This window comes from Anser cygnoides, chromosome 1 (genome assembly GCF_040182565.1).
Source record: "Anser cygnoides isolate HZ-2024a breed goose chromosome 1, Taihu_goose_T2T_genome, whole genome shotgun sequence".
Classification (NCBI taxonomy): Eukaryota; Metazoa; Chordata; class Aves; order Anseriformes; family Anatidae; genus Anser; species Anser cygnoides.
The window spans coordinates 151618676-151762854 of record NC_089873.1 but is presented as its reverse complement, the minus strand read 5'-3'; the positions used below and the strand labels follow the sequence as shown (position 1 = coordinate 151762854).

The 144179-nt window shown below is 38.8% G+C and overlaps 2 protein-coding genes across 3 annotated transcripts; both read right to left on the bottom strand.

The window, feature by feature from the left end:
- Window positions 1–34549: 34549 nt before the first annotated feature.
- Window positions 34550–77033, bottom strand: EFNB2 (ephrin B2). The gene is made up of 5 exons (XM_048080796.2): window positions 75938–77033; window positions 54866–55149; window positions 38676–38768; window positions 37803–37916; window positions 34550–36215 (listed from the first exon to the last, which is right to left on the bottom strand). The coding sequence occupies exons 1-5, from the start codon at window positions 76063–76065 to the stop codon at window positions 35833–35835; spliced, it is 1002 nt and encodes a 333-aa protein (XP_047936753.1). The 5' UTR covers window positions 76066–77033; the 3' UTR covers window positions 34550–35832.
- A 5702-nt stretch (window positions 77034–82735) lies between these two features.
- ARGLU1 (arginine and glutamate rich 1) lies at window positions 82736–93327 on the bottom strand. 2 transcript variants are annotated; one of them, XM_013195076.3, is made up of 4 exons: window positions 92715–93325; window positions 88411–88636; window positions 86002–86085; window positions 82736–84722 (listed from the first exon to the last, which is right to left on the bottom strand). In XM_013195076.3, the coding sequence occupies exons 1-4, from the start codon at window positions 93068–93070 to the stop codon at window positions 84558–84560; spliced, it is 831 nt and encodes a 276-aa protein (XP_013050530.2). In that variant the 5' UTR covers window positions 93071–93325; the 3' UTR covers window positions 82736–84557. The 2 variants fall into 2 exon arrangements, 1 of the variants encoding a protein (XP_013050530.2); XR_007169720.2 differs by having other exon boundaries at window positions 84630–84722; window positions 86002–86575; window positions 92715–93327.
- Between the last annotated feature and the right edge of the window lie 50852 nt (window positions 93328–144179).

Sequence of the window (144179 nt, the reverse complement as noted above, 5' to 3'; positions counted from 1 at the left end):
GAAAAAAAAACACACTATGAGATAACTTAAATATTTGAGAGACATAATTTAGTTGCAGTTGTTGTTGTTGTTTAATTGGCTCTTTCGTTATGTAAAATGCTGTACCTATGAGATAATTGACTTTTCCCTGTAATTAAACCTGCAATTAAAAAAATGTTATCAGCACTTAAATAACTGCTTGGGAAACAATTCAGTGAAAAGAAGAGCTGAAATCGAACGAATGGTCTTTTCTCAGAGTATGAATAACAACAAGGTTTCATAGTCTGTCAGTCACAGTACCGGCAAGCTTGTCTTTGAAAACGTTTCCATTTTTCAAGCTGTTAGAGGGATTGCTATAGATCCTGGGGGCATAAGCCTGAAAGAAAGATCATAATTCAGCAATAGGAGGTCTGCTTATCTCACTCAACAGTGAGCTGGCAGAGGAGGGGGACCCATGCTTTGTTTAGAGAGTGAATAAACAGCATACCTGCTTTGTGCCTGAACTGGCTTTATACCCTGATGGTACAGAGGTGGTGCATGGAGGAAAGAGTGAGACAGAGACAGTGAGGAAAAACCTGTGTGCCTGAGTGTGTAGGTGTGTTTTTAGTGGGATTATTCACATCTTCAAAATAGAAAAAGAAATCTGCCTTGTCCTTACAGTATCCCTTGATCTCTTTGTTAAACTGTATTTTTAGGTTTCTATTGAAATGTCATTCAGGAAATACCAGTTGACTTCCCTCAACAAAGAAAGAGAGAGGATGGTATTGTGACCTGTATCATGAAAGGAAAGCTGTGACTAAATTTTATATTATTTCTAATAAAACAGAGATAATTACCAAAGAAATTGTGAAAAATGTGGAGGGGGAAAAAAAAAAAAAAAAAAGCAGCAGCAGCAGAAGAAATTAGATCATATTTATAACAGACATTTCACAGGGCTAAATTCAGCTATGCTAATTTATCATGAATGGCTCTCCTACCTAGGATAACCTCATTGATTTCAGTGGGTGGGTCTATGGGTCTACTTGCAAAGCAAAGTATTCCACTTAAAAAAAAAAGGGGGGGGGGGGGGAAGGGACAGGAGAGATTAAACTGATTATAACAGCAATGTGCTAATTTGTCTAGTAAGAACTGGTCATTTTATCCATTTTATCCTTTTAGAAGAAATGTATTTAAAATCTAATTACAATGGTGCATTTTAATTTGAAGTTACAGGTGACACTTGCGACATAGAAAGATAAGTAATTACCTTAGCTGGCTGCTGCAAAGCCAAGAAAACCAAACAACCAAAAAAAAAAGTCTTGACTGAAAAAGAAATATAGTAGAAGAATTTAGGCTTATGCTAAAACTATTTTACTGTTTTATCAAAGAGCTTTGACTTCTGATTTTTTCTGTGCATTTCTAAACAGATTTCACTTTGGATATTACAAGAAAATAGACTCAGAAGACAAACATGCAAACACATGTTTATTTTAAGCACATCACCTTTAAGAATGACCCTTTAAAAGATAAAAATTAGTATTTATATTCTACCTACAGTCCAAAAGTTAATCTGACTTGAACACATTTTTAAAGGTCTTTAAGAATTTAAGAAAATAAATATTTCCATTTTCCTTCACTACTTTTTTTTTCTTTTTTTTTTTTTTACTGCAGGAAGGCTAAATGAATATAAAACAGTTTTAACTGTTCTAAATAATCAGTTTGACTGTCTCAGTTCTTCATGAAAGATAATGAGGTGTATTTGATCAGAAGGTTCATTAAAAATGATTACATGAAAAAAAGGAAAGTCATTCTAAATAGGATTGTTAATTGGGAAAAATGAACTAACATATGACTGAAGTTTGGATCCAAGATCAGAGTCAAAGAAAATGTGTAACAATTTGTTTTCCCATGTGCATTAGTTTGTGTGATGTTATGACACTAACAACTCCCTCAGTTATATCAACTTTCATTTCTCTGTGTGATGTTGAAATAATTTACATTTTTCAAAATTACATTTGAGTTTCTGAGTATGAACTGCTGTAGGATGTAATTGGCTGTTTAGGAATCAATGTTTCTAATAACCAAACAAGTGTTGAATCACTACATTTTCCAGTGTCAGTCATATTCTTCATAAGACTTCTGAATTAAGCCTGTCACTTCACTGATATCTTATCCCTTTTAAATTGTATTAGAGTGAAAATGGTAACCAGAGAAAGTGATTTTTTTTTCATGTTTCATTTGCATAGCTAGTATAATCAGAGTAAAAAATAGTATGCTTTCTTTAACTTACATGGGCAAATATTGCTTGAATAGCCCTATAAACCTCACAGAAGCTACACCTCTGATTAAGATTTACGGAATTGACTGTCATGGACAATCATTAGCTTTTCAGATGAAAGCAAGCCTTATCTTTTCAGACATAACAAAAAGCATTTCTGTAATAAGAACACTCTTAGCTTAACAGTTAAGATACCTAAAATAATCAGGTATAGTAGATGCAAGGGAGAAAGCAGAACATATAGAACTAATCAAAAGAAAGAGATTTCCACTGAAATCTGCAGCAAGATTTCAGCCTATTATGCAATGAGCATATGCTCAATAAAATTTTCTTCCTCAGCAAAAGAAAGCAGAAAGTGCTTTTGAGAACAGGTGGGCAATAGGACTGTGACTTCCTCTATGAAACCTATGGATCTGTCATGGTTTTGTCTGGGACAGAGTTAATTTTCTTCATAGAGGCTCATACAGTAATGTGTTTTGGATTTCTGATTAAAATAGTGGTGATAACACACCGATGTTTTTAGTTGTTGCAGAGGAGTGTTTATATAGATCCAAAGACATTTCAGCTTCTCGTACTGCCCTGCCAGTGAAGAGGCTGGGGGTGCATCAAGAGCTGTGAGGGGACACAGCCAGGACAGCTGGCCCAGACTGGGCAAAGGGATATCCCATAGCATATGGCATCATGTGGAACAATAAAAACTGGGGAAAAGATGAAGGAAAGGAGGGGGACAATTTTTGAAAACAGTCAAAGCTTTCATCTTGATCAAACAATGGTGTGAAAGTACAATTTTTTAAACAAAATATGTGCTAGATTACTTAAAAAAATATTACATTTAAATATATATATATATATCTCCACTGCAAAATATACCACTATGCCTCTTCTCTGTTAAATGGATATAGGTGTAGGTTTCACAGGACTATTCAAGGCTAATTTATAAAGTAAATTCATAAAGTAATGACCAGTTTTAGAAAGAAATGCTATTCACTTCTGTGTCTTTAAGAGATGGAAATGTATTCTCTATCAGGGACCCTAATCAAGAAACAACAAAGAAAAATGTTGTGAAGACAATGTTTGTTCTATCTTTTCCAAAAAGTTGTTCTATCTTATATAGTTGCAAATGATACTGTGTACTAAGCAGGAAATTAGGTCACTCTTACTATTTTTTAAATTAATTTCTATGGGAAATAAATTCAATTATACTTCATTTAAGCACCCGGAACTCAATTGTTCATTGCCTTGCCCTTGAGTATAAGTATTTTTTTGAATCCAGTTTGTATAATGTAGTGACAATGCAAGGTACAAGAGTGTAAATAGTACAGTCATTGTGTCTTAAAGCCTAAAATTTGAAACAGTCTCTCTATAAGCAAACTTCTCTCCTAAAAAATGCGTAGGGCATAAATATTGCTAAGCAGTCATTAGACTGATGAATAACTTACAGATAGAAATTGTACTGATGATACTTACTTGAGGAAAACAACCCCCCTCCCAAAAAAAAAAAAAAAAAGTTGATGAAATTTAACAGTTGATGTTAGTTACATCACCAAGTTGTAGATTATATTTTTACTACTGAAACAGTTAAAAACTTTGTTGGCATCCAGGGAATCATTAAACATCCTGGGACCTTTGTTCTGTGAAGAGCTGCTTCTTATTACACTTGTCTGAAAATATATTCTGCAGAGAAACTTCTAGACAGTGCACCATTGTAGGCTGCAGATCCTCTGAAAAGGCATGGTGCACTGAATATTAACACCATTTCACACATTCCCAAGATGTATGCAATTACCTCAGGGAGAGGAGCTGGGAATGTGAGGTCTCAAGGGCTTAGATAATGACATAAAATAAATTGCAACGATTACCCATGTATTTTTCCAAGAGACATATTATTTAAACCTGTCTAGGCTTTCGAGAATGAAAGACAGAGGAATGTCCACTTTATAAAATTGCTATTAATGTGTGACCTAGAGTTGAAGACAAGGTTAATTATGGGTTTTTAACAGAAGTATCATTCTGGTTTAATATCAGTACCCAGGCCTTAAATATTGAAGTAAGTCACATTTTCCAGGAACAATTGCCTTTGAATGAAGAATGGCGGGGCTCTGATCTTTGCTGACCCTTATGACTCCCACTGTGCAAGCTATAGCAACAGTGTTGCTACAGCAACTGAGGAACACGTTGTAAAATAGGATAAAACCATGAAATCTGATGTCATACTTTCATGAGATACAACATTGCAAATAACCTCCTAAAGCAGATTTATTAAATGTTTGATATGTTGTATACAAATTATACGGGATCGATCTGAATTGAACTGAGGTGGACAACATTACCAATATAACTAGTCAATCTTTCAAGCACACATAAATGTCCTGGTCAAATGTTTGGCTCTTAAGACTATCAAGACTATTTCCTCAATGTTTTCTTCCTCTGGAGCTTATATCTCCGATCTGGATGTAGCAAGGGATCAGGTACACTTGCATTAACCTATATAGTTATCTCTAAATTAAATGGAGAAGAAGATATAATTGTAGTAAGTGCTATGTGAATGAGAAGGAGTTATCCCAGATACTATATAGTTTCATTTTGCCATGTCTACAAGCTGAATATTCCTCAGGTCAATATAAATCCATCCAACAAGCATGTAATTTACATAAATGTTCACAAATACAGCAGGTTACTTGATAACACTACATTATACTTTCTGAAAAAAAAAAAAAAGATTACAGTATGCTTCAGAACAAAGACATAAATGGCATGTTATAGTTTTTAACCATAAGTATCAAAAACAGTAAAATACACTAACACACAGTTTGATCTAACAACAAGTTTTAAAAGGCAATGTCTTTATCAAGAGCATAACAAAACAATCTCAGAACAAAAGTCCTATTTATTAGAAAAAGTTCTTGCTGCTCAACACTAACATTTGCTATTAATATAACTTTTCAGTGAGATTAAGTATGTCACTGAATGGATGTATTGTGCTATACGTATTTTAATAGGCTTAATAAGCTACATAGTACAATATAAAAAAAAAATGGAAGGATCAGAAGGACTTACAGTAATCAATTTCATACAGTTTTTTTTTTTCTTTTTCCTTTTGTTTCACAATAGTCAAAGGGGGATACTTCAGAATAAGATGTAGATCTCTTATGTTGTATCCAGCCTTAGATTTCTGTACCACACAAGTATAGAAAAGCACAGATGGTGCTAGATCCCTACATCCCCAAGTACAAGCTTTGGTAGCTCCTGTAATTTGATTCATTAGTATGGTTAGTCAATTAATGTGTTTCTATGAAAGTTCTGCCTGTATATTAATAGCTTGTGATGCTATGCTCTACCTCATATATTATGCTGTAGACGTTTTGCCTTCATTGGAGACTCTAAAAGAATGTTGGTCCAAAAATTAACCTTACTAACATCCTCCTCTCCAAAAATAACTTTTTTGATACAGAAAGTTCAAGACGACACTCACACAAATCACAAAGTCAGGCAACAGTGACCTTGTTCTTACAAGGTCATGGAGGATCAAAGGATGGGTTGGTATATGCTCTAAATGCCAATATAAATGAACACTGCAAACTAAGAATGCTATTTTTCAATTTCTTGTTTGAATATTTTAAGGCTCTTACATGACAAAATGTTTATTTTCTCTACAATTACTCTTTCATTAAATATATGAAAATACATCATGCATATTTAGAAGAAACTTTGCTTTTAATCAACTAATGTACATAACTATGGTTACTGACAACAAAATAATGTATTTTCTTTTTCAATTAAAAGCTAAAACAAAAATCAACAGTATTTTATAAAAATAATTATTACTACTCAGCCAGCTCTAACATTCCCTTAGTTATCTGCCATAGAATTTTCATTGAAAACACAAGCTTATCCTTGTAAACTAATTGAAATGTCAGTATAAGAATTCGATGTTATGGCTGAAATTCTAATAATGACATCAGAGTTAAACTGCTTGTGAAATCTGGCTGCAAACTCAGGGACATAGAATTGAATATATATATCTGTGTAATAACTAAGTCTTTTATTGGAAGAACAAGGTAAGATATTCACAGCTTTAGTCTCCCTACTGAATTGTACCATTTTGTCCACTAGTTAGTAATACAAGAAAATCACCTGTGAGATTTGTTTACAGAAATAAATAAATAAATAATAATAATAATAGTCCATGTCCATTACCTGTAATTACAATAATTCTTTTAGCAGGGTTGGTTTCAGAGTTAAAATAAAAACTCCCTCAACAAACCCCTCACCTCAGCTCTACATTTCTGTAGGATCTGGAGCCCTCTTAGCTAGGTATTGTGACAAACTGAATTTATGATGTTAGAAAAGCAGAAACATTCTTTTAGGTTTCAGTTGGGTGTTTTGTATTTCTATAACAGAGTGTCATTTCTAAGCATCCCTTTCTGGTTTTGCAGTAGAAAGGACAGTGAATTAGCGCTGCATTTCATTTGTGAAGAACCTCATTGAGGAAACTGTTTATGTGCATAGCACTCAATAATGGCTGTTCTGAGCTGTGGGGCAGGTGCAATCCAAGTTGTGATCCCTAATCCCAGGTTGTCAGGTAGCTACAAACCTCAAACTACTGTCACTTTCTATGGTGCACTCCACAAAAGGGGTCCACTGACCACCCAAAATGGGAGACCTATTGGCATGAGTGTCAGGACCTTTTCTGCTCATGTGCAGAAAAGGTTTCATTCAAAAGAAACAACACCTAAAACTAAGGTATAGGTACAACCAAGGTGATTTAAATACCTGCCTAGATCCTTTCATGAATGGACTTCCAGTTCAAGAAAGCATTTAGCTTTCGTGTTTCCTGAACTCAGATGAGGTGAGACAGCCCTGAACAAACAACCTTCATTTCCCTTGTGGTGGTTTTACTCAGGTGGGCGGCTGAGCTCCACCACTCCCCCTCCTCAAAGGGAAAGGGGGAGAAAATATGATGCAAAGGGCTCAAGGTTTAAGATAAGCATGATTTAATTAAAGGGAACAGGAAGAGGGAAAAAGAACAAGCAAAGGCTGTGCGGAAGCACAGAGAGAGAAAAGCACTTACTCTCTACTTCCCATCAACAAGCGATGTTCAGCCAGGTCCTGGGAAGCAGGGCCTCGAAGCAGGGCCTCGAAGGGGCCTTCCCCTTTCCCACCCTTTATTGCTGAGTGTGACATCATATGGCATGGAATGTCCCTTTGGTTGGGTTAGGTCAGCTGCTCTGGTGATGTTGCCTCCCCATCTCTTGCCCACCCCCAGCCTGCTAGCTCTGGGAAGGTTGGAGGGAGCCCTGGTGCTGTGCCAGCACTGCTCAGCAGCAGACACAACACTGGTGTGATACCAATGCTGTTCTAGCTAGAAGTGCAGAGCACAGCACTGTATGGGCTGCTGCAGGGAAAGTTAACTCCATCCCAGCCAGACCCAGTACACCCTACACAGCGTACAAGATTGGGATTTTGGTCTTCCAAACTCAGCTGTCTGCCATTTATTTCAAATGCCTCTCATACTTCAGATTTTCCTGCCAATCTGATGGGAACTACTCATCTGTTTTGCTTTCTCATATCTCTGGATACACGTGTACACACACACATGCACTCATGCAGGAGGTCTAGTACAATCTCTCTTACAGGGGATTCACAAGCAGCAGGAACACCTAAATTAAGATGCACATCCCACCTCCACTCCTTCCAAATACAGGAGAGAGTCTGAAGATATACCACTTCATGCTAATGATTTGTATTTTCTGCAACCTGTGACTCAAAAGCTTTGTTCTCTTTCCCTGAAATAAAGTTAGTCACAAAATGTCCCATGAGGTTTAAACTACTTTTGGCGTATAGTTTATTTTATAGATGACTTTTTTTCTATACAAGTTTCAATATTTTCACAGGTCCCCTTCCTTATTATGTGTTACTCTGTGTGAAAAGCGAACAAAACTAACTAAAACTAAAACTATGTCTATTCCACTTATGTTTCCTGTGCCACTGGCATCAGTAGGAATTTTGACATTAAGCTCAGAGGATGTTGGATCCAGCCCTAAACAGGCTCATGTACTGCAGTAACATCGTTTCCTCTTGTTTCAATGGCATACCTTGTTCTTTCTATTAGTGACCATCCAACACATTAAAGATTGATCAAGTCAAGGCAGGTTACAGCTAAAAAGAACATAATCCTCACCAACAAAGTTTAAGGCTGAAGCTATGACCTATCTTAGCTAATAAACAAAATGGGCTTCACAGGTGCCAGAATTCCACTACAATCAACCACTAATCCTTGTTTTGCAAGAGTGAAATAACAACAAAAGCAATTTATCTGTAAAATGACAAGTTGACTCTTACTAGGTTCATGTTAAAAAAGGAGAATTCTGTAGGTATTTTTAAATATATTTTTAATCGTGAACTTTAAAATCTTCATTTCTTCACATATGTGTTGTAGAGAGGGAATATTTATATTACTTGATTATTTTTTTAGTCTACTTTCCAGTCTCAATTATTTTATCAGCTGAAAAGCTGGAAAATGTACTTATGACTAAATGACTTTTTTTTTTAGCTAGTCCCCATGATACCATTCTAATTATGATAGCATTGAAAGAAAGAGCTGCAAACTTTCACGTTGTTATCTAATAATTCTATTCATTCAAATAAAATGTCAAATATATAAACCAATTGCCAATAAATTGGCATGATAAACATACTTCATATTGCATAGTCCTCATGTGTGCAGATAAATTGTGATTTTTTTTTATGTGTTATACATTTTCATAGATTTACATATAGCTTAGTTTTGTACTTAAGAATGCTTAAGTTCTGGGAAGAAGAAATCTTAAAAAAAAAAATCTGATTCCTATTATATTGTAAGATCTTTAGAGCAGACATTCTTGTTTGAATCTGTGAGGGAAGATCCACAAAAACACCGTGCTGGCACCAAGAATAAATAATGATCATCTCTAGTTTCTTTGCATTTTTCCTATTTTGTAACCTGTTGTTATCAAATAGACTTACAGGATAAGAGCAAGTCTTTATCTTGCAGGTTCTGTAGGTAAGTTTGTTTTTTTGCAAGCAATTTTTGTTGCAATTAAATCTTGATGATCTGTCAGACATCTGCACTGAGTAATGTAATTGGCTCTAATTTAAAAAATAATTTTGCTGTACAAGTAGCCAAAGGAAACAAAGAAAGGGGACAAAGGGTTAAAATCTGAGCCAACTGCCTTTCCTCAGGAAAAGCCTGTAGTTGAGACAAGGGGAAATCATATATGAGAATCATTTTCCTACTCTATATATAAACAAAGAGAAACTTTACTGTGAAAATATTAGCCATGAGGTTGTTTCTGACAGATGTCTTTACATCTTGATTCCATCACAGTCCAATGTAATGTTTTTGAATTCTACCTCATTTCAATATATATTTACTCAGAGAGGGGAGAATGACAAGAAAGTGTTTTTCAGAGTTTTTATTATAATTTTAGGGGGTAGAATATGCAGATAGCCATTATCCAAATCATCATCCAACAGTGCTGGGAAAGTAGCAATCACAACATTTAATATGTGCACAAATGGTTCCCATTAAAATCTGATAGACTGTATGGTACCTTCCACTAAAAGGAAAAGGAGGGGAAAAGAATAATAAAAAGTTGTGGAGAGGGCTATAAACTGTTATGCCTTTGTTTGCTCCTGAGTACCCATGTATATTTATAGGAATTCTGCCTCTCCTCAAGAGGCTGCTATGTCCTGTGAGTGTGCAGCAGAAGAGATAGTCACTGATCCCATGCGAGCATGCTGGACTTTTTTCATCCATTCTGCATGGCTTCGTTCTAGGTTTAGCACCCTGAAGCAGGTATAACGAAGCATTTTGTTCACAGTATGTATGTTGCGTACAGTATGTTTTACACATTATATAAGACCTTCTTTACTTCTTAGCTTAGCGTATCCCTCACGTGCTAGTTTCAAGTGGATAAACCTTGATAGGGTTTATTCATTCCTGTTGGGAGTTTGAAAAATATGTGCTTCAGTAAGAACACGTCTGCATGACTTCTGCAACATTTTACCACATGCCTCACTTCAAAAAATCAAGAGTGCTTCACATCTGCCTGTCACTTGTGGCTCTCTGGGCCAGAGCTGTTGTTCTGTGTCTCTTGCAACAGAAGCACCTCACAGGCAATGCTCACTTGCTGTAGCTTGAGGGAATACTTAAACAGCAGCCAGTGCTGCTGACTTTTCTCATCATCTCCATCTTTACAACACCTTACAGTGGAGATTTGACAAAAAGTTACTGCAAATAGAAGGTTTCTGATATTTCCTGTTGAAGCCTTACCTTCACCAGGAAGAAACCTTTCCACCACACTGCAGAGGTACCAGGATGTAGCTTCGCCTCCTCAGGTTCTACAAAGCCGATGACTGTATTCCCCATCTTTTCATACCTGCTGTTCCTTTAATGGCAGAGTACAGATGAAAACCCTTAAATGTGTGCTTTCAAAATAGTCTAAGTAGATCTTCCCCACAGTTATTTTCTTCTTTCTTTTTCTTAATAAAGGTAAAAAATATGACCATGTGTGACATTTAAGAAATAAATAAATAAATAAATAATCCTGTTTTAAGGAAAAAGAAGGGGGAAAAAAAAGAGTATATTATTGTTTGTTCCAGAAAGATCTTGTGGAAAGGAACAACTTCACCTAGCAGTGTCAAAGTCAGGTTATTTATTTATAAATAAATAAATATGTCTGGTTCACAGTCACCTCCATATGCTGTTTATGAAAATCCTGTCTCCCTCACCAGAAACTTGTCGTTTAATAGCTTAACAGAGCTTAAAGAAACATCATTGTTTAATATGATACAGGCTGATGCAACAATCTCCATTTCCATTAAGTGTTCACTGATCATTATTTCAGATATTCAATAGGGGTCTAGATGAGAGAAAATAAAGAGTTGCTGAAGATCCAGATTTATATCTCTAGGGGCTCCTTGGACGCCCTGTTAAGCTTTCTGAGATGCAAAGAAAGGGAAAAGAATTTTTTTCAGCCCTCGCAAGTACAATAACCAGAAAGGGATCTCTTGACCAGAAGGTCAGAATGAAGTTACTACGGACGTTTGGTTACCCAAAGGGATTTGCAAGGCATCCAAGAAGATAGAAATGTTTTTGTCATCTTCACAATGAAGGAAGTCAGAAAAGCCACTGCTAATCAGGTGGTGATGTAATTCCAAGCATGCTCCTCAGAACACCTATACTACCACTATGTTCAACAGGAATATATGATTTTGATTGCCCTATCTTCATGCAGCCAATCTGAGTTAAGAAGGTTTGATTTTTAGAGGACATACCTTAGGCATTTTGACCACTAAGTCAAAAATCACAATTTTCTAACATATACAGCAATACCTTAAAGAAAGTGAACTTCTGCCATCAGTTATCTTTAGGCTGCTTCCTAATTATCTCTCTTCCTAGGATATGGCTGCTCAAAATTGAGTTCCCTGTAGCACTGAGCTACCTGGACTAACTTAACCTAGTGAGCTCAGACATCATTACTAATCCAGTGGCAACAGTCCGAGCTAATTTCTCCTCCGCAACAGAGCAAATTGCTTTAACTTCAGCAGAGATAGTCTTAGAATAAGAAATTACCAGTTTTCATACACATGTAGTACAACCTTTTCTTAAAGTTAGCTTTTAATGTGGGCACAGTAAATCATCATTAGCATTTGTACAATACATTGGGGATTTTTGAAGTGGTGACAGATTTTCAGCCATGTAATATAACTTTTTTTTTTTTTTTTTTTGCCATGAAGGGATGAAATGGTGAAGCAAAACTGAACATTTACAAATGTTATCATTCATGGTACTGAAAGATCAAGTAGCAGAACTAAAGAGACAAGCAGATGCACTTAGAAAAAAATCAATGCATATGAGATACTTCTTTGATGACACATGCCTGGTTTTAGACTCCAAAGAGGTGACAGCAGAGGGAGGCCAGCTGCAGGGATGGAAAAGATGAGTGAAACAGAGATAAGGCACAAGAGAAACAGGATAATAGGAAAGATAATGATTGCGTAAATGTGAAGAAAGATATTAAGAGAGGAAGGAAGCCTGACAAAAACAGTGAATGCAGTAACACTGTCTAGTATATCAAATACTGGATATCATACATGGTCAATCAGAAGTTCAAATATAACGCTGGTAATAAGAAAAGAAGTGATAAAACGATATAATTCAGGTGAGAATATTTTGCACTAGTGGCAAAATCAAAGCACAGAAGGGAATATTGTGAAAGGTATTTTGATCACCTTCACTTCTTCACAGAAAAAAAAAACACTGTGAAAAAAAAGATTTTAATTAAAATTCACCTTCATTCTTTTGTCTCAATCATCAATAGTGGCTGATTATTAATGAATTTTATTTTTTTCACTGTAATACTTTTGTTGTTGTTTTTGCAAAGCTGTGCTCAGTTAATAGCTGCTTTTGTTTTGGAGATATAAGGTTGCTAGGAAGCATTTCATAAAAGCTACCTTTGTTAGCAGATGCCTTCAGTGCCAAATCTACCCTTCAGGTATTGGCTTCCTGTAGGTGTATCGGTCTGCACAACCTCAGCCAAGGAGAAGTCTAACCAGGTAAACACTCCACTGTGTAACATACAATTCCCGTCAAGACACCAAGACATGGCACACCTGCATGATGAATTTGTGCCCCTAAAAGTGACAGGAGAGGTGCTCAGGAGGAGTACATATTAGCCATGCCATGCAGGAGGGCCTGTTCCACAAAGCTGTAGCTAGTGAATATGTCTTCTAGCAGGACTCCTTTTCACATGGAGCCTGATGAGAAGGCATCTTCCATCTGTATGTGCAACCAACACCACTAACCCTCAATACCTCCAGGATGACAGCACAACTGCTGTGATATCATTGAACCAGCTACAAATTGCAGTGTGATTGAAGAGATTACTCAAATCATGAGATGTGAAAGGTGCACCAAGATTTTTCCCCCCATTATCCCTCCCAGTGCACTTCCAAGAATAAAAAAACAGTATGATTGCTATGTATGTGACAGGCCTTGCAGTGGGGGGAAAGGAGGGTAGCCCACAAGTTCTACTTTCTGCTTAAAGTCTAACACAAGGCCTTATCTGTCACAGATCCTTATTTTATCATTATTCAAAGAGCTGTAATTAACTGGATCAGAAATCATGGCTCACAATATTGAATTAAATAGAAAATACCATTTTGTCCATGAATCAATCTTGCTGAATTTCAAATTGAAATATGAAACAGAAAATGTCAAAATGTGCCATGAGAATGCTTAATTTTTGAAAAGATAATTTGATTGTTGGTTAAAAGTTAAAAAAAAGGCTAGATTTATGGAGTTTTTTTCTTTTTCTTTCATCTCTGAAGTAAAAAGAAAGAAACCCAGTTTTTGAAAGAATTGAATTTTCTTGTTAATTTAAATAAGATCTATCATGGAGTTATTCGTCTACCATTCGTCTTCTTTTTCATATCTTTATTGTAATCACTTTGTTAGTAGCTGCTTCTCACCGCTATTTCAGTTGTACATCATATCAAACATGCAATGGACAAATTGATTTTTCTAAAATTTCTAAACTCTTTCATTGCACATGCTGAAACTAGAGGATAATTTGGTCCTACACACCATTTCGAAGCTCTGTAACAGCCATTGTTTGTCTGCCATATAAATGAAGCTGAAGCATCACATTGCCATGGGATTAACTCACCACAAGTTGCATTTCTAGTAAAGGAGACTGCAAGTTTAAATTGTTTGAAAGTACAGTCAAAGCTGCAATTTTTCCAGCTGAAGAAAACTTTATCTTAATAGCTGAAACTCACACCTGTTCAGAGGACCATGCCAGGCACTTAAAATGAATTTAAACCCTTATAATTTTGCTATAAATTTAAGCAATGACTTATCACATGAGCCTTGATCTGGCTCTAGACCAAGGAATGAATTTCACCTGTGGTGAGTGTTGAGTGAAGGGAAAAAATGTACAAGAAAGATTCCGCAGAACTAAGCAAACTGATAAGTTAAACAAGGGGATTGGCAAAGAGCCTGCTATGATTGGTGATATTGGCTAAACAATGTGAGAAAAGTAATCTGAGATATTTTAAAAGCCATTCTAAACCCTTACCTAGAAACAAAAGAGAGATATACTACACTTTCTTTGTGTTAGCCAAGAAGAAGGGGTGAGGACCTAGTTGTTCCATTCATGCCTTTGTTGAGGCTCTGAATTTTCAAACACTGAATTAAACTCAGAGGACAATCTGAACTTTATAGATACAGAAGAAACTGGTGATAAAGGAAAAGACTGTATCATAGGATAGCTATTAAATACTATTTTCCACCAATTAATATCATAACAGATACAGCTCTAACAGGATTAGAAAAGTATATCTTGACGTGGTATCTTGTGATGTAGAGTACAAAAGAAAGGGGCTATGGCTGAAGAAAGCCAAAAATGTCAGTTTGCATGACCCAACAAAAATGCAGTAAAAATCTAGTAGCAGATATGTAAAACTACCTTTAAAAGGCTTTGTTGATGTAGTATTGGAGCTGCAAGTCTGTTATTTCACACCTTGTCTGTGCTGCCAACTACTTGTAGGGATTTATCTGCTTGCACAACATGAGTACTTCTGTTTTTATGCCCCAGCCACACAAACTACATGTCCAAATGTAGGCTGAACATTCATCTTCAAGCTTTAACATGTGATTTTGATAACAAAAAAGGTCAAGTGAATTATCTTATTTATCTGGGCCTCTGAACTGTTACCAAGCTTTCCACAGGCTAACACTGTGCTTAGAAATACATACATCAAAGTAAAAGGTTAAGGGTTTCATATATAAAAATAATCAAGTAATCAACTAATTCATTTGCTAAATCTGACGATAAAGACACTTTCACCTTAAAAGTCAGGATAGAGGTAATGTGGTTTGTAAAATCCTTTAGGAAACTCTGGAATGTTGAGGGTTTTCTCTAAAACTTCATCTGTCAGTGGGAAATGCAGTTTAACTTCATAAGGCAATAAATATGCTTTTGAATGACCTCCCTTTTGTTTTACAGTGACATCAGATATTCTGACATTAAGACCAGAGCCAAGTAGAATAGAAAGCAGATGGGAACTCTTGGTAGAACTGCAGCAGATTACGGAACTTAGATTCACATTTGCAGGTACTCAAATATGGATTTCACTTCAGGAAACCCAGCAAACATTACTCCAGTATTGGAACTGTATTTCATTCTCTTATTATGTATGATTTCTGAAACTAGTTTCAAATTCGTGCTCTAGAAATGGCTTCATTCCAAGTCATTGTATGTTGGATATTACTGAATATAGTAAAGTCCATTTACTGTTGAATATGAAATGTCTTTTATTCATGTATCTGCTATTATAGTGACAAGCCTGTGGTTAACCAAATCCAAACTTATGATGTAAGTGTGTGATGTAAGAAAAACCTAAGCTAATTAATTATCTAAACTTATATACTATCTGCAGTAATAACAAAATGTCTTTATTCACACTTGTAGAGACTCCGTCTTATTGCTTAAACTTAAAACAATATTTTGAGGGCATAATTATAGTAGCGTTCATTAGGTAGAACTAGAGTTGTCCTTAATCCTTCTGTACCTGAGCAAAGCTTGTAAAAATGAGCTCTAACTAGAAAAAGTGTTGCAACCTGTCATAGACTAATTATACAGACCTTCTGTGTGAATGCATAAAAATGAAAAAAAATGTAATGAGCTACCTGTTTTTTACATATTTCTTAAATATTCTGCATGCTTTTTATAAATGGCTGTTCTGAAAAGGGACAGTTATGACAATTTGTCCTCCTTTCTTTCCCAGGTATTAATTTAATGAGTTTTAATTAAAAACAAGCATGTGAAGATTACATGAGTGTGGACTTGGAAGAACATACTAAGCCACACACAAGTGTACACACTATTTGTAGGTGAGGCTCAGTACACCTGCATCTGAATGATAAGGTCTAATTTGAGGGCTATAATTTCCATCTAATTTGAAGCTAAAGCAATAAAGAAATGAAACATAAACTGAGGTAGAATTAAGTGCATGCTTCCTGGACAGAGCTGTCTTTTTCTCTCCAGAAATCCATAATGCTCCACAGGGATAACAGTAGCTAACTCTTTTGGCCATGTGCAATGGATAAAAATGGCTGAATGAATATTTCTGGATGTCAGTGTTTAATTTGATTGCACCGTATGCCACAGGAGCTCACTGGATTTAATTATCACTTTGCCCCAGAAAAAAAAAATCAAGATTTTAATTTTTCCTAGCAAAACTTTTTAGAGTTCTCTTAAGAGGATCTCATTGTCATTATTACTATTTTTTGACAGGCCTACTGTGTGAAGCAGACTTATAATTTCATTACTCCAAGATACTAAGTCGCTCAGTGGACTGAGCTCATTCCTCTCTCAGTATGTTGAGTCAGGCAGCTTCTATGCAGGGTTTGCAAAATTCCTTTGTCTCGGGTAACATTTGTGACCTACCTCAGTGACTGACTGGCACCTTTGCTGTCTGGGTTAGGATACCTTCAGGCTCCCACTTTGAGGAGCTTTTGTAAACTGTTCTTTTAGAAGCCTGACAAGGCCTTCAAAGTTATGAAGTAATCCAGGAACCTCTTCTGCCTTTCTATGTTCTTGCACAAAATCCTGGCATCAGTGTGCCCAAATGAGCTCTATCACACAAAGAGATAAAGAGTACAGTCATAGTGTTTAAGCTGACCTGTGATTATCTGAATTGAATCTGACATGCTTGTACTCCATGCTAAAAGCTGCAGTGGCCACTGGCAGATTACTAAACCCTGGCAACTCAACAAACATTCTCATTTTAGTTGTATCAGAATGATGATCCTGTTCAAATCTTCCCATTTTCATCACCTGGGTTGGAAACATCGGCTGATAATGTTGTCAGTCAAATCAGCTGTCCTAGCAACAAAACTGATAGCCCTGGGCAATGATGATGGCTTCTTTCAATTAGCACTTTGTCTTGCAAAGTTGGCCCATGAGTAAAGTGGTGCAAACATTCAATGAGCTAAATCAGATGAGACTGAACAGCCAAATATGTAAGAAAAGGTAGTATTTATCCTGACCAACATGCAAAACCAAACTGAATTAATTTGTAGGAATTATTTATTTAATAAAACTGCAGTATAACAATTTGCCTAGTAATTCTGCCTCAGGGAATGGGGTATATGTACAAAGGTGTGGACTTGATTAATTTGGACCTGATTTTTTGAAATAAATGTTCAAATACAAACCTAAAGAGGAAAAAATTATATACTATCATCTAATTTTTGGCTAGGCATGAAAGATACAAATTTAAAGTAAGAGACATAGGTGCTTATTTTTCAATCCATTCTTTCATTTATATCTTTCTGAGGTCGCACAATATTCTACAGAGTGAGCACTCCTAAAAAATGAAGAGAAAGGGAAGTTAGAGGTTCATTGCCTGTCCATAATAGTTGCATATCATCTTAAGAAAAGTAAAGGATATGGCACAAAGTAATTTAACAAAAGCCAGCAGTCACAATCTTCCTGTAAGAGCAAGGTAACATAAAGCTACAGTCAGAAAGCACTGAAGGGCTTTTGAATCACATGATTAGCCTTGTGGTAATGTATATGTGTTTCCTTAAAACAAAGCAGCACTAATATAAACTACTAAGACATTATTGGTACCAGAACAAGAAAATATCTCTGGAAAATATAATGCAATAAAGATATAATAAAATAACAAACCCCAAACCAAACAAAAACATTGATCTGTTCTGTATCAGGTTCATATGGTACTACAAAATGAGTAAGCAATCAAATAGAGCCAATAGGCTAGCATTGCCTTCCACCTTCCCACACCCTAAATCACAGTGTCCAAAGGGTGCAGGATATTTCTGATTAGCCAAGACCAGTTTTTAATATCTCCATGCCACACCCTGTGAGCAGCCCTGCTGATTTCAAGCTGCCTGTACAAGGAATAAGGCCCTAAGAGGACAAGAGCACACGATATTGTTCCCTGCACACCAGTGTCCACCTCCGCATTTGTCCTGCTTGACCTTTATAGTGTTGCCCTCATTTACTGAATCCACCGCATCCTGTATGACAACCTGTCCTTCTTTAGGAATACCGCCTAGTGCAAAGAATACCTCTGCACTCCTACCTCGTCAAACTCCTAATCTCCTGATTAAACTATTCCTTCCTAGAGCATTGCACTGTGATAAGTGATGAAATAGTTTACAGTTTTTCTGGATTCTGTTTCCTCTCCTGAGGCCAGTGTTGGAGGAAAAATCAAGCTGATTATCAGGATATTTCTTATTGCCTATAAATAAAACTTTTTCAGGGCTAAGATTAATCAAAAGATATATTTTATATATGACTTCACTATTAAAGAGGTGTTTTGTTTTGTTTTGTTTCCAAATGGCCAGAAAAGGAGCACTTAGAACATGAATGCCTTCCTCACCTACTCAGGAGCATCTGGGGATGGTATTTCTAAGACACATTTACACTTATAATGGTACATTGATTTTCATTATTTTTTATTAGTCATGATACCTCTGGCGTTTTCCTTCTGAACTCTCTTTTCTAAGTTTCCTCAAAGTTAGCCAAGTATGCAAGTTCACTTTTATTTCTTAATTCCAAAGAGGAATACGGAAAGTGCCTGCTCTGCTTTTTTATTAATGCATAGTTTGCAGTGGAGATAATCCACATGATCCAAGGAACAAAAACACCCACTTCATGCAGGTGTGTGGGCATGGCTGAGTTTCACTCTGCTGCCAGAAATCTTACACAGGCTTTGAGCTTTATACTCACTGGATAAATATGCAATCCCTCAAATAATTTTGCATCCAATACATCATGAGTAATTTATAAAAAGAAGTAAGTTAGCAGGGAACTGGCACTTGCCACTATGTACAGTCTTTGAAAAGCCTTGGTACAATAATGATTTATCTTGCTTAACAAGGGGGAAATGATGCCTAGTACTCAGTTGTTAGCACTTCTTATAAGCCTCTTAAGCAATCTTTTTTTGCCCAGTGATAAAAGAATTCTTTACAGGTTTTTACACAAAATCTCTAAGCAGCTATCCAAAATCTGCAGGATTTTTCTTCCAGGGTTCTTCCACCTTCTGCTTGCTATTCTATTTGTCTCCGTTCTTATGTATTAATATGAGATGCCATTCTAAAACGAATAGAAATTTAATAGGAAGCATACAAATTTGCTGACGTGATGTTATATCAGACACAATGACTGCTAGTGCAGACTTTAAAGAAAACCCACAACATTCTGTAATATCTCAAGCATAGGCTGGAAGTTTCATTATTGCATCTCAGAATCAAAATAATTTCTTGACATAACAAGAGAATTAAAATTAAATATATATGTATATATATGTATATATATGTATGTAACTTGAGCTATAACTGCTTGTCTCCTGACCTGACCTAGTTCCTGGAGGGTACTGTCTCTCCATCAACTCCTGGGCACCTGCTGCATTATTTGCTCAGGTGCAGCAGCATGTGAGCACAAGGAGCCAGCACAGGCCACAGGGTACTGTGGCTTTCTTTCACCTGGACCTGTGCCCTACCCAGTGAGCCCTCTTATAACTTGAATTATTAAAGTGCTTGAATATTAACCTTGGGTAAAGGTTATTCAAATGGAGCTTTGTTGTTTCTGGACCTATATTGGCTTTAGTTATTCATACCACATGGTACCTAATCTGAGAAGTATAGTCAGATCTGTGTTGCTTCTGTGGAGTCATACATTCTGGTTGTACTGCACCTACTGAGGTCTCAAACCAAGGTTTCCTTTCACCGCACTAGATCCACCCTGTGCGTGAGTGGTACATGGGAGGAAAGAGAGAATGGTGATTGCATTTGGTATAGTTAATGGAAACCTCATCTCTTCGTTTACAGAGCAGTGTGGTAGTCTTTTGACACTTCTCTCTCCCATCTTCAAATGAAAGTGTTGGAAAGAGAACTTTTACCCATTCACTTTAATGCATTTTAATTTCGTGCTTTCCTTAAACTTACTCCGCAAGTCCTCCCATTGATGTTATTAAAATGTCAGCATGAAGTGATTAGGCTACTTTGAAGATCATTCCTGAAAAATAATAAAAGAAAAAAAGAGGAATAATTGTGTCTATATGAATTTTATTAGCTCACACAGACATAATGCTTCTCCAAATAAATGTCCAGTAGAATGGGTATCATAATAAATTATGTAAGTAGATAATTCTGTTAATTTATTGTTATTATTGCCTTTTCCTATACCATTACATACTAAGACAGACAAATATTTTCTCCCCTTAAACAAACATCAAATAATCTTCACATTCACAGGTTTCTAAAATAAAGTTTCTCACAATACAATAAGCGTTGCAAACACTGCATGACACAATGTTTTGGTTGACAAGTGAAATGAGTATCCGGGTGTCACAAGGAATGCCTGCAAGACAGAAGGCCTTGGTAGGGTGTGGAGCAATGTGTGGGAACACAGAAGATTACTTCGGAAAGATTTTTTATATATGTGTGTAGTGGTACATAAGTGCACGATGCTTTTGAAAACTCTCCTCCATCTCCTATTGCTTGCATTTCTTCATTGCTATATCACATTTCTCATCGGACTGCAATACTTCTGAGACAGGGCTTGTGTCTAGCTGAGCCATCCCTAAGGCACCTAAGATGCTATGGGAGTGTCGTAAGTACAAATTTTTAATCTTTGCTTCTCCCTAGTCATATTCTCATCTCTGATTATTAACTGCCACTCTTTAGAAATACTGGTTTTGAAGATTTTCCACTTCCCTGTTTCTCTGTGGTGTTATATGCTTCAATTCAAGTAACTAAATTAAGTCAATGGCACCCAGCTTCTCTCTCTAGGCTTTCACCTGCTGCTTCAAGGCAAAAAAAAAAAAAAAAAAAAAAAAAAAAAAAAAAAAAAAAAGAGCAGTTCTCCCCAGTCTGCAGCTGTAGGCTAATTATCTCTCTGGTCTGTCAGCAGAAAATTTAAAGAAATACACACTTTCTTCTGCTCTTTTTTTTCTTTTTTTCTTTCTGGTTTTCCACAGGCCAAGTGGTCTCCATTTAATTTTCAATTTAACCCCACTAACTTCAGAGCCTGCACATAATAGCTGAATTTAGCTGGGCAGATTATGATACACCCCATTCTCCCTGGGCACTACATGGGGAATTCAGGCACCACATTTGGGTCTCTGGATTCCACTATAGAAGTCAAACACCTAAAATGTAGGTTTGAGCATTGCCATACCTACAACTCTCTCCACATATGGGTCATGAAGACCTACATCAGGTGTGCCTAAGGCTGCTTTTCCCTCCCACACCCTTTCAGCTGTGGTTTCCCGCCCTGCCTTAGTAAATACATGGATGAAAGGTACTAAGTACACAGACTCTCTCCTTCAGACTACAAATGTTTAAACTGGTGCCTGAGTTTTTTTGGGGAAAAAATCTGTTTTGTTTATTGAGGTATAGAGCTTTTCTGAAAGCAGGAGTGTGATAAGAACTCTAGATATATCAGCAAGTTAAAATTTTAGTATTTCTCTTCACATCAGCAGGAAGGAATTAAAAAGCAATTAGTTCGATATGTGATAGCTTCCTTTAATGACCTACTTATATATGAAATAAGGTGACCCAAAATTTACACCTATAGCGTTTGAACACTACTACAAACAGCATATGGAGCAATGTTGAATTCTCTGTTGACCTAACAGCAATTTTATTCATGTTGCCATGGGGAATACATTGCTCATTAATTAGTTTACTCATAGTTAATATTTTTTGCATTAGCTTGTAAACAGACTTTTCTAGGCTAAATCAATCATTTGTCAAGTATCTGATGGGTTGGTCATGTTCTTTTAGGAGAAAAATGGTTAACACTGCATTAAGCAACTAAAAATTGTCATCTCTGCTAATGGAAGAGAGAGAGGAACCTGTCCAAATCTCCTGGAATTAATTTTAAAATAACAAGACAAATCAGAGAGGTTTTCATACATTTCTTTTCCACTTTGTAGGGGAGAACTAAAAGTGGTTCTAGATACCTAAAGAACTGAAGCCCATAGAAAAGACATATGGCATTGGATACATCATGTGGTTGTCTGAATGCAAAATACTGAACACATCTGAAAATGTCATCTGTGACTCTTGACTGTTGGTGGGAACATCTCTCACCCAGAGTTAATCTATTTGAAGTGCAAGGCCTCAGCTGTTTCCTCAGCACTTCCTGCTGACATCTTTGTCTTTGATGCCAGCACTGTCTCTGCCACTTTTAGCTTAAAGTACATGTCTTTAACATGAAGCTAGACTTTATTCCCTAAACCTTAAACAGCATTTTTCTCTGCTCTGTTTTTCCAACTGTATGTAGATGTGATTTGGTTTAATAAATTCCAGGTTGTGACTGTTAGAAAATAAAATCCCCAAAATGCTACACTGGGAGGGCATTTTATTTCACTTATTGTACACTTTGCAAAACTGTCACTGCTGCCGGACCATTCATTACAAATGAGCTAGTTCTGGCTCTCAGTAGTAGAAAATGCACAAGTAAGTTGAAGTCATACGATATGATGAGAGAACTCTTCCATTCTGCCTTTCTTCTCATTGAGAAAATGAAGGCTATTGATTTCCTATTATTCATTTTCCACTGTTTTAAGTTTAAGCCCTTCATATTTATATGTACATTAGGGGATCTAAAGCCACAGTGCTGAAGGGGTTAAGCAGGTTTTAAGCAAAGAAAATGTGTCCAGACTTGCAGAAGCTTTCAAAATGCCATCTAAAAATCAGTGCATAGTAGTCAGCAAAGGCTCAGCCACAGAGCATAGAAAGCAATACTTTGAAAAGAGCTCTTTATTGTTCAAGTACTTTAAAAGTGTATTTTTAAACATCTGGAGCTGTGAAAACTGCACAGATGAGATTGTTCGTTACAGGAGGAGGCAGCGGATGGCAAGCAGCTGTGGGATCAACAACATAACACCTGGTTTCTGACCTAAAGTGACTAAGAAACTGGAGATCTCATCACTGGCAGCCACAGTCCTGCAACATGATCTATCCTCTGATATATTTGTCTAATGCTTTTTTTAGGCCTCCTGTAGGCTCTAGCTGCAGAAAACAATCCCTCTGAGTTCTTTCTTTCCTTGTAGAAATTGGCAAAGAGATAAGAAACAAAGTATGAAAGATAGCAAATGGATCTTGGGGGAATGTGATGGAGGGGGAGCCTCTCTTCGCTTATAATGAGCAGACTGTTGCTCCAGTGCAGAAATTCAAGTTTTGTCTTTCAAATCACCAGGTGTCTCCTAGACCTCATAGATTCCCTATTTTTTCCTCAGTTTCTACTTATAGCATTCACACTTCCTGCTACAGGAGACTAACTGCAGCAAAATGTTTTCAGTCTGCCAGAAGGATTGCTTATAAGGTCTGTATGTTTGTTTCAGTCCTACGCAAGTCTGTACATTTTTTGGTGTAGACGTGTACTAAGTCAGTGGGAATTATGCCTGCATATGCCAGAGCTGAATATGGCCCTAGATTTACTGTGTCATCAAGTATTCGTAACACAATAGCATTTGTCAAAATGCCAGCGTGAAGTGCAAGTGGGTTTCAAACAGCTGTAGTACTGCCATATGCTGCCCTTTGGTTAAGCCATGACTTAAAGTTCAGCTTCCCATTTAGAGCAAAAATTGACAGATTCATCTTTTCCAGATCTTCAGAAGCAGTCAGGCTCTCAGCTGTGCCTCTACTCATCTAAATCCTTCAGATGGACACTACTGACACCTACCACTGCCATTGAACCCAGTGGGTGCCTTGACTGATGAAAAAACTCCTCATGGACACTACTGACACCTACCACTGCCATTGAACCCAGTGGGTGCCTTGACTGATGAAAAAACTCCTCATGGAATTCACTGTCCACCATGAATGAAGTGTTTGGGGTCTCAGCTCAAGCTAGAAGCTCAGAGGAGACCTTGCAAATAGGCACCCTGCCAGTAGACCTGATCTCCCACTTACGACACATACTGAATCAGGATAAGGTAAGGGTCAGAGCCCTCAGACACGATTTGGACTGCTTAGGTGTGTTTGCACCCTCTGCTGTGATGTGAGCTTTGCGTTCCATATTAAAGGAGATTTCCCTAAATGTCAGGTTTGGGGTCGATCTCTCTTACTGAATAGCAACAGGATAATGCCACTGTATGTAAGTGGTGAGGCTTGATGAGCAGGAACCTGACTCCCTAGACCACTGGTTCATAAACTGTAGTATGTTGGAAACTGTGCCCTACCTAACTGTTCAGCTATCAAAAATGAGGAAACTCTAACACAAAAGAGTGACAAACTCAAAATACTTGGTAGGGCACTGACATGAAATCCTATACTCATATCTCTGCTCTGAATCATGCTGGCCATATTTAGTAAACCTAGGACTCCTACACCCTTGGTGAATAATCTAAACTGGAAGGCAAATGCATGTTTTTAGAAGTGGAGATGGAGACATTCTGGCTGCTAGCAGGGACCCTTAATACCTGGGAAAGGACTCAACCTTTGCTTAAAGCATGGTCTGTCTACAAAAGATGGATTGAGTAGTACAGCAAACTGTTACTATGTGGATGATTCACTTGGTTTATGAGGAAGAAAATGGATTAAAGGGGATCTTTGAAAAAGAAGTTTTGTGCATCGGGTTGGACTATGCAACAAAAGAGTATTGAGAAAAATATTTCCCACCAATGTATTGTTAAAGAAATGTTGTGATTTCATAGGTAGAAACCATTTAATCTTTTTGACTGCAGCCAAAAATATAATCCTCCCTGGATAAGATGCTTAAGAGGTGCTGAGCAGTTTCAAATCCTACAACTATTAAGGCAAGCTGAAAGTGCTTATCACCACTCAAGATACAGATGTTTTACAGGAGCTGTCTGCCACAATGCTGTGGACATAATAATTGGCCATGATGGTATCCAAACTGTTTCATATGCAGTTCCTTCTCACCCTTGTTAAGATTAGTCTATTGAAAAAAGCCATGCAATCTCTACTAGCAAATCATATATATTCCTGGCCTCTTTGCTTTGTAAGAAGTAAGAAAGAGTTCAAAGTACAGAAAAAAAAATTGTTTAGGGCATGGGAAATTCCATAAATGGGAATAGATTGAGGAGCAAGGGTACCATAAGAATGAGAATGAGATGAATGAAAATTTACCAAAAAAAAAAAAAAAAGTAGAAATATACTAAGAAGTTATAGAATTTAGGAGTTGGTTTCTCTGTCTCAAAAGACACGAATAGAGGGAATTTAAGTACATTAAAGCTGGAAAGCTAAAAACTGATCAAAGAAATCACTCTTTCATATGATGTGTCACTGAACTATAAAACTCACCTCCACAGAAAACCACTGTAGCCTAGAATTGAGCAAGATTAAAAAAAGAACTTGCTACACTCAACAATTACGTTTATCTTAAAATAGCTGGTAACATGCAGGATTTTTACAAGAGTCGTATTCGTAAAAGACTTGAAGATATTACTAGATCAGTCTTATATTTTACAATGATCTAATTGCCACCCAATTCATGGCAGTTCATGGATTAATAAACATGGGCCAAACTCTTCATGGCACTGAAATCAGACAACCTCATCAGTGAGAAATTCTGCTTCAGCTTTAAGAAATCACTTTTAGGTCAAACAGGAGCCAGTGGAAATGTCAAGTGGATTCTGCACATAGTGAACAGGGAGCATAAGCCTTACCAGACCTCCCTCCGTAACCCAGAAGAAGCCTGTCCTGAGAAGCTGGTGCCTGCCTCCAGGTCTGCAGAAGGCCCTGCCATGACACTTGCAGCTGCTTCTTCCTGCCTCCGTGGTTTTCACCATGCAGGCTGGTTCCAACGTTTCAGTTAAGCCAGATCCTCCTCCTCATTGATCATTTCTGGCAAAATGCTGCTGGTGTAGTGGTACAGAGGGACAAGTCAGATAAATTATGGCATGCTGAAAGCCCTGTATCAGCCCCCACCTGCACTCCTCAGATGATCGGCTGCTTCTGAGAAATCCTTTGATTTCCAAGTGGTTGCTCTGTCATAACTGTCTGCAGAAAGCTGAGCTGTGGAGCACCACTGCTAGGCCCTGTGTTTATCACGTGCTTAGTGCAACCACGACGGACTTGAGAAACTCCAGTCTTGTGCAACACAGAGCAGCTCTTTGCTTTGCGAAAGAATGATCAAAGCACTCAGCGCTGAGGCCTCGCCACCTCCTATCCGCCTCCCTACAAAAGCCTAGGCAACCCAGTGCAATTCCTCAGAGCTGGTGACTGTAAGAGTGAAAATAAAATCAGTCCTTACAGCTTCTGCCAGCAGGGACAAGGCCTTCCTGAACCAAGGTGTATTGGTGCTTCAGTCTGTCAGTGTTGTGGCACAAGTGAAACACGACAGTAAGATATTTCTCAAATCCTTGATATAAAATTGACACAAAAATATGTTCTCTGGAGGCTCATCTACATATTTGTAGGCACTGCTTTATTAATGAATGGTGCCTTCAGTAAAGAGACTCTGTGGAAACTTTGCAATCATCAGCCAGATACAGAAAAAAACAGAAGTGTTGTATAACTTGACAAATATAGTTCTGATCCTATCTTTAAAATATTTAGGCTGGGGAAAAATATATAAAGGAAAAATGACTGCTGTTTTAAAACACAACATTGGAAAGGGTGGAGGTGGGGAGCCGTCGAAAGGGATTTATATTTCTCCTGCAGGAAAAATGCTTTGGTATAAATCCTTTGTACTGTGTGTAATCACATAGGTTACACCTACCAGTGGCCAAAGCATCCAGACTTCGGTTTCATCACCACTCATCATAAGAGACTGAAAAGAGAAAGCTACATAAATAAGCCCCATGCTGGCTGGTACACAAACAGTACAACCAACAGCACTTTCTGCTTCTCAGTGTTGAGCTGATTTAAGGAAACAAAGCAAAACCAAATATTGGTTATTGCCAAAAGTCATTCTGTCTTTCAAATATGTTCACTCAGTTTTGAGCATCACACCAATCACTGTTTCTTAATTCTTCTTAAATGATGGCTTCCAAAGTGAACTGATTACTCTTTTCTGAAAAGAGATCTTAAAAGATCTAACATTGTATCTAAAATCACAAGAAATGAGAAGAAATTACCTCAGATATTTTTAGCTTATTATATTGATGAATAGGGATGCAAGAACAACTGGATAGAAATGAGTTATATTTAAATTGTAGTTAGGAATTTCACTGTATGCTATTTTCTTTAAGATGCAATTGAGTAAATACAAAAGGAAGATATAAAGCCACATACAAATTCAAACCAAAGCTCATTAGAAAAAAAAGAAGGGGCTTAGCAGAAAACATACTCTTGGAACAAGAACTGTTCCTGTGTTCCATCAAAATGTTTTCTTCATGAAAAAGTTGTCACCACCTCAAATCCAGACCCAGTCACATAAAAGAAGGAAAGTCTAGGGTAACATTTATAAAAGAATCTTTCATGGTGAGCAACAAAAGCTTTGTCCAGAAGTGAAACCTTATCTTGGAAGATAAAGGCCTTTGGGACTGACAGGGCTGGCGTACTGCACAGGTGATCAGGGCATGGCATCAGGGTATATAACAAAGGGGTTGAAGGAATGCAGCCACCATTTTCTCAACATTGGAAAGTCAGTAGAAAGCCTCCAGAATTAGCAGTATGAATCTTTACAGCTTGTACCCTGTTTTGAGGTCTAGAAAGCTCACATTTGCTTTGTTGGTTATATACAAAAAGAATGCATAGCATGAAGGAGAGAATATGAAGCAAAGGCAACACATGCAATTATTTTAACTTGTGCATCATCATTTGGGTTTCCCCAAATCTTGAGATTTTTTCCAGCGTGACATATGAAGAGTCCTTTTGCATCATAATCTGGCTTCTGAGCCTTCTGGCTTCACATCCTCTGGTATGCTTCACAGTGATGAAGGATAAAATGCTATTTATTCTGAATAATTACTGAATTGCTCATGTGATCATGTGCTTCCAACAGCTGAGTTTAAAGAAAGCCAACATTCGGTATTTTGATCTAATTATGATATTTGGAAATGCTAGGATAGCGGCCTGTGGGGATGAATGGAAAACATAGGAACAGCAGACAGCTGACCTGCCATTTATGCATTTGGAATAGAATTGAATATAAAGGAATGAGTTTAAATATTGCAAGGAAGGACAAAGACACATTAAAATGTGAAATATTTTTTATTATACATTTGCTAGTAATGCAATCTAGTTTTAAAGAACAGATACAGCAAATTGCTGAAGATGTTCAATACTGTACAAATTACAATTGTTATGGCATTTAATAGCAGAGTCTTATAAAAGCATGTCATTGTTGGTATGTTTTTGAGTGCAGTCTTTATAATATTCAGGACGACACTCTTATAAAGCACTTTCTCATAGCATAAGAGGTATAATAAAATCTGTATGAATATTGCTTATGCATGTGCAATTCTCAACTGTGATAAGTAGGATCATATACCAAACGAAGCTACACTAATTTATATCCATTGAAGGTCTGATCTAGAAACAATCACCACCACCTCCCCCCCCAATGGATTCCTTGTGTTATTAAATTAATTCCACTTCTTCAGCACCCTAAGCATATGAGGTTCTATTCATGTACTTACGAAAACACAGATTTTTTCCATAGGTTTCAAGAGCTATTCACAAAGTTCTTCGCTGTTTAGACTTTTAATAGTCCTACAGTTACTCACTTTTTTGCGAACCTTTGATCCCTTTTTCACAGGATCCCAGCTTGCAGAAAGCACTGAGTTTTGGTCTCCATTCTCCACCCCATGTAGCCTCTTTTTCCTCTCAATGTCTAGCAAAACAACCTGGGCTGGTCTCCTCACATTTTCCTAACAAGAGCCAACAGTATCGAATCACTGTTTTTATTTCCCTTTTCTCTGTCAACATCTTTCTTCTACTTGCTGTTACCTGTTTTCCATTGAAGCCTTTACCTGTGTGTCTCTCTAACTCCCTCCACAGCTGGGCTTGTCATCTCAATCTGATTTTTGCCCAGGACATCATTACAGATTTCCCCAAGTGTCCTCCATGGGCAGTCACTGCCCTGTCACTGGCCTTCCCTCTCCTCTTCTCCTCCCTCTGCTCCACATGAAGCTTTTCTCCAGGAAGAACCACCTGTAGCTTCTACTCTGCATCCTCACCTGGAGAGGTGTGGGCAGACTAGGGCTTGCCAGTCCCACTTTGCCAGCACCTCACCTCTTATTGCCAGATCCAAGCACAAGCAAGGATCTCATCTGCACACTACACTTCCAATTTTAACTCCAGTTCTACCGTCAGCCCCATGATTTTATCTTTAGGGTGATTCCTATGGATTGCATTATGCCTTAATTAAGCATCAAAGTATTTCTGTGAGTCATATGAAAGAGAGATATTGTTTTATTTAAGAGATTATAGCTCAGTCAGCTGAATCCAGCACCATATGGATTATGAATGGCACAACTATGAATACACTGTGGTATATTCTCCAACCTTCTTCTTTTTCCAAAACAAATATTACTTGATTTCTGATCCGATGCTTCATGTGATGACATGCCAACTGTATAATGAGTACATTTGGTGTTTTTTAAGCCCTGCACATTTTCCCACTACAATTTCTATTATGGCTACAAAGATGGAGAACGCCTCTTCCAAAGACTGAGTTTTGTTTTCTTTTATTTTGCTAACTACTACACAATTTTAAACTTTTCTGCAAAAAGGAAACTTACAGTGCCCACAGAACAAAATGAGCATGCTGCTGAGTGAGTAAGCATTTGATCAATGCATCACAGAAAAGCTAAAGAAAGGTACAACATTTTAAACATAGGTAGTAGCATTGTTATGCTTACTCTGTGAGGCACTATTTTATGTAATAGATTCTTATTCCATTCTAGATGGATAACAACTGTGAATTATAATTTTATTTTCCACTTAGCAGAGCCTATTGACTTGGACGAGTTCTTACCAGGGAACCAGTTTCATAATAAAGGCAGTAAATTCTGATTTTGTGCTTGTTTGATAATTAATAGTGCAGTGTCAGCAACAGTGCAAAATGCAAGTATGATTTTTTTTCCTCTGCAAGTTATAAAAGATGGGTTATAAGTTAACAGCTTTACGCTGAGTGTCTAAGGCACATATTATTTACTAAAATGAGTTTAACAGACTCAGTGAAGGTTCAGTTATGTGTGTGAATGTGTGTGCAAGGCCCTCCCATTAATCCAGCATCCTTTTCCCCAAGTGCACCTATACAGTTACACCACCAACCATTCTTCCCCCCACATCCCCTCATGGAGACACCATTTATAGCAACACTGCTTTGCCTTATTGCTTAAACAGTGACAAAAATTGGTATGTGGGAGCTGTCTGTAAACATGCCATCTATAAATGTAATAGTTATATAATAATGTTTATCATGGATGGGCAAAAGAGGCACAGAAATGAAAATGCCACGTAAGCTTGACTCTGTCAAATTACTTTTATCTCTATTCTCTGGTGTTTACCATGGCCTAAAATAAAGCAATAAATTAAAGCCTTAACAAAGCTAAAGAGCCGCAATTCTAACAGGCAGCTGTATCAGAAAAGCTTTTAGAGCAGACCACAGCGTTAATGAGCACCTCACAGACATTAACAGCGTGGCGGCCCTCACCACAACCCACCAAGATGAGCAAGCGAAATCCCACATGTGCAAGGCACGGAGTAGAGAGTGAAGTCTCAATCCAGCCAAGTGTGTATGTGCCTCTGAGTGCGCAGAAGTACTTCATTTGAAGCAACTCACAGCAGTAAATGCAGGATTAGGGCCAAGTGAGTTACCCACGCAGTCAGTGGATGCTCACACACTACACCTTGGGCACCCGCGTGTTCTGCTGGACCACTGAACTGTCCCAAGGACATCTGAAGCAGAGGCGAGAGGGAAACCTGAGTGAACTGCCCTCTAAGGTCAACCCCCACAGCTGACTCTAAGCTGAGCTGGTTAAATGAGCTCCACCAGCAAGAAGCCACGCTAGCCCAATAGTTCGATAGTCTAAGGTTTCTTTAAGTAAGTCCACCTTCACAATACCTGTACCACAGCAACACATACAGTATCTCAAAGTTTACCTTCGCCTGTCACTCATTTTTGCGTTGACTAGTCATAAAAACAAAACAAAAAACCCTCTTGACAAATGGGAATTGCATGACCAATACTATAATAAACTAGCTGCCTTTCTTCAGTGAGAACTGTGACAAATTGGCATCAGTTGTTACAGTGATGAATGCATCTTTCCCCTTTGTAGACCTTTTCCATCTGCTAGTCCGTGGATGACCCTGACATTTATGCACTGCTAACAGGCTGATAGATACTTTGCTTTCAAGGTGACTGGACTTTCTCAAAAATGAAAGTATTTGTTAAATGCGAGAATCAGTTAACCAAGTGAAAATCAAAGCAACACAAGCACAGACCTTGTGTTACTGCTTGTGTCACCTGCACACATTGGCACTGATCTTCTTTAACACGGCTTTCAGAACAGGTGATTTCAGAGTGCCTTATTCGAAGCAGTAAAGCTGGGACAGGACATTGCATGGCCTCACTGAAAGAGGCATGCTGAGGTGCTTTGACATGGTGGTCCTTCTAATCCTTCACCATTCTTCAATTTCTTTCATCTCCTGTCCCTTCTTGCTCAGCCCCGCTGCCCCAGGCTTGCTCCTCCTCCTCAGAAGCAGCAGCAACAGCAACAGTGCCCAAAAGGCTTCAGGTATAATTTTTTCTCTGGCTCTAACTCAGTACAAAAATCACCCCATAATTTCTGGGAATTATCCATGTGGTTAAAATCTCACCTCCTAGATGATCCAGGCAACTTGCAGCTGCTACAACTCACTGACTTCCAAGGGCGTAAGATCTCCCCCCCACACCACTTTTTTTCCCCATATCTGCTGATGTGCCCTATCTGTATGATTTCCTCTCTGGGAAATTAGGTTACAGAAGTCAGTGTGTTACAAGGAGCTTGCTTTGTTCATGAACCAGAAGCAATCTGGGCGGAGAGACAGGGGGAGACGGTAACAGGGAGACAGAAAGGGAAGGAGGGAGGGGCAGATAGAGGCAGACTTGGTGGCTTTCTTATTTATTATTTCTCTTAAAAAAGAAAAAAATGACGAAAAAAAGAAAAAAAAAAGAAAATACTTAGAAGGCAAGGTTTCCATAGGAAAAAAATATTTTATTTTTTTAAGAACAAATTCAGTTTGAAACAGACGTGGAATGTGATTTTCATAATTTTCATTTTCTGGGAGCTAATTGCAATGTGGAACTAAAGCAGATTTCAAACTTATTACCGGCTAGTTTAAAAACAGAACAAAACAAACAAACAAACAAAACAAAACAAAAAAAAGAAGAAATTATTTATAACTCAAGCATAATACTGTGTTACAAACTGGACAAAGAAATTCTTAAATAAATATTCATGGTACACAATTTCAGCACAAATATGCGGCAATTTGGCAACCTTTATACCATTTTTTCCTCAATACAGTGCAAAGGGGAATGACACTGCCTTTAAACAAGCTGTAGCTAAATACATTGCAAAATTCAAATTTTATACAAAACATCTTGCTCGGACTTTATAAAAAACCAACATTGCTCTATATACACAATCTGGTTAAGAAAAGCCATTTTTGTCTTGTTTTCATTTTTTTTTCTTTTTTTTTTCTTTTTTTACTTAAAAAGGTGAGTAAGGCTACTGTAACACCCCAAATCCATATACAGTAAATCTGAACCTATTTACAGCATCTTCACTTAGACATGATGGTGCAAATTCCAAGTCAGGTGACTAGGGATGATCATACAAGCAAGGCATTTACAGTAACTTTTCAAAGCTGAACCAACGTCAAATAAAGGAACAGTTGGTAGATTGTCATAATTCTGCACCAGACACAAAACAAGACGCACAGTACATTTTTTTTCTTTTTTTTTTTCCGATTGGTTGCAGGTTGCTCTTGAGCAATTCATCTGATTTTTTTTCACAGTTTAGTACATAACTAGAATGTAGCCAACTGATGAAGCATAGGTTTGATTTGATAAAAATCAGGATCAGCAAACCCATCTTTTCCCTTCCTCCCCCTCCCCCAAAATAAAATCTTAATGACTTACAAGAGAACCTTGTATGGATGGATTCACAGAAAGGAAGGGTTGTTGAAAAGAATTACATATGTACTGTAGTTAGTCACCATGGTAACCTTCCACAGAACCATGGGTTGGGATTTTTTGTTTTGTTCCTCTCATTTGGACCAACATCCCAACGTCATTTTCAGGTTCAGGAAACAGAGAGAGTGATAATTTCTGTGACAGATTTTTTTTTCCTTTTCTTGCAGGTACTCACTGGAGGTCTGAGAACCCCAAAATGCTGTTGCTACATTTTCCTTCCAAATCAGAAAGGAAAGTGTTACCATAGTAACATGACTATGTTAGAAATGTCTATTTGCATAGCACTTATAAAAGTAGAGTTTTCTTATTTCCTCTCCAGGGTGGGAGCTTCAGGGGAATAGCCATGCTAAAGAGAAAACTTTAACCTGAACCCCCTCTCTACAAATCTCCATGAAATCTACAGAACACTTCAGCTCATAAGGCAAGGGAAAACACAACACAGAAAATAAATGCCGGCACACCTTGTCATTGTTAAATATGTGATGCAGTAACATCGATTTCCTGATTCTTTGGGCTTATTTCCTCATTTTCTCTGATTAGATACCTTTAAAGGGCTTTGGATTCTGTTTGTATATGCTCTCATTACCATTATTTTTGGATGGTTGTTGCTTTTCCCAGAAGCAGTTTCTGCATTTCTTAATGTATACATATATATGCATACATAAATACATATATATGTATATACACACATACACATATATATGTAGAATGATGACAAGTTAAGACTATTTAATTGCCGCAAGTGAATTTCACATCTTCTGGTGTAGATTCTGTGCAATCTCAAAATATATATTAGTAAAAAACAAAACAAAACAAAAAACAACAAAACAAAAAAGTAAGAAAGAAAGAAAAAGAAAAGCTCTCATTTTATATCCCTTGTGTTCTATACACCTATTATAAATAAGACATATCTTCCTTCTCCATCTCAGTGTCATAATTTATTTTATTCTTATGGACTGCAGGAGGTTTGCCGTATGTGCTTTAACTTTGCAACAGAGCACCAATGAACTGCTGTGCCCATTACAGTACTTACACGTACTGTGCAGGTACAGCACTAAGATAAACCAAAGTGTCAAAAGGCTCAGTCAGAAAAAAATTCTGTTTTACTTTTAGAGATGAGAAAGGCTTTCTTTTTTTTTTTTTTTTTTCTTTTCCCAACTTTACCAGTGATAGAATTACAGCTCATTTGACCTGTTATAATCATCTTGGTCAGATTTGGCTCTCTGCTGTTTTCTTAAATGCTTTCCCTGTGTTCAGTATAATGTGACAGTATAGCAGCTGAGTCTGCTTAAAAGTCTTCCAAAGCAGACTACGTTTTTGCTACAGCTTCAAAGCTGTACATTTTATTGCCAGTACCGCAACAGCCCTGCCCTAATATATCCTCAGCGGCCTGCTATTGTCTTGTCCGCTCCAAGCTTGTTCACTTCCTGACAATACCCCTTTGTTCTACTGTATTGAAGGTACTATTTTTTCTGCACACTGGTATTTGATAACCGTGAATTCCTTCAAATGCAGCCCTAAGCCACTGCGCTTGTTATTGTGTCTCCTATTTGCCTCTTAAAACTTAGCATACCAAAGTGCTGTGCTACCTAAATGTTTTTTTCTTCCCAGCTTCTATTTTTGAGGCAGCAGTATTCAATTTCAACTGCAGCCAGCCCTTCCCTCCACCACCCAGTCCTGCTCTTGACTTGTTGACAGCCTAACTTTTTGGCTGGAAGGCTCCTTACTATCAAACACAATTTCTATAAATGCATTACCCATTCGAGTGAGGCTGCTGTAGCAGATGGATGGAGCACAGATCTCCAAACATTGATGTTCCATTAGTGATTCAGTAGGTGGAGTGAAAGGAAATCTTATGTGAAGGATGGCAGAGCCCCGGATAACAGAAATAAATGGAACAGTGACGGACTAAAGCAAGAGAACTTTTAACAAGTCTTACTTAGACACCAAGGTCTGCGTGACAAATCCAGTATGCACTGAGAGAGACACACAAAAGTCAGAAGATTGCATTTCAAGCTTGATATCCTAGAGCACCTTCCCAGGATGCCTAGAGCTATTAACATCCACGGATCACTCCATCTTCCCTTGGCTTTTGTACATGCCTGAACGCCTGCAGCACATGGCTTTGAGGATGATGAATGTAACAAGAGTACAGCAATCAGAATGGGCATCTTCTACATAAAAGTCTTCCAGCTTTTAGTGAATACTGATTCACCGAGAGAGGAATTCTACAGACTAGGTAAGCTGTCCAGCTCGAGTCGGCTCTCGAAGAAAGAGCTGTTGCCTTCTCTCCCCTGTGCTTGAGTCAATCCTAGCGCACAAGGCGTCATCACAAACCCCAACAGAAAGCATTTGACCAGTGAGTGTCCTCTACGCCTCAACTGTACCACAGAATTGGTTGTGTGTTTCTCAGACCTTGTAGTAAATGTTTGCTGGACTCTGAGGAGGCATCTCTTGAACTATGTACACCGGATGTCCATAGTCGCCGCTGACCTTTTCATAGTGGGGGCAAAAGACACTGTCTGCAGTCCTTAGAGGAATGATAATGTCACTGGGCTCGGAACCATTGTTGTTGCCACTGCGTTTTGGGGTGGCTAATGTACTAAGTGAGAGAGTTGTAGTGTGTTGCGGGGAATGCTTCCTGTGTCTTCTCCGGTACTTCAATAATAGAACCACCAAAGTGATGATGATGACGATGAAAATGATGCACCCTGATGCAATCCCTGCAAATAAGGCCACCTCTGAACCCAGTATACTGGAATGCCCAGCCTTACTGCCATCTGTGCTAGATCCTGGAAAGAATGGAAATACAACAGACAAAAGTTATTGCCGTCCTGTGACCCGTTTACACTGCTTAAAAATGTGTAGAGTAAGCAAGACTGGAAGAATTAACTGACAGCTAAACTTTGACAAACCAATTACCCTGTTAGATAGCTAAATGCAAACAGCCGAAGTCAGCAATCAATATTAAACAAGACTTTGTGTCTGTTGGTCTCACTTTTGTGCTGCTCCCAAATCACCCTGTTTCATACATCATCATCCATCAGCAGCAAGGACTGGCACTGACAAGGCAGCCTTTGATGCACAGTGCATCTTTTAACAGATGCTGACCAGCTCAGGGCAGCAGAGGGGGGTGGGATAGTACTGCAAGGGGAAAATAAGACAGGGAAACAACAATTCTCAGAACAACTGGTACTATTTAATGTCACATAGTTCTTCTTCTATTTTATCCATCAGATATTGATTTAAGTGAAACTGTCCTTAGTGTCTCTTTATGTGGACTCCTCATGCTTACGACTGAAACAAAAGAGCTTGAGGCAGCGTGGGAGATGGGCAAAATGATTATGGAGTATATCTGTTTACATTATAACTGTCACTTATTTAAAAGAAAACAACAACACATATCAGGTAGTCATAAAAAGCTCACGTGCTGAATAACCTGTTGAATATTGTCACATTATTTGTCACAAAAGTTAAATTAATGCTCACTTGACACTTTTCTCATTTCAGAATTTGGGCTGACTTCCCTCTCTTGATGCTCCCTTACATGCAGAACAATGCTCCAGATGCTACGTCCACATAACTGTGAACTACTGGAACCTTAGCAGGAAATGGCTGAAGCCTGCCCTGTGACTGTCATATCAAAGATATCAAATTACACAAGTAGCACAGAAAACATGCAGTCATTTTTGGGAACCCCAAAACCAACAGTCAGCAAGCTTTGCTTTGTTACATTCCCAGTTTATTGAGTTTTCCTCCAGAGAACTTGTGTTTTAAAACTTAGCTTTTTTCTTCCTCACAGTGTTTGAAATGCATCCTCATATTTTTTGTTTGGAACCATCAGATCTGTTTATCTTGTTTAGATAAATATTTTTAAAAAAATAAATTTAAATTTAGTAAAAGACCAGCCAATCATGCATAGACTTCGCATGGTCAGTTAAAAGATCAGGACATTAATTATAGATGCCTTGAAATAAACTTTATAAATGGCTGTCGAGAACTACTTGATAATGTATTATACGGGAAGAGAAAGACAGAAAGACTCGTTCATCTGCCAGAGTACTAAATGTAAGGAGCATTTACCATCGTAAAGCTGCTTACAGAATGTTCTATCCAAAAACTTTCCTGTAAATGAGTGATATTCTTACAAGATGTAATTAACTTCTACTGCAGTATAGAAGAGGGGAAAGAGCAACCGTTGCCAAAACTCAAAGCTCCAAAGTCCTATCCACCGGAGCATCAGAACTGGCTTTTGCATCATCTCAGTATGAAAACATTTGATTTTCTGACATTTTAATGCTAAAATAAAAATGTGTCTGGGGACAAAGGATGGTCTGCCAGAGCCCTTCACTTCTCATGTGAAACCCCATAATACCTACCTGAGTGGTCCTTCACAAAGGGACTGGTGGTGGAGCTCTTCCCGTTGGTACCAGCTTCCTGCTCAGGGCGCTTGGTCGGGTCTGTGCTCCGAGGTAACCCTGCAGAATTGGGATCTGTGGGAGAGAAAAATGACTCACTGTAGCTTAGGCGTCTGATGATATTAAGCCTTATAAGCCAGCTATAGGTATCTTGTGAAACACGGATAACTTTGAACAGAAGAATCTTTATGCAAAGGACTAGGAGATACAAGAATGTAATTTTCCTTTTAAAGCAAAATGGTTATATTAGTTATTTCAGAGGTTTAAATTGTGAGGCCATCTGCAGAAACTATAGGGACTCCTGTAATTGGCAAGAAAAGCTTTGCAGATGACATTTCAGTTTAACTGAGGAAGTTGATTGACTACTAAACCAACTTCTACTTAGAAGAATAATTCTTTCTTTCTGCACAATAGGTTATCTATATATGAAAAGAGACAATGAACAAAAACCTCTCTGTAACCACAATTCATAACAAGCAAACTATAGAAATATTAGCTTCCCCCCTTTCATGTATTTAAAATAATTTTGAACAATGCAGTTGTGGCTTTTGTTTTTAAAATGAAAATAAAAATGACTGAAACACGTAACTCCCAGGTGACCTTTCCTTCTAGGGAGCTCTCCAATGAAGAGATCTTATTACACCAACCCTCCTCCTGGAGAAATCTGTCAGTAGCTGAGGAGCAGAAAATAGGCTTTGCTTTCAGACTGTTAGGGAGGAACAACCACACTAGACTCGGCTGGCTCTCTGCTCTATGCTAGTAAAAGAAGCCTGAAAACTAAAAGGACACTGAGACTGATCAAAGTGATTTCATGAAACAGCAGATGGTCTTTACCTTGTCCAACTTTCATGAGGATCTTCATGGTTTTTGTCTGGCACACCCCTCCCTCCTGGTTATCCAGGCCCTCCAAAGACCCATTTGATGTTGCTGATTAAAAAAAAAAATAAAAATAAATAAAAATAAAAATAAAATCAGGAAATCAACAGACAAAGTGAGGTGACATGAGTGTCTGAAAGCAGAAATCTTTCAATCTACCGGGACCTGTCCTTGTTGCTCAGGATGACCTATGGAAAGTTGTGAAATGTTGAAAGCCAAAGGAATGAATACATCGCTAAGCTGTACAATACATACAAATGGAGGAATGTGTTATCAAGGTTTCAAATTTACCCAGCAGCTTTTTTTCTACACACAATTGACTGACTGACTGACTCGGACGAAAACACGGCACCTTGCTAAAAGGTGATGGAGTCAGCTGAAAGGGAAGCCTCAAAGGAGCAAAGCACTGGAAATTTACCCTTTTTTTTTTTTCAACAATATCTTTATAATCACCACATTACACCTGCTTCCTCTATTACAAATCTCCTGCTGGAAGAAGCAAAGGCATACAAAAGACCCAGGTGAAAGCTGAGATTCTGCACTGATTGGAAAACCATTTAATATTTGAGAGTACAATCTCACTTTTCTCAGCATTGAGGAGCCTCTGCGGGGGCGGGCTGGTGGGGGGGACACACTCTCTTCTCACAGAAACCTTCCAGCTCATGCAAACAAACGGGTGCTTTCCCGTGTTTATATTGTTCTTGCTTATCTCTCCACGCTTGCTGGGACCGCACACCCCCGCACAATCCCGCCACCGCAAGTCAACGCGTGTGTGTGTGTGTGTGTGTGTGTGTGTGTGTGTGAAGCACAGTTCCAGGGGAAGAGTCCAAAAGCCTTGAGTCACCTCCACTAGGGCTGCACACCCTGACAGCTGCTGGTAAAAACCCTTCGGCTGCTCCTGGGCATGGGGCACCTCTGCCACCCTGTGCATCGCACCAGGCCCCAGCCGTGGTGGTGGCACAGCAGGCCCTGGAGGCATGGCGCCCCAAAGACCAGGCCTGGCTCACACAACTGGGACGCTGCAAATGAACCAGGTGGGGGAACGCTGCCTCGGCAGCCCCCACCAATGCACATGGTCTTGCACCCTGGGTGCTTCTTGGATCTATGTATCCAAGGCCCCAAAAGCACAGACAAGCAGATGCATGCTCAAGCACTGATACCGGGCCGCTGACTAGAGAAAACAAACAGAAAATGAGAGAGTGCAGAGCTTGCCGCTTGGCGCGGTTCTGGCGAACTGCTTAAGCAGCACTTTTCTACGTGTGCCTCCCTCTTTTCAGGCTAGGGATCTCATTCAACAAGGGCTTCACACTGCTCAGAGATCTTTGTTTTTAATTCTCACTCCTTCTCTTTCTGCTTCCTTGGGGATTTTCTTTCAAATGCGAGCAATGTATATTTCCTTATTCCTTCACAATGTCTTCCTAGCCCCACGGCAGTATTTTTCTTGCTCTAATCTTCTCTCTAGCTGTAAAGATATAAACCCCATACCGCTGAACCCTGCTTCCTAGCCTTTGATCTACTTCTTGTTTTTGTTCCACTCCTGCCTCTTTTGTGACTAACTCAAATTACAGCCATCGTACGAACTTCCCAAACTGCGCTTTCTTTTCCTAAAATTCCCATTTCCCTGTACACAGGCCCTCCCAGTTCCTCCTCTTGTTCTCTCCCCGCTGTAAAAACATGGCAATGGAAGTACGTGAAACTACTGCTTTTTTCGGACTTGCAAAAAGACTTTTTAAAATATAAAAGAGCGCAATGAGTAATTTAAGATAAAAGCAGATCTGAAATGTGCCACTGCATTGCCAGGCTCAGAAAATAATGGAGACATATAGTTTTGTTTTCTTTTGTTTTTTTCCAGAGGGGAAAAAAAATCAATACTAAGAACCAGTTCTGGACATAAATCAAATGTGTCTTTGCTGAAAGTGTTTTTTATGACCTATTTGCCAATGTACTAGAGCACAAGGACAAGGGAAAAAAGCAGTAAATAGAAATACCAAAGCTGAGCATCAACTGAAAGTGCAACTAATAAACATTGACTTTCTCTTGCTTTTTTGTTATTCTTCCTTTGCTTTTTAATCTAGGCTATGGGGGTTCACAGCTCTTTAAGCACCTTCTACTTAATTTTAATTGAATAGTGTTGCTTCTTCTGAACATCAATGCCTTTTTATTCTTTAAAGGCCTATCCATTTAACCTACAGAGCAGGAGACCTCAATAAGATGCAGAGGATGCAGTCTGACCTCAGTACAGAATAAGAAAATAAGACGGCAAAAAGAACGTAAAATTACTTCAAATACAGTCTCCAAATGAGAGGGACCAAACGCACAATGAGTCTGGTTGTGTGCCTATGCGAGTTCAATCTGCCTCGCTTGCTTGCTAAAAGAATGCTTTCATAGCTTTGATGTCAGATGAATGAATTTGCAGAAGTATTCACTTTTTCCACAGTTCTTCAAGGGTTTTCTGAAAGCCTACGTTATAGCTCAGAGTAGAGAGTACTACATCCTGAGGAACGGAGAATTTTCAAAGAGGAGCATTTCAGTGACAAAGCAAAGTTTCAATCTCAGCTTCTCTCTGTAATTAAACCGACACTTACCCAAGGCCATTGGAGGAAATTATTTCTCAAAATTCATTAAGACTACCGAAATATAACTTCACATATCCCCAGCGTACCAGGGAGAAAGTAGGTAGTTTAAACACATACTTTCAAGCTTTGAAAATCAGCACAGAGAGAAGTAATCTGGGACATCAGAGAAAATAGTTTCATACTGCTAATACCCCTTGACAGTTTAGTGTGCAGAAGTCAAACAAGGGAGCAAGTACAAAATATTCCTCAAACGCTCACTGCTGTCTTTTTATATTGATCTCCAAGTGAAAATTATACCCAGTATCATCCAAACTCCTCCATTACACTGACACTTCTGCAGAAAAGTAACCCTGGACCTGGACCTGTGCTTATATTGATGTGATTTAAAAAAAAAAAAAAAAAAAGTGTCTGTAATACAGCTTTGGGTATAAACACAGAAACATAACACAAATTCCTTGTGCTATGTGAAAAGGGAAACACTACTCTCTGATTGTTTATATGGTCAAATTTTAGAACATCCATTCAGTTTATTTTTATATACACATATATTTATATATATAAGAGCATTTTTTTACATTTAGGTCTAAATATGGATATACTTGAGAGGAATTTACTCACACATAAACTATCATATATGACCCTGCACTAAGAAGACTAGACACTACTTAAATATTAACATTTATTAATATTAATAAATGTAACTAATGATAACTATAAAGTTTCTCAGAAGTATTAAATGTTCTCAGGATCTCACATTTCACTTTATGTTAATACAGCAACACACAGGAAACTAAAAGTACGTATAATGCTGCTAAACAGCTAAGGAAATGTTTTTAAATTTTTTGATGGATAGATACCTCTGATTTTCTGAGATCTGTCCTGTTCCACTGGTGTCAATTACAAAACTGAAACTTACAGTCAAAAGCAGATTAGATTATTCAGCTTACAGTTTATCCACACCTACAAATAAATGCATATAATTAACCTAAAATCTCTATTAATTTTAAGACTTTCGGACAAAATCGTAATAATTTATAGCCAAAGTTTGTCAGCAGTAAGTCAAAACTGCTGTTTGAGCTCTATATAAGCATCATGTGTCTGCATTCCTTGAATACAACAGCAGCTGTCATTTTATAAGGAGTACAAGTTTGGGTTTTCAACTTTCACTAAAAATGTATGAAATTATGGTTAAAAGTCTGCTGATACATCCGTACTTTGGAGAAGACAGTATATATTTTCAGTTTCATGAAACACTTTCTTAACATACCGTTTCATTTACACAAGCAAAAATTAAATTATTCAGACCAAAGAACTTCATGCTAGCTCTGCCTTCCCTTCTTTAAGATACATATATATAATTAGTTGGTTCATTTTTCTTTCCTAGAAAAAAAAAGGAACTAAATCAATGTATGATGTTTTACATTTATTTGCTTTTAAAACTTCACAAGCTCTGTTTATTGTATGAAATGCATTAGTCATAAATGCAGAGGCAGGGAACCAGTGAACGAAACAGAATCAGCTGACAAGAATAGTTTCTGGCTATGATTCTTTTACAGTCCCCATGGAGAGGAAGTAATATTACATTTTAATATGTCTTCATTTGATTGTTATTACCCTGCCTCCCAGGAGGCTAAGCCACTGCATGGATCTTGGCTGTTTTCAACCTATCAGGTTGGTAACACTGCTCTAATCAGAAAGAGAATTAAGCTCCTGGATTTGTGCCTGTATATAGCTTTTCATTCACAAAGAGATTAGAAATGAAGGCACAGTCACAAAAATTCAGCTTCCCTCACTCTTAAAAATACATATTACAAAATTAAAAAACACCATCACAATTACTTAAAAGGAAACACAAGTAGACTAAAATCTCAACCTCTTAATTCTGTTGCAATTATTACCCATACATTTATGTTTAGGGATTGTGAGAAACATTACCTACTTGCCAAATTAAATGTCACATCCCTCGAATTAACACAACTTTATAACACACGCATTTCTGGACCTGAATATGAAATAGACTACATGCCTGAAGAGGAAAATTATGAACATCATTCTTGGTTTTTCTCTGAAAACTAAACAGACCTTAAGACACAGACTACAGGAATGAGTGAGTGATCTCAACTAATGGGTGAGGGCAAAATGGGCTTTGTGTGTGTGGACAATCAAAGACACATTAAGAATTAATTGCTGCTGGTGTGGATCTGTTAAGAAGGAAGGAGAGAACTACAGGTTTCTTTGGGGCAGATCAGTATTGTCCAATAGTAATGATGTTCAACATCTTTTTTTCCTAAATACTCCTTGAAGTCAGTATCAGAAAACAGGCTGCTCAAAAGCAGAGCTAAATGAAATCAAACAACCCTATCCATCTCTACTTTTCCACAGCTGTGCTGTTTCTATGCTTAGAAACAGAATGGAAAAGCCTACACAATGCAGCAGCAAAAATCCACAAAAGCTTTAGATCCAACAGTAGTAAGTTATTCTTAATACAAAGCTGCACTTCATCTAATATGCAGTCAAGGATTAGTAAGCACATGTAAAGCTTTTGATTTTTTTTTGAATTTTATTAAGTAACAGTACACTATTTTGGCCAGGCATCGTGTGTTTATGCTCTGACTGCTTTCATCTGCTTTTGGTCTTTTTAATGACTTTCTTAGTAAAGCACCAAATAAATAATTCTTCTTTCCCATAAATTATCTAAATTTATGTGACAGGTTTAAGAACACCAGAAATCACACACTGAGAAACCACAAATCACAGATCACAACATGGTGGTTGTTTCTAGACCAGCCAGTGATGAAGAACAAGGCAGCTGAGGTAATAGAGTGTTTAATTAAATGAAATTAAATTCCCCCTCCCCAACCTCTCCCCTCAACTTAGTAGCAATGCCAGATCTGCATGGAGATCTGAAACAACCAAAAAAAATTGCTCAGGCCACTCACCAAAGAGCAGGAAGCTTGGCAAACACTTGGTGTTGGGTGAGCTGCAGAAAGTTTTGAGAGAAGACAAAGATCCAAATTTCAACTACTAATAACTAACCGTTTATACTTGTTTGTAGTTACAAAAATTCAGATTGACACCAAAACTTTCATTATTTTATTTTAGCATGAAACTGTCTTCCAAAATGTAACTGTCAGCAGTCCCAAACCTGGACTGCAAGTGCTAATACTTAAATGCATTAAGGAATAGCTGCGCAGAGTAGTCAACATGTCGTTTCTGTTCCTGTCTGAAGGCTGGAGACTTCCTCCCCAATTTGTGCTTGAACAATATAATCACATCCTACCTTTTCTACTGATCTTATAGAAACAAAGAAAAACAATCATTAAACATGTATAAACAAAACATGCTTTACCAATCATTTTGTATTTTTCTAACATGTTTTGTTTGTTTGTCCTATTTGCAAAGTCAAGGTGGCAGCAGAATTTCTTGAGGAGCCCCTTGAACTGAAAACCATTCAGAAACTCCCGTTGACTCAATCTTATTTCACAATTTATTCAAATTAACATAGAACTTCTCTTAAACTAAAGTTTATAGTGTTTTGAAATACTCTTATAGCCAGCTTTTTTTTTCCATGTATCCATACAAGGGGAAAACTCCTATGTGAATGAAGGAAAGGACAAAAAGAATACTCCGTTCTTTTTCAGTTCTCATCCTTGTCAGTTCTTAAATTATATCCTATGCTATATGTCCCAGGATTTATATCTAAACGGGATCCACAAATTATATTCTGCACAGCAAGTAAGCAGCAATGCCCTCCCCAGTCAAGCTAAAACCAGAACAAATTGAAGTAAAATAAAAAGCAGGCCTCCTCTTGCCTGGAAGAAGGCAAAGGCTCTGCAGTGGAATTTTGTGATTCACTTTTTAACCACTACTCTGAAATGTGTACTCTTGTCCAAATGTGAATGGTGTGACTTGTGGTACTTAAAAAGAGACTCATGGTAATAGGGGTCTTTATAAAATTCCCTATAAAATTCTCTACTTGTATTCATATTTCAAAAGAGGGACAGTTTTTTCTACTGTTTAATTTCTGGGGGAGTGCGATGTGGAGGACACAACCAAGACAGAGCCAATCAGTTCTGTACTGTAGAATGCCTTGATATATACTTTGCAAATATCAACTTTTTAATTCCAGGGACACCTCTGGAAATCCATAGATTCTCCTTCCTGTGTCTCACATCACCTGGCCGAAGAAGGATCACCGAAGTATTAAACACAAAATAGGGAGAGAGTACTTGTAGAGTTTTCTCCCTTTTGTATATTCAGAATGATTCTATTAATTCCAAGGAGACGTGACATCATACAACAAGAGTAAAGGTGGTAAAATATATGCCCTTTATTTTATTTTTTAAACAAAAGACTTTCAATTAAGGGAAAGAGACACAGTGAGCAACATGGAGCTGGGATGTACCAAACAGGCTGTGAGCTCCAACTGGTTTCTTCTGCCTATCATTTTAAAAACAGCACCACTTTATCTCTTGGTTAAGGAATACCACAGCTTAAGTGTACTAAACAGTACACTATTTGCTGCATTATTATCCAATACATAAGGTCATAATATCCACCCACCATGGCAAAATCCTACTTGCATCACTGTTACTGTTAGAAGGATTTAGAGATGATAAAAAAAAGCATCTCAATGTTGTACCACTATGAATGACAATTTATGTCTTTCATTACAGTTAAGCTTTTCTAAAAGTATTTCAGTTCTGTATTTCACGTACTCTGAGAAATGTTTTCAGATAATGATCTACTGCACACATGGTTGCTTCTAGTTTACATAAACAAATTATATATTTGTGAGTGCTGAAGTAACTGTGGCAGATGTAAGCCCACTAATTATGATGTATTCAGTGTATATCAGAATGTATGCATGTAAAACAGATTACTAGCTAGTTAATTTCACCAGCCATAAGCAATAAGATATTTTACATAGTTTAGCCTTTCTCCTGGCACACTACAGGCAAAAGCCTCTCATGGATGAGAAGAAATATCTCCCTCCTACAACAGTGAGCTTTGCTTAACAGTCCAGCTGAACAGAACTAATACAATTAGTTAGCATTCAAGTTACACTGATTGTTGCTAATGACAAGTGGCCTTGCTGGAAACAAAAGCAGAAGCTTTAACATTAAATGAATGAGGACCTGTATCACAAGAACTCAACATCACTTTTCAAAGATATTCATCTGCCTTGAAAATCTCTCTGGTTTCTGTCTGTAGCACTTGGAAAAGAAAGGGTTATAGTGAAAGTTCATATTAAATAAATAACAAACCTCTTGCTCATTCTACTGTTACTAATTGCATGCAATGATATTAATGACCCAGTAATTGCTATACGAGTAGCACTGAAGTGGAAAACATCATTCTGAGGCAGAGTTCATCTCTAGGTGGTAGGACTTCACTACTGACTGAGTTAATGCCGAGTGACAGTTCAGAATATAACACTATAGATGAGAAAATGTGCCAGTCTGTTGGTTATAACAGTTTAGATGGACATGACATTATTTGCTTTGACCACAGAGAGTCCAGGAGTAACCCCAATAAAGTGCCACAGTCAGAGTTTGCCCTATAGATGAACCTCATTCCTTTCAGGGGAGATGCTCTGTACTATAACAATCTAGAGCAATTTTCCACATGTTTGCCTCAATAAAAGAATACCTTCATCTCCTGCTTTTACATCAAGCACAACGAAAGTGTGCTTTATTGCAAAACACAAAAAGCTATTTACATCATTTAACTATCCTTCAGCAACACAGAGTTTGGCACCTTAGTTCTAAGATCAATTATGATGCTATTGGATGACTATGCACTTGGCAAAGATGATCAGAAGTTAAGCACCGTTTTGATTGCTGCATGCTTATGTTCGTGTTTAGAACTTTAAAATACCCACAGAGTAAAAACTTAATGAGGAAACATTGCTAAAAGAAAGCAATCTGAATTTCCAAGGTGCTACAGGACCTTTAGTCCTACTACTTGACGTAAGAAATTAAGGGATTCGACTTCTTTGGAAGTTATCACATAAGCATATCTTGGTTCATCTGAAGAAACTCAAATGGGATGGGTATGTTAATCCTCCAGCATTTAGAATTTTGAAAAGTCGTAACTAGACAGGAGAATGGATACTTTTACTTCTAATAATAGTGTTCATACAGATTTTAATATTTGAGAAGTATTGTAATAGGATAACATTATAAAGCAGGGATGTTTGTTTGACAACACAAATTATTTAATAATACCTTGATTCTGCTACAAAACCTGCTATGGCAGACTCTGGAAGGCAGGTGGAATCACAGAGTTGCAGCACAGGCTGAGGCAACTGCCTGGAAAGCATCTTTGCAGAAAAGGCTGTGGGGGTCCTGGTGGACCCCAAGTTGACCACAAGCCAGCAATGGGCCCTTGCAGCAAAGAAGGCCAACAGGCCCCTTGGGCTTCATTAGGCAGAGTGCTGTCAGCAGGTTGAGGGAGGTGATCCCTCTCCACTACTCAGCACTGGCGAGACACATCTGGAGTGCTGTGTACAGGTCTGGGCTCCCCACTGTGAAAGAGATAAGACATATCAGAGCAAACCCAGCCAGTGCCCATGAAGACGACGAAGTCTCCATCCTTGGAGATACTCAAAACCCAGCTAGACATGGTCCTGGACGGTTAACACGCTGTAGCTGATCCTGTTTGAGCGTGGGACTAGGCCAGCTCCAGAGGTGCCATCCAAATAGCTGAGTAACCATTCTGTGACTCTGAACAGCTACACTATTGTGGTCTAATGCATTTATGTGCTAATGTGTGATACTCTAAGAACAACTCCTTCTCAGCTTCCCTGGCAGGGTTTGGATTCAGAGCTGTTTCTCTCACAGAAGCTCTCTGAGCATATGAGGAAAAGTATGCTGTTGCAGTTTAGTTATTTTTGCTGTCTTCATCTACGGAACAGAAAATCAACAAATCATGCTAACAAAGACCTGAACATACTTTTTAAAACCAGCCTTATCAGCTTAGTAGGAACTCTTCTCTGAGAACTACTAAGACTACCTTAAGCCTAATCCTGCTTTTACTCACAAATATATTTCTGTGATTTCCTTGGAACTGCAAAAAAGCAACTGGAATATTGCCATTAGGGCTTAGTCTTACAGTTAAATTTATCAGGAATAAATTGTGAAATATTCTTCCTCCAAAGTTTCCAGGATTGACTAAAATCAGGAAATAAAGTATAAACTGACATTTAACCCTGTTTTCCAGACATTTCAATCCTGTGCTTTAGCTAACTAATGCAGTTCTTAGACAAAAGTACATTTCCCACCAATTCAACTATGTAAAGACTTTAATGAGAAAAACAATTTCAAATATTCAAAAACAGTTTCATTAAAGCCTTTATAAATGCTTACACAGTTCTTGGTCTTTTATTTCAGGAATTAAAATACTATAGTATATAACATATATAAGCAACTGCATAAAGTAAAGACCAGTCATCACACTTTGACAGATATATGCTCATCATCAAACTTATGTACAAAATGAAAGTTAGATGTGTTTCAATATGCTGGTGTCTTTCTAAGTTTCAGTTCAGACTATTTTCCTTATATAGTATAATGCATCTCCCCAGTATACGCCTCCTCTATTTAAAGTTATTCATAACCCATGTGTAAAGCATAAAAAGTATTTGCTCAACCCAGCCCTCTTCTGCACGTAGTCCTATTAAAAATGTGTATGTGTATGTGTAAATGCAGGAATATATACAACCTGCAGAAGATCAGGACTTAAGCTGTTTTTTGCAAAGTACTTGATATGTGTAATACATGTATATATAAGAATACTTCTAAGTGAGAATACTGTATTCTCCCTTGTGAATGTACTGTATTTTCAGTATGTATAGATTAAGAACTAATAAAAATAATAAAATGAGAGAAGTGACTAAAAACATTAAACAGTTTCCTATGAAATTTTAAATCCTGTTTAATTCCTGAGCATTTCCTGAATAATTCTTTCTTCTAAGTGAATAATTACACTTCATTTTCATCTGATTCCATATCTATTTGGAATACATGGCGAGTGTGAGGGAGGGTAAATGTGTTTTTTTCACAAGATGCCATCAATTAACAACCTGAGCATTCCTATCTTTCACTTCCTTCCCTTAGGAATTGAGAAATAATAACAGATTTCCTGCTGAACTATCTCTGTCTACTTTAAAGGAGATAAACGGTTGGTATTGCCTAGGTAATGGCACTGAATATGAACAAAGTCCATCAATCTAAAGTAGCCTTATTCTCTTACAAGACCTGTGTGGTCTGGGACAAAACCCCAAAGGACGATGACTCCATTAATCCTGTAGGTCTTGGACTGTTAGAAATCTGAAGCTGCACAGACACTGATTTTTTTTTCTCCAATAATATTATTTGTATGAGCAGTATTTATATTTAATTCAACAAGAGCTAAGTGGTATTGCTGATATATCCCTTAAAAGACTCTCAGCAATGTCAAAGATTGACCTCTGGGTATCATTTTACACTAAGAAGAAATCGTTTATCTAATTTTCTGAAGGAGGAGGAGGAGAAAGGAAAGAAAAAAATAGGATCTTTGTGCAAGAGGAATCAGGGTAGCTATTATCACATAGGCTTTCATTAACACCACCAAAAAATAAATAATACTAGATTGCTGAGCTGTGCAGTCTTTATTAAAAAGCATCAATAATATCTATGTTGCAAAGAAATGTCACTGAATTTTTGATACAGTTTTCTCCTGGTTTTGGCTAGTTGGGAATTAACCTCAAGACAAAGAAAAATCTAGTTTTCTTTTGGGTGCTCTTGCTAGGCGTTTGCAGGGGACCGCAGACTGAATCCTGTGTCAAAGATGTGTCAGAATGTCCAGCCAGGCAGATTAGCTAGTGTTTGGTCAGAATACTAAAATAGCATTTTAATGTAAATCTATTTGGCCATGCAAAGAAATTTATTCTTCCCAATCGGGCCGTATTTCAGGGCACAATCTATATTGTCCTTTAATGTGTTCTTCCTCAGACAGTTATTGCCCTTTAATTGTAGCAGGATGACAAAGTGAAAACATAAAAGCCTTGGGATTTTTTTTAAACCCAGCTAATGCTAAAGTTTCAGAACAACTGTTTCCATTTTAAAAGCCACCAGACTATTACAAGCATTTATCCAAAATGCAGCACTGCTAGCCAGTATAACCCTTTAAATCAGACAGGGATTAAATACATACATTTTTTAATTTAAGCCAGAAGCCAATTATGTATGTGGGTCACTTGAAAAAAGTTGACAAAAAACATTTAAGGAAAGCTGCATATTGCATTTTGCCAATGTCAAAGCCAATGAGCATCATTAGCTGAGCAAGCTTGGCTAATGAGGTCACAGGCAGAGAAAGCACTTTAGAGGAACCTTTTCCAGGACCACTCTGCAGCCCCTCCCCAAGTCCAAAGTATTTTTCACTTACAAAAAAAAAAAAAAAAAAACCAAACACCCACAAAGCAAAACAAAAACGATAAAAATATTATCTACACATTTCAAGCAGGTAAAATTTCATCATAGGTGACGTATTGTTTTACACTGATGATGTCGCTGTATAAGCCTCTTTTTTTTTTTTTATGCAAAAGAAGAGATGAGGCGAGCAGAGTATGGGTTTGCTTGGCCAAACTATCTCGGGGTGTGATGGTGGTTTGAAAACTAGCAGCACTGCTCCCTTCCCTCTGGCAAGGTAGCTTCCTACAGGCTTCCCTTAGGCGCTCCTTCACTGCAAACTCAATGTACTCCAGCACTCTCTATGCCCTGTGACTAAAGGCCAAGTTTGTTGGGAAGGGTTCAGGACAACTCCCATTCACCAGAAGTAAACATTTTTAGCATAGTATATATGCCTGTACTATACTACCACGTCTCCCTCCCATACAAGAAATGCTGCATCTGAGAGGGATACTGAAGCAATTACATGATAACCCAAGCACTTGCAGATCTCTCTCTTACAGTCAAGGAGATTCCCATTCATTCTAAGCCATCCACAACACCAGAAAATTATACTTCATTCCCAAAGCACCCAAAGACATAAAAGGACTTTTTGATGCAAACATTAGAGTTGCAAATTTACACACCCTTCTTCTGCTTAACTTTGCCCTTCACACAGGTATTTATGTTGTTGGGCATGATGTATCTTCATGCATTTGATTAAGGATTTCCTTAGAGACTTATGATATGTTAGCTAAATGGTTGCATATTTTAGGATAATCTAACCTTAATATGTCTGTGATCTCAAGTACATTTGACCTTCCCGAGTTCTGCTGAAAAGAAATCAGGTAGCTATAAGGAAATGAATCTATTAGTTTCCAAGGAACCAAAAATTGATGACGGCAAAGAACAGAAAAGCAAGGACATTCTGTTACATCATTTATTCACTTTCATGATACCATTGAGTATCATCTTTCCAAGTACTGCCCTTCACAGAATTGAATCCTGATACTTGTACATTGAGGAATATCTTGCACTGCTGTTGTTCCAAAAATTGGATTAGATTTAGATTATTGTTGGATTAAAGTACCATTAAATATGAAAGGGGGTATCAGAAATTCATCAACATTTCTACTTTAAAAAAAAAAAAGTGAATTAAGGAATGGGAAAAGTTTCATTTTTATGTGCATAGAGCCAGGGAAGAAGTGAGTAGAAAAGATCTCCTGCTGTATCTACCATGAATACATCTAAATGATATAAAAATTATGGCTTGAAGAATTCATGTACAATCACATTTCCTAAAGGTACACAGGTTTCAGGAAGCTTCTTCATCCTGTGTTATAACTCCTCTGCTTTGTTACTCTAAGGCTCCTAAAATGACTAACCCCCTAATCTGAATAAAGATTTTACTGTTTAATAAAGCTCCACAAACCACATATTATTACCTTAGAAAAACATATGTTTTCAAATAATGGCAAGATGATAAGGGTACATGATGATGCAGAAAACATGCTAAGGTCTGACAGCAACCTGTCTGAATAAGCAGCATGAGCTTCGTCTGTAGATCCAGCCACAGACAGCACTGCGAAAACGCTGGGCTCAGTGAACTCTTGTCTTGGGTTGTTTGATGCCCCTTACTCAAGGGAATATATCTCAAATTTAAAATACCTCAAATTTAAAAGCTGGCATATAAAGTGCACTGGTACATTCACTTCAAAGCACACATCCCCCCACCCCCCGACTCAACAACCACCACCACCACCACCAAAAAAACCACACATATTTCCCAAGCACACAGAAAGGAAAGAAAGAAAAGAGGAGCAATGTTTGCGCGTCTGAGACAGTGGGAAACAGACCCAGTATACTCCTCATTCGGGCCTGAGCACACCTGTTAAATTACAGGCCTAGGAACATGGATTTAAGCAAATGATTTATGGTCCAATTTGCGTACATGATTAAGATGTATTGTATTACTTTCAAAAATGACAGTAAACATCCTGACTACCAGAACTTGTGTCTGACAAGGCTGCATGACATCTTACGCTTTTGAACACAAACTGTTAAAATGCTATCTAGCTCCAGTGTCTCTGTAAAATGGTGTCCTAGCTGAGCCTTGGCCTAGTTTCCTGCCCCTCTTGGTGTTTCTGAGGCCAGCATCACTGACTGCATTGTCTTCTCCATGAATGAATGGGTTTTTTTGTCCAGCCTATTAAAATGTATAGGTACCCTGCTGCAGCTGGGTTAATACGCTAGCGATACAGTGATAAATCAGCCATTTGCTTATGCAAGAACGAGCAGAGAAAGTAATATCCGTGCACTCCAGTATTACTGCCAGGCCAGTGTCATTTTTGAGGCATTAGGCTGAAGGCTGAGCAAGTTCTATCAACCAAACTACCCTGTAATCTTCCAGGAAATGCGACATCTATTATGTCTTATTGCTGTAATGAAATAATTATACAAAACTAATGAAAATGAGCCAGACTTAAAAATTCTCCAGGTAAATCCATGACGCGGATATGACAGAACTGACAATGTATCAGTAAGCTCCATTTGTGCCCATATTTTTCAAGTAATAGTAGTAACAATGCCATTTGCTCCATTATAGCTGCTCTGCTGTGGATTTTTTTTTTTTTTTTTTTTAAGCAGCACTAAATAATGAATGTATGTCATCATTAAAGCCAACTATTTGAGCATGGTTGTTTTTATGTTCCACATCCTCCTTGTTGTTACAGACAACTATCTCTCAGCATCTGATCTTGCAGCTTTCACCCCAGTAAATCTCACTGTATTTCAGTGGGAACTCTGACAAAGTTAAATGTTGTGTAAGTGGGATCAAGTTTTTATATACTCACTGACTGAACTGAGAAAGTACTTGTAGTAAGTGATGTTTTTGTCAAACCTTAAAAACAATAAATGGCGTTTTATATCTCCTCAGACTTATTTAGTAAGATATGTCATTTCTATATATATTTATTACTGCTAATTCTTACTTAATTTCTGTGATATACAATCTGCTTTATGCATAATGATACAGTGTGTACTGTTATGGTTATAACTGGGAAGTGATCATTAATTCATATTAAATGTAATTTCTGTTCCCATTTTAAAAGTACTTGCTTAGAGAACATGTAAAATTAGCAATATTTTAAACTAAGAAATTAATAAATATTTACTGTGGCAGACATTACATAAAGTAGTTATCAGCCTCTCTGTACAATGTAATTTCAAGGAGATGGGAGAAATAAGACACATCAGTATGTAAGTTCATTGTAACTGCAGATAAACCAATGCATAGACTTTGTCTAGCTCCTACTAACTGGTGATCATTGCTCAAGACTTCAGAAATCCCCATGGGGCTAAATGAGATCTGCAGGCCACAGTATTAAAATGACAAAACCTAAACTAATGCAAATAGTTGTTGCACTGCCGAAATCTCAGCTTATGCTAACCCCTGATGTACATCATTAACTTTACAAGTCATAAGTAATTTGAATCACGAAACTCAGGTTACCTCCAGATTAGCTTTCAGGTATAAATTCCTGATCAGCCTGAAACTCAGAGTTTAAAAATTGTTGGACACAGGCCTGTGTCACACACATTCATCCAACAAGTCAAGACCATGAAAAAGGACGAAACTCAAGATCATGCTGCATCTGGATTTTGCCCAAGAATGTGTTTCCTGAAAGAACCCCTGGATCACTTGGAACAACAGCCAACCACCTCTCACAGGTTACCTCAGCTGGACCACTCTACCCCTACTCCTGGCATTAAGGGCACCCACGGGCAAGGCCAACAGCATGGTGCATTAGCAGAGCTGCAAGCAGGAAACACGCCATGCTTTAGCTGTGCACAACCTTTCAATATGAATATAGAACATAAAATCGTGCACAAAAGGAGAAGCTCTGTGAAGGCACAGAAGTACAATGTAATTTGGTGTACATGAATCGAGAAAAAAAGATACAAAGGCCCTACAGAAATCAGCAATAATGTCAAAAATGTGCTGTCGAGAAAATATTGTTGGAGGAAAAAAAAATACAAACCCATTCAGAGTCTTCTTGGTTTGCTTATCATGTATGACACAAAATACAAAGAAACAAACAACTATATTTAAAAGAATGAACAACTGTTATTTTGAACTTACATATGACGTAATAATCTTTGTTCTTCTGAAATTCCAGGCCCCAGAGATTAGGGCTGAACTCTTGAAACTTGATGGTAAACTTAACATCTTGATCTGGCTTGGCACAGTTGAGTAGAGGTGTATTGTCCTTTCTAATAGCACAGCTATCTGCTTGGTCTTTATCAACCATGTAGACCTTATAATATTCATACTGGCCAACAGTTTTAGAGTCCACCTTTGGGCATATAATATCCAGTTTGTCTCCTATCTGTGGATATAGTACCAATCCTTGTCCAGGAAGGAATCTAAAAAGAAAGAAAGAAAAGAAAAAAAAAAAGAAAAGGGTAAATGTGAAACACTTGATAAAATCTCATTCAGAAAAGTAGCAATTGCAATGGACAGAAAGGAAAAAACACACAGTTTCCAAAACCAAAATGACAGAGTGAACAAACCAGATCTTAATAGTTTAGGCCTGACTCAATTTAATATCAACAAGATGTTTATTTAGATCTTGGAAATTACAGATGGATTGAGTTTTATAGTTTTTATCCCAGTTTTGGGAACTCTGGAACGTTTTATGTCTCTGGCAGGAACTGTGGTTTCTTCCACATTTGGCCATTCACAGGAGCCAGTGCAATGTATGAGGGGCTACAATCCTGTTTTTACATGTTGGTAACATTTCTACTATTCTTGCACATATTTTGCTAATTTTGGACATGGGAGAATGACAAGAATGATTGTTCATTTGGAGCAGCCATGTGGGAAAGGAAACAACTTAGACTTTCAGACTTAACAACATATTGCGATGTTGATTAATGTTACTAGTATAACACAAAGGAACATCAGTCACTCGTCGGGATGATGCTTACAGACCTAGGATGGACTGGAGATCTACTCAAACCAAGGACTGCACATGCTTCTTATAAAACACTTCCAAGACACGATGATTACCACACCACAGTGATTTCTTTGTAAACTCCAATATTACATCGTTATTTTATCTTTTTTTTTTTTCCCCTGGTGCTACAAATGAAACACAGGTGTGCTTTTGTCTTTGTATAGATGGAGACTTCTTAGACTGACAGTGAGCTTTAGTGTTTGGGGTCAGACTTGATCTTATTGTATCATTCCCGTTGGTATTAATTACCAGTCAAACATCAGCACTTCTTCATGAAAGGAAAATATAAATAATTACTTAGAGCATTGATTTATCCACAAAATTAGGAGCCTTATTCTTACAAGGACAAAAGCTACAGCAGGTTTGTTTGTTTGTTTCCATTCTCCTTAAAATATATTTGTTTCATTTAAGGCTAAGAGTGCAGTTTTAGAACTACAGCCAGCGATACAATGTCATCTAATGCACAGACCTAAAAGCCTGACTTTCTTTCCTCTTTCTCCTGCCTGCCAGCCTTTTCGAAAGAGCTTCTTTAATGGAGAATCAGCCTGAAAAACTGACTGAAACAATTGCTGCCTAATGAACACCCTTCTGCAAGCGCTAGTGCTAAACAGCACATGTAGTAAATCTAGCTTATTCACAGGCAGCCTTCCTGGAAGCTTATTAGAATATTAAGGCCCAGGAACAAAGCTGTAGGCGTAGATTACCCCCAGCCTTCTCCTTTGCTAAAGGAGCCCACCAGCCAGGAGCAGAACTGGATGAGAACTTAAAGAATGGGGGAAAAAAAGGAGGATGTGATGCCCCAAATTTTGAATCCATCATTTGCAACTGCTCCCGCACAATGCAAGTTTATGATCTGTGCTAATTGAGTGGGATTATTTTCACTCACAAAGCCTGTGTAAGAATTGTATTTGTTGTGAAGCAGCACGTAGCAGGACAAAGACATGTAATTACAGATTTAGGGAAAAAGAACAATGAAATGTTGTGGCAAGAAAAGCGACTGTTGATGCATAAATCACTGCGCTCCTTTGTGTCACGCAGTGTAATTTCTAGACTATAGAAACTAGGCTTGGCCACGGCTGTGCAAATAGAGGTGCACTGGAGACGGGGCGAAGCTGCGCCTCCTCCTCCAGTTTTCAGACATGCCATAGGAATGCAGTGACTACCGCGTCCATAAAGCCAGAACGGTAATCCAAGTGCAAAGGTGGAAATACATCCTCCTTGGAGCTGCCAGCCTCGTGAGAAGCTACCTAGGGAGTGGCCAGCCCTGCAAGGGCGCATAGGAAATGAGGAAAGACATACCGCAGCCGGCATATGTTTCCAAGAGAACAGCACAGATCCTGACTCAGCCCCTCCTCTGGGAACAATTCTGACCAGGCAAACGCAAAGGCAAAGTGACAGCGTCTCTGGGCTAACCCAGGTCACTTGCAACTAACTGTATCGTCTTGTCTGGCCAGAGCCCCAGCTTGCATTGCTCCTGTGCAGCAGTGCTGTACCAGGAGATGAACGGTACGGTACTCGTGTCCCTCAACCTGCATGCCAGGACAAAGGCTGTGATCCTGCTGCTGCAACTCTTCTTCACATCATGGGAATGTGTAAGATGACACAGGACGTTCCTCAGGAAAGGATCCTTGTTTTCAAATTTAGATCATTTAGATCAACTTAGATGTGCATGCTTAATAAATACAAAATTTATAATGTTAGAAACATGCACCTGTTATTATCAATCATACAACCCAAAAGCCGCCCTGAAAAACTGAAAACACTGAATCTAACTTTGGATTTCATGCATATACGTGTGTAATTAAGTAGGAGGGGTATATGTTCTCCATGCAAATTCTGAGTACAAACAAGAAAGGTTCAGGGACAGCCGGCAACTGATTCTTGAAAACAGAGACCAGACAGAAAGCGTATTTGTGTGCCTTGGTTAAGCAGCTAGGAATTGCCCCATAAAAAGCAAAGGACAGAACCACCCCCAACAGACAGCTAAAGCACATTTTACAAGAGCTTTAACCCAGGCACTCATTAGGCTTTATGGCAGGGGAATACTCTTGCTCTGTGTCTGCAGTCTGTACAGTTTGAGCATTAAACTCGGTAAATCTGCTTCCACTTCAGTTTCTGAACTTTTAGGATCTAATGCTGATGGGATTAGTAAAGAAAAAAGGATGAAAGGATTAATCTGAGAACTGGATTGTATTGATTTCTTTTTTCCGTGACCTTTGCAAGAAAGATATTTTCGCAGTTTACTTTCCTTATTTTCTTACAACTATAAAGCATAAATATGGATGGAGAGAATACAAAAGTTTCAGTTCCACTCATGCATTTCAGTTCAACCACAATAACTTAGTGACCCATAACTAGGCAGGATCTTTATCCTCCCGTTTGTGTAATATTTCTGCTACTGCATTTTCATAAAGACTTTAAATAAATCACTTGCTGGGTAATAAGTACTTTCTGAAACTATTTAATGTCAAGGAAGGGAATTAAGACTATTGTTTTATGACCTTATTTTTGCAAACTTTAGATCTAAAAAAAAACCAAAAACCACTTGGTAGAGGCTAACAAAAATTTCAGCATGACTGAATGTATCTTGAATCTTTATTCCTGCAAGTGCTTATGTAGTTTTAAGCATTTTGGGATAGCAACAAAACTTATGAAATGTTTGTAAGATTGCATCTATAAAGTTAATAACCTGGTTTTAAGTCTGAAGGGAATGTACCTTTAATTAATTGAAAACCTTTTTTTTTTTTCCCCCAAACAGAGATACAATAAGGATAGATCAAGAGATTTCAGAGTCCTGTGCATGACACTGAGGGAGGCTGTGTTACATCAATAGTTGTTTAGGATACTAACCTGGCTCTTTGAGCAGTCGGGGCAGTGACAGCACTGGAGCCATTGCTTCATAGAAAAAAGCTGACTTCCTAATTTTATGCTTTTCTGATATAAATGTTCTTTACTGGGAAACTTACATAACAATATAGGTCCCTGTACCCAAACAGAAATGTAGGAGAAAAGCTTAGCCAGTTTCCTGACACATTTCTTCTAGAACTCCAATAAAATGCGACAAGGGCATTTGAAGAATTTTACCCATAATTAATAATCATAGTGTTTTCTGTGAGAAAGCACGGAAAGGTACATTAAGTATAGTAAAAGCTGTACAATGAAATGAAACCACTTTACGATACAGAGGGCATTTCTGCTGGCAGCCCCAAATTGGTGTGTTGTGGGTGACATTTGACATCTGTGCAAAGCCCATGGATGTGAATCCCTCCCACACGTCTAACTAGCCATGCAGCTTAGAGCAAGTAACACCAACATGCAGAGTTCCCGAAGTTTTTTTTTTTTTTTTAAACCAGTTTTAAATTAGATCAAAAATTCACTTCACAGGAATAGAAAAAAAAAGTCTCTTCCCCACTCCCATCAATGTTACAGCAATTTTCAGTACTACACTTATTTTGAGGTCCCACAGTTCCTGGTTTTAATGAACACTAACTTGTCAAAGTCCTAGAGAATTTAAATTTGATTTTGCAATTAATACCTATCTATCTATCTAGATACAATTTCAAAGTACTTTCTTAAGAATATAACTTTTGTTTTACAGAAACTTAGCACATTCACACATACTAAATTATAAAGGAGTTCTCCTAAATGATAACCAGTCAAACTTATCTAATTGCATAATAGTAAATTCACAAAAAAAATCAAAACTTTATCTACCAGCAGATTTTTTCATTAAGAGTATTCTACTATTCCTAATATTCTACTATTCTACACAGCCATTTCTGAAACTGTAAAAATATCAACAGAAAAAATCTTAGGGAAATAAATTCTTAAAAAGATTTTATTAATCAACACTGATGTAAAAAACGTGTTGTCACACTTACAAACTTGTAAAACTCACTCACTCTATATATGCACTCAATCACTAACCTTTAACTATACCCTAGTAATTATAAAATAAACGCAATTTTAGAGAGCATGTTACTACTTGTTGAGAATCTTATATATTTAACTGGGGAAACAGTGCCAAATTTCTGTGCTTTAATACCTTACCCGAACTAATTGGTGTAGGCAGTTAGTTTTAAATTAATGTAACAAAAATAACCCTAAAAATGCGAACAATCAAGATGTTTCTTAAAATACAGCCTGAAACCTTCTGTTTGGGAATCCTACCCACTTAACTTTATGAAGTTTAACTACCAGCCTGACTATAAAGTTATTCATTGAAAAGTTTTATTAAGGAAATGTCATGAATACTAATAACACAGTACGTTAGCCCGTTACTTGCACAAGTGCAAACAGAATACAGAACAGCATGCCACACACAACTCCTTCTTGTTTAAAAAGAATGGTTATTAAATAGCATATAGATGATAGCCATCATCTGGCTTTTTAGGAAAAGAAACAATATTTTGAGTATTCTTTTGCCTTGCTTAAATATTTCTACCGAGGACAAAAGGCCTAATATCTTGATGCAAAGCTCATAAAAGTTATACAGGCAAAGGTCCTACCGATTTCACTGAAGTAGCAGGGGCCTAATCATAGCCTGCTGAATGAAATGAAAATCAGTTTACCGACTCCCAAAGACTTTGAACTGGAAAAAAAATCCAAAAACATAGACCAAAACTCTCTATAAAAAGAGTCCTTTATCCTTACAGAGCTTTTACATTAGTTTCTGTCATATTCAATATCATACGCAAAGATATGCCATGTGGATATGAGGTATACACACGGCTCTGAACCCCAAATGCTTTTTTCCAAAAGCAGTGATTGTATAGGACTGATCTCACGCCAGTTTAAATGGATTAAGTGAACAGGAATTCAATGAAAACAGGATCAGTAACTGCTATGGAATAGACAGAAAAACAAGCTTCATCAAAAAAGATTAATGTGGAGTCTCTGTCTCAAAATGAGTATGGAATTTGGTTAAAAAGAAAGGCAGTACTCTTACATGAGCTTTCTGCAAGAAAAATTACCATAGTTTTGACACAGCAAGATGACAGAACTGGCATTATGCACAGACTACCAAATGAAACTTTGAAAACAAAAGAGGCTCAGCATTTAGTATTATTAACATTCTTTTAAGCGAGTTTTGGAAGCTACTTTTCTTTGCCAGCGTGGTATTATTAAATTATTTTAATATTATAACAAGGTTTTACAGAGTATGTTAAACAGGTATCTTTTTGAATTTCAATAAAATTTAAGAAGTTTAATCTGCTAACCTTTATTTATATGTAACATTTTTCCAGGCAGTTAATGAAATTATTCATGTAAGCAATGGGTACTTGCATTTATAGGAATTGCAGAATGGAAACTAAATGGAATTCAAAGAAATACATAAGCAAATACATTCTCATTCACATCCTTCAGGATCTTTAATGGTAAGCACCACATTATACAAACACAGATTATTAAATGCCATAGCAGAGGTTTCTAAAGCTACAGCTCTTGTGTTTCTCACTTCCATTGGAAGGGAAGAACAACCTCGTTGGAGGGCTTGGGCTCTCCTGTAATAAAACCTGCAGAAAGCCCATAAATGCATTGAAACAGTCCCCTGAAACTGTAACCCATCTCCACCCTGGGTTTTGTGGTACCTCTTTGTCCTCCCTCTCTTTCTTACCTTCCCTGAAACTCATAATCTTTTGGACCACTGGAGGGAAAAAGCTCGCAATGCACTCAAAATGGAAATGGTCAAGGGTTTATTTTGTTTTTATCACCACCCTGGTCACAAATAAGGCAAAAACTATGTCCCATTTTGTATGTCTCAAGTAGTCATGCAAATGGACCCCATTCTTGGTGCCTTTTCCTGAGCCTATCCTTACCGAAATCAGTTGCAAAATTTCTGAAGGCACAGAGCATGCGATGTATAGAGGGACACCCGCAGATACCAGGACTCTTCAAACACATCAAGAAGTGCCTTGTTCAGCCTCCTAGAAAGATGTGTCATGAGTTTCCTTCACCAAACAACTCTTGTGACTATTGCTGTCGCAGGGATAGGTACACTCACTTCTTTCCATTCAGTTTAGGATGATCACAAGTCTCAAGCAGCCCTGCACTTGAGAGAGCCCCAAACCTGTAGTTGTGGCATGATGTTTGGTGAGAACCGTACCCCTTTAACCCTTTGTGTATATGGAAGGAGGTCACCTGGAACCAGATACATCTTGTTGGAGACACTCTCTTCAAAATAAAATCTGGTCCCTTAAAAACTGTGACTTACACGATTCCAGACATTGTTCCACAGAAAATGTGGATAAGTCAAAGGAGATGCAGCAGACCCCCAAGAGGCCATCCCAATCCTGGGCTTGGGCAGAGGCAGCTGACTCCACAGTTCCTGTCCTTGGGGTGACCAGGGGCCAGGGACCCTGCTCCCAGCTTACCCCGCTGAGCAGCAGCAGTGCTGGCCTTCGGGCTGCCGGAGCACAGCTGCCACAGGGGTTTTGCTGTATGACAGAGTGGCTGCTTCAACTGGGTGCCATTCCTCCTTCCCAGAGATGTGTTCACTTTGCTGGAAAGCTGCCCTTCCCTCTCCGCTTGGCTCTCGTTCACAAAGTAAAGCAGAAAAAAACACAGCCTATCACACAATTATATAACTAAAATCTTCAGACCAAGTTGCGCTTTACCCCTCAGCCCTCAACATGAATCCAGGGTGTGAAATGAATGTGCAGTTCTCCTCCCATAAAAGGAAAGCACATTTTCTTCTGCCTTAAGAATTCCTCTGAGAGCAAACACCTATCTAGGTTTTTTTTTCTTCTTTTTTTCTGTAGGATGGGAAACAAGATCTGAGTGTTTTGCACAAGGCAGTGTAGCCTGGCTTAGAATATTTACTGCACAGATAAGGCTCAAAATGCTGAAAATACGTATGATTCAATTTTTTTACCAAGGATGGCAAAGGAACGATTTCAAAAACAATTTTAGATTTGATATTTAGTTTTTATACATGACCTCCACATAAAGCACTATTATCAGCAATTAACTTTTTGTTTTATTGTGCAGAAAGCAATTACTGCTTTGCAAGAAGCACACAGAGCACTAGACAACTCTGATCCACTTACTAAATCAATGCTGGTTACCACAAAAGAACCACTAATGTGCTTAGGATGGTCCGCTAACTAAGAAAAAAAGATGGATATGACCAACATTCTATTTTAAGTGCATTGTATTATAATTTCATCAGCATTTACAGAAATATGAACCGTCAAAACAGGGCCGGACTTATTTAGTTTCAACAATGAGGGAATTACTCCTCCAATCATCGCTTGCTATCTCTCACAAGCCTGCGAACACACACAAGCACGCTCTCTTTTTTACTGCATTTCAACAGAAACATGCTTTCTACCTAGAGTTTAAAAACTGCAAGTGGCTGCAGTGGAAAGCAGAAGCCAATCTGTATAAATGGCTTATTCTGAGGAATTTCTGAAAGAGAAAACACTCAGTAGGTACATTGTAATTAGTTGCTCTTTCTAGTTACCTCTTGACAAATGATGCATGCGGGTCTGGATGAGAGCCCAACTCTTGACCCATGCCACCACTACACACTTCAGAACTTCAAGCACAACCCCCTAACCTCAGCACTCTTTTAATTTTCTTTTTCCAGAAAGGCAGCATTGGTAATGCACAAAATGAGAACTAGACATGATTAGCAACGTTGGAATTCTTTCGGAAATGCTTCATATAGCTGTGCCCTAAATATATCTGAGGACAGCTTTCCGCCTTCAATTCCTTCCAAATATGTAGCATGTTTCAGGACTGGGTTAAAGGAGAGAACATGGAAACTCACCCTCAGCATTGTTCCCACAATGCTTAAAGATACACATTTACGACATTTGCAAACCTTTCAAACATAAGACATTCATGTGATAACTATTTTAAATACAGGAGATAGAGAAATGCAAGTTTTACCACCAAAAAAAATACCCTTAAAAATAAACATTTTTTTTGGATAGCACTTTACTGCCCCCTTTTGCACTTTAACATTAGAACAGGTTTCAATATGAGTATACTTCTGTGAAACACTGTTAAGAAATGGGCTAAAACGACAGAGCATCGAGTTTACACACTAAGAAACTACCAGGCACTGCTCCGGGGACGTATTCCACTTACCTAAGCTGTAAACAAATGAAACATATAGCTTTCATTGCCCTTAATCTTCCATGGAAGAGATCAGCAATAGATGGTTTAAATGACCATTTTCCATTTTAATCTGCATGTATATGGGCAATGGAGAAAGAAAGGGGTACTGCTCATTAACGCTAGTTGTCTATCACAATTTTCTAAAGCAAAGATCATCTGCAACTTGCATTTGGTTTTATTCAACAGGAAGAAAAGAATGACAAAGGGCTTTCTAGTCTGAGGCCATTCATGTGTTAGCAATCTCCTAACTGAAAGGATGGGTGTAGCCTTCAGAAGAAAACTTCACAAACTGGCAGGCAAGGATATTTTCATGAAAGGTGAAGACAAGAAGCCTAGACATTCAAATACCCTGCAAGCCTACAGGCATAAACCCGTTCTGCAACTCCGCACTGCAATTACAGTCAGTGCAGAATTCATGTGTGTCTGTGTGTGTCCATATACATCTACAAAAGGTAATAAATCTACAGTCTAGTGGCCAGTTATTTACAAAATACTAATTCATTATGACAGAGCCAGAGGGGGACTCGTCCTGCCCCTGCCCTCAGCTTCCATTTGACAAAGTCCATGTGCTGCTGTGTACACTTATACTTAAACTTAATCCATTTTCCTCTGTCATCCTACAATTACAATACAAGTCACAATAATATTAAATTTCACAGCCTACAGCATTGCACAATTGAACCATTACTGTAATGAAAACTGACTCCCTTTGATATTAACACTGGTGTTTTCTCTCATTTGCTAGCCATGAAATACAGGAAGAGACCAATGTTGTTTTAATTAAAGAATTGTTGTTCAAAATATGCTACTGGGAATATTAAAGTAGTTCTTTGCTCTCGCAGCAAAGATAATCAGGTATTTATATGGTTTGGGGTTTTGAAAAAATAAAAAAGTCTGTGCCATGGATTCAGTGAAACACAAAACCACCGCTCTACTTGCGCTCGCAGAGGCAGGGTGTGCCAAAACCAAGAAACATGGCGCTTTGTTGAAAAGATGCAGAGCAGTAGTTAGCATGGAACAGAAAGTCAAACCAAACCATGTGTGCTTCTTACACAAGTCACTAAAGTCTTTGCTGTTAGAAAGCTAACAGAGACCAGCTGGCACTTGCAAAAGAACTACTTTTCAAAAAGGGCACTGTAAATCACAAGCTATGGATGGAAGAAAGAAACAATGAAAACAGATTGTTCTATTGCTGTGCCGTTCCGTGCTCTTCTCCATTTCTATTACAGAAACAAATCTCATGTCAGCCACAACGCAAGGATACAAACCAAAGTTTTCAGTCTTCCTTAACTACAATTTGTTCACACCTGTACGGTCTTGTTCCAAGACATGCTCCAAGCAAAGTCTATAAAAGAGGGCGGGGTCTGTCTTCTTACTCGATGAGACATTAATAATCAGTGATGATATCTCAAATTCAAAGAAAAAAAATTCAGCTGCTTTGCAGTTGTTAGAAAAGATATTACTGCATACCATTTGCCTGCATAAGGAAACACTTGGAAGCTGAACAAGTTGTTAACTCACAACTTTCAGGAAAAGTTATGCCAAATCAACTATGATGGTGTCATCATAAGACAAACCAAACATTTTGGCAAACCTTTGTTATGCAAAGATTTTCAGAATCCAGCTGCAACTCACTTTCACTCCTACCTATACTGCATCCTTTTTCTCTTTATATAAAAAGGACAATTTTCAGATGGGAAAGGAAAAAAAAAAGAGCGAAAACCCAAATGAGACACCTACAATTGGTCTGCACTTGCATCTCACATTAAACCCAAGATTCAGCCACTGGTAAGTGTGGAGATCCTACGTTAATTACCAACTTTTCCAAAGTCTGACTGACTTGCAGAAGCAGAATCAAGCATGACCGCCTCTGCCATCTCCAAGACAGCAGTAATATCTGAACGACCAAAAACAGCTCTTTCCCCACTGCAGTGCTGAGCCTCTCGAATTAAGATAAGCTGCCAGCGGACTAGCTTAAAAATGCCCAGAGGTGTACTCATCACTAGATTGGACATCCCTACCCAGGTGGAAAAGTCCATCAGAAGGTTTCACCAAGTGGCTGGGGACCGCAGGAGCCTCAGCCACTCCATTTTGATCTGCTTGCTGCCCTGTGCCTGAGAGATTTTGTCTCAGGCTCTACCACAGGGAGGCTCAGCATGGTCAGTTAGTCACAAACCAGATTATCCTTCAGGGGTTAACCTGAGCTGCTCTGGGGATCAACTGAGCTGCTCACATCAACCAGTTGTCTGTGGAAATGCATCGGCATCACACTGAACTGCAAATAAAAGCACAGAAAATTGGGTACCGGCAGAGCTACCAGTGCAGACAGACATCTGGGAACAAAGGTGATGGACCTGCTCAAACTGTCCCAGCCAGCATGAGGGATCACCACCAGCACAGCTGCGCTGATAGCTGGCAAGCTACGTGGAAATTAAGACTCATTCCTAGTGCAGACAGGACTGTAGCTTCTGACATCATTTTCTGATAGAAAGAAATGTAATGAAGCTTCAGAGAGACGTGTATTTGTCCAACCCCCAAAAACCTTTTCACTCTGGCCTTGGTTCAAGACAGCTCATGCTTAAATTCGTCCCGCTTCAGCAAAAATATTCAGCATTCAGCACATGCTCAACATGAGCTCTTCTGAATGAGGACAGTTTCCTGAGTCAGGCTCTAGGAGCAGAGTTCAATCTTGCTCGCCTTGCTGTCACACACTGATCCAAAGAATTGAAAAGATTACAATAAGCAATACATTTATGAAAAATTTGCTTTTTTTCTCTTCAAAAACTGTCTGAAAACTGTTCCAATAAAAATTAGAAGGAACAACAATTACCACCAAAAATCATGTATTTTAGAATATTTATCGCACAGACCAGTAATCTTGCCTGCCAGCATGATCTTCCTTGTTCAGCTAATCCATATAGCTTGAAAATACCTTGGAAAAAAAAAAAGAACCGAAAAAACTAAAGGTCAAGTGTTGTGCAGTGATTAAGCTAGACTGCTTCTGAACTAAACTGAAATTAATTAAACATGAAGAAAACAACTGAAGTGTGGACAGTGAATGCTATGGGACTGCAAAACCTCAAAAGGAATCAAGATATGCCTAACTCCAAACGTGCACTTTCATCCTGTCAGGTATAGAAACCAACTGCTGCTCAGGAGGTAAGTAAGCAGATGGCAAGCACCAGAAAAAAAAATGAAAATGCAAAACGATGCACCACTTGAAGAGTTAGAACTGTAGTTATGTGTGCTTTCACCAGTGCTCGCTGCATAGGTTCCTTAAACAAACTGCTTCAAACTTGCAGAACATCAAAAGCCAGATGGGCCTTCCTGAATGAATCCACAGGCAAGGAGCCAGGATTCCCGTTTGCTGCAGAAATAGGCCTGGACTTGATTTGAGTCTTCTCAGCTCTGACAGGCTGGAGTCTGGCAGACCTCCCAATCCAAAATAAAATAGCATTCAATTGCAACTAGGCTTTAACTAATAATAATAATAAATTTTAAATCCCTCTTATTAGCTTAAACATGCATTTCCCTTTAGAGTGCATTGCTCACCTTTCCCACCATTGTTCTTTGGTTTGGGTACCTAAGTAAATACACTATTCAAATAAACACTAACAAAACAGTCAGAAACAATTGACAGCATCACAGAGTTTTCAGGCTAACGTATCATTCCAGCATCTAACCTATCCTCCTGTGCATTCTTTAAAGTGTATACAGTTCCAAATGCTACTAAATAAAGTTTTGCAAATTCTATTTTAGCCATTAATCACAAGACATTTAAAAAGAATGCTGTAGGTTGAAAAACCATCTTATAGTTATGTATATGCTATGCATCAGGAATGATTCACCTAGCAACATAATCCTCTACCAGCCTTTATCTTTTTTGGCCTGGGACCTGCTTTTAAAACCAGAAGAAAGCATAGGCTATTACATCAAAGTTTAAATCAGCTGCATTATAATTATCGTGCTGATACCGCAATAAACACTGGGTGTTGGCTGGCCAGGATTGCCAAAAAAGATAGAGGTCCTGCCCTTATTCACTGTCTTTGACAGTGTATATAATCACATCAAAGGAAAGTTCTCTGCATCACAGTTAGCAGAAAAAAAGGATCTGGATGTTCCCTTTCCTTGAGTAAATGATAGATTTTGTTCATTATAATAAAATTAAAAATTTTACCTATAATGAGAAAAACAATTATAATGTAGAGCCCTCGAAGGCTAATGTAATACTCGCTAGAGTCACTGGAAGTATTTTCATGGAGTTGAACAGGACCTAGACGGAAGCCTTAAACATGTTTACCTACTTGCAGCTGAAAACACAAAATACTTCAGGACATTTTCAAATATAGAATTTAAAATTATATATTGTAAACCTGTACTTAAGACTTCTCGAAGACTTCTGAAAATCTGGCTAACCCTAAACATTAATTTATAAGCACAAAAAATAACAAAACTAACAACTAATTCAGAACGACACTGAAGACACTACAAGTCTAAGCATCAGTTTAAGGAATGCCTGTTTGTTTGTCATTTCAGTTTTGAAGATGGAGCTGTCCTTGAGGGCAGAGGAGCAACGGCAAAACTGTTTTTCGTTCTGCCATTTTGTTTTCATACTTGGCGTTCAGAAACAGACTCAGTGAAAATGTGCTTGTTTTCTTAAATCGTGCCCCCCTCCCTCCCCCTTTAGGGAAACTCAGTGCAGACTGCACAAGCTCCGTGTTTTAAGTCCATCTTTGAATCAACCTCTGCGAGTAAAAACTATTTCAGGGAAGTGGCACCTGCAGATGATTTTGTGTGGGAGCACACAGCCCTGGCACCCGCGGCACAGGGAGCCCCCTCCATACAGCACCACCTATTCCTTTCTGTGCCTTGCCAAACGCACCGAGTCTTATCTCGCACATTTCTGAAATGTGACATGACAGGCAGGTTCGAAAGCTAAATGTTGGATAATGGCTGGCAAACAAAGGACATCGGTTTTTGCATTATTTCTTTAATTACTTTAACCCTTGTTCTAACAGAAAGCATAAGGCCAGAGTAATTCAGCTTCTCCCTTTGTCATTTGCCTGCCATAAATATGCACCAGTCTGCATTTGAAAAGCTGAAGGAGGCCGCAAGCTTGCTGGACATTTATCATGCTCTGTTCCCTGTTAACAAGCAAATACTTTAGTTGAATGGCCCATTAGCAATCATTGTCAAATGCAGAATGCAAGGTGCTTGGATGTGACCGGCCTGTAAATTAGATGAGGGTGCCCCTGTGCTTTGGAGAATTTCAGCAAATGAATTGGATCTTTTGATATAGATTTCTGAAGGTTAAGCTGCAAGAGAGGAAACATATCTGAGTACTTCAGACTTTTGCCAATCTGTTCGGCTCCCTATATGCACTTGTTTATTTTTCGTTTGTTAAATCGCATCAGCAGCTTGACAGCTTGGGTTCTGGAGTTGCCTTTTCAGTCAGATTGTGAAGCTTTCCACTCTACCATGGGGTAGGATAAGAATGATAAATTTAAGCATATAATTAACATCTTTATAACAAAATAGAAAATGGGGGAAAAAAAGAACCTTAAAAAGTGTCCAAGCCACTGCCAAACAAACAGCATGAATCCTATTTTGCCGAGCTCATCCGAGGCTCGTTCCCACTAAAGAAAGACACAACTGTTATTGTAGACTTCGGTGTTTTTTTTCCCTTATGTCTAGACTCTGCCTAACAAATGCAGAATGCTTTCTTTTTCCCCTCAGCAGACAAATGAGCAGGCAATAAAGTAAATATTTCTCATTTGAATGGTACCCCGATTTGCAACGTAATGCTGACTTTAAGCTCTGGGTGTTTATGGTTGTCATTTGGGTAGAAAAGCAAGCTATAACTACTTGGAAAGCTCTTTAAGAGAAAAGGCAGGGGAAAAAAAACAGGCAGCTGCACTGGGAGAGGTATTTTACTACCTTTACAGCTGCAGATCGCTTAAAATAAATGACAAAGCAATGGCTACAATCTCTGCTGGCTGAACGCAAGAGGCTGACAGCAAACTCATCCCAATGATGGGGGGGGGGGGGGGCAGATGCTTATCTCGTTCATTTCTAGATCTCAGCCAGCCTTTCAGGAATAAATACCACCCAGAGACTAAGCCAATCAATTTGATTATCTGCAGTTTTACTGGCAAATAGGAATTAATGCTGTTTTGGGTTGTTGGCGTTTTGTTGCTGTTTTTTTTTTCTTCTTTTATATTTTTGCAGGGTGGGAAACATAAGAAACGCTGAAACACCTGGCTGGGGCACGGACAATGCAGTATGTTTGTCAGTGCTGTTCCCATGGAGTGAGGGATCGAGACCTTGGCCCGTAACAGAGCCAAAATCTGTTCTCCTGGTCTCTGTTCTCCTTCCAGCTAACCCCAGCCCCACCTGTTCCCCCTGCCCCCAGTGAAGGACGGCCAGGCATGCGAGCAGCCCACCCGACAGCACGGCTGCTGCAGGGCCAGGCCTGGACGAGGAGAGCCATCCCTGCCTCACCACTGCCACAGCCTCAAGCTTCAGCCGGCCCCCGCTCCAGACGGAGCAGCAAATGAAATCTATCTTTACCATATTATACGCCACCAATGAGCAAGAACTGAGCAGCTTTTCTTCGCTGCTTTAACCAGCCCGAGCCACAAGTAGGCCTTTCATACAGCCTAATCCCGGCCCCGAGTTTTGTGCGGCTCTCACATAATGCCTCGCAGCCCGGAGCAAGGCCCTTAGTCTCCAGCACCCCTTTCAGAGACGTGTCATTTCTAACATCAAGCTAATCTATATGTTGCCATGGCATCACCCTTTATCTGCCTTTACATCTTATGAACTGCATGGATTTACCACATTATTTTTATCTGAAAGACAGAAAATGGTGGTTTTATTGCCATACAATCAGATTACTGCTGCTAGTTTCTCTATGCCTTTTTACCATACTTCAATCAAAAGGGATCAGTTTCTTTATACTCTGCCCTTGATTTACATTACATCTGTAAAGACCTAGTCTGGGTTGTAATCCCCTTATTAACTATGACCAGGGTTGATTTGCCTAAAAATAAAAGCAAATTGTGTCAGACCTTTTCACTTTGTTTTTGATTCGGAACTACAAAATGGATTACTAAAGAAATCTTCAGAGTTCACACGGCTGGTATAGTACTGAATTTAAAATGAGAATTAAACAAGTTAAACATGGGAGCTGTGTCAACGGTTTACATTTTCCATCATGGGAGAAAGGCTGAACTGCATTTGTCTTTGTGTTCTCCAGCTTTAAAGAGACAATGAAGCCACAGGAGTTTTTCCAAGCTCTTCTAACACTGTCTATTTGCCATCCTCCCTTCCTCTGCTTTTCAGGCAACTCCCTCCCAAACTCTTCTCCCTTGCCGCTCCCTTCCCCCTCCACCCTAGAAAAAGCCTCACTCGAGAGAAGAGTGCTCTGGTTAAAAGTTTATAGTTCTATGGCACTGCATATTTTAATCAAAATATTTCAAGCAGTGTAACATTCCTATTTAAGTTTCCACAACGCCTCACAAAGAATGAGCTCATAAGCAAATCCATGTAGATGTATGATAAATGACCTGAAAAACAGGTTTCTTTATGTCAGCAGTCAAGGAAGGCAGACATTAGGCACACATGAATAACATTTTAATCACTACTTTTTTCTCAGAAGACTTTCTTCTCATTTGCAACAAGCAATTTCTAGTACCGCAGGTTGCACGACACATGAAGACCAGATCGTCTAAAAGGCCCTGGTTCTGGCTGCTGTGCAAGTCTCCAAGGCTTGTCCTGGCCAGCATGCCACTGTAGTCACCTCAGGCCCTCTGCTGCCTTTCCATTACAGAAACCTTGACCGAATTTGCGACAATCCTAATTGTCACACCTCAAGGGATGCAATCTCCTTGCAACAAAACAGGAAAGAGGAAGAAAAAAGAGAGGGAGGGAGGCATTCTTGTGTGTGGAAAAAGGGGGGACATGGCAATTTTAGCTTGACTTTTAGTCACTGCCTTTCTGAATGCAATTACTCCATTAGACAAAGTGAAACAACATGGCACAGCTTACAGATAACATGCTTTATGATAATTACAATAAATAATGTATCAATTATACTCCCCCTGTGAAAGACTAGGGGAAAATAACCAACTGAAAAATCTGGACATTACTTTGTTCTGAATTGAGTTTGCTAATTCACTTGTGTTAAGACCTGGCTACAAACACCAGAGATAACAAATGGACTGGAAGACACCACTCACTTCTTGTATAAGCATGCCAAGTGTCAACAGCTATGTTTTGGGTACAATTTAGAAGCATGTGTTTAAATCATTTTAACCTTCCACTCCTGTTTCTTCAGCTTGAAGCTGCAATTGTTGAGGTTAGAAAGTGTGCTCCCATGACACCGGACTCCCAAATAAATTCTTGTCTAGCAAGAGGCTACCAAACATGTTGTGAGGTATCGTTTTAGCAAGCTCTTTGTGCTTCGGCAGACTCACTTGTCCTGTGAAACAAGGACTGTCCATTACCTACAGTTTATCATCCTGACAAAACGTGAGGAATGTGGATGTGAAAGCACTAACAATTCCACCCCTGGTGCTTTCCCCTTTTTTCTCTCTATATTAAAACCGACAAGATTAACCCAAATGCAAACTGCAGAGCATAGTTCAAGGGGCTATTCAATCGGTAGTGAATGTGCATTTGTTTACCTACAAAAATAAGAATTTCAGAAATAATGAGAAGCAGACTAGTCTATATGCTACTGAATAGCCCATTTAACAGGGTCATCAATTGTAGTTTATTTTATCAGTTTCTGACATGTGAGCATTCATTCAGAGATGGGCTGTGAAATATCCCATATATAATTGGTTATAAGAGATAGAGAGAAACAGCTATGTAATCTAACTTAATCAGTGTCAAATGCAGCAGTTTTGAGGATAAGCTTCCACATGTTACCAAGGAGAACTGCCTCACTCACCAGCCTATAGCATGCAAGGCATAGACACTCAGACAGAAACAATGGGTTTTGAATGAGATTTTGCGAAGGTTTGACTGAAATGCACTCCACAACGCTATGCTCTGTCATACATTTCAGAGGCAGTGTTGAGTGCTTGGGAGGTGAAATTGAGGTAATCCGTGCTATCTATATATATTGTTTATCTTGGCAGAAACCGCACAGGCAGAAAGTCCCTGATTAAAAAGTGTCAACAGGAGTTAAGTCTACAGAATAATTTCTCACTGCATTTTCAAGATCATGAGAACTAACTTTCTTCAAATGAGAAGTCTAACATCTACAAAACCATCTGCAATGATGACATTTAACCTCTCAAGCTATAAAGTCAGAGGTATAATTATCTTATGTCACTTAAAATGCACCTCTTGTGACTCGGTGGAGGCAATGAAAGTAGAGCTCAAGGAAGGGAGAAAGGAGCTGAGCATGAGCAGGGCAGGGAAGTCTGTGTTCAAACAGCTACTGTGTGCTCTCAATCCCAGCCACCTGCTAAAAATTACAACCTCTAAACTTCAGTGCAAAACCAATTCAGTTTATATGTTCACCTTAACCTAAAATTTATTATTTCTTACTTTATATTAACCTGACTAATAACTTCTCCCAGCATTTAATTGCCTACCTGTTCAGCAGATTTATGTGTTGAGGCTTTCAATAGAGTTAAATGAATAGCTTCCCTGAATAAATTAACCAGTACCAAAAGATAGTTATTATTTCAAACCTAGAAAGGAGCTTTATTATACTATGCTGAGATCCTTTCAGCAGCTTACTTCTCAAGCGTGTTGAATCCCAAGCAAGGACAACCTTGTCTAAGGAGAAATTATTCAGTATCCTTTGGGCAAACAATTGTGACAAGAATTAGTAAGAAATCCTGCTCTGAGAAGTGGAGCTGTCTCACCAACAGCAATATCGGTAATGCATTTGTAAGCTTCCTCAAAGTATGGGCCTCCAAGTGGCCTATAAATCACTATCCCCAGCAATTGAAAAGACTAATTTTAATAGTGTACTTCTTCACTGTGGTGATTAAGCCTCAATGAATCACTCAAGAAAACTCAATTACATCAACAGCAGAACCTATTTTTAAGTGTGCATTTAAGTTGAAAAAGCAATTAGATATTATCATTAGATCTACCATTAACAACATTCAAACCTTTTTTGTAATCAAATAGTTTAGGATTACCCAAATGGAAACACAACTTGTATTTGATAACGGCAGCATATCCCCAGGCACTATAAGATGGGTTAAATTCTGCTGCTTGGATACTTTAATTTCACTGATGGCTAATAAAAGCTACAAGGTAAGTTTAAAAAAAAAGGGAAAGCAGGTTGGAACTGGAGGAGCAGCAGAGGAGAGGCCAGAGCAGCAAGCTGTTCTGCATTGGAAGAGTGACCTCTGTAGGAAAACACCGAGCACAGGGCTGGTGATGCAAACCTCCAGGGCTGAGCCGAGCCTGTTTTCCACAAGCACAGTAGGCCCACTAATGCAATGCAGCCCCAGCTCACAGCCTGTGACTTCTGAAAACTCAAACAGCACCGTAAAGCCCGCCTTATAATCGCCTACTTCTCTTTATTCTCAGGTGTCATGACATACCACCTTTCTTAAACCAAAGAAAGGGCTTAAAACTGCATGAATCATAGAAGTGCAGAGCCAGAGACTGGAGCTAAACTTTGTTATCCTAACTGGCTTCCCACCTGGTGTATGTGTAAATAAAATGAACATTTGCCACAATGCTAAGAATAAAAACACAGAAATGTCTACTCCACAGCCTTCCTATCAGTTTCTACTTTTTTTAATGAAAGATTAGAAAACTTCTCTGCAAAGAAGTCACACGGGGATACAGCAAGTAGTTCATTATTTAAAACTGCTGGCACAAAACCTGCAAGTTTTTCCTCAGCAGGAACAATGGTAGGGAATGATGACAGTAAGGCAAGACTTGATAAACTTGAGTTGCCACTCTTAATTCAAACTTTGAAATCTTCCCCAATTTTTTGGAAATCCTGCCACCCGCACAGAACTAAGCCCCAGTCCAGGAAATACTCCATTCTTCTCATTTCATCGCAACCTAACATTTCCTCTAAAAAGTCCCCTGGGAAAACAAGACAGATACTTACTGGGTTTAATTGGAAATTTAAAATTCAATTAATACAATGCACACAGTTTGCTTTTTAATATATATTAAAGATGTAATATAAGTTCGAATAAATTATTTTAATCCATTTCTGGTTTAAAACTTCCTGAACTTATTACAGACTATTCCTTCCTAGCCAGGGAAAAAAAATTGCTAAGGTGTTTTTAATCACAAAAGTTCAAAGGGTTTCACAGCCGGACGAAGCCAACTTTTATTTTGCATATGTCAGAAAAAAAAAAAAGAAGGGGATAGAAAAGTTTTCTCGGGTAGACTGTTCTTTGGAAAGACGTCCCACTTCCTAAAGTACTCTTCTTTCCCAAAGCCTAAGTTTCTTCTGTTTAAGTTTTTAAAGGATATGCTATTTTAAGACCGTGCTTTGATAGCGAAGCCCTGGGAGCCCATGCAGTTTTTTGCCTGGGTTTGCTAATGAAGAATGACACTAAATGGTTGCGTGATGGGTAGCGCTCACTTCATTACTCACTGGCATGTGCCTTGATACCATCAACTCCACCACCAAATTTAGCCCTGCTCTACGCAGATGCAACCCCGCCGGAGTCAAACGGGATGAGTTTGCATCTGCGGGCGGAGAAGTTGAGGAGCACCCACACACCCACCCAACCCCTTCCCAGCAGCGCCGCCCGGTGCCGCCGGCCCCGCGGCCTCCACCGCTCCCACCGCGGGATGGCGGCGGCTCCCCCGCGGGGCCGTGCACCCCTCCCGCAGCTTTCAGCCCAGTGCTACCGCCCCTCCCCGGCCCGGCCCGACTCCCCCTGGCTCCCTCCATCCCGGTGGGGGCAAGCAGCGGGCTGCCGCCGCCACACGGCCCGGAGAGGGCCGGATCCTGCCGGGACAGCCACCCCCCCCCCCCGCGCCCCGTCCCGTCTCTTGGGGGCCGCGGCAGCGTCCCCCCGCGCGGAGGGAGGAGGAGGACGACGGCGGCAGCGGCGACTTACTTGGGGTTGGAGGAATTCCAATAGATGGGGTCTAAAACGATGGACCTGGCCAGCGCAGTTCTGCATAAAACCATCGCGACTCCCCAGCAGTACTTCCAGGCGGAGCCGTCGCGCCTCCGCGCTGCCATGGTCGCGGGCGGCACCGAGCCCGTGCCCGGCGCCTCGCCAACTCCGCCGCACCTGGGCGGGCGCCCGGTATCCCCAAGGCCGGGACGGGTGGGAAAAATAAAATAACAATCAAATAATAATAATAAAAAAAATCACACAAGGCGGCGGCGGGTCGACGATGCACTTGGCGAGAGCCGCGACAGATCTACTGAGTCATGTATGCCACCCGCACGTAGGGCATTGATTCTCCTGCGAGGTAAGATCCCAGCTGCCTCCGAAGTAACGACGGCGGTAAGGAAAAAAAGCAAACGCCTCAGTCCTTCCTCTCACTCGGGGTCTGCCGGCTGCCTTGGAGGATGCCACTCAAACTGCCAACTCCCATTTGGATCCAGTGCGCCATACACATTCACAGTGTCTAAGGCTCGCGTGAAAAGGAGTAGAAAAAAAAACAGCAAACGGTGCTGGGAGAAATAAAAGGGCTAGGGAAGGGGGCACAGCCCCGGCAGGAGGCTCCTGCTGCGTGTCTCTCAGCGCTGCCCGCAGTTTGCAATCCGCACAGGCACCAGCCCGGGCTGCTTCGGGGAGCTCGGGCGCAACCGCGAGTCAATAAATCCACTCCGAGAGTCACCTCCCCCGGTCCCGGGGAGGCGCATCCGCAGGGCTCCGGCTCCCCCGGGGGGCACCGCCGCTGTCCTTGCCGCCGGCGCGGGGCGAGAAATAATATTAATTAAAAATAAAACAGAGGGCGGGGGGGGGTCGCGGCGTCAAAACCTCTCTCCCTTACAAGATCCGCAGTGCGTGCCGCGGCGGCAGGAGGAAAGAGCCGGGCGCGGGGCTCAGCGCGGAACAGACGCGGCGCCAGCCTCCGCCGTTCCCCCGCCGCCTTCCTTCACCCGAGCCCCCGCAGCCGTCGTCACCGCTCTACCGCCGCCACCGCGGCGAGTCCCCGGCGCAGGAGCGCGGCCGGCGGCAGCGCGCCGCCGTAGCCATATAAGCGCGGCCCCGCCGCCCCGCCGCCGCCGCTCATAGGGCCGCCGCCGGGCCGCCGCGCTGGTTGGGCGCCGCGCGTGTCACTTACCGCCGCCGCCGCGGCGGGCGGGGCCGAGCCGGGCCGGGCCGGGCCGTGCTGTGCCGTGCCGAGCCGGCAGGTAACACCCCCCGGCTGTAACACCCACCCCGGCTGTGCCACCCCCCGCCGGGCCCCGTAACACCCCCCCCCCGGTCCGGGGGAGGCCGGCGGGGAGAGGGAGAAGCCCGCTCGCTTCGAGTCGCTTTTTAGCTGCGTGGGGCGAGAATGAGGAAAACGAGAGAGATTGGGGAAAAAAATGGAAAAAAAAAAAAAAGTCTTGGCTAAAATTGAGCACGCTTCCGTCTAAAGGGCCGGGCACTCGGTGGGGAGGGGGGCTGCGGGCCTCATCCTGCCGTGCCCCTCCGGTGCCCCGCCGGCCCTGCCCACGCCGTCTGCGGCTCCGCAAAGTTTGGCCGTGCTGGGCGATCGGCCCCGGGCCGCCCCTGAGCCCGCAGGACTTGGCCTCGGCTCAGCCCCCCCGGCTCGGCACCGGCTTCCCTCGCCGTCCCCCGGCCGCCGCTCAGCGCCGCTTTCCTCCCCGCCACACTTACAGGGGACGATGGGGGGGAATTTTAGGATCCGGCTTCTTTTCACACCCCCGCACACCTCGCCGGCACCTGGCCCTTTTACTTCTTGTCGGTATCAATATTATTTTATTATTATTTTATTCGTTCTTAGGCCCGGACAAGGCTGGAAGTGCTTCCCCGGAGGTCCCAAGGCGGGGGTTGCGGAGAGAGCCGGGGAGGGGGCGCCGCGCCCCCGCCGCCGCCGCGCTCGGTGCCCGGCGCCCTGCGGCTCCCGCGGCACTTCCACGGGGCCACAGCTCCCACTAGCGGCCGGTGGCAGCCCTCGGAGGGGGACGGGGTGTCCCCTCGGCCGGCCCCCGGCCGCGGAGCCCTCGCGTCCCGTCCTCCGCCGGCGCCCATGCGGTTCCCTTCATCCCCCCCCCCCCCAAAAAAAAAAATTGGCCAGTAATTGGGGATAAGGAGCCAACAGCGCTTGCCCCGGGCTGTGGCACTGGGGAATGGTCCGCGCCCAGAGCCGTACCCCGGGTAAATCCTGGGTGTGTAATGTCACGGCCGCTCCCGTAAAAACGGAGGGGCTTAGCGAATTTCTTCCAGCAGGGATTTCTTTGCCAAAACAGTATCTGCAGAAAGGATTAAAAGTTAAATCCCAGGAAATTACGGCGCTCTTTCGGTCATTTCCCAGCCTTTTATTTCAAGCAGGCAAAGAACGTGCAGCAAAAGACTCTAATAAAGAGCCAATTCGGTCTAATTTCATTCCCGGAGTACCACTGGCATTTATTTAAAAACCGGGTTAGCGGCGGTGCTCGTCCGGCATTGAGGCGAACGCGAAGCAGACCGTAGGAGGGAAACGGCTGCCCAAATCCTTTCTTTCCCCGATCAATTTGGAAGAAAACGATCGCTCTCCCCTTTCTTTTCCCCAAAGCACCGCTGGCAGGGACCGCTCCCCTCGCCCGCAACAGAAGGAAAAAGGGTTTTGAGGCGCGCTCGATGGCCCATAGCTTTTGCACTAATTGCGTCTGGTGGCTCCCTAATGCAATCTACCACTCAAGGAAACAAGGCAAGCAGTTTCCTTTTCGCGCAAAACATCGAATACGTTTTAAGCAAACTGCTTAATTCAATTTAATTTGCGGCGGGGAAGGAATTGCAGATCCGGCGACGCAATTTGGTGGAATAGGATCTGATTCCCAGGCGGGAGACTTAGCACTCATGTGGGAGACAGGGCTTGCGTATCTATGCACATCGAGGGGCATCAAAGGATACCTTCGCCAGCGAGGGAGAGAGAGAAGTACTTAATTATTCAACTTTTAAACAAACGGGTGGTGTGCGGCCAGGCGGGAGCCAAGGCAAACGGGGAGCCCGATAAATGCTTCTAGCAACAGAGAGGTGCAAATCAGCTTTACTTTTTTTTTTTTTTTTTTTTTTTTTGTAACGCTGCTGCTTCTGTTTGTTTTGAAGTGAAAGATTACGGGCGGTGTTTTGTAAAAGCTGTGAGTAAACTGTGACCTCTAACTCGCCGTATCCTTGCTTTAAGTAAACCAGAGGAAATGAAGAGCCCTGGTATTGTCTGAAAATATCCTCCCGTGGCTAAATATATCCCCTGACTCCTATTGTCCAGCGGCTAATCATTTTACGTAAATACAGCTGTTGTAATCTACTCTTCAGCATCCCCACGATGCTCGCTATAAAAACCCGAGTGAATAAAATCACCGCGCAGTAGGGACGCGGAGCAAAAGTTATTCCTGAGCTGACCCCAGCAGCAGCTAAGAAGCCCAGAGAACGAGTCGCTGCTCTCCTCGGGTCCCCCCTTTTGACATAGGGGGTCGGGGGAGCCGTGCCCAGCCGCCGAGCATCTCGCAGGAGCGGGGCGCGGACAAGGAGGGATGGAGAGGCTGCGGGCTGGGGCGGGAGGGAGGGGCGAGATGAAATAATCCGTGGGGAAAAAAAAAAAAAAAAAAAAAGGCAAAACACGAAGTTAGCAGTAGAGCTGCGGCCGCAGAAGCGGTCTTCTGCAGGGGCTGTTTGACGGGGAAGGCGCACGGCGAGGGATTTCGGGATTCGCGGGGAAGGTTTGCTGCTAGACCGAGCGGCGAGGGCCGGGCTGCAGGGGGGAGCAAATCCTGCTGGCGCCGTGGGGAGCGACCCCGAGGTCCCCCTGCGCCCGGCCTGCCCTTGCCGGCAGGAGTGGTCCGCGGACAGGGATGGATGGATGGATGGACGGACGGAGCTGCTGGGTGAGCGTTACCTTCAAGGGGGAAAAAAAATAAATCAGGACTCTGCCACTTGCACTCCGCAAACCTTTATTTCCTCTACTTCCGCCAGCCTTACGGCAAAAAAAGTCGGGTTTATCCCGGAATAATTCGTTTTGGCTTCTTTCCGGCAGCGATGCGGGCACTACTAACAATAACTATTTGCCCTGATCCTAAGAAACCCGCGACAAAAAGACAGTCAATCGGAACGGGAGCGGGACTGGGGCCGCGATCCTCGATTCTTTTTTAAACATCAGTCTAAGCGTCGGGAATGAGAATACGTGGGACAGGGTCTTATAAATGTAAATTTTTAAGAGGGAAACCCCACCTTCATTCGTTGTTACGTGAAAATTCACCAATGTCAAAGTGGTAAAGATATAACTGAAGAGCATTGCCAAATCTAATGACAAATAAAAGCAGGTTATTGACACTTTAAAAAAGTGATTTAAACAGAGTTTTTACTGTCTGTACAAAAGGCCAAGCATGCTAGATACTTGAAGAAGCTCCTAAAATAACATTAACTCTACCGCAAATACAGAAGATACATTGTAATGGTGTTAATGTATATCTAGATGTTTTTTGTCTTCTCCGTGTCTGTTTTATAACCACAATTTTGGTTAACCATAGCTCTTTAGAAAAGGACCTTGGCTGCTCCTAAATATAGCCATAGAATTCAAGCACCCTTGAAATAAAAATCAGAGAAGTTGGTACATCCTAAAAGTGCATTTCAGTCCTTGATGTATTTTTATACTGATTCTCACTAGCATTCAGTGAGAACAAAAATTCTTATTTATTTGCGGTATAGGGTAGGAAACAAGACCAGGGACCACACTTCTGCTATCTTACCAGTCTTTGTATAAAGGTTTATGTTTCTTTGTACATTGCTGACCACTGAGCCAGCATAGCCCTTGGTTCTACGTGTCACAGTCTGTGAAAGGTGATAGCAAAAATAAGCTTGTTTTGTATGGAAATATCAATGAAGACTGAGCCCTCCTCAGCTGGCATTGGAAGAGGTGGATAACCCCGACATGCATGCATTTGGTGGTACTAGCATGAAAATGAAACAGAGATGCATGAAAAAGTCATGGTTCTGCTCCACTTGGACAGGACTTAGTCCAAAACTGTTTGAGCCTGGGCACTTCTACCATTTCCCTTATTGGAAAGGGCCTTCGGCACACAGACTACTTTACAATTCTCCTTCTGAAATAAATCACCTCTGCAGTGCAAACTGAAATGTATTCATCAACTTGAATTTCACCTGAACTTGCACTTGACACCCTACAAGAGCACAGCTAATCATTTTCCTCCCACTTGCCAAAGTACACATCCCAAATACCCTGAAAACGTTTAACACAACATTTCATGCAGTTAAAAGCAAATCACAAACAATTCTAAGAGACCTCTCCATGGTTGGGGTACACTTTTAGAACAGCAGAGAAACACTCAAATATCTTAAGAGGGTGCGTTAATAGCACGGGGAAGGTGGGTTTCTGATCCTCAGGCCAGCAAGGGCAACAGAAAGGTCAAGGTTCACGAGCTAGCACAAAGATTAAGAGAAAAGGAGAGATGATGAAGACATACACTTTTAAAAAAAACAAGATAATAGATGAAGTATTGATACTTTAGTAAGTTAATACTGGAATCTTTTTTCTACATGTAGGTGTGCCACTGCTTGGCAGCTTAAGACATCTCACCAACCAAAATGCTTTGAGCAGCGTCAAGGACACCAGCTCTCCAATACATTTCACAGCAGTCAGCCTTCCACATGTACTTGGAAAAATAACGATAACGGACATAGGAAGTTTAATCTCCAGTGTAACTTTCCATTATGAAATACAGATATGCTAGGATAATGCTGTCTTGTCTTCTACTTTTCCTGCATCTGCCGGATGGCAGCATTGTCTGGTATTAAAATAATTCTCCAGGACATTTATGAACAGGGTTAAGAAAAACTAAGCTCTCCTCTGTTATCAGGTACAGAAACTGACTACTGCTCAAGGCAGGTGGCAACAAAAAAATGCTTACCCATCTCACTGTGGAGAGGGGGAACAAAAAAATGGTACAACAAACCTGCTAGAGTAACCAACAATTGTAAATTTAAAGTTCAAACTGTAAGAAGATAAAACAAATTAAATAAAAACCAAACAACTGACACATTCTAACAGCAGTTTCAGCAAGTTTTCTGGGTAAACTAGTATCTTCATGGAAACTGACACACATGCAAGCTTACACTGTTTAATCATTACCTAAATACATGTCCACATTCTAACATACTTTGCATTAGATGAGTATCAGAGGAAAATGAGAACATCTGAAGTTCTTACCATTAAATGTCAGTTTACCCCCCTTCCAAAGTGAGAGTTATTTCCCTAGAAATCAACAATATCCCAGAGGTCCCAGAGTAATTTAAAAAAAAAGAAAACCCCAGAACAATGCAAATACAAGATACACCCATTCCAGGTCTGTAAAATGCTAACAACTAAAGAGTGTTTTAAGACATTAAAGACAGTGGTTTTTACTGACTATATTTCTGCCCACCTCCCTCCACACCAAAAAAAATGTAGCTGTTTTTACTTTTTTGAGAGACGGGAGAAGGAATCACACATAAGAAGCTGTGGAATTGTGGAAGGGGCTAATTCTGACTGTGGACTTTGTCCACGGAGTAGTCCTAAATGTGTGAACGGAAATAAAATTGTGACTTAAGCTTGGAGAGGTTAAGTATAAAGAACAACTACTATTTGACAGCAAGTTGGTGACGTAGAACATAAAAGCCTAATACCCCAGAGCTGCTTGTATGAGAATGTAACTTCTCACTTTTAGAAGAGGAGAGGAAACAAAAATGCGTAGGTCTGTTTGAGTATTGACTTTTAATAGCTTGTTTCTCTTAAGGGAACAGGGGTTGTTTTCTGTTTTAGAAATACAGGTATCAGTTGAGCTTTAAATACAACCTGCTCCTGCCAACAGGTCATGTACACAATTTATTTGGCTTCAGTTTTTGTTTTTATGCATTAAGCAACCTTCAACCTTCTCTTGTAATACAATATATAGAGACAAATTTAAATACAGTAATAGTGTAGGTATTTTACTCTTTGCATTTTTTTCTTGACATACTGGACAAAGAGATACACATCAATCTGCCCCAAAGCCCAGGTTTCATACAAAGCATATTGAATGTATTGCTGTCAGTGACACACTCAACTTGCTCTCACATTTAATTTGCCAAATCTACAGAAACAGATCCGTAGGGAATATCAGGAATTATTTCCATCTTTGTCCAGCAACATTCCAATGCTCAGGCAACTACTGATACTTGTCATCCTATGTTTACTACAGATGTTGCATACCAACAGGAAAAAAGTTTTAAAACTGGAGAAGACACAGTAATCCAGGTTTTGGTAGAAGAATTGTAAACAAAAAGGGGATTCTATATATAGTTTTCAATCTGTATTTTTCAAAATAAAACCTGTACATACAAGTGGGTAACATTCAACAAGATCTTGTATATGCGTAACAGTTGCTTTCTGGCTAAAACAATACATTTAAACAGAGTCTTACTTTCTGTTTTCCTTTGGGGGAGAAAAATTTAATTTTTTAAATCCTTTAGGATCCATCAGATTTATTATATGGTAATGATCTTCACTTATAACAATATACTATATTATGAGGCAAACTGAAGGGGATTAGATACTGAAGTATTGGTGTGGGTGCAGTAAGCCATACAGCTGTTTAAACACGATACTACAGTTGAAATAAGTCTCTGTCAGAAGAAAAAAAACAACATTCATGAAAACAGCAGCAGCCATTAAAAACATTCACAACTGCAGGGATTTTTTTACTGTGTGTAATTTTGCATTTTAAGTAGGAGAAGCCACAATAGTTTAAAGCAAAATTAAAAAAATACCACTATAGTCTTGAATTTAATAATGTGAATTGTCACTTACAGCTGTTTATAGAAGTGTACTAAAAAAATTTACTTAAACATATGAATTTAAGACTTTCACTTTATTCAGCAAATTGGTTTATTTACACAACGGGGAACGCTGGTTGAACGCTGTCAATGTAATAAAAACAAATCTAACAGAGACAATACTGAACTCTCTCTATGTATTCATAGCAGAAATGACAAACTATTTCCTTACCTGTATCAGGAACATCAAGCGCAACAATGGGACAGTATCATAGGACACTGATTTAACAGTAAGCCACAGAGGTCCAGTAATACCATGGCAATTTACTCATGTATTTACTGACTTAAAAAAAAAAAAAAAAAAAGGGGGAGTCAGCAATACCCAGTATAAAGTTTTGTCAATTATCAGAGTCAAACTCTGATGAGTAGGTCAAGTAAAACCTTATCAGATCATCCACCATTCATAGTGACCTGATCTTTCAGACCACTAATACATAAACAAAACGTATGAGAACAGATTTCCCTCTAAAAGGCAACAATGATCTGATAAGGGTTTAACTTAATGGAAGTTTAAAAAAAATTAAGAATTGCAGAGCACAGCCCCTATTAGAACAAGCTAACTTTCCAGACTTTCAAAAAAAGACAAAAAAAATTGAGAGAAAAAAAAACCACTTCAACATGAAGCTACCATACAAAGTTTTTGTTGTTATTGTTTTTTGTTTCCTTTTTTTTTTTTTTCCTTGTAAGAGTTCAGAGTTGCAATTTAATCCTGGCTCTTTAGCGAGAAGGACAGTTTTGGCCTAGACTTTCCTTTGCCCAAGATAATTTTTTGCTCTTCCTTTTGCTGACGTTGCCTCTCTTGTTCTAGTTTCATCCTCTCCTCATGAATCTTTCTTTGTTCTTCAACAATTTTCAATTGTTCTTCAGCCTACATATGAAAACGGTAGAATTTAGGCCAACATGTTTTGCAGTCATAACAGCAATTTACAAGTCTGTATCCAATATCCAATCCTGCATACTGCAAGCATACTTGAGCTAGATGCCATAGCTGGTTCAATGGAACTATTTATAAAATGGTGACAAAGTGAGTTTAGAAGAAACGCTGAAACTTTTTACATTCATAGCTAACATTATCAAAACCTTGAATGCTTACTTCAATGTTTTTCAGCATTGCTATGCAAACAATGCATTACATTTTAAATACGAAAATCAGTGTATAAATAGAGAAATCTTCCTGACACCTGTCATGTCAGATGAAGTCATAATATAATGAAATAACAGACCTTCAAACAAAGGTCTCCCACCTCCGAGATCTATCTATAAGACCCTCCTAATTCAAAGCGATTTCTATTTGATTTGTAACAAGGTCAGTCTTTACACTGACTTAAGATTCTTACAGCTACTCCAATGGTCTTCTAAAGGTAGGTGGTCTTCTGAATCTTATTTTGTTAATTACACCATTTAACAGATTTCCTTATTATCCTGTTCCCCCCGTATAAGGTTGGGAAAAGGATAAAGCACAAACACCAGTGGAGAGCGTGATCTGAAGGAGACGTAGCTTAAGCAGTTTTAAGAAACATCATACTTACTTGAGAAGGTTATAAACACTTCAGCAATTGAAACTGATAAAATTCAAACAGGATTTAAAAAAAAGCTTAGTTTGGTTTATCGTGAATTGATTAGAATCAGCTAAGTGATACTGAACATTTGCATGAAGAAGCAACCTGCTTAAATAATTTTGGAGATCAACATAAGATGGACTTTCATAACTTAGAAGTTTTAAGCACATGTTGAAATTCTCTTTCAGCACTTCGCATTATCAACCTTATCCTAGTCTCAAATCCAGTTTATACTTGTCCTGCTCAACAAGGTAGAATAAGTTATTTCTGTTCTAGAAGCTGAGTATGTTTGCAAATTCATTTCAACCTTCCCCATAAGATACAGTTAAAAACATATTTTTTTTTAAATAATGAAGGCAGCAATCTTCCTCCAAATTAATAAATGACTAGTAGTATTTCTTCAGACTAATGTTATTACTAAGGGTCTGGTCTCTTATTCTCAAGGAAAACAGAGCACTGCTACCGACATAACCGGCAACAGAGAAGTTAAACTCTAGAAAGCTTTGATTTGCTTATTTTAATTGTGTTGCAAATCAGGCAGAGAGACCTGTATTCCTCTATAAAACTGTTAACTGCGTCTTTACATACCAGTTTAGCCTGTGCTTCTGCAATTTTTCGATTATTCTCTTCTAGTATTCGCTCTAGTTCCTCACGCTTTGCACGCTCTTCTTCCTAAACGGGAGGACAGGGCAAGATGTTAGTAAAGTATAACATTCAACTCCGTATGTCACTAATCTTTCTCAGAATTCTTTCGTGAACTGACTTAAAGTGGCAGCTTTACAGCCACCTATCTTGTCTCACAACAGTACATTGTGCAGCCACTAAAACTGGTCTCATCTCTCATACTAAATTTAAATCATCCCCGCCCAGTCCAAACAGCAACCAACTAAACCCTCCCTAAGCACAGAATCCTGACAGTTTATTACTACAATTTTAATATCACACAAATCAACAAGGACAACTACAAAAACTCGATAGTATTTACCAAATTAAAAAGTAATATATAAAATATAAATAAAGTGAATAGTTTGTCTCACCAATTAAGTATACCTACGTATTCTTTACCTATACTCCTTTAATCAGCATTAAAAGTTGAATATTTACTGTCTTGTCCAGTGTCCTGCAGAGTGTGCTCCTCGGCTGCCATACGCGCCAGCTTCCTCTTTAAAATGATTTGTACTGTTAGCTTGGCAATACCTGCATCAGCAGCTCAACCATTTATAAAGAAACAACATACAAGGAAGGCTGAGCTGAGGAATGCAGATGTTTATGATAGGAAGGAACAAAAATATGTAAATCATTCCTAAGGCAAACAATTAATAAGAAAAATACATTTACTGTTAGTGAAAAATACAAATGGTAATCCATACTTCATGGAGCTATGGGCTTCCTTCATGGGGAGAATGGACTTAACATTCAATATTTTGACAATTTTAAGACAGATGAAACTGTCATTTGCAGTCTGAACTTGGAATTCTGGAATCCAGGAAAGGCAAGATCAGGAAATAACGCCTTGTAATTGTTGTTTTCTTGGTGAATTTTATGGAACTCTTTTATGCAACCCATAAATATGAAGACTGCGTGAAAGATTTTGAGGTGTTTCAGTTCACATAATATATATCCAAATTATTTGAATATTTGGAAGATTTAAAGTTAGCCAGAGGTTTGTGTCTGTGTAAGAAAAAAAAGTTAATATGAACAAAGCAAGCATACGAAGAGAAAACTTCTTACTATGACTAGTAACCAGCTACTAGCTAGCACACTTCACTCCAGGCATGGAAGTTTATTCTGCATTGCAAAGAACTGATGGGGCATCTCCACATCATATTGACTATAGCAAAAATACTTAAAAAAAAAAAAATATTCATCAATCTGATCAAACAAAAACCTGTATATATAAAGCATTTGCTGAATATACACATCTAAATGTCTAAATTCAACTTCAATTCCTTTACAGTCAAGGTTTGAACTTACAAAAAAATGTTATTTAATATCCCTAATATTTGTTGTAACTTTTTTTTTTAATTTTAAAGACTGTGACAGACAGGTCACATTTAAGATGAAGGGTAAATCTTCATTGCTACTATCTCTCCTTTTGTAAGCCAATCAATATATTCATTTAAAATAAACTGTACATGAAGTGCAGAGTAAAAAAGGTGCTTGACACACGACTGTATACTGTAAATTTTCTTCACACAATTTAAAGTTTGTCTTGACATTTCTGGATCCTGGAATGACTGGTGCAGGCAGGCAGGCAAAGCCTTTAGTAGCAAATTACTGTCTCACAGAAAGACATTTTCAGCTTCTGCTCCAGCTGCTGATTAAAAAAAAACACAACCCAAGTCACATGTTCAGCTTGCCTTCAGACATGGGCAACCTGCTCTTTTATAACTTCTAGGGAAAAAAGGAATTGTTAGTAGATATTAAAAATGGAAATAATGATTTGGACATAGATCCTTCGTGAAGACGTGGATGGGCTTATGCTCGAAGTTCCAGAATTAGTCCAATGTATGCTCAAGGAAAATGTTTGTTTTGAATGGAGAGTAAGAAACCTATTCGTTAAAGACAGGTACTGCAGCTCAGTGCTGGACCCTGCTCTTTGCCTGACTGAAGGCAAAAGCCTCTTACAGTCTAGGTAAACAAAATGAAACAAATGAAGGATACATAATTACAGATTTTTAATACCCTTCCCCAAAAAAGAAAGGACCGTTGATAAATCCTGCAGCCATGGCAAAAGTTTCAAACAATTCTGAAATATGTAGGTCAGTTCCATTAAAAATCAAGTATCCTTGTTCAGGTTTTAGGAGAATAACTGTTTAAGTATCAGTGAGCTCCTCTGAATAGGCTAAAAATTAAGTTTCGCAGCAATGCAAGTTTATACGAGAAGGGAATTAGATTTGCAGTATTCCATCTCTTTCTGAACCGAACAGGAGGCACAAACCGACACTGAAAGTTTTGCCATGGACTGTCTCTACTTTCCAAACGACCGAGCGTTACCTCTCTGGCTTTTTGTGCTGCAAGTTCAGCTTGTCGCTGTCGCTCGAGTTCTTCGAGCAACTGTTTTTCCATGATGCGCTTAGCCTCTTCCACCCTGCGGAGAACCTCTCGCTCAATCTCATCCTTCCGTTTCTCCAACTCTTCTTCTACACGTTTAGCCACAAGCTCTTCCACTCTTCGAGCAGTTTCTTCCTCTATAAGTTTCTCTTCAATTTCTTGTTGACGGCTAGAAAATGCAAACATGAAGATTACCTTTTTAATCAATAAAAATGGTTGCCCTCTTTGCAGAGCACCAGCCACACTACTGAATCAACTTCTAATAGTTTTATGCTTTACTCATGTAGATTGGATATTTCAATGTTTTTCCCTACACTGAAGAATGTATTGTAGTGAACATTCAGGCAACCTGTGTTTCAACCACAGGGACCATTAAGACCATACCATATTTAATATTGCTCCTTATCTCTAGACCGTTAAGCTAAAGAATACAGCTTATCATACTACTTCTTGATATGAAAACCCATAGTTTTTAGGGAAAGAACACCACTCCACCAAGTTTGGCCATCCTTCACACTTTAGGAATTTACATGGTTTCAAAGGTAGTCGTAATATATTGCAAAATCTTGTCTTAAAACAAAGATCTCAGTGTCACCAAACTAATCAGAAGTGATACATTTTATAATTTGAATATTTAGTAAGAATTCTAGGTGTTGTTTCTGCAATCTACTTATCCAATACCTCATCAAATTTCAAATATTTCAGCTCTCCTCTAACTTGTCTACTGCAGCAACCTGTTTCCACCATAATTATCCAAAACACAATATACCAACACCAAGCACTAAATAAATCCTTGCAACCTTTACAGTTTTTCATGTTCTGAATTTTGGAAGCATTTTTAAATGTCAGCTTTTCTTTATATATGTTTAGCAACAGCATTATTACTTAGTTTGATCACTGTTTAAGTTTTCATTAAAAAGGATACAGAATGATTAGATCAATTCCCAGGTTTACTACCAAATGAAGAAAGAAAATCTTCCAGGTAGTAATCACCAGTACAGTACGGCAATTAGATATCCGAATATTAACTATGCTCTTTTTACACAAAGTGAATACTGTATAGCTATGTTTCAGATGGCACTATTCATTTAGGATTATTACGGGCTTTGGGGGAGAATGCTGCTCTTTTTTAACCTTGAAACTGAACCATCATTTTAAATATTCCATAAAATACAAAACAATCTTATAAACCTATCTTGTAGCCTGTCAGCACCAGAAAGACATCAATCATTGTTAGTATCCTAATATACTGTCATTTTCATAATTCTTGCATATTTCTATTTTATTTATACTGAGACACACAAAAAGAACTTTACATATTATCATTATGAAGTACAGGTTGCAAATCTACATAGTCAGCTGAAATACCAAGGTGAAAAGCTCAGAAATGGTTTACATATCTTCTTTTCAACCAAACGCATAGTCCCTCTCCCTCACTGAAAGGTTTTGGAAACCCCAACATTCAACCCCAGAAGACAAAATTTATTCTTCCATTTCTCAGCAGATAGCGAACTTTTCCAATGACACACTGGGCCAGTGCTCTCTTTTTCTAAAGTGACGAAGTATCTTGAATTAATTTTTTTGAGGGGAAAGAAGGTCCCTATCAGTATCCAGAAAAATACATCAGGCCCATGTCTTTGCCAAGTCATTAACTTGTGGGCCTTTTTTCGACGGAAGTTGGAGAAGGGGTCAAAAGTTTTTTTTATTTATACACACACACACACATATATATCTGTTAATACCCTTTATATCCAAATAATTCTTTATTTTTTCAGAAAAAAATTTTTCCCTCTTAGGATTATTTATTCAGTCATGAGTACTTTTACAGTTCTGAAATGATACACAAGTCTTTTCTACAGAAATCTGTTTTTCATAAAGCTGTTTATTCAATTATTTTAGCTTTCCTTTAATATTAAGGAAAATGAGAATAAAAGTTAGCTAATTGAATAATGATAGTACAAAGTTATACAAAAAACCTAACACTCACGCCTAAAGTAACTTTTCAAATATCCTCAGCAATCAATGATGCACTCAAATTAAGCACTATGCGTTGCACAGATTTCATTCTTCTCGCCTCCACAAATTCCATGTGTATTCCACTAAATCGAGCAAATATATCTTTTCACAAGCACAGGCAATGACAGTTTTATAAATATAACTGTTCAATATACAGGACTACATTTATTGGAGCACTGGAAACAAAACGAAGTGAAACAGATTAAGATCAAAATCTATTCTCAAAATTCATTTATAAGACTACCTTATGCTTATGGATAACGACAATATACTTCTAACCATTTACTGGGTGTCTCAAGAAAATCAAGTTACAAAAAAAGATATGAACCTCAGCGATTTGGTAGTGAATATCAACTACTCTTTTTTTATCACTTATAGTACATTATATACAGATTTAAGTTTATCACCCTGACTTACTGAGCAATAATCCCAGGGAAACAGAGAAGCCATTAATGTAAAAATATTTTAGTATGCTCCATTTAATTCCTAAAGACTAATTTTAGAAAATCTGCAAAAAAAGTAAAAGCTTAGCATTTAGCAGATTTATGAGGAAAAAAAAAATGCTTATTTACCATCTTTATGAAAACTTTGCTATGGAAAACTATAATTACAGGTAAAATCGGGAGTTAGGCTGTGTGTTAAGATTTGAACAGACACTAGAAGAAAGTCACTTTCAATACACAAATTGTCTGCTAGTTAATTCAGTCAGCAAGGAATTACTTATTTTCTTTCCTAACTTGAGTATATGTAACACAATTTATAAATGAATTCAGATATCACACTTGTATGCTGTATTAAGATTTATTGTTTGATATTGTTTTTGAAATTTGAAGTGCATTTTGGAAACATCAAAATTCTATGTCTAATCTTTTCCAATGCTGCTTCTCACTCAATAGTTTACTATTCTGTTGCCAATATCAACCAAATATTTGTTCTGCAGAGACTTCATGAGTACAATTTCAAAGTTTTCTGACTTGCATAGAAAACATAGCAGAAAATAGACTTGAAATGTATGTTGCTACATGAAACTTATTGAATGAACAGGCTACTTTCAATTGAAGCACTCAACTGAAGCAAAACAGATCAAATATTTTAAACGTATTGTTAAGCACATTCCGAAGGTGTGTGGATTTTTTTTTTTTGTTTAGGTACTGAAAAAACTGTAAACTGCAAAATTTGGGTTAATGATTCAAAAAACATGTAATGATTTGGGGGGAATTTGTATTGCTACGTTAAGTTTTTATGACATCACTCTCAAATTCTGAAGTTAGCAAAGGAAATTATCGACAAAAAAAAGTGACAATTCAGGGTGATCATACCTTCTGAACTACAAATAGTATTTCTTTAGAATAGCACAGCTGAAATAAAATTCAAAGGTCCACCAAAGAATTAACAGAACTAGTTGGCTTCACATGTACAAGTGCTATCTCTAGACTTGGTGCTCTGAGGAGCGAGGGCTGCATCAAAAAAGCATCACTTTAGCACAACTCTTACATCCATTGTTACCTCTGCTGAAGGTCTCTTTCTTAACTTAAGGACATTGCTAGACATTTTAATGTACACCAACATTCGCTTTAAAACGTACACCCAACATTAAACACGATTTACTTATCTTTATGGACTTTAGGAATTTATTACATTCTCCACAATGCAAACTGAAAAAGGAAAAGCTTTATATGAAGCAAGTCTCTGGATCTCACTGTCCCATTTGAAGACAAATGAAAAAAGTAAAGTAAAATGCAAGGTTACAACAATGGTTGCTTAGCACTTCTTGAAACCCTAAGACGGGCAACTCTTAAATGCCTTCGCTGGACGCATAATAAGCACCACGCACAGAAGGGGAGGGGCAGAAAGTGTGGCAGTGCAGCACAAAGCCTGCGGGGAGCGGAGGCCTCAGAGACAGAAAGAAGTTTAAGAGCAACGCAGCAGAGCGACAGATAGGAAGTGAGCAGCACGTCTGGGTGACAGGGAAGCGACGTGCAGCAGGCTCTCGCTCTGAGTGGGCGGCTTTAGCACACTTGATAGAACAAGCCTTTAGGAAAGGGGAGGATGGCGGGAAAACAGGCAGAAGTTAGGCCTCAGAGAGGGCCTAAGCGCCTTTTCCCCATAAGCAAAGGACTCCAGCCTGGGGGAGGAAGGCGAGGAGAGAAAGGCACTACGGCAAAGCGCACCTCCTTCCTTCCCTCCCCCTTACCCCCCCAGGATGCCCCCAGCCCAGGCCCAGCACTCACATTTTCCGCTGCCGCTCGAACTCGGCTTTTTTCTCCTCCTCCTCCCGCTTCTGCTTCTCGTCCAGGCTGCTGCGCTTGCTCACCGTGCGCCCGAAGATGTCGATGCGGTCCGGCGGGGACGAGGCGCGCTCGCGTTCGCGCTCCCGGTCGCGGCGGGAGGAGGGGGCCGTGTTGGAGCGGGACCGGGACCGCGACTCCCGGCGCCGGTTGCGTTTGCTCTCCCGGGACTTGGAGCGCTTCCGCGCCCGCTCCTTCTCCCGCGAGCGGGACCGCGAGCGGCTCCGGTTCTTCTTGTTGTGCTTGGAGCTCTTGGTGTGCTTGGAGCGGGACGAGCTGCGGCTGCGGGACCGGCCCATCCCGGCCGAGGAGAGGAAAGGCCGCGCCGGCGGCCGCCCGACTACCCCCGCCCCCTTCGCTAGCAGCGCCCGTGGAAGGCACGGGGAGGCTCCGGGCGCATCAGCGCCGGCCGGGCGCCTCGTCCCCTCTCTGTCCCCTCGCTCTGCGCGGCGAGGACGAGGAGCGGGCCCCGAGAGCGGCAGCAAGTCCGGCCGCAGACAAGATGGCGGCCCTTAGCAGAGCGGTGACTCTCCTCCCGCCCCACAATGCACCGCGCCGCGCTCGAGCCGTTTTCTCCCCCTCCCCGCCACCCCCGCCTCTGGCGGTTTTCCGGAGGTGCACGAAGCCACTCGGCAGCGTTCGGTAGCCAATGAGAGGCGGCGCTGCGGGAGGAAAGCCCGGCAGGCAGCGTTTCGTTCTGTGTATGCGCGGGGCTGGCGACCGTTGCGCAGTCACCGACGCCAGTTTCGGGGGCGTTGTGTGGCGGTTGTGCGGGGCTGGCGCTCTGTGGGATGGTGTGTTTGTGGGGAGGGGGATGAGGTGGGTTGTCGGCGTTGGGAAAGGTCTCCCGGTCCCAGGTGTTGTCCTGGGTACCGACCACAAGCGGGAAGCGTGGCAGAGCCGCCCTCAGGTGTTCCCCCCCCACCACGGGGGGCTGGGAGCTGCCTCAGCAACCACCGCGTCCTGTGGCGAGGTGCTACGCAGCTGAGGAGTTACTGCGCTTGTGTTACCCAAAACTTTTATAGGCCGTGATTATTTTTTCAATTAATTTACATTATGTCAACGTAGGAGGTATTGTCTCCCTGCAGATTATGCAAGTTAAAAAAAAAAAAACAAAACAACAAAACACTTCACTGCCCCCAAGTAAAATACTGAAAATTATTTTTGTCAGTTCTCTGGTGAACTCTGTAGTTACTGGGAGTGGTTTTACTGCAGCTAATCTCGAGCTTAGCACCAGTGGATGTCTGCCTTGATACCTGTTTGGGAGTAACTTTACATGTATGTATTGCTGTCCTTTGTTAACTGTAGGTACATTGACAAAAGCCAGTTCAAGTCAGGTGGAGACTATGAACTGGTGGTACAGTGAGCATCTGTGTATGAGCTTTTTTAACCCTGTTCTGCCACGTAGTCATTAAAGTTTTCTCTCAGAACTTGTGTCTGATGCTATCCTTGATTTCTGATATTGGTGAATTTTCAACTAACATAGTTTCTACAGCATAATTTCTACAAAAATTTTCTAAATTTCTTACATTCAGTATTGGATGTGCTGGGCCTGACTTGGAATGTAGGGGAAAAAAATGGGACACATTAATTGCTTTACCATCAGTTATGGGTCATAAATGTGTTTTTAAAGTAATTGCTGTAAGCATAGTTTTATCCTTGGTAAGGCATTGTTAGCAGAGTCTTTGCTTAACTTTTTGAAGAAATACCAACTGCAGAATTCAATTCCTTTTTAAAATCACTGATTTTTTTCAGAAGTATACAGATGCATTATACAATATCAGAACAATTTATGGTCAGCTTGCATAGTAGAATTAAGAAATGATATAATGAAATAATTGCCCTAAATCCTTATTATATTGCTCCGTCTCTGCTTGTTTAAACTTCTGAATTAATAGGAGAACAACTTATGTACCTATACTAGGATAATGACAGGCCTCTTACCAGAATCTAGTCTTTATAAGTGAGAAAGTACCTCTGGAAAAGAACTCTTATAAAAGTCCCTGAGAGCTACGCAATGCTGGCAAATTTGTAGAGGAATATTCCGACTTGTGATTTCTGTAATTTCTTAGAAGTTTGGTAGTTTTTTTCATCCTGTCATCTTACTTTGCATAGCTTAATAAAAATAAAATACATTTTTTTTTCAGGTATTGCTGCAATGGGTATGTAATAACAAAAGAAAAGTGTTTATGAATTCTAAATTTAAGAACTTAATGTCATTAAGTATTTTTATTTCCCATATTAATTTAAAAGGAAGAAGGTCATTTCCCTGGTCAGTTCCCTTTTGAAATGTTCAATATTTAAATAAAATATTAGGATTTTTTTCTGGTTTATATTGTGAGAATTCTTGAGTTTTTCATCACGTGTAAACACCTTTATTCATGGCTGGTTAGCCATACTTAATTTCTATGAACTCTTGTGGTTTTGCATTATTTTTCTGCATTTTAATATGTTTGGTATATTAAAATGCATAATTTGCTTCTTAAAATAGTTGCCCTAGAGTTGGAAAGCACCTTATTTGATAGCCAAATAGTGGCATAATTAAAGCACCTCACCCATCAGTAATATGGCTACTATCATATGAAATCTCCCAACCTGTAAGTATTTGGTGGTAGCCCTGCAGTTACATTCTGTATCCTGATAATCTGCAGGTCATGCTTGCTCTCATGCCGTCACTTTTGTTAGTAGCTAGGTCAAGGGAATCTTGGGAGATTGAAGGTGGATTACTTGGTTTGTGTTGAGTGTAGCACAGCTGAATATTTCTGTAATAGGTCTAAAAGGGAAGGATTCTGAAGGGTAAGTAGAGAGAAAGTAACAGTACAGTTAGGTAAAGTGATCAGTATGTGATTTGCATATATGGCTCTGTCAGGTCATAGTAGTAGTAAGAGGAGAGAAGAAGTACAGAAGATCTAGTTCTTGGAAGGGGAAATGATTTAAACTGTCAATTCTTTCAAAGTAGCTATTTCAGCATGAGTTTATTACGAGGTCAGGAGCTGGGTATGCATGGTTTGTTTTTTTTATGTATGAGTCAGCACTGAGATTCATGCCACACTGTGGATTACAAAAGTTATGCAGGTGTAGAGATTGTATTACTTAATCACTTTTTCACACCTGATGCCAAAGTTGCTTATTTTACTTAGGCATTTTCTGTCAGCTGCTTTGTTTCTCTTTTAGTAGCACTATGGAGTTCTGAGCTGCTAAAATACAAAGGTAGAGAGATGAAGCATCAGGCAGAGTAGCAAAACAGTTGTGAGGATGTTTTTTCACATTGTACCTATACAGAAAGACTGTGTGGATCATCTGTGTAAACATAGTTAATAGCTAAACTTTCAGAAAAGAGAATTTTAGGTGGTAATTGTATCCTTAGAAAACAAACTGTATAGTGCAGGACTCTGTTGGAAGTGTTTTGTAATTTGGATATGGGAAAAAAAGGCACAGCTTGAGCAATCTGAACTAGCGTGTGGAGGTATGATAACATAAAAACATCTACTTTCATTTCCAACTAGATTTAGTTTTAGAAAATAAAATTACCAAATCCTGATCAACGTGGTAACTTTATACAGATAATGATTTTTTTTTAAGTCTACTTATCTCTCTATTAATAAATATTTGGGTTATTTCTTAGTACATGGACGAAAGGGAAAGTGATGTCCATTTGCTTGCTTTGGTCACATTACCTAGTTCACTTACTGACTGAATAAAAAGCTCTTGAACACTATTAGAAGTAGTAAACGTAAGTTTTGATCGCAACTTGCGGCACTGATCTGCAAGATGTATATCCATATTCAGTTTTTCTCAGTGAATATTTTTAAAGACCAATGTTACATAGAATATGCAGATTTAATATTGTGCAGAAGTATTTATATCTGGACCTAAGACTTGGTTTACTGAAGACTGATGGTAGTAAAAATCCAATCAGCCTTGTCCAGCAGCTGCATAACTGTGGAGATATTTCAGCACTGTAGGCATATTCTGATTTACCTGAAAGATTTCGTGGCATTTGGCGTGTCTGACTAGGGACTTAACCAGAAATGAGTTGGGGTTTCCTTTAAGTCTCATGAGGGACTGATCCAATAGGAATACATGGATAGTACTTTTTTTTTTTTAATAGAGTAGAAACAGATACTTATTCAAAAACAGGTTGCTCGTGATCCACTGGTTAGCATAGTAGTTAGACTAGCTGGGCGGGTGTGAAGATTGAATTCAGGTGTGTCCTTAGTCATATCAACATCACTTCCCTCCCATGACAGTATGTTAATCAACAGGCCTCTGTCTAGGCTGGAGGAAGGTGAAAAAGGGGTTAGGAGCAAAGTCCCTTGTTAGTTGAAGCCAAGTGGATTTCACAAAATATGGAATATGCAGGTTCAAAGGCAGGAGGCAATATTGCTGTAATGTAATGACTATAGTGCTCTGGAAGGGGGAAGTGACTCACCCTGGATTTTGGTCCTTACTCACAAGACTGTTTCTGAATTTTATTAAATAGTCATGGGAAGAAAGACTAATCTTGAGAGCTGGAACGCAGAACTTGGCAAGTGCTGCAACCACTTGGATATTACATAACACTACTCCTACGGCAGCTGTATTTTAAAGAGGGTGAGCCATGCTCAGTTCTTCAAAGACTTGTAGGCACTGCCCTCAGGAGAGGACTCCCAAGTTTTGGCTCCTAAATAGATGAAGATGCCACCCTTGCGGTGCTGACTCAGACACCTTAGCTTTAACAGAGACAGCCACACCTCCCTGCACAGTGTTTCCACTTGGCTTGGTGACTCCTAATTAGTGCGTGTATTTTGTGAGTTCATAATTCTTCAATTTTGAAAAGCTACTTGGATAAAGTCCAGGCAATGGAAATTTTATTTGTAACCAGATTTTTCCTGTTTTTTTCCTACTTTTTAACGCTAATCTGCACAGCAGTACTACTTGTTCTGTGTGAATATGAAAATGACAGGAAGTGATGACTTTTTTTGAAAAGTAGACAAGAAGTAACTTGTTTCTTCAAAAAAAAAAAAGTTTGGATAAAAAAAAGTCAATGTTTAAAAATTGAGTCAGTGCTACAGCAATTAATAGGAATGGACCCTGAAGCATTTTTGAATGTTCAACCCTCAGCCATGCTGTTAAAATTCTATCAAAAAAGGTTGGATAAAACCTTTCTTTTTTTCTTAACATTAATTCATCAGTTTGCCTAAAATTTGCATGTATTAATGGACAGAAAAATTGAGTTAATACTTTCCTATTTTTTTGTTAAAAAGTATAAGATACATGTGCTGTATTATATGAACAAGCCAGTTTAGCAGGAAGTCTTCTGAGTGCCAGGTTCTGCCTTCTGTATTCCGAAAAGTAGTGCTCCATTTTGCAAGTTGATTCATTAATTCATTTGCCTGGCTAAATAGGCTAAAGGTTGTATGAATAAAGCATTGAGGCAGAATGCAATTTTAGTTAGCTTAGTTTTAACAGAAGCTTTTAAATTTGCTTTGTGCAAATATCATTAAAATAGCAAAAGCTGAGAGACTGTACTCGTAGAGGTCTTTCTTAATGATCTGAAGAAAAACAAAATACTAGAGATAAAATAGGCATCTTGAAGTCCATCCTTCTGGGAGTTCTCCAGAAAGAACAGTTTTCTAATGAAGACATCAACAATGGTATGGTATGTGTTGTTTGGCTCTATTGTTGTTCTTCGTGTCCTTTATTCCAAAATTGTATCAGTAGTACATATCTGTAGATGGTTTGATATTTTTAAACCACAAAGATAGCAGTTGTGCAGGTTAAATTGAACTGCGTTTTGATGAGGGATCTGGCTAACTTTGTCCCAGCTCACAGTCTGCCAGAAAGCCATAACCATGACTTTAGCAATACTAGACAGGATTGACTTGAATTCTTGGTAAGCTCTTAACACTGGGCACCCTCAGCATACATAGCATCTAGCTCACTGCTTATGTAGTGTAGTCACCTGTATTCACCTATACATGCTGTAGAATTTGTGCATAGTGCATGTAATCTGCCATCAGACCCTGTGCATTGATTTCCAAATGGTCTCGGGGCCTATTTCATTTGGATCCGTGTCTAAGATGGCAGTGTGTTAGAGCAGGATAGGTTTCCAAAGGCATGTATCTAGTGTCTACATGCACTTCTGTAGAGATGTAGCTGACGTCAATGCGTATGTGGTTACTGTTCGTTGATAGTGTTTTGTGTTGGCATACAAATTTGATAAAGTCGTGTTCAAGTTTCTATCACAGATGCTAATTACAGCTTTATGAATTCTTGGGGTGTAATCTCAGTAGTGTGGGAAGCAATGTAAATGTGGAAAGGAATCCTTTCTTTTATTTGCATTATTTAAAAAGGTTTGAATGAACGAAGCATATCCATTTATGGTTTAAACAACTACAAAGCATAGTGTGGTGGTATCTTGTTTGGACGGTTCCCTGTTAATTTGCTGTGTTCTGTTTTTGGAGATGAGGAAAAAGAAAAGTGTAGCAAGCTAAAACTTTTAAAGAAATATTATATTAAACACCATTTTTAAAGTCAGGTACTGCTGATATTTGCAGAACATTGTTGTAGTAGAACCACCAATCTATGGATCAACACTAGCATTTTAGCTAGAATAAAGAGTTGTATTTTTACTGTTGAGACAAATCTGTTGAACATCGATTTGAATTGTGGAGTAATCTCAGAGTAGGTAAACTGAATTGTTTTTGAAAAAATAAAATAAATCTAAACCAAACTGAAACACAGGAGTTAGAACATCAGTAAAAAAGTGCTTCCGTTCTGTGAAGGTGACTGAGCACTGGCACAGTTTGTCCAGAGAGTTTCTGGAGTCTCCATCCGTGGAGATGTCCAGAAGCCATTTGGCAGTGGTCCTGGGCAACTGGCTTTAGGTGACCCAGCTTGAGCCAGGGGGTTGGATCAGATGATTTCCAGAGGTTGCTTCCACCCTTAACCATTCTGTTGTGTTTCTGTGAAATCAGATGGTATACTGTAAGTCTCCATTTGCTGTTGAAGTTACAGTCTGCAGGACTCCGTAGACTGTAGTCTAGAGCTAGTCCGAAGTAAAGCACTTCCTAAAAGTATGTAGTGTGAGCATTTGATTCCCAGCAGCCATTATCTTAGTTCACAGACTTCTTATTGCAAAGCATTACTTGCTGATGCAGACATAGCTGCTAAAATCACATACAGCTGAGTTAGCAAGTCTTTCAGTGTTGACTTCTTTGCTCAGGAGCACACAGATATTGCAGAAAGACTAGGCCAGAAGTTGACACCATTTCTTTGTGTATTGGATATATACTGACATAGCCCCTTAAGCCATTTTTTTTTCCCTGCAGGATAGAAGACTGTGGTATTTGACTGCCAGCATCTGATAGATAGGCACCAAGCCAATCTGAGTATATAGCATTGGAATATCAAGTCAGTCTGAATTTGTAGACTTTCCTGCTAGTTGGTTGATGAGTTAGCACTCTCTAGTCTCTCTTCATTTAGCTCCTCATTGGGCAATTATGTATGCTTTCCTGCCGAAGGAAGGTAGAAGAAATGAGTGGGGGAAGGTAATACTGAAGTTGAATGACACAGGAGGCATGGGAAGAGATGAATGCATTGCACTACATGGTGGAGGAGGATGTATGTAGCTTAGGGTTCGTATGTTGAAGGTTCCTCTGCATGCTTGAGTCTGGAGTTCCTGCTGTATATATTAAGTAATGAAATAATGCACTGACATGCTCTGACTGTTCAGAACAGGACTCCCAGGGCAAGATGCCATCCATGCTAACTCACCCTGCTGGATAGCATCGTCTGCAATTTTTCTCAAGCTGTTCCTACAGGTATTTGATCTTGATGGTGCAGAGGGATCTGGAATTCTCTAAAAGAAGCTGTACTTCAGGAAGAGGTGACTTTGCATCTGTATAAAGATGCTGCTGCAAAAAGAAAATGCAAAAAAAAAAAAAGTCCTGAACTTCCATCAAGCATAAAGCCAAGATTCAGCTGATCGTGAGACATCTGTTATCGGCAGGAGTTGCCAGTAGTGGAACTGGGGGCTACAAATTAGAGTGACAGAAGTACACAGTGACCTAGTGAAAGAGATGGGTTTTCTAGGGCAGAGGGTAGCAGTTAGAAGACAAAAGAAACTACGTACCTGAAAGAGAAGGGTTGAGTATGGTTGGGGGGGGTGGGTAATTAGAGGGCAAAACCACACCAAGACAAACTGTGGATGAGTAAGGGACAGATAGTAAAATGCATGCATTGCAGAGAAAGGAGCGAGCATGGTGAGAAGACATAGAAAGTGAACAAAAAAGCAAAGAAATGATGTAAAACCCTCAGAAAGTACTCACTGCATTAAGGAAAGGAAAACCACTAAAAATGTATTTTTTGATACTACTTTTCTGTATAGTCTGTTGCTAATGTTGCCAGAATGAGTGTTAAATAGTTTAAATGAAATGGTGTCTGAGATGAATTCTCTTGAACAGTACATCTCTTAGACAAATGCGTGAGAACTGCTGATTGGTTCATCTTTTTCAGACCACATGAATGTGAACACAGGAGAGGCTTGACTTGGTGTCCACATCTACAAATGTGGGGGGGTGGGGAGGAGGGAGGAAAAAAAGTCTCCCCTGGGAAGAAAGGGAGTGATCCTATTATAAATGAGAGTCATACAACATCACTTCTGGAGGCATGTTGAAATTTCCCATGGGAGGAAGAAGAATAAACAAAGGTCTGTATTACTAATAGAAGAAAAATAGTTGGCAACCAAGGAAACAATAATTATTTGATTGCAGTGTCCTGAAAAGCTAGCAACAGAAACAATGCCAGTTAAAAGCAACAGGCCAAATGCATCTTACTTGCAACCCTACCTGTCATTACACCAAGAATGTGTTTGCATTACTGCTCTGAGAGCAGTGCTTTGCCAGCAAAATAAATATGCCCTGACTTTTTGCCTTTGCTACTTTACTCTTATGACCACATTGTTCCTGAGGGTTTATTGTGTTTAACTTCACAACACTATTGTGAAGCAAGGAGTTGCTATTACCTCTGCTTCACAACTGAGGAACAGAGCCTGAAGGAGAGCTGTGCTTACAGCCATGCAGACAGCTTATGGCAGGCAAGGGAGTTTCCAAAACACAGACCAGTAGCTATTTCTTGCTCACTTTCTGAGGTAACAGAAATTGTAATGGACTATTAATGCTAGGAGGGCATATATGATTTTTTTTTCTCTTGAACAGTGAAGTTCACCTGCCAGGAGAAACTTGAGCAAAGCTCTGTATTGGAAGAAAACAAACAAACAAAAAAACCCAGCACCATTCCCAAGAATTCAATTATGACTTCAAGAATTTCTAGCGATCCACATAGTTTTGAAAAAAAAAAGTAAAATACTTATTCATAAAGCATCAAGGTTATTTAAAACTAGCTGCATTTCACTTTAAATTCAAGCTGACGAAGGCTGCTAACGCCAGATTGTAGCAGGCATTATTGTTTCAAATGGAGGGGTGCGTGGTGAGCTAGACAGAAGGAAGCTCTGCAGTGCTGTGGTCATGTTGCAAGTCTGCATGACATTGCAATCACAGTCCCAACCCTGCACTTCCTCATTGAAGGGCACCATCTAGCTTAGCTTTGTCATAGTGGCAACAGCTGTTCCACATTCCCAGTGATGTTATCTTTACTAACAGAGTATAAGTGAATTGTGGGATGTTGCTAGTTCACTGTGAGTTACCTTCTTCTTTGTTCTGGGTATGTGTGCAGAAGGGAGGCCTGGATTTGCTGGGAAGGCTAAAACACGGGTGTGTGTTTCCTGCCTTTCCCTATGTGACAATTCATGTTTCTACAGGAGAATGCTGCAGCTTCTTTCCAAATGTTTAAATCATACAGCAGAAGGAAGACAATGTGCTATGGCAAGCATCATTTTCTCAAGCCTCAGACTATGTGGAAAGTGATGGAGAGGCAGCACTCTATCATTAGAGGCCATCCTAGTCCTGTTGGGAAGGGCTGGGTTGTGTAATGTGAGCTCAGTCTTCCTTTGGCTAGAGAAAGAAAGGGAATGTAATGTTCCCCACAATGCAATAAATAATGACCCATCTGTATGGGCTGTAGCCCACTGCTTTTCATCTGTAGGAAGACAATGCCATTTGACTATATTTTTCCTGATTATTCTTTTTTTCTTTGTTTCAGTGATGCCTCTTTTTTACATTAGCTATTAACATTAGGGCAGGTCTTCAACAGCTTAAAAGTCTTCCTGTTTTCTCCATTTGCATCTTCTTTGCTTTTTTTACTGCATTTTTGCATTTTTCTTCTATCTCCTTTGTATCTACACTGGGCATCACTACCCCATAAATGATTGTTGTCTTTTAGAATTGTTACTTCCTGTTAGAGTAGTTACACTGGAGAACAGAAGAAAAACATCCCTTTGAGTTCTTGAGTTTTTGTTTGTTTGTTTGTTTGTTTTATTTATTTATAAGAAGCAGCATCTTAGTTGTAGCATAGGAGCAAAAACTACAGACCATGTAGGTTATTTCTACTACTACTATGTTTTATCGTGCCTTTAGATTTCTAGGTATTTTAATGTTAAATAATATATTCTCCTTATTGAAAGAAAGATGGACCTGAAGCTAAGTTTATCAACTTAGTTCGATAGACTGATAGTCTTAGCTAAAGACTGATAGTGATAATTGTACAGGGACTCTTTCAAGTGGTTGTGTATGAAGCTGTGTGCTTCATTTTGTAGTGGAGACTGTTAATTTATGACAGGAATTTATGCTATGAATGAAGTTAAATGCTCTTTTTCTGACAACTCTGAGAAGTCGCATAGTGTCAGCAGTATTTTCCAATGAGGTTAGAAATGTATCTTTCATTAGACTTTTGCATGTAGCTATTTAAAAATATCAGCCTCTTGAATTAGTATGAAAGCAATCAGTTCACATACACTGTTTTAAACAGCGATCTGAAAAACAGCATGCAAAAGTGATATTTTCTGAAATATTCTTTCTCTTTTCAGTGACTGTCTTGTTTGTAAGAAAAAAAGCGCCACATTTTAGTTTCTTCTTCTGATTTCCCTCTGTGGAAAATGAGGATAACAATGCTTTTCAGTCTTTTTACAATTCTTAAAGATATGTAGAAGGAAAATGCAATCAAATAATTCAAATATTTTGTGTTATACATAGTTTATTTTCCTTTGTCCATAAAGTGTGCTTGAAAATCTATTTTCTTGCCTCTTTCAAGATGGAATAAAGAGTTTTACCTCTGACTAGGTACTTTGGTGAACATTTTTGCATTGAAAATACCATTTTCAGGTCTCCAGATACACTCATGGAGGTTGGCAAAAGGATTTGCACTCACACCTGTGGATGTTGGATGATGGTCTAACTGTGTGCATTAAAGATGAATGCCAACATGATTGTATAAATATTACATTAGTATGCCCTCCTGAAAACAGTCTGTGAGACACCCTTGGATTGCACTACTCTAGAATTCATAAGTGAGTATGACTAAAGTAGGGATAGCCTGGATAAGTATGTATTTACATGTGCGCTCAGGCTTTGTACACATGGAGATAGATGCGTGAATGGCTAGTGAACTGGTTAGGATGCCAGTAGGTGGCACTCAAGAATTCATTCCCCAGTTCTACAGCTCCAGTTTTGTAGGGTGGATAACCATGTTGTGGTCATTGGGACGTTTTCTGTCCGAAGTTATCTGCATGGTATTCTTAATGAAAGTTAAGTTTGTTCTAATTGCACAGCTAAAACCTGGACTAAGGTGTTTGTATTTGGAAACTGCTACCCTCTAAATGTGAATTATACATTTTTTCTACTGAAGGTCACCAGCTTCATTACAGTTCTCAACACTTGTTTTTCTTGTACAATTTTTACAAAGCATGGGTGAGTTTAAATGAATGTGTTCATTTGAATGTATAAAAGGCTGCAATGAGAAGATTTAGAATGGTACAATTAGAGGAACCCTGCTTCCCATTCTGAACAAAAGCAGTGTAGACAAAAATCTACAGGAGCAGGTCAACCTTTGTTGAACAACATTCAATTTCCTGTTTCATGGGCACTACACTAAATGCAGTCCTTTGCCTTTGATTGAAATAAACAAGCTGTTTGTCAGACCCAGTGGAAGCAGAATTCTTGAATGAGCCTAAAGTTCCTTTTTATATGAAAGCAAATAAGTAAGAAAAGTCCTCAGTGACTAGTCTGATTTCTATTATTACTGGTTTATCAAAGCCTCCACCCGTTCCATGTGGATAATGGACTCGCTTTGTCCTTAACATAATTATTAGTCTAGACTGGAGACATGTCAGGTTAATATTTCCACAGAGAGGGTTTTTCCCCTTTAAAACCTGATGGTGTCTTGAATCATGGGACTAAATCTGGAAAGTGCTCCTCATAAGACCATGTTTTGGTCCCATTGGCAAAGATTATACTGGGAACCTCTCCCAGAAAGGGAAAAAAAAATGTGAACCAGAAGTAAGCTGGTCAATTCCCTGTGGAAACGATTTAGTGAAAAAGAACAGAGTAGGCTAAAGGTATTTTACAGTAGCCATGAGTTTTTTGTCATATTTGGGTTTGTCTTAGTACTGTATAGAAATTACTACAGCCAAATATATGATTCATTTCTGGTAATGTCAGATAGTATTTTTTGCTAAACCGTAATGAAAACCCTGCATGATTTGATTAGGTTACTATTTCTCAAGCTTGTATCAGATAGATAACGTGAAACATACCTTCAGCTTGCCCTGAAAAGAGAAAATAACTTTGCAAAGAGATTTTGGCCGTGGAGACCTCTCCAAAGTACAGTCTCTTAAAAAAAAAAAAAAAAAGTAAGAAATGTAACTCATGTCTCATTAACACTTTTCATAATACATCTTCACTTATGACTTACAATAATTCCTGCTTCAAAGCTATTCTGGGAAGTCAGGAAATTTGCAAGATAGTGATTTCTGTGCTTACATCTGTACTGAATTGAAAAGCCAGGAAAGGCTGTCATTCACTTTTTATATACTGAAGCAGAGTTTATCAAAGTAAGCTTCAGATTTTCACAGTGTGTCTGTGAGCATTTGTATGTCTAGCTAGCATTGGTGAAGTTAAAAGTCCATCAGCATTTCCATTATGAACATTCATTTTCAGTGTTTTGTAATAGTAACAGTACCTAAAATTTCTTTCCAAGTGGAAACTTGGCCTGTAAATTCTCAGTCCAATTATTTCTCTATAAATGCTGAGACAAATCAGTTTGTCCATTCTTAAGTTTTATGGGAGATCATAAATTTTTTTGGCTTCAGATGCTTTATTACAGTCTTGTAACAGTACAGGAATTCATTAAAAAGAGTTCTTCATTGAAAAGAGTTTGCAATAACAAGTATAGTTAAACAGAGCTTTTTATATTTTTGTATTTTGTTTTATTATTATTATTTTAAATCAGAAGGTAGCTACTGTGTACGTTATTCTATTTAACATATGATAATGTTTCACAGAAACATCTGCTGATTGTGGGGTGCTTGGCAGTCTCCTGTCAGAGATCCGTAATAAAGGACTATATTAAGTGTTAAGTGCCTGAGAATCAGTCTTCAATTAGGCCTGTGCTAGGAAATGTAGATAGGCCCAGGCCAGATGACCATTGTGGTATTGTCTAGCATAGACCCTTTTCCTAGCTAAAATCCAGAGCATCTGTTTTTTTTTTTTACCCTCTTGATTTAGCTAGCTGGCATCCATTTGAAGTTCCCATCATAATTAAACTCGCATATTTAAGCTAGGCTAAAGAGTATTAACTTGCATCTTCATGAGGGGAAAAAAGTGAGGTTAGGTCATGTGTGGGCTAACTCAGAACTAGTCTTGAATAATTTTCTCATTCTAGATAAACCCTTCCTTGTAATTCAAAGTGATAGAACATCATAAAAGTTGCTTTCATATCTCTACATTTCTTGAACTCCCTATTGTTGGTATGTTTTTAAGGGCGTTTTCTATCATTCAAGACTGGTGTAATATCAGATGCTCGTAAGTAGAAAATACCATACTTGCATATACTTGAGTATGTCTGCTTTATACTTGCTCATAGGTGAATACAAAACATTTTAAAACATTAATGAGGTTAAAAAACATATTATATTTAAAACCTATAAATTGACAAATAAATGGAATATTATCCTACTTGCTGGCCAAGGTGCTTTATGTGATAAAACCACTCTTGAGCAATACCTCCTCAGTATTAATGTTAGAGTGGAACAACCAGGAAGTTAACAATTCACAGAAAAAAGCACCTTTCCCTTTATTGTCCACACATTTGAATCCACAATTCTCTGAAAAGTGTATTAACTTCCTTGATGGAGAAATAACTTCATCATTAGGATAAAGTCATTCTTATTTATAGAAAAAAAATATATTTGTAATGGCAGATAAGTCTGTAGATACAGCAACATATCAGTCAGTAGACTTTTTTCTTGATCAGAATGTTTTTGTTGCCCATCTGGTTTCTGTACTTCATTTTCATAAAAACAATTATAATGATAGCAATAATGGCAATGAAGACAATAGTGGATTATAATAGAAATACAATAGCTTGCTTCACAAAAACATTTGAACTCAGTGCATTCAGAAAACCTATGCAGTCTGATACTCTGTTTTATAGTACATCTTTTAAATATGCCCAAATCCTTGTAGGGTTGGTGAGCGTCAACACAGCATGGGCCTCAGAAAGACAGGTATGACTGACTGAGGGCCTGACTTCATAGCTGATTTTAATTGGTTCTGTAGCTATCAAGACCTAAGAGAACAGCATTTTGAATGCCCCACTTAGCAGATTTTTACAGAGACCCAAGTTTACCAGCCATCTGAAGTGATTCTGCTCTCATCTAATGTCAGGAAACACTGTGTTATGTTTAATGATGACTCCAGCATTACTCCTTAGGATGTTGGGTTGAATGTAGAAATGCAAATGTATTTTTACTGTTATCATCATCATCATTATGAAGAGTTCAAAATCAGGCCTCAGACTGAGTAATCCTGTACAGTTCAGAGAAAGTGTTGCTTGTGTATGTCTTACATTCTGTGGCTGTGGGTGTCAACGTTTCCTTCTCTGAACCTCCAGTATATGCAATTAGGTTAGGCTGCCATAGTATGAAAGAAGCCAACTGAATATTTTGGATTTAGGAAATTCAGAGGCTGTTTTCCCTAATTCAGACACAGAAACTGTGTTTTGTATAGCATCAGTGAGATGCATCACTCATCCTAGAAGCCCATCACTTTGTCTTTGATCTTTTGTAAAACTTCTTTTAAGTGAAATGTTTGGTTTTGTTGTACTTGATCTCAGTAGCATCATTGTAAAATCATCTGAGCCCTAAAAGAGCATCATTTAAGCAGGACCTCTTCCGGCTTCACGATAACTATGATTCCTGCCTTGACCACTGCAGCCTTACTGCAAATGAAAGGGTGAGACTCTTCACTATGATTGACATCAGGAAGGGATCACCTCCCTGGGGCAGTGCCTGTGGGTGACTCACTGTTATCCTTCCCTGATGGACTGCAAATACTTATAATAATAAAGCTTTGTGAGGGAAGAGACTTCCTGGCAAAGTGTTACTTGTGTCAAGCCACAGGGGTTTCAGATTTTCTTACGTAACCTTACAGTAGTGCCTCCGTACTGGCAAACCCTGGAGGAAACAGAATTATTCGAGGGTAGCAATTACCTCAACTGTAAAAAATAAAACATTCTAGGAATACAGTGTGGCTGGAGAGATTGAGTATTTTATGTAATGATTTCCTTTAATAATAATCATAGTGTAAACCATGTAACTTAAAAAAAAAATCTGTATTAGAGAGCCATGCTAATTTCATCTGAAGTTGTGTAAGAAGAGGAGCATACAAAACATCACAGAGTAGGCAAGTTCATTAAACAGAACTTTGTTCTTAGCAGTAATATCTATTAAGGGAGTTTGTAATTTCTAAGGATGCCATTTTAGAGATGTTTATTGCAATATGATAGCTGCACAAGAAATTAGACCTTTCTTTGACTTGTCTGTGTAGCTATTATTGGATTGCTGCTGGTAGAAAGATGACAATTAAATATTTCTCCTGAAATCATTTTGATTTTGAAATAATACAAAATTCCAGTGATTTCATAGTCCTGCGTTAGAATTAAAGATCACTTAATTGTTCATAGAATCATTAAGGTTGGAAAAGACTTCCAAGATCATCTGGTCCAACCGTCCCCTTACCAATGTCACCCACTAAACCATGTCCCTAAGCACCATGTCCAACCTTTCCTTAAACACCCCAAGGGACAGTGACTCCACCACCTCCCTGGGCAACCCGTTCCAATGCCTGACTAATCTTCCTGAGAAGAAATGACTCCTCATTTCCAACCTAAACCTGCCCTGACACAACTTGAGGCCATTCCCTCTAGTCCTATCACTAGTTACCTGTGAGAAGAGGCTGCTGCAGCTCCCCACACCTTCCTTTCAGGTCATTGTGGAGAGCAATAAGGTCTCCCCTGAGTCTCCTCTTCTCCAGACTAAACAACCCCAGTTCCCTCAGCTGCTCCTTGTAGGACTTGTGTTCCAGGCCCTTCACTATCTCTGTAGCACTTTTCTGGACATGCTCCAGGGCCTCAATGTCCTTGTACTGAGGGGTACAATGACTTGTACCTCATCCCATTGGCCTCTGCCCATCGACCCATCCTGTCCAGGTCCCTCTGCAGGGCCTTCCTACCCTCTGGCAGATTGATACTTCCCCCCAACTTGGTGTTTGCAAACAGTGAGGGTGCACTCAATTCCCTCATCCAAATCATCAATAAAGATATTAAAAAGGATGGGCCCCAACACTGACCCCTGGGGAACACCACTTGTAGCGGGACACCAGCTGGACTCAACTCCATTAACCACTACTCTCTGGGTCATCTCAGGGGAGACCTTATTGCTCTCCACAATGACTTGAAAGGAAGTTGTGAGGAGCTCGATGTCAGCCTCTTCTCGCAGATAACTAGTGATAGAACTAGAGGGAATGGCCTCCTGTATCTCCAGCCAGTTTTTAACCCATCAAAGAGTGTACCTGTCTAAGCCATGGACTGCCAGCTTCTCCGGAAGAGTACTATGGGAGACAGTGTCAAAGGCCCTGCTGAAGTGTAGGTAGACTTCATCAACAGCCTTTTCCTCATCCACCAGGTGGGTCATCCAGTCATAGAAGGAGATGAGGTTGGTCAGGCAAGACTTGCCTTTCATGAACCCATGGTGACTGGGCCTGATCCCCCAGCTGTGTTGGGTGTTTTTTTAATTGGAATATATGCTAATGTATATATTCTTTGAGAGTAGCGCATTATAACTTAAAATGTTCTTTAAAATTCAAATATTTCTGAAGAGAAAATGTTTGTTTCTGTTTATTTATTTGTTTATTTATTTAGAACTTGGAGTGTAGGACTTCTCATCTAACTTTAGCTATCTCTAGGGGTCAATTAAGTCCCTAAAATAGAAGAGAGAGGAACGTGCTGAGGTCCTGTCCCAGGAGATGTGGTAGTGTATGTGGGAACCATTGTCCCTGGCAGATGCTTGTCTTTCTTTTGCCTGGAGTGGGTTCTCTTCATGATTGCCTTGGGCAAGATCTGCAGTTGAGGGGTGAATCCCTCTTCAAATTTACAGAAATCGGGGTTATAAAATGGTTTAAAAAGTAGATTTAAAAAAAAAAACAAAAAAACAAAAAAAAACATATTTGTCTCTATTTGTTTCTGAATGCATAGAACTCAGTTTTGAAATGATTCTCAGAAGTTTTGTAAAATAGAAGCTTTATAAAATGAAAACTGAGGAGAATAATGCAAACACTGGGAGCTAAGATTTGCTTGTTTGTTTGTTCTAAACGTATTAAATAATCCCATGAATAACGATGAAATTGTGAAGATTATCCATACTGGTAGGTAGGGACAGCTTTTTTATTGACCACGTAACTATGACATGTTATTTCTGTTCTCACTGGCATCATTTTTACTGATTCTCGTGGTGTTCTTATTACTTATAGTAACACATCATTGCAGACCTTATTAAGTTCAAGGACACTTAGGCTTCTCTTTATTTGTGACTGATTCTGCAAGAAAAGGTCTCCTGTTTTGAAAAATAAATAAATAAATATATATATGTATATATAGTGATTAGGATTTTGTTTGTTAGTTGGTTTGAAATTCATTTTGTTTTGGGGAGAGGGAGCAGAAATCATCTATTTTGCAAGCTTTAACAGCTTGGCTGAACTGTGATGATACCAGTTAAGTGAACCTTTTTCAGTTTTGCTACATAAGGATTGTTGCCTGTTGCAACCTCTTGTCGGTGATAACAGTATCTCAAGAGATTTATGCAATAAATAAGTACATTAAATACATTTGCAGCATTGGATGCAAACCATTTAAACCAACTCTGCAATTTGCTCTAGGGAACCTGCTTTGGCAGGGGGGGTGGACCTGATTCTCTCGAGGTCTCTTCCAACCCCTACAATTCTGTGATTCTGTGATACCATTTTGAAAGTATGGAGAACATGAAATTCATGACATGGTATGCTTCTGCATCCTTCTTCTGCCATCATACTCAGAAACAAACAAAAGACATTTTTTTCCCTTCACATTCATTTTTTTTTCTCGTAATTTTACATTGGCAGAATTTTTCATTGGCTTCTGTACTTCCAAGGTTGAAATTTGTTGTTCCACTGAAGGAAAATGGTTTTCCTTCATCTGTTGTTGCAGAAAATGAATAAAGGGGGGATGTTAAATAGGAACACACGTAATTTCCACTCTTATTTATTAACTTTAAGACATGAGTTCATGGCCTGCTGTTACTTAAGAATTTGGCTATTAAATGTAAATCATTTCTTCGCATTAGGTGTTTATAATTTCTTTTCATTTGTACCAAGTCTCTATAGCATTTTAAACAAGTGACAAGAAAGGAAAACAAACAAACCAAAAAACCTTTATAAATAATGAGATTGACTTTTATAGAGTGTAATCCTCAAATAACTTGAAAATTTGTCTGTTTGCTGAACAGTTTAAATTGTGTGTGAGGAGCATGCAGCATTGCTGAGGAGCTACAGAAATATAGTTTCAAATCATCTTTGCACTTCAGTAGAAATAATTAAATCATTCTAGGCAAGCCAATTCCTTAGGAGAAAGCTGCAGAAAAAAGAACTGCAAAACCACAGTCCCTACACTGTTGTGGTGTGACTGGCAATGTCAGAACCATTTTGCACCACCATAGATCTTCCTACATGGTGAGGAACTGCTCAGAAGCCACTGTCATATTTAGAGCACATTTTATTCTTTATTCTGGGAAGATGTTTGGCTGAGGCCAAACATCTGTGATAGCTTCATTTGTGACAGCTGTCTAGCATGGCTGCTACTGAACAGTGTGCAGTCATGTAAGATGAAAGTGAAGAGTACCTTTTTGGAAGCGTTCAGTCTTTCACCCAGCTAATGTGGAAGCTAAACCACTGCTACCCACTAAACTCTGTCGATAGTGCAGTAGAGGTCAGCATAGCTGTCTTTTTTTTTTTTTTTTTTTTTTTAAAGGATGCTATGGGAGAATCACAGGAGCTCAGGAAATCAGTCTAAAAACATAGACTAGTGTTACCATGGGACAGTCTGGTGGACTGTGCTGGGACATTCTGAATCAGAAAGTTGAGTGGTACTAATACCTTGCCTTTCCTATGGCACAGAAATTAAATAAAATATATGTATTTGTTTGCATGTATGCTCTATTTTTTTATGCCCAATACGTGCTATTGTCCAAGTTACAGCTTGGTGCTACCTGACTTGTGATTCTTAAGAAAAGCCTTCTTTGGATTTCTATCTGTGTATTTCTCTTAGGTAGAAGCTCCTTTTTTTTTTTTTTTTTTTCCTTTACCCCAGTAATATATTTTCATTGTGCATTTCAAACAGTGGTGAACAATAGCTCTGATTACTCCACACAGACTGTGTCCCTTCAGAATGTATTATCTCAACAGGGACTCAGAATGAAAAGAAAGCTATTTCCTTGCTTTCTAGCAATAAGTCAATGGACTCTTAAGAGGACAAGCTTTGCCACAGATGCAATTCTTAGGCTATGAGCAAGCAGGAGATAAAAGAGATCAAAAGCTTCAAATTCTGGTGAGGGGGGAAAAGCTGCTGTTAGCAAGAGTCCAAAAGCTATAGCAACACAACTATTCTCTAAGAAGTGAAAACTTAAAAGGAACTTTTAAATGTGTATCAAACAAAATCTAGTGTATGTTCTCCGTGGACAAAGGAGCATATGCAGGCTCACCACTTTCTATCTCTCAGTGAAAGGTAAACAAAAATCGTGTTTGATTGGTCTCTTTTGTATTTGCCTAGTTACATAGAAGACAGTGGGGGAAGGAGCAGCTGAGAAGCCAGGACTGTGCTGAGCAAAACTGATTTTATTGTTCAGGGAGATGAGTTTTAACTGCTGGGTTGAATTAGTATATAAAATACAGCTTTGCAACAACTTATGTTTTATTAGACAATTATATTCATTTGTTCACGGTTCTCTTTTTAAGGATTCACAACTTTAGCTGACCTAAACAACAACTGAAGCAGAGGGATACCACTAAATTATCTCCGATACTAAAGCAGCATTCAGGCTGTCATTTGAAGTATCTCGTATTTCTTTCTTGCTGTATATAAAAGCATTTACTGCAGAGGACTTCAAGGTTTGCTACATTAACAAACACATTAAGTTCTGAAGATGAAATCTATCTTCCTAAAAACATAAAAGTAATTATGTAATTCATTTACATTTAGATATGCAATCATATATAATTTGTGAGTTCATATAGACTTCCATACCTTTTGTACAAAAGCAGGTCATCATTGCATATGCCCAGGAGATGCATTTCTCATCAATAGAATATATGCTGGAATTTAGAGATACCAATTCTCATACTGTGCTTGTTCGTAGCATTAGGAATACAATCTTTGTGCTGCAATAACAGCACAGAAGAATTATATAGTTGTGACATTTTGTTCTGCCAGATTTTAGTTCTTTAGTTCTTTTTTTTTTTTTTTCTGGGAGCAATGTTGCTAGGTCATTTTCCATTGTGGACAAGGAAACTGGAAACTGCTCTGTCTCTGAGGTCCTAAATTTGGAGGAAAAATTATTCCTAATTAATTGCCTTTTGCCATTAAGGAAAGATGCTTCCCAGTTCACTGCAGAGCTTAGGCAAAAGTAGCTGCTTGTGGAAAGAGATAAACTCTCTAAGGCAGATAGTTGAGTATGTTACCAGAGTTCACAAGAACTTCCACATGTTGCACAGAGTTTGAGAGAGAGAGGGCTTTAAAATACTTTTTAGGACTCTAAATCCATTTTGCTCCTTTTATTTTTAATTTTCTCCATTTGAATCGGATTAGGTTCAATGCAAATCTTTTACACCTTTTTCCTCTTGCTAACAGAAAATATTTTACAGCTATCTATCTTCTGAAACACTTGTGCATGTACAGATAAATCAGGAGCCTGAACAAGATTTAGTAAATACATAAAAGGATACAGGTTTTCATCTTAACCAGATGGCATTATTCTATGAGAATGAGTGTCTCTGTCTCAGGTCACAATATACTTTGTTGGTGAGAGGTTCAGCATTAATTGAATTAAAAAAAACAAATCCACAGATAGCTGCTTTTTGTTTGTCTGTTTTTCTTTCATTGCACTCAGATGGCACTGGTCAAATTAGACTTCTGCTTGAGGTCCTTTTTTGTTAGTTCAGATTTGGTGTAATTCACTTTGTACTACCACTAACCCAAACTGTTCCTTAAGCCTTCATGAAAATAACCTTTCATAAATCCTTAGCAAAGTCTCTCACATAATCAGCAGGGAAAATAATCTCTTCTTCCTGTTCTGATATCTGTATGCTATCTATGGCAATAATCCCTTCATTTAATAAAGATAAGAACACAATAGCTAGGTTAAGTAACACAGAACAAATAACATTCCTGGTTTATCCTTCTGTTTAGCTTTATTGATTTAATTACAGTTTAATTATCCACATGGGTGCACTGGTCTCTATACAGTATATAGATCCATTCAAATGTCTCTGCAGATCTGCATTTCTTTAAAACCTTTTCAGAAAAAAAAATAAAAAGGTTATGAGTCAAATGTCTTGCTGGCATTCATGGTCCAGAAATTCTTAAGTTCATTAATTATCTTGGCTGAACTTCCTGTGTGGAGCAATTTCATTATGGTGATCAGCAAACAGTGCCCTTTATTACAACTGCTTTAGCCAAATCAACTAACTTGGGAATCAGAGTCTTAGACTTTGCATCCCATAGCTTAAGAGAGACTTTAGAGTGTACAATATGCAACATTGGTGTGTAGGATTTACAGTGTCCTGTGCTAGGTTTGACATCATCTGGGTAAATATAGACAATATTACAATTAGCTTACCTACCAGTGTAAGAGAAGGTCTGCTTTATTTTAAATGTAAATGGCCTAACATTTATTTCAGTCTCTCTTGTATTTTGGGCACTCCCCAGCCATTAATAATTAACAGTTTGATTACAAAACTACATTTATGTAGCTAATATCTCTTTTAAATGTCTCTCAAAAAAAGTTCTTAATTGTATTAGTGCGAGGCTTGGTTATTCATTTAATTTTAGTCCATTTTCTTTTGATTTAATAGGGAGAACATATCCTGTGGCTTTAATTAGGATGTAAGATTGTTTTATGGGGTATACAGTGTTCAGCAGCACTTTCTTTTGAGTCTCTTCAGTCTCTTCCATGGGCAAATTGCCCATTGTTGAATTGTCTTTGAAACAAAGCTTTTCCCCAGCATGTCATAGAATCATAGAATCACTACGATTGGAAAAGACCTCCAAGATCATCTGGTCCAGCCGTCCCCCTACCACCAACATTACTCACTAAACCGTGTCCCTAAGCATCACATCCAACCTTTCCTTAAACACCCCAAGGGACAGTGACTCCACCACCTCCCTGGGCAACCCGTTCCAATGCCTGACTAATCTTCCTGAGAAGAAATGTCTCCTCATTTCCAACCTAAACCTCTTTTAGAGCAACTTGAGGCCATTCCCTCTAGTTCTATCACTAATTACCTGTGAGAAGAGGCTGCTCCAGCTCCCCACACCTTCCTTTTAGGTAGTTGCAGGGAGCAATAAGGTCTCCCCTGATCCTCCTCTTCTCCAGACTAAACAACCCCAGTTCCCTCAGCTGCTCCTTGTAGGACTTGTGTTCCAGGCCCTTCACCATCTTTGTAGCCCTTCTCTGGACATGCTCCAGGGCCTCAATGTCCTTGTACTGAGGGGCCCAAAACTGAACACAGTACTTGAGGTGTGGCCTCATCAGAGCAGAATCCAAGGGGACGATCACCTCCCTGGTCCTGCTGACCACACTATTCCTGATTCAAGCCAGGATGCTGTTGGCCTTCTTGGCCACCTGGACACACTGCTGGCACATATTCATGTAAGCATCAACCAGCACGCCCAGATCCTTTTCCTCCGCACAGCTTTCCAGCCACTCTGCCCCAAGCCTGTAGCGTTGCACAGGGTTGTTGTGACCAAAGCGCAGGACGTGGTGTTTAGCCATGCGTAACCTCATCCCATTGACCTCTGACATTTTGAGTCAGGTTCTTCAAATTTGACTAGGATAAAAAGTTACTGTTTAAAATTGCTGTTTTGAAATAACATTTGCTTTTTTTTTTCTTTTTGATGGCAAAAAAAAAAAAGAATTTACTAAAGATCTGACATGCATTTCTTGACTTTTTTTGACCCATTTTGCTTTTCTGAACAGTCACTGGAGTAAGCTATATTCTGAGTAGCACTACAAACTGTATGTTTTTGTGGTATAGTACTGGAGATGACAAATTGTAACACTTAAAAACAGTGCCAGCGACCAAAATAATAGTTAAGTAACATAGGCGATCAGGTCTAATGCCTGGGCTCCCTCCTCAGTTCTCTTTTATTTAGCACTATACCTCCATTCCGTGAAGAATTTACAGTATGATAGATGTCTTTCTAAAAGATCTGTTACAGTTGAAACAGAAGTTATGAATTTGCTGAAAAGATACCCATTAAGAAACAGTAGAATAATTTATGCATGAAATTAGTCTAAATAAACGCCGCAATCCTTTGTAGTGTTAATATGTGTGACCATATGTGCCATGGCTGGGTTCTCAGCAAAGTATTCTCAATAATAAGGATATTTTATATTTCTCTCTGAAGATTATAACTCCTACATTTCAAATTTTTTTTGGTCAAGTTGGAATAATAATAATAGTAATAATAATAATAAAACCTGTTTTTCACTCTTCCATATATATCTATAAGATTCATATTTTGTCTCTGTAGGGTTATAGAATTGCATATCATTATTATATATTGGTTTCTGCATGCTTCCCCGCTGTGTTGTACTACCTCTAGATGCATTCAGTTTTAACTGTTGTAGGTATATAGACTGCAGCTAAAGAAACAGGGTTATTTTTCCTCTGTTTTCTCTAGTAGTTCAGTATTGCAGATGTTCTTCCTTTTCACACTTTTTGTTCAAGTCTTCAATTCACCACTGTTTTCATCAGCTGTGTAGTTTGTTAGCCTATTCTATGTCTTATCTTTAAAGTCCAAAGGCATTGTTTAACATTTGGTACAGTTCCTGGGTTGTTACAATGCTGCTGTTTGTATTTTCCAGGCTGCAGAGCTGCAGAGGTTCATATCTGTGGTTTAAATCATGTAATGACTTATACGTGCCTTTTATATAGTAGAAAAATTCTTGTGATTTCTGTGGGAACAGTTAGAGAGTATCAATTTGGCATGACAAAATGTTGGTAAAAATTTACCAATAAGAAGCAGTTTTGAAAATAAAACAGTACTTTTCTGGAGAGCTGTAGCTTCAAATAGTAGAGGCATTTCTCCCGTTTTTTTTTTTTTTTTGTTCCCCTCTGTCTGAAATTGTATATTTTTAATCAGATATACCAGTACTCATTTGAGTGGCTATTGTTTCTGAAACAATGTAATGGGTCTCTGATGAGATAGGCAGGTAGTAAGCCTAACCAGATTGAAGTTCATTGTTTTGACATGGATTTCAGGAGGGCCAGGACTGATCCCCAGAACCTTAGTGGCACAGTGAAATGTTGCATACCCCTACCCTTTGCCTTTCATGAACTGTACATGTCTTACAGGCCTCTGCTGTGAACCAAGTACCCAGGGTGTGGCTTAGTGGCCAATATAATTATTGCCACAAAAACTGGCAGTCCCAATCCTATCTCCTTACTCATTTGTAACCCTGCACCTATTTCTAGCCATATGGTTCCACCTCTTTCTTTGTGCCAGCTTTTGCAGTACGACAATTCGTTTTACTAGTCTGGCAGGAAGCTAGTCAGGTTTTCTTCTGCCAGATAAGTAAAGTGAATTGGCTTGCCAAGGGATCTGATGACAGCTTACTTTCCATACTGACAACTGTCTGAGAAAAGAGCTCTGCAGACAAACCATACACCATCTCTGAAGCAAGCTTCCCCACAGCCAAGTTCTCCCAAACACCCCACGAGCTCAGTTTTGGGGAACACATGCTGCGTGTAAATACAGGCCAAACACTGATCTGCAAGGTCCTTGGTTTGGGCGTGTTATTTTCCCACTGGAATTTCACATGTAGAATGAAATCACTTAGGACAGATGGATAATTGGCAAAAGAGGCCTAGTCTTGATTTGAAGGTCAGCCCCTAGGGCACACCTGTTATGTCTTTCTTTAGTGCAGTTCTGTGCTGGTTAGAGCCAAGGATTTTAAGTGCTATGCCATTAATTTACAGAGTATTTTGGAAGGTCTTTACACAGGAGGCTTTTTGTGATGTTGCCTGTCTTTCCTGGAATCTGCTGTAGGCAAAGCAACTTATGTCTGACTGCAGGTGGGCCTAGTTTTAGACTAGAGGTTGCTTGGAGAAAGAGAATATCCTGTCTACTGACACTGAATGACTTCAGGATGACTAGGGACATTGAGGATGTAGTTCAGATGCTGGCTGTGAATGCTTGTTCTTTAATGGTAACAAGAATAAGGAGAGAAATTCTTTGCCTCAGAAAAACAAACAAACAAAACAAACAAAACAAGACACCCCCCCCACGTGTGTGTGTATGTATGTATATATATTTTTTTGAAGGGAATAATGTATTTCATGTTATATTCATCTTCTAATAAACATCCTCAGAGAACTAGAATTCTCTAGTTCTCATGAACTCAATTTTCTGTCTCCAAAATATATACAGGCCATGCTCTCCTTTAGTCCCTCCAGAGCTCTGTTTCTGTATGCTGATGTGATATATTCATACTGATCCTGTGGAGGATCCAGCTAGGAATGGGGCATCTGGGTCCCAAGACACATGCCTGAGAAATATTGGAGAAGGCAAACGGCATAGGACCACCCTCTTCATGCAAGCAATGTTTCAGCAAGCTGTGTTTGCTAGTGGGAGAAGACCAAGCCTGTAGGGTAGTCTCCTTGCTGTCTGCTCCTATGTTGGCATGTGAACAAATAAGCCTTATGAATACAGAGTCCAGACCATGGCCTAAGTTTCCTCCTTTTGTTAAGAAGTGCTGGCAGTTACTGATACAAGTCAGACTGGGCATTTTGTGTAGGTCATAGGCGTATCAAATTGCTGGCACTGTGATAGAGGCATGGGGGTGGAACCTACCTAGGAAAGTCTTGCTGGGTAAGGACTAGTGGATAAGTATTGCTTCTTGGGATGTGCCAGCCTTGGTCCACTCTGTCTGTAGTGGTCTGAAGGTGCTCCAAGATCCTGTATGGGGAATAATCTGCTCCTTTGTGATGCCATGACCAAGACCTTTTTCAGGAATAAATCCACAGTGGAAATGGCCAAAAGGGAACTAAAAGGGCAATCGTGAATGAGAAAATGCGTGGCTTCAAAGGAAAATGCTTCTTAGAAATTTTCATGTAAGACATCATGTTGCACTCTACAGGCAGTGCGGACTGAGTGAAGGCTGCTTAGTGGTTAAGTTTCAGGCAACAAATTCTAGAGTTTCAGAATATTTCATGTACCTGACTAACAAATTGACCACCCAAGTTTAATTCCTGGGAACTTTTAACAGAAACATTTATTTTGCCTTTTTTGAGAGGTGGATACTCTCCTAAATACTGAGATAGTATTCTAGTTTCCTGGTCTTGGTGAAATCAGACCCTAATAAAGTAAAACTAATAGTGATTTAATTTGAAAATGATGTGAATACCTTGCAAGTCATGGATAAACACCTGCCTCATTGTCTTGATTGTAATCACCATTTTTCATTATAGCGACATTTCAATTTTTAAAAATTTTAAGTGACTTCAGCTTTTGGAATAAAACTTGTACAGAAAAAAAATGAGTTATTGTTTTACAGCAATACAGCCTTTATATTTTCTTTTGTTGGTTTATCAGCAAAGCTTCCATTGTTTTTTGTTGTTAGTGTTTTTTTTTTTTTTTTTTTTTCGTCCCTGATGATAAATTACACTTTTTTATGGAGTGCCGAGTCATAGTAATTTCCTTGTTCCAATTTCATTAACTTCCTGGTAGTATTGTCTGGAGCAACCAGATGCTGATGTGTAATCCAACTGTTTCCCTGCTATGTGGGAAGCAGTAAACTGTTTGTTTATGTCATAAACAGTTCTGGCTATATATCTTTGGCTGTTTCTTTCCCATGGCTAGATTAAGATTGGCGTAAACTGTATTCTTATTGGCAACACGTAGTACCTAGAAACAGGGACAAAAACATCCTAGACCTCTGTCATTAGTTGGGTTCACAGAAGTTATGAGTTGTTTTATTTTGTTTTAAACTCTGGCTGGGTCATGTTATTTTTACATACAATTTAGACATGAATAGTCTCTAAGAAACTGGAACTTGCTCATAAAATTCAATACTTTTTTTTCTAGAACTATACCCAAAATCTTCTGCAAAAGTGTAGTTTAATTAGCATTTAAAACTGGTGGAAAAGTATTGAACAAGATATAGCAGAGAGTTTTCCTTAAATCTCACAAAATATAGCAATTTCCATGCCATGCCAAAAATAACAGGTTAATCATTCTAAATGAGTGCTGAAAAAATAGGCATTTGCGTATATTTTATTATTATTGTTGTTGTTGTTGTTGTTATCATTATTATTATTATTATTATTATTATTTTACTTCAAGAAAAGTGATTTTGCTAAGCATCAATCTGTATTTGGGTACATCTGTGTATTTCACATCGAATCTGTAAGGTTTTATTTGAGATTAACATTGTTGGCTTTGAACACCTCTTTTCAAAAAAAAAAAATCAGAAGAGTTTTCAGGCTAGTCTCAAAAGTGTTTGAAGCCTTTAATCACTGTTTTTAATGGTGTAGACAACAATGTCAGAGATGTAATCAGTCACCTATGCATCCTATTCATAAGCTGCTTGAACATTTGGGGATGAAATATCCTCTTCTCTTCTCTTCTCTTCTCTTCTCTTCTCTTCTCTTCTCTTCTCTTCTCTTCTCTTCTCTTCTCTTCTCTTCTCTTCTCTTCTCTTCTCTTCTCTTCTCTTCTCTTCTCTTCTCTCTCTCTTTTTTTTTTTTTTTCCTTTTTCCTTTTGGAAATCAGACCAGAACAATTTGAATTTAAACTCTGGAATTATATTTGCAGGACTGGTGTTATCTTATTTTGTGTTTATAGAGAGCCCCTTTGCTTTATTGTAATTGGTTTGGAAATAGGCATTCACACTGATTTTTACACAGTGTGGCACATTTATAGCGTTTCTTTTAAATGCTGTGAAGTTGGCTGCAACTATATATAACTTTGTATATGATATAAGTGCTTGTAGGTCTAGGTTCAGTACTTAGGCAAATATAGATTAGTCACTGAAGTTACTCCATTTTGGGTGCCCAGATACTTAGTAGGCCAAAACTGAACACCTAGGATTATTATATAAAGCACAGAGTGACCTAGGTGCCTTAAGAAGATAACTATGTTTATGCAGCAAGATGTGTATTACTGGCAAATAGGAAATTGGAGCAGGATTGCAGAGGGATCTCTACCCTCATCTGTACCTCATCTACATGAATGCTCACCTTGGAGACCTTGGAACTTGGGAGTACTTCTCAATTTAGTTGTTTAGACATAGTCTATGGGAGCCTGCATGGTTTTGCAGAGGGCTTCCAGAGCTAGCAATTAGAAAATACTGAGTACAATTATGTATCTAACATCCTTACTTTTCTATTGCATGTCCCTGGGTTGTAGGTAGCCACAAGATCCATCAGCTTGGTATCCAGAGTTCAGAAGCTACTGCTAAAAAGACCTTGTCTACATCCGACTGCTGAAATAGTAGAAAAAAAATTAAACCATATTTTCTTAAGTTTGTATGTTTTCAGTGACTTTTCGTTTTTTAGCCAATGACTAGAGAGTTCCTTGTAGACTCCCTGAAGCACTGGTTGAGAAGAACTCCTGTGTCCCACCCAAGTGCTTTCACTCTAAGATACAGAGCAATGTTTCTTAGCTCTCCTTCTGATACTCTGAAATTCAGGATTTTTGCTGCAAAATAGGCTAAGTTTCTGTAAAGAAACTTGAGTGCTTTTTCTTGCCCAGATAAATTTAACTATCCTGAAGGTGAAGTGGCAGCTCAACATGAAATTGCTATTATGTACACAGGCCTTGTATTGGCATATATTTTGCTTTAGATGCCTGTGTCCTTTACTGTATCTCATTCTTAGTTTTGTCTACATAGTGCAGTAAATTGGCCTACAGAAATACTGAAACTGTTTTCTCAGAAAGATAAGTTAGTCTGGCTGGAGAATCTCCATAATGCAACTATACTAACACTGATAATTTGGATATTTTACTTACAGTTAGCTGGTTCTAGATGGAACTGGTCTATGAAGTGTAGAAGTATTGCATTATATCCAGAATTCTTGAGATTGGAATCTACTATAGTTCTAATAGGGCAACTAGAGTAATGCCAAATTTTACTGCTTGCAAAGTAGTTATTAGTTTGGTTCATAAACTGCCAAAATGGGCATAGCCTGTGGACATTTTTATTATCACTTCTTTTTATTCCAACAATGAGTAATAACCAAAGATATCAGATTTAATGTTTTAATAATGTCTTGGGTTGAATTTTTCATTTAAAATATTTATAGGTAAAAAACACTTCTGTGTCTTATAAAAGTAGTAGTCACAAACACCAGAGTTAAACGAACCAATGTTTTTGTTCAGCTCCAACTTTTTTTTTTTTTAAATCAGTGTTATTTACACTTATTTGCAGTGCATTTAGTGAAAAATGTCAGGTATTGCTTAAAAGGAATACCAGTAGGGATGGAAATATTTTAATTCTGATAGTAAACATTTTACTGGAAGAAAAGTTTTATATTAACAAAAAATAATTTCTATGTTAGATGTAGATCTTTCAGTTTTAATTCTAGAAGATAAAATTAGGAAACTCACAGACTGTAATTTATAATTTGTTATTTTTCCATGGATTGGTTTTAAAATTGACTGAATCAGAACTTGTTCTTCTAGTCAGATTAGCATTGCTGGTATTTTTTTAATACAATTGTATTATGTAAATAATAACTGAAGGTAATAAATATTTATTATTTTTTTCATGCTGCTTAACAATCCTGTAGGAATTTATTTAAAAGCACATAGTCTTCATTTAAAGATGCTCCACAAAATGGATCAGATTAAAGCCAAAGGAATTGTAGTTCTGAGCATTTCAGAATGTTTGTATGTACAAAAGTCATACCTACAGAGAATTTGTCACACTGACTGTCAGAAACCATAGTTTGGTCAAAAAGGAACAGGTTCAATACATGCAGTAAATGAAACAACTCTAAGTTATCTTTTTTTGCTAAATGCCTAAGTAGGGTTTAATTCAGGCATAGTAGTTTGAAAATGTTTATGTAATCTCTCTTTTTCTTTCAGTAATATAATACTTTTGAACACACTGAATTGTATGCATCAGTCTCAGCTGTTGTGATGAAGTTTAGCATCTCTTCCAATGCTTACTTCTTGTGAGCATGGAGGGAGATGGTTGGAGACTGGTCTTTGTGAGGAAACAGAGTGTGGGGAAGCTGAAAGAGAAGGTGGAAACAATACTGGATTGAATGTGTAAATCTGCTGAAAGACTTAATGCATATAATATAAAGGCTTTTTTTTTTTTTTTTCCTTCTTCTTGCTTCTGTTGGATGGTCATACCGGGGGGGGGGGGGGGGGGGGGGGGGGGGGGGGGCGGGCAAGCATTCCACTTGGAGCCACCTTGTATTTCAGTTTCTTTTTTGTTCATTTGTTTTGTTGTTTGTTAAATGGAAAGTTGTTTTCCGAGCAAGAGGGGATCAGATTAGAAGATCATCACAAAACTGAGGAAAGGAACTCAGAAGTCTCTTGCTGAAGTGCAGTATTGTTAATTGCCTCTCCCACTATAAAATTCTGGTGTCTGAGAAAAGCTGAAAGAGCTACAAGTAGTGTTTTAATCTGTCTTCAAGCAGTGAGTGCCAGCAAGGATAGAAGACAGCCAGCAGTATGTTTCTTGTTTTTAGACTTTTTTCTGACACCAGCTGGCACTGAAGCACTTGATGTGTTTAACAGGCAGGAAGGATAGCTATGAAATGGTTTAAAATAAGTTTGCGGAGTACTGAAATCTGTGTTAAAACTAAACATATGAAAGATGTTTCTAAATTTGATAGGAACTGTAGATGAAAAGCAGAGCATTTGTGAGTGTTTAGAGGTTGAACATCCTCAATTTTGAGAGGCTGAATCCCAGGTGATAGGCCAGATTTAACTTCAATCTGGAACAAAAATCTCTAGAAAATGTGCTGCTGAGATACCCAAAATTAACCCTGTGCAAAGCAAGCACAGTTGTGTTCCTCATTGCTCTGCTCTGGGGACATAGTTCTAACTTCTAGCTGTGCTTTGCTATTTTTTTATTTTTTAAAATCCTTGCTCACTGCCATTATACAAATATGAAATTTATTAATTAAATTTGTAGGTAGGTAAATTTCCTTGCCTTGTTTTGATGGCTTCAAATATTGTGGAAATTCTGTGTAAATTCACACATAGAGAAGAACCATTTTGTTTAACAGTTTTGGAGACTCGAATGCTTTGCTCTGCTGTTACTCTGCATTTCCATTTTGGAAAATCAGTGTGAGAAGGTAGTTCTATAAATAAAATTTGTCTCAAGTAGATAGTACATCTTGGATGTATTCTAGTTTGGCTTCTCGATTTTGTCTGGTGTTGAGATTATTTTGGTCTTTAACATAATTATCTGCAAACTTTGACCCTTGTACATATGCTAGAGCTCTCAGCTGCTGATAGGAGGGAAAATTCAAAATTTCTTTTGAGTAATTTTCATATGTACTCCAAGTGTGCAGGGCACTTATAACACTGAGCTTCAGGATTGTTTGTTTTGCAGTTCTGTATAGCATACTTATAAACTGAGGTATACATTTGTGCCAAAATAAGAAAGTCTTATGATATGCCTATGGTTCATATCAAGGGTAGGTCCAGATTTCTAGCTACACTGGCAGATTTACCTCAGATTTTTCTAAAAATCCTGTCATCAAGTGTAGAACTGTCTCTCCACTTTTTGAATGAAAACCTGATTTTTTTGAAATACAAAGCACAATAAATTTTCATACAGTCTATAGCCAAAATAAAGAGAATTGTGTAAATGTTGTCAGATAGACTTGAAATGTGTAGAGATTTCATGATGGGCTGTACTGAGAAAGAAATCCAACGTATTTTGAGAAACATTGGCAACAATAAAAAATATTAATGTTTGACTGATTTTTTTTTTGTTTTGCAGTAGCTTAAAGCACTATATGTAACATGCTAATTTGTATAAGCAGCATGTATGAATGCACATCAGCAGGTGCATGGGTATATATAACTTTTATATGTTATATGTATATGGAGTATATGGAGTTATTTGGTAGAAATGGGTAATTCTGTATTGTCAGCTCATCAGCAAGAGATTTGAAATGTCATATTTCTCACAAAATTCAAAATTAGCATTCACAAACTAAGGAGGAGATGAACAATTTTATAATTATGTAGAATAAACTACTTAAAAGCTAATAAGGGCAATTAAGGTAATCAGTTGTCGGAATTTATGAGCATTGGTTTTCAAAAGGAAACAATGGGATAGAGTAGTAACAAATGTATTTTTAAAGTGCTTTTGTTGATACTTGATTTTTTTTTTCTGATTCTTCTAAGTGTGATCTAATTCAAGCTGCAGAAAAGACATTTAGACAAAAGACCTTTAAATATTAAGTTATGTGTAATGTTCTATGAGATTGCACTGATCTCAATCCCCTTTGGTGGTAGCATTATGGCATCCCATAATAACATGACAGTGATTTTGGAAGAAGAATGTTGAAGAGAGAATAGGAGAGTTGAAACAATACATTTATTAACAGAAGGAAAGGAAGAGAATATGCTGGGCATAAAAACATGAAAATAGAAAACTTGACAAATACAGGGCATCCATATGAAGCTTTAAGTAATAGCATTTGGCATAATCATTTTCAGAACTTCAAAGGAAACACTTACAAAAAGAGAAGTATCACTTTTGTCAAGGAGGGGAATTTAGACTTTGAATTAACACTGAACTAAGCGAGGGTAATAGGTGTGAATTGAAACTAATTGGTGCTTCAGATCATTGAGTTGCTTGAAAATAACTGTGGTGAGAACTGTAGAAGTTAAGTCTCTCTTAAATGCCTAATTAAGCACAGTTTTGTCGTGCATGGAAGAGACAAAAATGTTTTGTCACTTGCTGCTTTGTACTAAACTGACTGATTTAAATGGACGGTCAGTCAAAAGATTTAGCTTCTGTGTGGTAAAGTTCTCTTTCTGATTAGTTTGGTCTACTGGTCCAAGAAAGGGTAGTGCTCTGAGGCATAGCTATAGGCATACAGATGGGCACACGTATGATCAAAGTTGTTCAGAAAACATTGCATAAATCAGAACAAGCAGATGGTTGGCACAACTGATGAGCATTTTCAAATGAGCGATTAATCTGCACGCAGAAGTCCTGTAGCTGAGTATCTAAATCTGCTCACACTCTGTGGTCTGATTTAAGCACACATATGTGAGTTAGGTTATGAAAAGGACAGCAAAAATGAATTTTCCAGTGGAGAAATTATCCATGAAAAAGCATGAAAGAACCTCCATTCTACTCCAACAAAACAGAAGTAACAGTTAGTTAAACTTATGTAAAGCAAATTGGAAAATTTGACAGGTGAGGTCCTCTAATTTCCAAGAAGCTCTTGAGTTCACTGGCCACAATCCAACAGAAAAAACAAAATGTGTAGAATAAATACTGTCTATAGCAGGTGGAGGTAATGCCTTACTATACACAAATGCTGTTTTGTGTTGTGTAACCTGGGGACAATTTAACAGACAATTTCGTACTTAGAAAAATCATGGCTTATGCAGAAAAGGAGAACCACGGATAATGAATTGTCTACATCTGAAAATACCACACTAGATCTGAAACACGTCTTACCACGTTGTCTTATGAATTCAAAAGCAGAGGAAGGACGAGAGATTATTAAATTTAATTTCACTCCCTCATATCACTTTAAAACAGATGTTTAAAAACAAAAACTTCTCTCTTATTTCCAGTATTTATTCTTAAGTATTTTAGTACCAATATTTTGTCACTCAAGACAAACATAAACAGAGTGGCACTTATTCATTTTTCAAGAAAGAAAGCTATTGTAATTCTGTGCATGTAAACCTCTGTTTATTTGTAAAAAATAAATTAAATGCTAACAAAATGAAATTCTTCTGTGAGAAGTATGGGTTATGTGTATGTGTGCATGTGTGACATCCAGCAAGCAACATCCAGGGGATGTGGATCTCTGAGGCATCCTTTCCCCAATAGTCTTTTACACTCAATCCCACACAATCAAGTGCTGATATTTTCGTGGGAATAAGTCTTAGCTGAGATGTGAGTTAAACATTTAAGAAGCTGGGAGTCATCTGATGTATTTTTTCAAGACCAGGGCATACAGATTCATTTCTGACACAGTTTTGCTAGTTATAAGTAAAAGGGAAACTTATTAAAGCTTTCAGACTGCTAACATTTTCTGCAAATGAATCAGTTGTCTTCACATTCCTACAAAACTGGTAAGGCAAAATTATGTGAATATTCATGTAGGAGCATGCAGTCCAACAGACTTGACTGGAGTATTAGACCCTGCATCACAGCATCACCAATACATTACTGCAGTTCAGTGTTTCCAACTTTGAGATGTAAAAGAAGAGGGCCAAGAAACAACTAGTTTCATATGCAGCATGTTTTGCTGAGTTCATCCAATTTCATAATTATCAGTAATAGTACTTTTTCTTCCAAGTGATTTATAAATACTGACTAATTTATTCTCACAATTGTCACAACAATCTGGATTTTACTCTCCCAGACTAAAAAATATCATTGAAGATAAGGAAACAGAGTCTGTCATAAATATTAATCAAAGGCTTCATTTCCTCTGTGAAGTCAATCTCAAAATGAGGTTAGACCAGATCTGGGCAGTTCTTATCCAGTAGACATCTAGTCATTAGGCACTCGTTCACTTGCTTATTTTCTGTGAAGCTGGTTTTTCTAGAACCTTGTCGCCAGCAGACAGGAAATATAAAAATAATATATATATATATTAAAAAAAAAATAGAGGAAGCTTTCAATTGGAATTTGAGCTGGTTTTGTAAGTTTACTTCAGCTTTGTTCCCATCTTTTTGGGTTAATGCTTTGCTCTGCATCTATTCCGGTGGACATGCTTAAAGGAAATTTATGTCATCCTCTCAAGTGTGACATATGTAAATGTTATCCACAACTTCCCATTCAGGCAAGTGCAAAATAGGTATGCTTTCATTCTCTCTAGTATCACAGAAAGGAAAGACGAAGGGAGTGAATGACATGATGGAGCCATGCTTAGCCCAAGCCCTTGATGCTAATCAGAGGATCTGGCAAAGCTGTCCAAGGTGGCTTGGGTTGGAAGGGACCTTAAAAATAATCTGGTTCCAACCCCCTAGCCATGGGCAGAGATGCCACGCGCTAGATCAGATTCCCCAGAGCTCCATCCAGCCTGGCTTTGAACACCTCCAGAGATGGGGCATCCACAACTTGTCTGGGTAACCTGTTCCAGTGTCTCATCACCATCTGAGAAAAGAATTTCCTCCTAATAACTAATATAAATCTCTCCTTGTTTAGTTTAAAACCATTCCCCCTTGTCCTATCACTATCTGCCCATGTAAAAAGTTGATCTTCATTTGACTGAAAGGCTGCGATGAGGTCTCCCCAGCACTCTCAGCCTTTCTTCATAGGAGAGGTGCTTCAGCCCTCTGATCATTGTTGTAGCCCTCCTCTGGACCCACTCCAGCAGGTCCACATCCTGTGCTGGGGGCCCCAGACCTGGGTGCAGCACTCCAGGTGGGGGCTCAGAAAGGCAGAAGAGAGGGGGACAATCACTTCCCTCGACCTTCTGGCTACTCCTCTGTTGATGCAGACCAGGATACAGTTGATTTTCTGGGCTGCAAGTGCACACTGCTGGCTCATGTCAAGTGTTTTGGCTACCAGAACTGCAAGTCCTTCTCTGCAGAGCTGCTCTCAATGAGTTCTTCTCCCAGTCTGTACTCATGTCTGGGATTGCCCTGTCCCAGGAGCAGCACCTTGCACTTGGACTTGATGAAACTCATGAGGTACACATGGGCCCACTTCTCAAGCTTGTCCAGGTCTCATTGGATGTCATCCCTTCCTTCTCTTGTATCAGCTGCACTGCTCAGCTTTGTGTCATCTTTCTGAGGGTGCACTCAATCCCATTGTCTGTCATTGATGAAGATATTAAATGTCACACATCCCAAGACATACCCCTGAAAGATACCACACATCACTGGCCTCCACCTGGACACAGAGCCATGGATCACCTCTCTCTGTCTGTGGCCATCCATCCAATTCCTTATCCACCGAGTAGTCCATCCTTCAGATCCATATCTCTCCAGTTTAGGGATAACGATGTCATGTGGGACCATGTTAAAGACCTTACAGAAGCCCAAGCAGATGACATCTTCCCTTGTCAACTGATGCAGCCACTCAGACATGATTTGCAAACCATACTGGCTGTCTCAGATCACCTCCTTGTCTTGCCTTAACTTTGCTTCCAGGAGGATCTGTTCCATGGTGTTCCCAGGAACAGAGGTGAGGTTCACTGTTCTGTAGTTCCCTTGGTCTTTCTTTCTATCCTTCCTAAAAATGGAAGTGATATTTCCCTTTTTCTGTTCACTGTGGACTTCACCTGACTGCCATGACTTTTCAAATATGATGGAGAGAGGCTTGGCAATTGCATCAGACAGTTCCCTAGGACCCTGGGATGCATGTCGTCGGGCCCCGTAGACTTGTATCTGTTCAGTTTCATCAGGTGGTCTTGAACCTGCTCCATGCTTACAGTGGGAGGGACTGTGATCCCACAGCCCTTGTCTACAGGTTCAGGGGCTCAAGAGATGTGGGAAGCCTGACTGGCAGTGAAGACTGAGGCAAAGAACTTGCTGAATACCTCAGCCATCTCTATGTCTGTTGTTACCCATTGTCCTTTCTCATTTATCACAGGAGGTACACTCTCATTGGCCTTTCTTTTCTGAGCAATGTACCTGTAGAATCCTTTCTTATTATTCTTTCATCCCTAACCAAGCTCATTATATTGTTATATTTGTGCTATGGCTTTTCTGATCCCATCCCTGCACATCTGGACAGCATCCCTGTACTCTTCCCAGGCCACATGTCCCTGCTTCCACTGCCTGTGCATTTCCTTGTGCCACAGTTTGACCAGCATGCTGGTTTCCTGCCTTTCCTGCTTGATTTCTTACACATGAGGATGGAAAGCTCTTGTACTCTAAGTACCCTTAAAGAGTCTCCAGCTCAGATCAGTTCCTCTGTCCCTAAGGACTGTGCTCCAGTGGTTCTCATCCACTAGTTCTATAAACAGCTCACAGTTCTCCTAAAATTCAGGGTACTGACTTTGCTCTTCTCCAGGCCCGTATTCCTCAAGATCACAAACTCAACCAGAGTGTGGTCCCTGTATCCAAGAATGCCTCCAATCTTAACCTCTTTAATGAGTTCATCTGCATTGGTGAGCACCAGGCCCAGTGACGCTTCTCCTCTCGTTGGTTTGTCTAATACCTGGACCAGGAGGATATCCTCAACACACTCCAGAAGTCTTCTGGATTGCTTACTGCCTGCTGTGTAGCTTTTCCAGCAGATATTTAGGTGGCTGAAATCCTCCATCAGGATGACAGCCTGAGAGCATGATGCTTCTTGAAGCTGAAGCATGAAGACCCTGTTATGTTCTCACTTCTCTGAGGCAATTTTTTTTCTGTTGCCCTCTCCTGCAAGGACATGACTTACACCCATTCCAGTTATGGCTAGCTATCACAATTTATCCTGTTGATCCGAGTGGGACTACTCAGGGAGAAGACAGTATTTGTAAGCACAGTTGATGATAGTGGATATGAAATGAGTAGCATTCCTCAAAGATTTTACCCTTTGGTACCAGATCAGCCTAACCCTATTTGCTTGGTAAAATGTTGTGGAAATCATAGAATCGTTAAGGTTGGAAAAGACCTCCAAGATCATCTGGTCCAACCATCCCTCAACTCCAAGAATAGAGTTTCAAACAAAAATAAACATTTAAAAGCTTTTTTGCTTTGCAAATATTTCCCCAAATGTGACATTGCCTGCATACATACCCACATGAATGCAATGGGATTTTTAGCAATCCAATTTCTATTTTGCTTTAATGTTCCTTTAATAATCACAAGAACTTTACCTTTTAAACATTTGACATTTTGCTTAAATTCAAATATTAAATATTAGTGAGATTTTAATCTGAAAAAATATGAGTAGTTCTACTTTAATTTGGTTCCAACCTTGTGTTCACCTTGCAACTATCACAGAGAAGCTTGAAACATTATTAGCTATAATTTGTGACAAGCTTATCTCTGAAGAACATTACATGAAGTCCAAAAATGTGACTTCCTATTGTCCACAGGACAAAGAGTTATACCCATTCACTAGGGCAAGAGATGGGGATGGCTGTTAAATAGCAATGTTTCAAGGTTTTATAAAGATACTGTAAAAGATTCAAAGCAGCTAAAAATTTTAATGTTTATGGAATTTGTTCAGGATGTTAAAATGGAAGGTGCAATTTAATCGATGGCATGCTAATAAAAATTAGCAGTTTTCAACCTTTCATCCTGAAAAATGAGATATTTTTAAATAATTGACTGAATTCTCCAGCACCTGCCACCTCTGAGACATTGTAGGTTATTGTCAAAAGATGACCGGAATACAGAACCACTAAATATTTCATCTTAATGATAATGTATGCTACAAAAGGTTTGAACTTTATATTGAGCTTTGAATTGACTTTTGATAAAAGACATACTGGATTCTCTCTCTCTGTCTTTCTCTCTCTCTCTCCCTCTCTTTTCCATTAACTTTGTGCCGGGAGCAGGAGTCAAAGCTAGCATTTAAATTCAGACTTTTCTCTGTTTATTATTTGTGAAATGGGGATATTGGTGTTTTTATTTATTTTTATTGTTGTAATTTTTAAAATTTGTCTGGATGAAGTTCAACTAATTAGGTGTGTTTTTAAAGAGATGGATGGAATAAATGTCAGAAGTGTTCTGAGTCAGTTAAGTGAAATATGTCCATATTCTACTGAAGTCAAATGTAGTCTTATCATCCCTAACACTGAAAACTTTGTGCTGTACTCAGCTGTGCACCCAGCTGAATACAGCTATGTACTACGTGCATGTATTAGTCAGACAATCTGCATTACACAGTAGTGACACAAGAGCCAAATGTCTATCATGGTAAAATGGGCTGTCGTTCAAGACAGTTTAAAATGTATTTCCTCATTTTCATGATTGGCTACAACACAAAATGAGGTATTTCCTGCATGTCTAGAGTTGTTCCTTCTTTTCTTTATTTTTTAAAGGGATCTCAGAAAAAAAGTTGTTAACAGTAGCAAGTCTCACCAAGTTCTCTTTTAAAAGCATTTTATAATCACAGTTCTATTGCTCATAGTTTCTTCCATATATGAAACAGCAGTTAGTATATCTGCATTAAAAATAAAACAAACAAAAAACAACAACAACAACAAACCTGGAGGTAATCTTCAGGGCTGCAGGTTTTTTTCCTGATAAATTTATTATTTTCCCTTTACACTTATGCTTTTTATTGTTGAATTTAAGTCTTGAAAATATATAGACTGCTTTACATACTTTAATACATTTTTCAATTTATGAAAAAAAAATAACCAAAAAAAACCCCACCAGCTCCTAAATAGTCTTGCAATGCAGCAAAAATAGCTTACCACTCACATAGTTCTATCTTTTGGAAGAATTTCCAAAAATTTACCTTTACCTCTACTGTTTCTAAATAAGGGTATCAACATTGTTTTAGGGAATTAGGTCCTGCATTTTCCCCAAATTAACCTGTTTATTATCAGTATTCTAAAAAATAACTATCTTCAGGCATTTAACAAGTGACTATCCTGTCACTATCCAGTGACTGATTTATAACTTAGCAGAATTTAAAAACTACACACTTTTGCTATATTATCACAAGATCTAAGTATCAACAAATGATTTTTTCCTTATTGAACTGGCCATTTGAGATCTCCTTTTAAGAATGGTCCTGTTCAAAGAAGCAAAATGAGCACAGAGTTTGAAAATAATGGCAGTCAAACCATCTGTATGCTCCATATCATATCTGCTTCTTTTCTGGAACCAAAACATGCTTTATGGCTGCTGCTTTCTTCAGTTACTTGTATTGTTTTGCAGCAGCAAAATAGAGTAAGATGGTTCCAGTGCGTTTTGTGCCTTAACTACAGTTGCAAGCTGTGGTACCACCGCTTGCACTCAAGGTCTCTGAAAAGTCAATTGACAAACAGTATCAATGAGAGGCAAATGCATTCAACTACTCGTAGGCTTGAGACTTGTGAAACAAATAAAACTTGGGATTTACTCCCACCATCATTAAAGTTGACGTTAAAGTTCTTGCTGTCTGGAGTGGTACAGGATAGCACAGAAAGAGGAAGCTTGGGATTGAAGGATGATGGTCTATGGGAGGTAATCATGGAAAGAGAAGTGGGGAAAAAAATGCAGAAAGCACAAAATGTTGTTTGCTTTGCAATAACTGAATGAAGCTTGGAAGCTACAAATTCTCTTGATCAAGGCAGAGGAAAGAAAGAATGGAGAGGATGTCAAAACATATAAACTGCAGCAGATCAGTGAATGTGCAGCTGCTGCAATTAAGCTCTTTAAAGGGCATATGTTAATCTGTAGAAGTTTGAAGTCGTCAGAAACATTTTTTTTCTTTTTTTTTTTTTTTCCTGGTATTCACAGTGCTGGTCTACGAACATATATAGCACTATGCAAACAAGTGCATTTTCTCTGTTTGTCCCAATCACTGAAATGAGTGCTGTGGGGTGGTGAATTCCTGCGTTGCCCGATGTTTGTGGGAATAGGGAGTGAGCGTCCTGCCTGTTCTCTGTGTGATGGAAGCAGAGCATTTCTTGCTGTCACCAGCACAGTGGGAGCTCAGTTCTTTTCCATATGTCTTAAGAGAAAGAATTTCTTACCACTTCTTTCTGTCTATGCTACATACAATTGCAGAGCAAAGTATGGTGTTGCAATAATGTTTGTCACAGTATATTAGTTGGGGTATACGCATGTTACATTCTAATTACCTTAATAACTTTAATCAAGTCTCTAATTAACGTAAAACATTCAAGAATGCAGTTAAAGCATTACTTTATAATTTTTGTTCAAGTGTATGTGCTAGAAAGGAGATTGGGGAGGAAAGGAACATCAAAGTTAAATTCTTTAAATTAATAACTCCTGGTCTTCCAAATGTTCCTCAGATGTTTTATTATGACCGTTGACAATAGTCTCACTACTTTTCTTGGGGTCATTTGTAAATTTGAAAGTACAACAATGAAGCATAAAGCATCAGGATGAAAAGTAGAAGAAATAAAAATAGTGACCCCTTCTTTCAGCCTTCTGGCAAATACATATTTACTGTTGGATATACAGAGCACAGCACAAAAGTCTCTCATGAGAACTTTGTGCAAGGAAATGCACCGTGTCTGTCACTAAAGGAAAAAAAGAAACATGTCATCACTCCAAGTGGTATTGATTAAAACAATAAGGATTTCCTGGTGCCAGCAGTTGAAACAACTGTGTGAAAAGTAGTGAAGAGGTATTACCTTATTGTTGCAGCTTTCTCAGGAAAATTCCAAGTAAACTGAAGGATTCCTGTCAATATTTGTACAAGGAAACATGCTGCGGCCTGATTCTGAGGCACTTTACACACATGCGCGCACATGCGTGTGCACATGCACCCCCCATGTGCAAAATTCTTGAAAAACTTTATTACAGCCAGATTAAAAAAAAAAAAAAAAGACACTCAGAGTTTGGTGCACTCTTTCTCATGCTAATATTTCCAACATTGATCTCTTATTGTTGGTATTTGATCTACATTTCTCCCAGCTCGAGTCAATGGAAGGCACAGCTGCTGAAACCACGTATTTTGTGGGCAGCATGCCTTTGTGTTCTGCAGCTGGGAAGTTCTCATGTCCACAATAGCAAGTCTGAGCACACTAAATTAGGAAAGATTATTGTTTCATTTATTGACTACACAAGTTTAAAACAGCAAGTATATCATTTGTTTCATGTTGTATTTGTTAGGGTCATTTTCACCAAAAGCTGGACACATGGTCACAAATATAGGGCAGCTGTACTTCCAGCCACCCCAGCAGGAAGAAAATTACAAACATTATTGAAATGAAATTGAATGGTTGGTTGCTTTCAGGAGGCACAGCCTCCCACCTGCCTTCTTCCAGCCATCCATTCGTGAAGACTTGCTGCAAGGTTTCCTTCATCTTTCTGCATCCCAGTTCCTTCCCAATGAAGCATTTATCCTACTGTACGATTCATTTTAAGCAAATCTAGTTTCACAGTGAAAGGGAAGACAAGCAAGTTCAATTTTTGACCTCAGTTCTCTTAAAGGTTCTTCATGGAATGATCTACAGAAAAGGAAAGGCAGTAATTTTAGCTGGAAGCAAATACTGTATTGGAGTAACAAAAAAGAAGGGGAAAAGAGAGACAAAAACCTATTTAACACTTTAGGATATAATGGTATTTGAATAATATATTTTTCTGCCATTTATTCAGTTGTGAAGGAGCTCAGTGAATAATAATAGCTGCTGTCAAAGATATTTATATTTAAGAAGGTCTTTATGTAAAATCATTTTTTTTTATCAGGAATGATTTTTCTCCAGGAGAATTCTGCCATCTCCTAGCAACCGATATGGCTATCTTTTTTAACAGATGCTGCAGTAACAATGGGCGCCTAACCTTTTATATGGAAGCATTTGCACATGTACAATCAGAACACTTATGAATTCAAACCCAGTTGTTAAAGTGCTCCAAGGGAGACACTAGTTACCACTTTATCTACTATGCATCTCATCTACCCAAGATTTTATAATGGCAGCCATTTGAGTTGTAGCTGAGTACCTCCCAATGAGCTTCCAAACTAGATCTGCAAATGACCCACATCTTAACTTTCCTCTCTGTTCTCTCTCAGGAAATGAGTGGAATCATTTAGCTGCTTAGGTTTTATTCCCTTCTCTTTCATTCTGGTTGTGTCACTTCACTTGCAAAGCAGTAGTATCACTTAAGTTTGTCAGCTAAAGGTTTCTTTAGATTTATAAGCATGAACAAAGACCCATATCTGCAAATGGATAATTACTTTTTGAGGTATGTAACTAAATTAAGTACCTCTGGCTAAGGGTAGGCTCTTTCACTTTCTCCGCTTGGCTGCTTAGACATTTTGAACCACACAGATTCGGAAGATTTTGAAGAGGGGAAAAATCATACTAACTATAGCATACTCAAGTCTGCTTTGGTGATTCAGACTTGCATGCCTGCTGTGGGTAGTGAACACCACATACCACCAGGAATGACCTCTGTGATAAAAAAGTGGGTAACCATGCAAAAAAACTCTTGTGTGTTGTACCCCAGGAATTGTGGAAACTAGCTTCCAGTAGCTCAGAGCTCCCCAGGATGTCTCGGCTACTGCCCAAAGGCTGTTTTGAAACATGTTTCAATGAAGGGTCCTCCAAATTTCTTCTGCTTCATAGAAAGAAATAGAAACAACTATTGGCTTGGAAAGAAAGAAAGAAATAATGAACCTTTGGGACATGTACCTGATACATGGCCTCTGTTGCTGTTCCTGTGGCTAATATCGTAAACTTTCTTTAAAAAAAATACAGGAAGAGTGTGGACAGCAAACACATTGCTGATGATAGGAGAAAATGAAACAAAAAGCCATGTCATTCCTTTCAACAGCATTGTTATACTGGTAATTTCTTGTCTGTCTACCCCAGTGGGTAAAGTGAATGCAAATCAGAAAGAAAATGAGGAACAATAAAATAAAATTGTCTCTTAAAAACTCTTCTATCAATTAAGTACAGCTAAACATTGAACTAGAAAAAAACAAACCAAACCAAACCAACCAACCAACAAAATCAAAACCTGTAGCTCAGTTTTCCTGTTTAGCAAATATGTAGGAAGCTATGACAAATCTACAGGTGTGATGACAGACTCTTTATTTATCTTCAACATTCATCTCTGATCCCAGTTTATCCTCCTCAATTCTGCTATTGATTCCATTCAAAAGTGATGTTTCAAATTCATAGCCTGAAAAATACTTTTTTTTTTTTCCTTCTCTTTTGTGGTTGAGCAAAAACTTGATTGAAAACAAAGTCATCTTATGTATGCATTTCTTGGTCAAAAGATTTGAAAGCTGGAGAAGAAAATGGAAGTCATCTACTGAGGAAAGGATTTTGCTTTCTCGTATTACTAACAACATTATCTTTTCATCTCAAAACTGAATTTTTTGCAATCAATCTTCTTTGTATTCCCTTTGTATTTTCTTTATTTTTCAACCAACTGCAAATTCTTTTTGCACACATTAGGATACTCTTTATTTAATGGCTGAACATTTTTCAGATCTGCTTTTGAAAGCATCCTCCTAGGTACTACCTTTGAGTCAGAGTGTATAGGTTCTTCTTCTCATTTTTGATATCTATGTGCTGGCATTTCTGAACTGATTTAGTGTCTTAGACACTTATTGCTACAAGATTTAATGTTTTCTATTATTGATGCTCTCTCCTTCATTCCCATTAATAAATAAGACTATTGCGTTTGTTTATCTACAACTTTTGGATTGGGATTTAAGCACTTCCTTATAACTTTATATATATATTTATTTAACAGATAGCTTTCATCAAGTATATTGTGTGTTAGGTCAGTGTAGTGCCTTCAGAATGTATATAACTATAGAAAGGTTTTGTACCCAGTGTTTCTTTTAAAATACATGTTGATCTTAGATTTTTATTATTATTATTTTACATAAATCCTTGATATGTCCCGGGAGGGGAGGGGAAGAAAACTGCAAAATCTTGATGCCATGGAATTTATCAAACATTCTCTGATAGTCTGATGCATGTCATTGGAGTTTTTAACTACAAATCCTTAATTTTGTTCTACTAAGAGAATTAATTAATATTAGATGAGTTCCATTCACTACATGAGTTATTGAATAATAAAAATAGGGAATAATTTGTGCTGGATAATTTACTTCAAAAGAGCATTTGACAAATTTAGTCTCTTTCTGTTTATGGAATATCAGTGATGATAGACCTCTGTTTTATAAGGGCATGAGATAAGAAGGGATGTCCTGGTTAATGGGGAAGAGCTAGGGAGCATCTAGGACCTGGCTACCAGCTGCCTGCTGTTGCTGACAGCCAAATTGTATAATTCCCTTTAGAAACTTATAAAGTTATATCTTAAAAGTAGTTAAGCCGCTATCTTATATCTCTGGCAATTAGAAACCTTCTTCTAATTTTCCAGTGTAATCTTACACAAGACTATTTTTTGATCATTCTTGGATGAACTTTGTTTATTTCAGCTGTACTAGTTCTTTGTCTTCCCTAGTGAATATTTGTTTCCTAGCATCTGGTTTGCAAGGCTTATCTAAATCTTGCTTCTATTCCCTGGACCATCCTAGGAACTATTTTTTTTTTTTTTTGGTATCTATACAGATTTCTTACTTTTATTATTATTGGACTTAATTCAGTTGTTTTTTCTAATTTCAGAAACCAGTGTCGGGCAGTTTGTAAGAATTAAATAATCAACATTCAGTGCTGATTGGTCTAAAGTATTGTTTTTACTCATAATCTTACTCTAAACTTACTTTTTTTTTTTTATTGTAGCTCACTTAAAATGGACTGAATCAAACTCATAATAAAAGGATAGAAAATGTCACTTTGTTTTCACTTTTGAAGGTTTCTTTCAGAGTTACTTGTCGAATTACCAGACAAATAAAATTAGGTTATTTTAGAACCATTTAAAGTGTTTTTCTGGGTCATACATGGCTTTCCTAGGGTTATTGCACTAGAAATCATCCTGTTTACTAGAAATTTATTATGCATGATGATTCAAAATATTTACAGTCTACCTTTCTATGTCTAGCCTGTTCTATGTCTATTAATCCTTCCTTTCAATCCTTCTGCATGGTCCTCTTCTTACCTGCTATGAAATTGCTAGATGACAATGGCTGGATGAATCATTCCTGACTGATTTCAATGGTATTTTTTTTTTTTTGCTTATAAAGTTAACCTCATTTCCCTGTTACTTGTATGTTTAGCAAGTCTCTAATTAGCTGTTTCCTATTCAGACTTCCCAAGTGTCTCTACTTCATTTCAATTTGAGTGAGTAAAGCATCTTGCAGTAAATCAGGAAAGATCTGCGAAGAGGAAATTTGATTTCTAGTGGGTATCTTGTCATTGGTAGATCACAAACTACGGTATGTATTTAACATATAAGGCCGAAGGGGAGAAGGTTGCCTGCTGAGCTGCAAATATGAAGTAAAGACCTAACTAAGACAGAAAGTGAGGCAGAAATCAGTTGTACAACACTTCTTGGATCTCTGACTTGTTACAGATGTTGTCTGTGTTCTTTCTCTAGATGTTTGCTATAGTTGCTTGCTGAACCAAGTTAGATTTTGTGTATTTTATCAAAAAGGCAAAAGTGAGGAGATAATTAGCTCAGCTTTTCCTTTGTAATGTAACAATGTACTACATATTACCAGTGAGCAGGAAAGCTTTTGATGAAGTAAAAGATGCAATTTTAAGAAAAATATTGTGCCATTTAGTGTGGAAGGTTAGACTCTGCAGGTGAGAAAATCGTTCCCTTTTTCCTGCTGAAAGCAAAGTGAGAGCTGATGCACCTTTCCCTGGCTTGGAAAACTGCTGCACTGGAGCTTGCTTTCGTTGTTGGCTGATGTACTGAGAGCTCCCCCTCCTGTTTCATCCTACTTTTAAGTGCATGCATAAATCACATTTCAAAATCACAATTTTCCGATGTCATCCTTTTTTTTCTGCAGTATGATATACTAGCATAGAGAATACTTTTTAATGCCAATTAAGTATATTTCCACAATCTTAAGTGTAAGTTCTAATAGAGTGGAGAGAAGGAGATCCTGCCCAAGACTTTTACATGCAGTCCCATTTTTCCGACCCCTGATTTTGGGATTATGGCATTGATTTTCCTTTTTCTCAGTTTTCTACCTGTAAGGTGAGGACCATAAGATTTCCTACGCTAAGCAATTAACAAAAAAGTTAGGAATTTTATTTGTATACTTTCTCATGTATTTTCATATTAAAAAAATATTTATTGGACAACCAGATTTAAGAAATATCACCAGCTTAGATTCAAGGTGGGACACCATGGAACCCAAGGAAAAGTAATCATGACATAGCATTAGTGGTTCATTGCTCTGAGGCAAGAGGAGCTGAAGGCAGGTGAGGAGGAGCAGGTTGTGACTATGAGTGAGAAGGGTATCAAAGGGGGTTGGATCCATGCAGATGGAGCTTTTCACTTATTACTACATCTGTAGTACAGAAACCGAATGATATCTTCTGGGGGCTGGCAGTAGATTTGCATTTCCACCATTCACCAGCCACTCAGGTCTGAGCAGAAACGACCATGGAGCAATTTTGATGATCAGAGGGCTGGACCACCACTCCTATGAAGAAAGGCTGAGAGATCTGGGGATGTGTAGCCTGGAGAAGAGAAGGCTCTGGGGAGACCACATTGCAGCCTTTCACTATTTAAAGAGGGCTTATTAAAAAAACAGGGAGCGACTTTTTACTTGTGCAGACAATGACAAGACAAGGCGGAATGGTTTTAAACTAAAAGAAGGAAAAATTAGATTGGGTGTTAGGAAGAAATTCTTCACTCAGTGGATGGTGAGGCACTTGCACAGGTTGCCCGGAGAAGCTGTGGATGCCCCATCCCTAGAGATGTTCAAGACCAGACTGGACAAGGCTGTGGGCAACCTGGTCTGGTGGGAGGTGTCCCTGCCCATGGCAGGGGGTTTGGAACTAGGTGGTCTTTAAGGTTTCTTCCAACACAAGACAACACTATGATTCTTTGACATTTTCATGAAGCTTGCTATTGGTATCACATAGGCTTCTAATTCAGAAAGAACCATGGATGATGGTATGCATCCTCTTTAATGATTTGATTTCAATTAATGAACAACTTCAAGGAGCCTCAAAGGTTGCTAATGGAGAAGAATTCCTAGCAATCATACAATTAATTTTTATTTTCCTTCAAGTAAAAGAGGCTAGAAGACAGAAGATTCTGGAAACAACCTGCTGGTAAAGTTAAGTGATCAAAGAAACAGATGTTTGCTTTTGTGGAACATTGTTCAGTTTTGTGTAAGAAATCAGGATTACATAGTTTGAATGTCAATATATGGAAAATCATGATTAAATATCTGTCTGTAGACGTACGTAACATTCACATTACTTGTGCTAAGTTAACATAGGAGTTTACAAAAATTCAAAGTGTTTTATCCAATGGAGAAGAATATTATATCTCTTTCTGACAGATAAAAAGAAAAAGATTGCAAAATGAAAAGCAGTGACTGCTGAGGTACCAGTGCTTATGACAGTTACATTTTGGTTATGCAGACAAAATAAAGCTCCAACCATGAGTTAATGCAACATCTAGAAATTATCTTTTAAAGTTAGGTTTTTATAAAAAAAAAATAAAAAAATATCCACCATTTGATATGGCATTTCACCATTTCTCCTTTCTTGCTTTTTGCATTTTTTTTGTGTTATTCATAAAGCTCCCTTTCTGTCTGCTTTTCACTTTCCTCTACACCCTCCCTCCAGATTTGTGTTCTGAATCAAATACTTCTGTTTTCTCACAGTAAACACATTTATTCAAAGAAAATGGAATAGAGGCAGGAGAGAAGATGCTATAGTCACGAAATCTTCCCTTTGTGTAAGGTGTTGAAGAAAATGCATAAGAAGGAATTTCCAATAAATGCGACTAGGTTTAATGATGTTTTGGACTGTCTTATTTTTCAATGGTCCTTGCAATTCTTTTTTCACTGATGAAGTTCTTCTGGAAAATTACACAATTAGTTCCTCATTGTGTGTGAGAAGATAAACCATTTCTGTAAGATTCCCTCCCCGCCCCTCCCCCCCCCCCCCCCGCTGAACTTATGAGAAAGACAAGGAAATAAGAAGAAAATTTTTCATTATGTCTGAGGATTTAAACATAAGTAAACATTTTAAAGAAATCTATATGAACAAGAAGACTTCCCATCTGAGGGATGGCCTTCCATAATCTTCTTTGCTTTTATGAATTCATGTAAAGCAAAGAAGGAGTCAAGAGCTTCTTCCTTTTCAAAGGAAAGCTTCTTCCTTCCAAAATCCTTCTTCCTTTTTCTTTTTTTTTCTTTTCTATATTCTTCTTTTTTTTCTTTTTTCCCTTTTCCTTTTTTATTTTTTCCTTTTTCCTTGTTTCCCCCCCCCCCCCCTATTTTTTTTCTTTTTTCTTTTCTTTACAGGCTCTAATTTTCCTGTTTAACCCTGCTTTACTGTCTTTTGTAGTCCTGCAAGAGATAGCGACAGCCTTTGGAAAGTTCTGGGAACCAGTGGCTTGCAAAAAAAGAGTTTTGGTGACATGAGAACTCAGCAAGTCAGAGTCTGAGAACTGAGACCAGGCGCCTGAGAAAGAAACATCGATGTCTGGAAGGAAGCAGGGCCTCAGGAAGGATACAGTGAGTCTGGGACTTGCAAAGTGCATTGTGTCTTAGAACTGCTGGTGAGACATTACATTGCTTTAAAACTGTGTTTCGGTTTTGTCTACAGAAAGGAAGATCATATTTTTTTTGCTTTAGGTCTCATACATCAGGCTTGATATTCCATGTTAGCTTCTTTGGAGTTAAGACCTGAAGATGCCAGTGCATCCCTGGTGCTGAGGACCTTAAAGACTCAGACTCTTGAAAGTGAATGGGTCTGCTTTAGAACAACCCTACTTAATGATAATTTCAGTAGTGAATCACATAGAAAAAGGTGTTTACATCCTCTGGATTGCCTTGCTTTTGGGTATGTTTCCCAGAGGTGCTTGCACATTAACTACTACTCTCCTTCTGTTACATAATTCACCTTTTCCTACAACTCCAGCCTACCCACAAGCACTGCAGGTTCACACGTAAAAGAGTGTTTCTGGAGCCCACTGCTGTAAGATTGCTTAATCATTCATGCAGTTTATTCAGCAGAGAGAGTAGAATGAGGCTACTTTGCTGCTGTTGTGTGTAGTATATGCAGAAAAGCTATGGCTAAATAACAGCACTAGCAGCCAATGAAGCATCTGTATTTGGCTAGCCACACAAATGGACAAAAAGGAGGATTTTCTTCCTACTTCTTCATTAACATAAGCAATTATGTGTTGTCTCTGCTGATCACTACGTTCAGGTTACAGCTAAATCAGGGCAGAAGACTGTGAGAAGAAGGTAAGAGACTGTGTGAAACAGATGGAGAAATATATTGGAAGGTAGCTTTGGGAGGATGACAAAGAGGAAAGGGAAAGAGTGAGATCATTGCCCTGGAGATTAAAGACCTCTTCCTATCAGTGAGGATTAGGATGGCAGGGGAATGTTCTTATAGGTTGTTTATAGGTTGCTATTCATTTGTCTGGATTTTGTTTGTTTGTTTGTTTGACTACATAATTATAGTCAATAGTCTTGGGTAGAGAATAGGCAATAAACATCTATGGCTTTAAAAGCCAGAACACAGGTGATGTAACAATGACTTTTTTTTTATCTTTGTGATTTTTTTAAGACAAATCACTAGAAATGTTGGCCCTGACTGTGCTGATTCACAGCTTCCGACTGCATGATTGTTGATAGGACTTCCAGTATGATGGACCAGTCACAGCTGTGTTTCACAGGATATGGTAGCAGTACTCACTGACTCAATAATTTATTTAATCAATAGTGTCATTTATTTCATAAAAATATAATATACGTAACATGTATTTGCATAAATTTTACACGAAATACTTTATTTT

Coding starts and splice junctions, on each gene's coding strand:
- EFNB2 (XM_048080796.2), bottom strand. CDS start 76,065: ATGGCAGCGCGGAGGCGCGACGGCTCCGCCTGGAAGTACTGCTGGGGA. Junction 55,150..75,937: donor TGGAATTCCTCCAACCCCAA/GTAAGTCGCCGC, acceptor CTTTCTTTTTAG/ATTCCTTCCTGGACAAGGAT. Junction 37,917..38,675: donor CCTCATGAAAGTTGGACAAG/GTAAAGACCATC, acceptor TCTCTCCCACAG/ATCCCAATTCTGCAGGGTTA.
- ARGLU1 (XM_013195076.3), bottom strand. CDS start 93,070: ATGGGCCGGTCCCGCAGCCGCAGCTCGTCCCGCTCCAAGCACACCAAG. Junction 88,637..92,714: donor TTCGAGCGGCAGCGGAAAAT/GTGAGTGCTGGG, acceptor TGCATTTTCTAG/CCGTCAACAAGAAATTGAAG. Junction 86,086..88,410: donor CAGCACAAAAAGCCAGAGAG/GTAACGCTCGGT, acceptor CCTCCCGTTTAG/GAAGAAGAGCGTGCAAAGCG.